General features: G+C 36.2%; 4 protein-coding genes, 2 long non-coding RNA genes and 1 other non-coding gene across 13 annotated transcripts in view; 3 read left to right on the top strand and 4 right to left on the bottom strand.

Moving 5' to 3' along the window:
* LOC136206801 (uncharacterized) overlaps positions 1 to 2,869 on the bottom strand; it is a 9,965-nt gene extending 7,096 nt beyond the window's left edge. For 2 of the 4 annotated variants that reach the window (XM_065997992.1, XM_065997985.1), the window contains exons 1-2: positions 2,735 to 2,869; positions 1 to 160 (exon numbers count right to left, since the gene is read on the bottom strand). The exon at positions 1 to 160 is cut by the window's left edge and continues 2,387 nt beyond it. The gene's annotated coding sequence lies outside the window, so the exon portion shown is untranslated. Of the gene's footprint in view, positions 161 to 419; positions 540 to 2,734 lie in introns of all 4 variants that reach the window. The other 2 variants (XM_065998001.1, XM_065998008.1) reach the window with 2 other exon arrangements.
* A 105-nt stretch (positions 2,870 to 2,974) lies between these two features.
* On the top strand, positions 2,975 to 5,068 carry LOC136206833 (uncharacterized). Its single transcript, XR_010676455.1, has 3 exons — positions 2,975 to 3,079; positions 3,192 to 3,520; positions 3,711 to 5,068. It is a non-coding gene; the product is annotated as an uncharacterized lncRNA (long non-coding RNA).
* Positions 5,069 to 36,087: 31,019 nt separating this feature from the next.
* LOC136218691 (uncharacterized) lies at positions 36,088 to 41,204 on the bottom strand. Its single transcript, XM_066005746.1, has 4 exons — positions 39,966 to 41,204; positions 39,629 to 39,776; positions 37,218 to 38,774; positions 36,088 to 36,713 (listed from the first exon to the last, which is right to left on the bottom strand). Exons 1-4 carry the CDS (start codon positions 41,202 to 41,204, stop codon positions 36,088 to 36,090), a joined length of 3,570 nt encoding a protein of 1,189 aa, XP_065861818.1.
* Positions 40,732 to 40,838, top strand: LOC136216209 (small nucleolar RNA R71). Its single transcript, XR_010683200.1, has one exon. It is a non-coding gene; the product is annotated as a small nucleolar RNA R71 (small nucleolar RNA).
* Positions 41,205 to 54,392: 13,188 nt separating the features above from the next.
* On the bottom strand, positions 54,393 to 56,548 carry LOC136211449 (uncharacterized). The gene is made up of 4 exons (XM_066002719.1): positions 56,415 to 56,548; positions 55,569 to 55,845; positions 54,516 to 55,468; positions 54,393 to 54,425 (listed from the first exon to the last, which is right to left on the bottom strand). Exons 1-3 carry the CDS (start codon positions 56,457 to 56,459, stop codon positions 55,023 to 55,025), a joined length of 768 nt encoding a protein of 255 aa, XP_065858791.1. The 5' UTR covers positions 56,460 to 56,548; the 3' UTR covers positions 54,393 to 54,425; positions 54,516 to 55,022.
* Positions 56,549 to 56,626: 78 nt separating this feature from the next.
* On the top strand, positions 56,627 to 105,046 carry LOC136206790 (protein SWEETIE). Of its 4 annotated transcripts, XR_010676442.1 has the most exons (49): positions 56,627 to 56,929; positions 57,043 to 57,250; positions 58,952 to 59,058; positions 60,212 to 60,448; positions 60,572 to 60,661; positions 60,783 to 60,870; positions 65,615 to 65,679; positions 66,013 to 66,117; positions 67,418 to 67,507; positions 67,585 to 67,665; positions 69,016 to 69,084; positions 69,866 to 69,991; positions 71,531 to 71,634; positions 75,082 to 75,214; positions 75,494 to 75,600; positions 76,003 to 76,113; positions 76,211 to 76,378; positions 76,580 to 76,666; positions 76,871 to 76,964; positions 78,273 to 78,341; positions 78,435 to 78,557; positions 78,637 to 78,705; positions 78,814 to 78,921; positions 79,142 to 79,230; positions 81,279 to 81,435; positions 85,057 to 85,206; positions 85,413 to 85,462; positions 85,779 to 85,878; positions 85,967 to 86,023; positions 86,108 to 86,175; positions 86,260 to 86,353; positions 87,156 to 87,379; positions 88,177 to 88,318; positions 88,422 to 88,490; positions 91,125 to 91,181; positions 91,785 to 91,871; positions 91,963 to 92,091; positions 92,256 to 92,459; positions 92,576 to 93,034; positions 94,973 to 95,038; positions 100,437 to 100,534; positions 100,626 to 100,722; positions 100,918 to 101,056; positions 102,574 to 102,884; positions 102,975 to 103,109; positions 103,214 to 103,378; positions 103,473 to 103,598; positions 103,894 to 104,608; positions 104,825 to 105,046. XR_010676442.1 is itself a non-coding variant. In XM_065997965.1 (48 exons), the coding sequence occupies exons 1-48, from the start codon at positions 56,765 to 56,767 to the stop codon at positions 104,422 to 104,424; spliced, it is 6,402 nt and encodes a 2,133-aa protein (XP_065854037.1). In that variant the 5' UTR covers positions 56,627 to 56,764; the 3' UTR covers positions 104,425 to 104,786. The 4 variants fall into 4 exon arrangements, 3 of the variants coding, with proteins under 3 accessions (XP_065854037.1, XP_065854036.1, XP_065854043.1); XM_065997965.1 differs by lacking the exon at positions 104,825 to 105,046 and having other exon boundaries at positions 100,632 to 100,722; positions 103,894 to 104,786; XM_065997964.1 differs by lacking the exon at positions 104,825 to 105,046 and having other exon boundaries at positions 103,894 to 104,786.
* A 13,336-nt stretch (positions 105,047 to 118,382) lies between these two features.
* On the bottom strand, positions 118,383 to 118,978 carry LOC136211438 (uncharacterized). Its single transcript, XR_010678646.1, has 2 exons — positions 118,781 to 118,978; positions 118,383 to 118,679 (listed from the first exon to the last, which is right to left on the bottom strand). It is a non-coding gene; the product is annotated as an uncharacterized lncRNA (long non-coding RNA).
* Between the last annotated feature and the right edge of the window lie 25,201 nt (positions 118,979 to 144,179).

Genomic DNA, 144,179 nt, shown 5'->3' with positions numbered 1-144,179 from the left:
ACGAGGGCCTGTCTCGCCGAGACAGGCACTGTCTAGGCGAGACAGGTGCTAAGAAAGGGCAGTTCCCTCCGGAAGTTATCTGTTTTGGTCCCTGTGCTTCCGGAATTTGCTCTAGTGGTCCCCGAACTGTCCGAAAATGCTCAAGCAGTCCTAAAAACACCTGAAAATACAGAAAATACCATAAGTAACGGAAATTACTGATTTTAACTAAAAGATAACAAAATGATACTGAGATTGAATCGAAATAAAGCAAAAACGAACTAAAACAATCCTAAAAACCCTATATAAATGGGAGCTATCAATTGCAGCTTCCGCTCTGTGAATAGAATAAGTCCTCAAATTGTTCTAAACGAATTCAACTACAACAACACTAGGTTTTTATATAATAAAAATTGGAAACTAAGCGATTAACTACTTACATTCACAAACCGATTTGAAGCGACCTGTGGCTTTTCTTCTTCCTGCAGCCTAGAGTTTCTTCTTCGCCATGAGTAGTCGCAGGATTGAATGGAACCGCCACGAGAGGAGAAGGATTAGGTCTGGAAGAGAGAGTCCAAGTCAAACTATTGGTTTTTGTCCGAGTGAAAGTCGGACTGCGCAGCCAAAAAAGATATTAGGGTTGAAAAAGATTTGGAGATTTCTTTTCTTTTGCGATGCCTTTTATATTTTATATTTCTTTTATATTTTTATTCTTACCATATTTTTGCAATAGGCCCACATGTTGGTAAAAGAAACACCAACTGGCTAAAATGGGTAGCAATTCTCCCGCTACATTTTGCAACAACGAAATATTATTAGTGACCGACTCGATCGCTAATTTAGCGATCGAATTTAATCCGATCGCTAAATTCGGTCACGAACTCATTGTTTTCTTGTAGTGTATCTAAGTTGGGGGTAATTTGATATAAGCATATTTGACAAGATTCATTGGCTAGAACATTCATGGAAAAAAGCATAAAAGACCAAATTTGTGGCCAAATCCAAGCTACAAATAGCTATTTTGACAAAACAGCCAAGTTCAAGAAAGCAACTATGTGAACGAATTGAACAGCATGTTTTAGTCCAGATTTGGGTCCAAAAGTGGATAAACGTATTTACACATAGGTCTACAAAGAGAAAGAGAAAGAATAAGTGTTTTGCAATTACCAGCAACTTTCTGAATTGTAATCATTACTCTTTTTGTATCCAATGGATAGGATTAGTTTGATCTATACGTGAACAATTATTTTCCAGGGATACCTTTTAATCTAGATTAACTTTTTGTTTTAGTATAAATAGAATCATTTTCCTAGTTTTTATGATTATTCATCATCTTCTACCTCAGAGTCTTCGCTTTTTACCAGGAGGTTCCTTTCATTGGGTGCCTATCAATCTCGAGTCATGGGCTCGACTACCCTTTCCTGGCTGATAGATGGGACTCAATAGATATGCGCCGGGTTCTTATTCTGTTTGTATCTGGGGTCCTCCTATTTGAGGAGGGTCGTTTTTCTTCCCTTACCCAGGTTGATCTTTTAAGGGTCGTTTGTTGGCCTTTTTTACCTTTTGTTTGGCTCTTTCGTGGGAAATTGTGGGCGTGCCAGATAATTATAGTATTATCAAACTATGAAATGAAATTGAGTGTGCTTTCTAACTTCTATGTAACAAACGATTGTAAGGAATAAAGAGACCGAAAATTCCTAAAAGATTCGATTATCAAAACGATACCGACCTTACAGAAATGATTGAACAACAAATAAAATAAAAAATGTACTGGGAAATGAATGAACGTTGGATCTGAAAATTAAATTTAAGGGAACAATTGAGAATTGTAAAAGATGTTGAAGTCTAAGGATAATTGGCTTGAGTTGGTGAGTTGCTCTCATCGTGATTTCTTCCTTTTATAGACGTTGGAGGTAACTTCCTCCTTTCCACTAATCCACGTTCTCCATCACATTGATTAACCGCTCCACTTTGACTTCCACGGTGGGATTGATTATGACGGTTTCTAACTTTCCTACATTCTAATTGGCTCACAAAATACACGTTAAAATATTAAATGGCCTTCTGATTTCCCTTTTAATTTACCTTAGGTTTCTCTGAGGTTCACCTTAGGAAATTGGTTTCCCCTAAGGTCCACTCTTGAAAAATCTACTTGGACGTAAGTTAGGCCAATTAATGTATTAAAAATATATAAGTGCCAAAAAGTTAAATTATGGTGCAAACAATTGCCCCCCACAAGCATAGATTTGAGGGAAGAAAATTTATGCTTGATCCCCTAACAAAATCTCATAGACTCCGTAAAATTTGAAATGCATACGAAATAAATAAAAAATAAGTAAACAATAAAAAATAAGACAAAATTAAGAAAATTAATTAAAATAAAAACTGATGTGTTGCGCTTGAATTAACACTCTTAAAAGAAAAGCCTAACGTAAAATCTTAAGAAATTCAATTTGATTAAAAAACTAAGATTTGAGTCTTTCATTTCAACTAAATCTCTTTAAACTAACACAAAAGTAAATATATAAAAATATGACACTGGAACTCAAAAGATTATTTAGTAAATAAGAGTTCAATTGCGAACAGAACAAAACTCACTAACTAATTAAATATAAATAAAATGAATCTGAAACTAAACTAGCAAATAATTATGGAGGAAACATTAACAGAAAAGGAAAAGGAAAAAGAAAAAGAAAACGAAAAAAATTAAAATAAGTCCTAGTCGCAAACCAACACTAAAGTATAAGAGTCTAACCTTTGCTTTTCCTCTGTTTAGTTAGATGCGGCGGTGGAATTTAACAGGACTACATCTCTCTTTCTGATAATAACCTGGTAGCTAGCAGTAGTTGCGCCTTCTTCTCCCTTCTTCTAATTCCCAAGCCATGGCGAAACGCGATATAAAAAATATCTAGTTCTTTTCCTTCTCTTCATTGTTCTACTGTTCCTACGTTGGTTCTAGTAGAGTTGCCTGGACGTGGCTTTCTTCAATTGGATTTCAGGAAGAGCGCAGGAATTTCACACGACCATCTGGAGGGTACCTTCTTCGATCGGCTTTTAAAAGAAAAGCAGAAAGTTCACAAGACCAGCTCTATTTCCTTGGGTTCAAAGTTTTCTACTGTTCTTTTCTTCCTTGCTGGCTTTTCTTTTAATAAAAAGTTGTCGTTGCCCACCTTCTTTCCTTCTTATTATTTATTTATTTTTTTCTTTTGCAGACTCTTCTCAATCCTATCAGTTCCTGTTGTGACGAAACGCTTAACGGTAAAAGTCGGGTCAATCATTGATCGGTTTCGTAAGGTGCTAACAAGTTCCTCGTGATTGCTCCACCAACTCTTTGCTTACCGCTTGTACCTTTGATTGAAGTCTCTGAGAATAAGTGCACAACCGATTCCTCTTTTGACGAAGGATTTGAAGGCCTTAAAGATTAAAGGCCGGATCAATTATTGATCGGTTTCCTTTAATCACGGTGTTACCAAATTTGAGGTTGAGTATAGCTGAAGTGCAATTCCGTTACTCAAAATCACCGCCAAGATGTCTTCCAAAGGTAAACTTACCACTGAACTTGTGAATAAAAGTGAATGGACTTCAAATGTGTTTGATGATTGATATTTGGTGAATGAATGACAATCTTAAAAGAGCAATTTTGTGTTGACATGATTTTTGGGACTTTAGAGTTTAAGGGGGAAATGCTGTCGAAATTTTGTAAAATTTAATTTTTACCTTTAATTTGGCAGAAACCCATTTTATCAAGAAACCAACTGCTCCACCTGTAAGAAAGTCACACCCAAATCCTCCTGGAAAAAGTGCTGGTGACTCGAAAAAGCACATCAACCTGCCGCCATCAAGATCAATTTTAATGATGATGAACTGTATGCTCTTTTGCCGACTGGTTGAGACAAACCTCCTCAAGTGCCTTTTCCATTATCTCACGAGGGAGAACTTCTTTTTATGAAACTTGATCTTCTCACCCGTCGACATGTTAAATGCAAAAGTTGGCCCCGTCTTGCTAGTGAAAAAGCCACAAAAGCATGGTCCACCTGGGTGAATCGATTGAAGCCAACGTATGAGCGAAAATGGTGCAATCTTGGAATCAATGAGTTGATTAAAATGTCCCAGATAGAGCTTCCAGCAAATAAGAATTTGTTGTATGCAGCTTTGGGTTTCTGGTCACGTAACTGCAATGCTTTTCTATTTCCAGTTGTACCGATGACTATTACCTTAAGGGATGTGCTTGCGTTGACAGGTTTGCTAGTGGTTGGTCCTGAGATACCTTTGTTGAAACACCTTTCCACATAATTTTGATTTGACAAAATTGTTTGATTTGACAAAATTGTTTAAGTATAATTAAAAACATATTCTAAACACACTAAGTTTAAATGCTTTGATTTATTCTACTAATGTGTTTGTTCAATGTTGAGTTAAAAATTGCTTATAAGACATAAGGATTAAAAGGCCCAAGCTCAATACAAGAGTCAAAGCCCAAGTCAAACTATTCAAGACAACTCAGCCCGTGAATGTCAAAACGTTGTCGTTATGGACAAAACGCAACTCAGCGGAAGAAGGATCTAGAAGACCTTCAGGGAACAACTTCGGAACGAAGCTGCTGAGTTGATTCGACAAATCGTACAAGACAGCAGCTGGCTAAGGAAAACTTCCAGACAAAGTATTTCCACTTTGGGTAAAGTTCAGATGACACAGTATGCTGTCTAGTTGACATTACCATAAATGGAGAGACACTCTGCCGAGCTGACCAAAAGCTGACCGAGGACAGAAGATACTCAAATCTGATTGGCCGAGAGCTCTGAGCAAGTCAGGATGACAACGACAGGAAGCCGTTTCCCTCCAACGGTTATTTCGAAATTCAAAATGACCGATGCCTCAAGACGTCTCTATAAATAGTGCCATCAGAAGCTTCATTACATACAGAACTTGATCAAGCCATTACGCTGACCAAATTTCTACACAAGTTCTGCAAGCAAAAGGTAAAGCAATCTTACACTAAATTTTCATATCTTTTGTGTAAAAGTCTAGAGTGATTATTCAATCATCTAAGGTGTCTTAGCAATCATTGTTTAGGACAAACACTTATCATTTCTAGAGATTAGAAAGGAGAGGCTGAGTACTCGGTTATAGTACTCAGCGAGAGATTAGGATTGAGTAGAGGTATAGAGGAAGGTACTCTTGTTATACTCAGTTGCTAAGATTGTAAAAGGTTTGAGGCTCTACCTTTAAAGAGCTTAGTAGATGATTCGAAAGCTCGGAACGTGTTCCGGGGACAGGACATAGGCTTAGAAGCCGAACCTGGATAAATCTGCTGAGTAACGCATTTCTTACCTTAAACTCCTTATATATATTGCTTGCTTAAATAACCAAAAACTGACCAAGTAAAGAGGTCAAGCTGAGTTGTGCGCATCAAACATCTGAGCTCAGGAATAGACTCTAAGTGCTATCTCCTGACTCAAGTTAAGAAACTGACCTAGTCACCAGTTGACTAAGCCAGTGTCTTGCTGTTTACTCAGCGCCACTATTAAAACCTTTTCTCATAAGAAAAGAAGTCTGCCCTAAATTAAGAAAAAGTTTAAATAGTTCCTAACCCCCCTTGGAACTATACTTGTAACGTTATAAGGGACCAGCAAGTGGTATCAGAGCCTAAAAGCTCACTGTTAAAGGTTTAACAACCTTGAGCTGATCCCCACTATGGGCGAAAACAGTACTCGGTTTCTCCCAGGAAACCAAACAACTCAGATATTGCCTGAGGGGCTGTCCATCACTCGGCCTCCCCTATTCTTCGGGTCTAACTATACCTTCTGGAAGAATAGGATGAAAAATTTCATTCAGGCTACAAATATGAGTGCCTGGCTATCTATAGTGCAAGGCCCATTTGTACCTGTCGAAGTTGTGGCTGGCCAAACAGTTGTAAAAGCTGAGGCCAAATGGACAGAGGATGATCTCAAGAAGCTTCAAAATCACGCTTCGGCTATTAATATGCTTCACTGTGCGCTCGATGCTGCAGAATATAATAAAATTTCAGGTTGTGAGTCGGCGCAAGAGATCTGGAAGAAGCTGGAGGTCACCTACGAAGGAACCAATAAAGTAAAGGAGTCCAAGGTGAACCAGCAGATGAGAATGTACGAGCTGTTCGAGATGAACAATGATGAGGGCATATCTGACATGAATGCAAGGTTTACCAACATCATAAATGAGCTCAAGAGACTTGGGAAGATCTTCACTGAGGAAGAACAAGTCAAAAAGATACTCAGGAGTCTTCCTAAAGACTGGCAAGCAAAGAAGACCGCTGTTGAGGAAGCTCAGGACTTAACCACCTACAAATATGACGAACTCATCGGCTCGTTGCTGACCCATGAGATATCAATGAAAAACTTCGAAGTGAAGGAAAAGTCTGAAGACAAGAAGCAGAAATCTCTTGTCATGAAAGCTGACTCCACTGATGGGAGCTCAACAGATGATGAAGAGATGGCTATGTTCACAAGGAAGATGAAAAGGCTGTTCAGGAAAAATGACAATTGTTCTAAGAAGCCTTACAGAAAGTTTGATAAGTATAAAGCTGAGTCCAGCGACAGCAAATACAAGAAAGACAACTCAAAGCCTATTACATGCTTTGAATGTCATCAAACTGGCCACATAAAGTCAAGCTGCCCCACACTGAGGAAAGATAAGAAGAACGGAAAAAAGGCAATGGTGGCTACATGGAGCGACAGTGATGAGTCTTCATCAACAGAAGCTGAGGCCACCGAGTCAGTGAAGATTTGCTTCATGGCTGACGAACTTGCTGAGCCGTGCGTTTCTAAGCATACTGACCCCTCCATTGCATCTGATGATGAGGAGCAATCAAATGAGGTAATACCACTTTCCCAGCTCAGAAACGAAATGGGTAATGCCCTGAGTGATCTCTATACACTTGTCAAAAAGTGTAATAAGAAAATTAGAGCACTCAGCAGGCGCTGTGACGAGGTTGAAGAGGTCAAGCTGAGTGACCTCAGATACCTTCTTCAGGACAACTCAACTTTGCATGACAACATGAAGATCATACATGAGTCTGTCTCTGAAGTCCAATCAGTTTCAAAGAAACTAAGAAAGGACGTCACAACTATCCAGAACCAATTAAAGGTTCCAAATAAAAGAAACATTCCTCTGAGAACTCAGTACCAAGGTACTCAGCAGAGATGGAATCCCCAGTGGAATGTCCAGTGTGACTTCTGTGGGAAGAAAGGTCACACCATAAAGGTGTGCTGGCATGCTCAGCACTGGGGTGCTGACCAGTCAGTGAGACAACCTAAACAGAAGGTCAGCTGTGACTTCTGTGGAAAGAATGGCCATACTGTCCATGTATGCCGCCATAAAATAAAATATGATGCTTTACCTATTGCACCTAACAAGCAAGGACCCAAAAAGAATTGGGTACCTAAAAGTAACTAGTTACAATGCAGGTAAGCCTGAGATGTGCTGAGAAGTCAAAGATGTGGTATATTGACAGTGCATGCTGAAGGCATATGACTGGTGATGAAACTCAGTTCATCACGTTTGAGCGTAAACGAGGAGGAAGTGTAAGTTTTGGAGACAACAAAAAGGGTAAGATAGTAGGGTCAGGAACCATCGGAGGTAACCCTACTATTGAGTCAGTCTCCCTAGTCAGCGGACTCAAATATAACTTACTCAGCGTAGCTCAGCTATGTGACAATGGGAGAAAAGTTATATTTGATGCTACTGGATGTAAAATATACGAGGGTAAAACAAATGAGTTAATTTTAACTGCCCCTCGCATAGATAATGTCTTTATGCTAGACTTAGAGAAAAAGCTTTCAAAAACTGTATGCTTAGTATCAAAGGAAGAAAATTCCTGGCTATGGCACAGGAGACTTGGTCATGTAAGCATGGACCTCCTGGCCAAATTAGCAAGAAAGCAATTGGTTGAGGGACTGCTTGAACTTAAATTTGAAAAAGATCAATTATGCCACGCTTGCCAAGCTGGAAAACAAACCAAACAATCTTTTCACAGCAAAAACATTGTCTCAACTAAGCGTCCGTTAGAGTTACTACACTTGGATCTCTTCGGTCCAGTCCAGTCGCTGAGTCTGGGTGGAAGAAGATTTTCCTTGGTCATTGTAGATGACTTCTCTCGGTACACTTGGGTCATCTTGCTGAGTAGCAAGGATGAGACCTTTGAGACATTTTCAAATTTGGTTAGAAAAATTGAAAATGATAAAGACCTAAAATTGGCTCACATCCGAAGTGATAATGGTGGAGAATTCAAAAACCAAAAGTTTGTTGAATTCTGTGAAGCCAGCGGCATTGACCATAATTTTTCTGCTCCTAGAACACCTCAACAAAATGGGGTTGTTGAAAGGAAGAACAGAACTCTGGTTGAAATAGCCAGGACAATGCTGGATGAGCATAGGCTTCCAAAGTATTTTTGGGGAGATGCTGTTAACACAGCGTGCTATATTCTTAATAGGGCTCTAGTTAGACCTATATTAAAGAAAACCCCCTATGAACTTTGGAAAGGACGAAAGCCCAACATTGGATACTTTCGTGCCTTTGGCTGTAAATGTTTTATTTTGAATACCAAAGATAGCTTAGGAAAGTTTGACTCAAAAGCTGATGAAGCTATCTTTTTAGGCTACTCAACAAACAGCAAAGCATACAGAGTTTTCAATAAACGAACTTAAGTTTTAGAAGAGTCAGTACATGTTGAGTTCGACGAGACTAACCCTACAGGTAGATACCAGCCACTGATCGAGGATGATCCACACTCAGTAACCGCTGACCAAGAACCAGCTGCTGAGTCATTCACTAAAAGGCTGACCAAGAGTAAGAGTGAACCTAAGATTGTTTTCACTGACCAGTCTACTTCTGCAGAGATTGTTGAAACACAGACATCACAGACATCAATCTACCTAAAGAGATAAGGATTCCAAGAGGGCACTCAGAGAGTGCAATCCTTGATTCTGCTGGAAATACCCTGATGACGAGGAATCAACTTAGGAGGTACCTCAGCAATGTAGCCTTCGTCTCAGTTCAGGAACCTAAGAACTTCGCTGATGCTGAGGAAGATGAATTCTGGATGAGCGCAATGCAAGAGGAACTTGACCAATTCAGAAGAAACGATGTATGGGAGCTAGTGCCACATCCAAGGAGTCAAAAGACCATTGGAACAAGATGGGTCTTCCGAAACAAGCTGGATGAGCAAGGAAACGTAGTCAGGAAAAAAGCAAGGCTTGTAGCTCAGGGCTACAGTCAGCAAGAAGGTATTGACTACGGTGAGACCTTTGCCCCAGTGGCAAGGCTAGAAGCTATTAGGATCTTATGTGCATATGCATCTTACATGGACTTTAAATTATTCCAAATGGATGTTAAGAGTGCATTTCTTAATGGAGTTATAAACGAGGAAGTTTATGTTAATCAACCTCCAGGGTTTGAGGATCCAAAATTCCCAAACCATGTTTATAAACTCAAAAAGGCTTTGTACGGCCTCAAGCAAGCACCACGTGCTTGGTATGAGAGGCTGACCAGTTTCCTGCTGACTAGAAATTATGTCAGATGCAAAGCTGATACAACCTTATTCATTAAGAGAAAGGGTAAAGATACCCTGCTGGCTCAAATTTATGTTGATGATATAATATTTGGTGCAACTAACGAATCAATGTGCAAGGAATTTAGCAAACAAATGCAGACTGAGTTTGAAATATCGATGATGGGAGAACTCAACTTCTTCCTCGGACTTCAAATAAAATAAGGAAAGAATGGTATCTTCATCAGTCAAGCCAAATATGCTAAGGAGATATTAAAGAAATATGACTTGGAAAATTGCAAGCCAATATCCACTCCTATGGGCACTGACACTGTCCTCTGCGCTGACGAGAATGGTAAGTCAGTAGACAGCAAATTGTATCGAGGTATGATAGGCTCTCTACTTTACTTAACAGCCAGTAGACCGGACATTCAGTTCTCAGTATGCTACTGTGCTAGATATCAATCTAACCCTAAGGAATCTCATTACATAGCTGTAAAAAGAATCCTTAGATACTTGCAAAGCTCAGTGAACGCAGGTTTATGGTATCCCAACACTCATGGCTTTACACTCGTTGGATACACTGACGCTGACTATGGTCGAGACAAGCTAGAATGAAAAAGCACCTCTGGAGGATGTCATTTCTTAGGAAGCTGTCTTGTATCCTGGTTCAGCAAGAAGCAGGCGTCAGTAGCCTTGTCTACCACTGAAGTTGAGTACATTGCTGTTGGTCATTGTGTTGCTCAAGTCCTATGGATTAAGCAACAGCTTGAAGACTATGGTGTTCAAACAAAGACAATTGAGGTCAAATGCGACAACACAAGTGCAATTGATTTATCAAAGAACCCAATTCAACACAGCAGAATGAAGCATGTCAGCATAAGGCATCACTTCATTAGAGACCATGTACTCAAAGGTGAGATAAAGCTGACCTACGTCCCAACGGATGAGCAGCTTGCTGATATCTTCACAAAGCCACTGGCTCGTGAACAGTTCAGCATACTGAGAGAAGCCATTGGTAGGTTTAATCCTCTTCAGTAAATTCCTGTTCTAAAATATAAATTTATGCTGAGTGAATTACTATGCTGAATGATTTATGCAAATGCATGCTGAGTGATTGTTATGCTGAGTACTTAACACAAAATATACATCAATACTGAGTCAATATGCACACCGAGGAGTTATCTTAAACTGAGAAATCATCCTTTCATATACTACTGACCACTCAGAATCCAAAACGCTTAGTATTCTAAACGCTGAGTGTTAGATCCGTTGCATTAAATGCAAAAGCATGCGTATAGCCACCTAGGATAACGTATGCGCCGAATGTGTCATAAAAGCCAGGATCTTTGTCGATTGACAATCCTAAGGCAAAACTGACACATGGATTCGATAAGATCCACTCTTCACCGCTATAAATAATGGGAAAATCCCCATTCTTTATTTTCTTTACACCTGCCGAATTCTAAGGCAAAGCTTTCTCTCTAAAAACTCTCAAAGCTTCCCAAACTTGTTCTGAAACTATGACTAAAGTTTCCGTCAACATCTCCGGTGCCGGTCACCCTAAGACCAGCTCCGATGAACCCTCCAGGCAAACTTCTGTGCCTGAAACTGCCAAGGTCACCACGCCGAGTAAAGGAAAAACTGGGCAAGCTACCTCCTCCAAAGGAAAACCGACCAAAACCAGAACCTATACCAAGGTTTTCGGTAATATTAGCGAATGGAAAGTGGACTTCTCTCGATGGGTCTCTGAGTCCTTCGTGACTTCCGAGCAATCCTTCTGCGAATGGATATCGTAAAATGGATGGACCGAGCTGTTCTCTATTAGGGATCACACCTATCCTGACCTAGTAAGGGAATTCTACAAGAACCTCCAAGTCGCTGATGATAACTAGGACTATCTGGCAACAGTAGTAAGGGGGAAAACGATTTTCATCAATCCCACCTATTTGGCGAATTTGCTGAAGTTGAAAAATGAAGGAGCAAAGCTGAGAAGATCTGGAGATCATGACGGTACTGGGTACGAAGTCACCTTCTGTAAACCTGAAGGCCACTCAGGAGAAGTCTCCAGTTCCTCTATGGGTCAGCACCAAAAGATGGCTCACTATCTGTTGACCTAATTCATTTATCCTAAGATCAACTGCACCACCTCAGCAACGAACTTTGAGCAATGCTTCATATGGCATATGCTGACATACAAACTAATCAACATGCCAGTATTCCTGATTGCTGGGTTCCTACGAAGCACTGTAACTCTCAGGCTGGGCTCGCTCATCACCAGGATCCTCATTGATCATCAAATAGACCTAACTGATGAAGTTAAAGCTAGAGGATATGAAATCACAGCTGCTTTGCTGAGGGCGTTAAAGTTCAATCAGCCCCTAAAAAAAGCAAAAGCCGCTGCTGCTGGTGAACAACAAGCTGAGGGAACAGCTCCCAAGCAAAGAAGAAGGACAAAGGCTCCAGCTGCCCGTAAGAGAAAAGCTGTTGAGACTCCTTCAAAAAAGGCTGAGCCTAAGGCAAAGAAGCCTAAGTCAGTTGCTGAACCAGGTCAGGAGAGACCTAAGTCAGCTGAGAAAAGAAGCAGGCAAGATGAGCCTGAAATTGAGGAAAGACCAGATGCTGATGAGCAACCTCAAAAGAAGCAGAAGTCTTCTTCACTGACTCCAATTGATGCAATCCCTACTGACGTCATTGTTCCTGGTGACTCTCACTACACACAGTGTCTAGGAACTGTAGCTGAGCATCAAGAAGATGAGGTGCATCTGGACGATCAGTTCATTGCACAAGTTGAGGAAGAGTTAGATGGTGACAGTTCAGAGGATGAAGAAGATGAGGAACAGGGAGAAGAAAACAGTGATGAAGCTGACTCTGAGGAGACAGCCAGTGAGATTGAAGCTGAGCAAGCCAATACTGAGTTGGCTGCTGGAGAAGAACAAGAACATGACCAACACAATGTTGATCAAGTACAAAAACAAGCTGGCCAGCTTAATGCTGATCAAGAAGCTGATCAAGAAGAAACTTCTCCATCTCACTCAGGAGAGTCTATTCAAGCTGACCCTCCTCCTCGCAGAAGAAGATTGGTTAAGGCAAGTCAGAAGACAGTCAGTGACATTCCTGTTCAACCACCAACCCTTCCTGACTTTGTTATTCAGAAGCCAACCAAGGACCCTTCTGCACTTAAGCTGAAATTTTTCAGAAAGCAACCATCCTCCACTCCACCGGCTTCTCTAGAAAAGCAAGCCTCTGTTTCTTCACTAAAGGAACATGCCGACTTGAATGCTTCCGCAAATTCTATAAGTCAAGTGGAATCAATTCCCGTCGATGCTGTCAATCCAAGCATTGTGTTGACTCAGAACATTCCTGCCTCAGTTAGCACCGACAGCATCCGGATTACTTCCTCTCCACTCAACATCTCTGCCGATCAAACTCTTTCCTAATCTAACCAAGTGCAGATTGAAAACACAACTCCAGTCACTGACCAGGTCATCCCACTTAATCCTCTTCCAACTGGTCATACTGATGTCACTGGACAACTTAATGAAGGCTCTCAAAGCTACATAAATGTCACTAAGTCTGGTAAACGAATCATCGACTCAGTGCAGACATTGATCAAAGACATTCAACAAACTACTCATCCTGCTGCTGGGTCCTCTACTGTTGAGACTACTCAGCTTTCCCTAGTAACTCAGCTTCTCAACGAAGTTAAGGGATTCAAGGACTTGCTGAGTCTCATCATTACCTTTCAAGCACAGCAAGCTAAGCAGGATTCCATCGCAAAGCTGGCTGAGATCCAGCTGACAACAGTTCAACATCTCAACGCTCTTCAAGAACAAGTTCAAACTTTGTCAGCTGCGAACACACGCTATGCTACTTCTGATGAAGTTAAAATGCTCTTTGCTCAGCTTCACACCGAGCAAATCAAAACCAACGAGCAAATGGTCTCCTATTCTCAGTGCTCAGTGGAGCAAATTGGTGAGGCCATTCGATTGCTGAATCTGAACAAGCAAGAGATGGATACTGACGCTATGAAGCAAAATGAAATGTTGTCTATCACCAGACAAACCTTCAACCATATACGTCACAGCAATATTCAGCGTCAATACTATGACACCTCCTTACTCAAGACATTCCATCAAGTCGTTGCTGGTCTGACCGATGCACTTACCTGGATAGGCAAATCTCAAGCCTTCACAGTCAGCATGATCAGCACTGCTGAACTTAATATACCCACCGAGGTCTCAGATAATGGAGTGGCTATTTTTGATGGTGTCAATGAAAGCGACGATAGACTTAAAGCGTTGTCCACATAACTGACCCGAGCTGTTTTAACCGACGCCTTTAGGATTCCTCCTCTCGATGCTGAAAAAACGGGGGAGAAAGAACAAGCGAAAACACAGCATGAGTCTAGTTAGTCCAAGCAAAAGAGAAAGAAATAGAAATTAGGCTAGCTCAGTTATGCTATGTGTTTGTAGTCTCTATGTGTTATGCTCTATGTGTTATGTTATGTTTTTTTTATCTTTTGCTGTAAACACTGACTACTTCTAGTAATATCAATACTTGCATCTGTTTATCCAAAAAAACTGAGTTATGAGTTATCATCTATGATGCTGAGTATTAAGTCATTATGTATCTTCAATTGAATCAGCTATGTTTAATTCTTATAAAATTTATTGATTGAACCCAATGCTGATAACATGTTTGACATTGACTTGTATGTTTATAAAACATTGTCTTATAAAACTCCTTGAACAACAAATTACTCAGCGCCCTCTGAATGATAAAACCTTCCGCTTAAACACTGAGTAAAATAGAATATGTTCCATGAGCTGACCTATATCTGAAAACTGACCTTAAACTTACTCGATTAAACCTTCAATTGTTTAGAGTAAAACTAAATCAGTAGTTCATCCCTTACGAGGGAGTTTGCTAAGTTATATTAGGTCAACTATCATGGGGGAGCTCAATACTGAGTTCTTCGGTGAATAGTTTTGCCAACATCAAAATGGGGGAGTTTGTTGAAACACCTTTCCACATAATTTTGATTTGACAAAATTGTTTAAGTATAATTAAAAACATATTCTAAACACACTAAGTTTAAATGCTTTGATTTATTCTACTAATGTGTTTGTTCAATGTTGAGTTAAAAATTGCTTATAAGACATAAGGATGAAAAGGCCCAAGCTCAATACAAGAGTCAAAGCCCAAGTCAAACTATTCAAGACAACTCGGCCCGTGAATGTCAAAACGTTGTCGTTATGGACAAAACGCAACTCAGCGGAAGAATGATCTAGAAGACCTTCAGGGAACAACTTCGGAACGAAGCTGCTGAGTTGATTCGACAAAGCGTACAAGACAGCAGCTGGCTAAGGAAAACTTCCAGACAAAGTGTTTCCACTTTGGATAAAGTTCAGACGACACAGTATGCTGTCTAGTTGACATTACCATAAATGGAGAGACACTCTGCCGAGCTGACCAAAAGCTGACCGAGGACAGAAGATACTCAAATCTGATTGGCCGAGAGCTCTGAGCAAGTCAGGATGACAACGACAGGAAGCTGTTTCCCTCCAACGGTTATTTCGAAATTCGAAATGACCGATGCCTCAAGACGTCTCTATAAATAGTGCCATCAGAAGCTTCATTACATACAGAACTTGATCAAGCCATTACGCTGACCAAATTTCTACACAAGTTCTGCAAGCAAAAAGCAAAGCAATCTTACACTAAATTTTCATATCTTTTGTGTAAAAGTCTAGAGTGATTATTCAATCATCTAAGGTGTCTTAGCAATTATTGTTTAGGACAAACACTTATCATTTCTAGAGATTAGAAAGGAGAGGCTGAGTACTCGGTTATAGTACTCAGCGAGAGATTAGGATTGAGTAGAGGTATAGAGGAAGGTACTCTTGTTATACTCAGTTGCTAAGATTGTAAAAGGTTTGAGGCTCTACCTTTAAAGAGCTCAGTAGAGGATTCGAAAGCTCGGGACGTGTTCCGGGGACAGGACGTAGGCTTAGAAGCCGAACCTGGATAAATCTGCTGAGTAACGCATTTCTTACCTTAAACTCCTCATATATATTGCTTGCTTAAATAACCAAAAACTGACCAAGTAAAGAGGTCAAGCTGAGTTGTGCGCATCAAACATCTGAGCTCAGGAATAGACTCTAAGTGTTATCTCCTGACTCAAGTTAAGAAACTGACCTAGTCACCAGTTGACTAAGCCAGTTTCTTGCTGTTTACTCAGCGCCGCTGTTAAAACCTTTTCTCCTAAGAAAAGAAGTCTGCCCTAAATTAAGAAAAAGTTTAAATAGTTCCTAACCCCCCCTTGGAACTATACTTGTAACGTTATAAGGGACCAACAACCTTCCTTAGTTCGATATGAGCTTCCAGAATATTTCAAAACTCACAGATCTGTGGATTCGGTGGTGATGATCGAATATATGGCTAATCATCCTCCAAAGAACAAGCGGGTTGATCATATTCTCTTTTTGTGGACTCTGGTTTGCCGATATATTTTTTGCACTGCATCTGGGAAGGTAACTGCGAAATACAAGGAGATTGCATATGAGCTTGCAAATGGGAAAAAATTGGCTTTAAGATCCATGTTGTTGGGTGCCACTTATCATCATATTGCCCACGCGGTCTCTACTGAACCTTTCACCCGCCTTGGTGGAAACCTCTAGATCGTTCAATTATGGGTTCTTGCTTACTTTCCTCAGCTTAAAAGTTCTCCTTTAGACACATCTATGCCCATTGGTCGGTCTTTGATGAGCTGTAGAACCAAAATGACCCCGACCAGGAAGTTCTTCAAGTTTTTCTCTTGTTTGAAAGATAAGCCTCCGTTGAGGTTCACTTATTGTTTCTCTAGACTGCCAGAATTTGGAAGAATAATGAAAGCTTCTACAATCAACTTGGATGAGACATATGCAATGTGGAGGTCATTCTTATTGACTCGTTTCCTTCATGTCGGTGCTACCTTCAAGCCAAATAACACAAGGACGGGTGCCTGTTTCGAGTTGTATTGGCCAGCATTGTGTGCACGTCAATTTGGACTTACTCAGGTCATTCCAACTTCTCCTTCGTTCCCTTTGGGCGAACATTACAAAGCATCTGAAACTCGCGTGCGTCAGCTTCTCAAGGATGGTTTTCATTTCAAATTGACAAAAATGGGCAAGATCTCTTCGATTGTTACTGCTGAGTTTGACAAGTGGTGATCTTTGCGCCTTCTTTACCTTCAACAACAAGTGGAAGCATCAGGTATATTTCTTGATCTACTTCTTTCTACTTCCTCTCATCTCTGATTGAAATAGCCCATTCACACATATTTCATGCAGGGAAGGTGGTTGATGAGGAAGAAGTCAATGGAGACGAACATAGCGATGTTGTTGAAGCCGATGTTGCTCCTGATGAATCTGAATCTGCTGACCTCGACGACTTCCCTGAAGCAGATTTTGCTTTCCTTGATCAAGTTAACTTTGAAGATTTAGATTTAGATTCAGATGAGAGACTCTTGGAAGATGATTCTCCTCCTTTAAAAAGGCAAAGAATGGGCAAGTCCCCTGATATTCCGGCTGACACCGTTGACCTAGGTGATGAAGTCACTCAGGCAGAGCATGATGGCGTACTCTTTGTGGCACAAGTTGATTGTACTTCGCCATCAGTAGGTGAGATTCTTGCTTCAGCCGTGGTCAATATCCCTCAATCTCAATCTTCTTCTGATCTAGTCATCATAGACCATGTAGGGGAACTTCCATCAAAGAATGACGCTCACATTGTTTCTAGATCTGAGGTAAATGAAACCAACTTCCAACTTCAAGATTTTTTTTAATAGATTTCTTTTTTTTTATCAGGCACTCCTAGATATAATTGTTGGAGTGAAAGCTTCTCCCCTTGAGGATCCTTCTTCTAACATCGACTTCTCCTTTCTTGAGGATGACCCTCATAGTGATGCGCCTGATAACGACCATACTTCTGCCTCTAAGAATATGATACGATCGATACTTGATCTTGATATATCCTCAATTTCTGCTCAACATTTGACGATACTCTTTTCGACTATTGATGATCTTATTCACCGCTCCTCTTCTGCTGAGTTTAAGAAATGCCTGACTAGATTCAAGACTCAAGTTCACTCGTGTCATTCTGATTACTCTGCTGTGAACCTCAATTGACCCTTTTAAGTGACAAGTTAGATTCGTGTGCCTCCAATCACCTCCTTTACCAGAAGTTGTGTGAAAGTAACTCTATTGCTGACCAAGAGGTTGAGTATTCCATTGAATTGATTGACCAAATGTATAAAAAGATGGAAGAAGTCAAGAAACTGTTGAAGACAGTTGAAGATGAACTGATGAGCTCGATAGTCCAAGGTGAAAAGTTACGCCACCTCCAGAAAGATAGGTGGGAGAACAAGAGACTCATGGCAAACTCTTTGAGATCAAACTATGACCAAGCTAAAGCATGGGCTGCCGAACGTCAAAAACTTCCATCTGCTTCTCGGGCTTGTTGGGAAGATCTAAATGTTGAAACACCTTTCCACATGATTTTGATTTGACAAAATTATTTAAGTAATGATAAAAATATTCTAACATATTAAATTTAAATGCTTTGATTTATTACACTAATGTGTTTGTTCAATGTTGAGTTTAATTGTTTACAAGACATTAAGATTAAAAATCCCAAAGGCCCTTAAAGTGGAAGTCAAGCCCAAGTCAACACATCAAGACCATTCAGCCCAAGAGTTCAAAACGAAGCCGTATCAAGCAAAACGACGACTCAGCGAAAGAAGGATCGAGAAGCCTTCGAAGCAAAAGCTTCAAGTGGAAGCTGCTGAGTTGGACGACAATGCAGTCTGGACAGCGGCAGACAACGTTCAACTTCCAGATAAAGTATTTCTACTTTGGGAAAAGTTCAGAAGGCACAGGAAGCTGTCTCGTGGACTTTTCCTTAAATGTCGAAACATTCTGTTTCAAGGACGAAAAGCTACCGTGGACAGAAGATGCAAGAATCCTATTGGCCAACGACGCTGAGCACGCCCAGAGTGACAACGACAGGAAGCCGTTTCCCTCAAACGGTTATTTCGAAATTCGAAATGACCAAGTGTCTCAATGGTCACTATATAAAGGTCATCCATTTGCTTCAATCAATGCAGATCTTCAATTAGTCGAAACGCTGACCAAATTCATACTTGAAGTTTCTGTGAGAAAAGCAAAGCAAATACCTTACACCAATTTCTATATTATTGTGTAAAAGTCTAGAGTGATTTTCAATCATCTAAAGTGTCTTAGCAATTGTTGTTTAGGGCAAACATTTTATCATTTCTAGAAGAATAGAAAGGAGAGGCTGAGTACTCGGTTATAGTACTCAGCGGTAGATATAGGAGTGAGTAGAGGTATAGAGGAAGGTACTCTTGTTATACTCAGCTTCTATCTCTAAAAGGTTTCATGCTCTACCTTTAAAGAGCTCAGTAGAGAATTCAAAAAGCTCGGAACGAGTTCCGGGGACTGGACGTAGGCGGAGAGGCCGAACCAGGATAAGTCTGCTGAGTAATATCTTTCTAACCCTTAAACTCCTTTAATATATATTGCTTGCTATAAAACTGACTAAGTAAAGAACTCACGCTGAGTTAAGTCTACTAAGAAGCTGAGTTCAGGAATAGACTCTAAGTGCTATTTCCTGACTCAAGTAAAGAAGCAGACTTAGTCACAAGTTGACTAAGCTTGTGTCTTGAATCTACTTAGTGACGCTGTGTAAACCTTTTCATAAGAAAAGAAGTCAGCCTTAACGGACAAAATTTTAAATAGTTCCTATCCCCCCCTTGGAACTAACCTGTCACGTTATAAGGGACCAACAAGTGGTATCAGAGCTTAAAAGCTCAATGTGCAAGGTTTAACTACCTTGAGCTGATCCCCACTATGGCTGAGAACAGCATTCGATTTCTCCCAAGAAATCTGACAACTCAGATTTTACCTGAGGGTCTGTCCATAACTCGGCCTCCTCTATTCTTCGGGTATAACTATACCTTTTGGAAGAATAGAATGAAAAATTTCATTCAGGCAACAAATATGAGCGCATTGCTATCTATAGTCCAAGGCCCATTTGTTCCTGTTGAAACTATTGATGGCCAAACGGTTGTCAAAGCTGAGACAAGATGGACAGAGGATGATCTCAAGAAGCTACAAAATCATGCTTCGGCTATAAACATGATTCACTGTGCTTTAGATGCTGCAGAATACAACAAGATTTCAGGTTGTGAGTCAGCACAGGAGATTTGGAAGAAGCTGGAGGTCACCTATGAAGGAACCAACAAGGTGAAGGAATCCAAGGTCAACCAGCACATGAGGTTGTACGAGCTGTTTGAAATGAATGATGATGAAGGAATCTCTGACATGAACGCAAGGTTTACAAACATAATCAACGAGCTCAAGAGACTTGGAAAGATCTTCACTGAGGAAGAGCAAGTCAAGAAGATTCTCAGAAGTCTTTCTAAAAGCTGGCAAGCAAAGAAAACTGCTGTTGAGGAAGCTCAAGACTTAACCACCTACAAGTATGATGACCTCATTGGCTCGCTGCTGACCCACGAGATATCAATGAAGAACTTCGAGGTGAAGGAAAAGTCTGAAGACAAGAAGCAAAAGTCTCTTGTCATGAAAGCTGACTCCACTGATGGGAGCTCAACAGACGAGGAAGAAATGGCTATGTTCACTAGAAAGATGAAAAGGTTGTTCAGAAAGAATGACAAATATTCTAAGAAGCCTTACAAGAAGTTTGATAAATACAAAGCTGAGTCCAGCGACAGCACGTACAAGAAGGCCAGCTCAAAGCCCATTACATGCTTTGAATGTCATCAAACTGGCCATATCAAGTCAAGTTGTCCCACGATGAGGAAAGAAAGAAAGAACAGCAAGAAGGCAATGGTGGCAACTTGGAGCGACAGTGATGAGTCTTCATCATCAGAAGCTGATGCCACTGAGTCAGCAAAGATTTGTTTCATGGCTGACAAACTTGCTGAGCCATGTGTTTCTGAGCATGCTGACCCCTCCAGTGCATCTGACGATGAGGAACACTCAACTGAGGTAATATCGCTACCCTTACTCAGAAATGAAATGGTAAATGCCCTGAGTGACCTCTACACACTTGTCAAAAAGTGTAATAAAAAGGTTAGAGCACTCAACAGGCGATGTGATGAGGTTGAGGAGGTCAAACTGAGTGACCTTCGATATATTCTCCAGGACACCTCAATTTTGCATAGTAATGTAGAAATTATGCAAAAGTTTGTCTCTGAGGTCCAATCAGATTCTAAGAAACTGAGAAAGGATGTCACATCAATTCAGAACCAACTTAAGGTTCCGAATAAAAGAAATATTCCTCTGAACACTGAGTACTGAAGTACTAGTCAGCAGAGATGGAATCCTCAGCGGAATGTCCAGTGTGACTTCTGTGGGAAGAAAGGACACACCACTAAGGTGTGCTGGCACGCTCAGCACTGGGGTGCTGACCAGTCAGTGAGACATCCTAAACGGAAGGTCAGCTGTGACTTCTATGGAAAGAATGGACACACTTGTCCAAGTATGTCGTCATAAAATGAAATATGATGATTTACCTGTTGAACCTAACAAGCAAGGACCCAAAAAGAATTGGGTACCTAAAAGCAACTAGCTATATTGCAGGTAAGCCTGAGGTGTGCTGAGAAGTCAAAGATGTGGTACATTGACAGCGCATGCTCGAGGCATATGACTGGTGATGAAACTCAGTTCATCACGTTTGTGCGTAAACGAGGAGGAAGTGTAAGTTTTGGAGACAATAAAAAGGGTAAGATAGTAGGGTCAGGAACCATTGGTGGTAATCCTACTATTGAGTCAGTCTCCCTAGTCAGCGGACTCAAATATAACTTACTCAGCGTAGCTCAGCTATGTGACAATGGGAGAAAAGTTATATTTGATGACACTGGATGTAAAATATTCGAGGGTAAAACAAATGAGTTAATTTTAACTGCCCCTCGTATTGATAATGTCTTTATGCTGAACTTAGAAAAGAAGTTTTCAAAAACTGTATGCTTAGTGTCAAAGGAAGAAAATTCCTAACTATGGCACAGGATACTTGGTCATGTAAGCATGGACCTCCTGGCCAAATTAGCAAGAAAGCAATTGGTTGAGGGACTGCCAGAACTTAAGTTTGAAAAAGATCAATTATGCCACGCTTGCCAAGCTGGAAAACAAACCAAACAATCTTTTCATAGTAAAAACATTGTCTCAACTAAGCGTCCATTAGAGTTACTACACTTAGATCTCTTCGGTCCAGTCCAGCCGCTGAGCTTGGGTGGAAGAAGATTTTCCTTGGTCATTATAGATGACTTTTCTCGGTACACTTGGATCATCTTGCTGAGTAGCAAGGATGAAACCTTTGAGACATTTTCAAATTTAGTAAGAAAACTTGAAAATGATAAAGGCCTTAAGTTAGCTCACATCCGAAGTGATAATGGTGGAGAATTCAAGAACCAACAGTTTGTTGAATTCTGTGAAACCAACGGCATTGACCATAATTTTTCTGCTCCTAGAACGCCTCGACAAAATGGGGTTGTTGAAAGGAAAAACAGAACCTTGATTGAAATAGCCAGGACAATGCTGAGTGAGCATAGGCTTCCAAATTACTTTTGGGGAGAAGCTGTTAACACAGCATGCTACATTCTTAATAGGGCTCTAATTAGACCTATATTAAAGAAAACCCCCTACGAACTTTGGAAAGGACGAAAGCCCAACATTGGATACTTTCGTGCCTTTGGTTGTAAATGTTTTATCTTGAATACCAAAGACAGTCTAGCTAAGTTCGACTCAAAAGCTGATGAAGCTATCTTTTTAGGCTACTCAACAAACAGCAAAGCATACAAAGTTTTCAATAAACGAACTCAGGTCTTAGAAGAGTCAGTACAGGTTCAGTTCAATGAAACTAACCCTGCAGGAAGAGACATGCAGCTAACTGAGGATGATCCACACTCAGCTCCCGCTGACCAAGAAACAGCCGCTGAGTCATTGCCTCAAGGGCTGACCAAAGGTAAGAGTGAAACTCAAATTACTTTCACTGACCAATCTACACCTGCAGAGATTGTTGAAACACAACCAACACAAGACATCAATCTACCAAAGGAGATTAGGATATCAAGAGGTCACTCAGAGAGTGCCATTCTTGATGCCGCTGAGAACACCCTGATGATGAGAAATCAACTCAGGAGATACCTCAGCAACATAGCATTCGTCTCAATCCAGGAACCAAAGAATTTCGCTGAAGCTGAGTATGATGAATTCTGGATGAATGCAATGCAAGAAGAACTTGATCAGTTCAGAAGAAATGAAGTATGGGACTTAGTGCCAAAACCAAGAAGCCAGAAGACCATAGGAACAAGATGGGTCTTCCGCAACAAGCTGGATGAACAAGGGAACGTGGTCAGAAACAAAGCAAGACTTGTAGCTCAGGGCTACAGTCAGCAAGAAGGTATTGACTACGGGGAGACCTTTGCCCCAGTGGCAAGGCTACAGGCTATTAGAATTTTATGTGCTTATGCAAGCTATATGAACTTTAAATTATTTCAAATGGATGTTAAGAGTGCATTCCTTAATGGAGTTATAAACGAGGAAGTTTATGTTAATCAGCCTCCAGGGTTTGAGGATCCTAAATTCCCAAATCACGTTTATAAGCTCAAAAAGGCTCTGTATGGTCTCAAACAAGCACCACGTGCTTGGTATGAGAGGCTGACCAGTTTCCTACTGACTAGAAATTATGTCAGAGGTAAAGCTGATACAACCTTATTCATTAAGAGGAAGGGTAAAGATACCTTGCTGGCTCAAATATATGTTGATGACATTATTTTTGGTGCCACTAACGAGTCAAGGTGCAAGGAATTTAGCAAGCAGATGCAAACTGAGTTTGAAATGTCAATGATGGGAGAACTCAATTTCTTCCTTGGACTTCAAATCAAACAAGGGAAAAATGGCATCTTCATCAGTCAAACTAAGTATGCTAAGGAGATATTGAAGAAGTATGAACTTGAGAATTGTAAGTCAATATCTACCCCAATGGGCACTGACACTGTCCTATGCGCTGATGAGAATGGTAAGTCAGTAGACAGCAGATTGTACCGAGGTATGATTGGTTCTCTACTTTACTTAACTGCTAGTAGGTCGGACATTCAGTTCTCGGTATATTATTGTGCTAGATATCAATCTAACCCTAAGGAATCTCATTACATAGCTGTAAAAAGAATCCTTAGATATTTGCAAGGCTCAGTGAATGCAGGATTGTGGTATCCCAATACTCATGATTTCACACTCATTGGATACACTAACGCTGACTACGGATGAGACAAGCTTGAACGAAAAAGCACCTCAGGAGGATGCCACTTCCTTGGGAGCTGTCTTGTATCCTGGTTCAGTAAGAAGCAGGCGTCAGTAGCTCTGTCAACCACTGAAGCTGAGTACGTTGCTGCTGGAAGCTGTGTTGCTCAAGTCCTATGGATTAAGCAACATCTTGAAGATTATGGCGTTCGGACCAAAACAATTGAAGTCAAATGTGACAACAAAAGTGCCATTGACTTATCAAAGAACCCAATCCAGCACAGCAGGATGAAGCATGTCAGCATAAGACATCACTTCATCAGAGATCACGTACTCAAGGGAGAGATCAAGCTGACCTATGTCCCAACGGATGAGCATCTTGCTGATATCTTCACAAAGCCACTGGCTCGTGAGCAATTCAACATACTTAGAGAAGCCATTGGTATGTTTAATCCTCTTCAATAAAATCCAAGTATAGTATACATGCTGAGTGATTTACCATGCTGAATGATTTATGCTTGTTGAGTAGATATATATATATATATATATATATATATATATATATATATATATATATATGCTGAGTGTTTATCTTAAGCTGAGCTACTAAGCATAATAACTGCTTCTTTGCATAACACTGACTACTCAGAATTTTAAACGCTTGAAATTCTTAACACTGAGTAAGGATTCATTGCAAAATTTAATGCAAGCACGCGAATTAAATAGCCACCTAGGATGACGTAGGCGCTATAATTAGAAAACACACGAGTCGTATGTGTCATAAATGCCAGAATCTTTGTCGATTGAGAATCTCGAGGTCAAATTGACAACCCAACGTGTTAGATCAACTCAATACCTCTATAAATAGTGGACGAATTCCCACTTTTATCTCTTTACGCTTAGAAAACTTTGGCATTCCAATTACTCTCTCTAAAAAATTCCCAAACTTCCCAAAACTTCTCTGAGAATATGACTAACGTCTCTCTGAATATCTCCGGTGCCGGTCTCTCCCATAACCGCTCTGATGAAAATCCCTCATCTCCTACCCAGCGTGACCACACTAAGGTCACAACGCCGAGCAAGAAAGCTTAAGCTGTCCAAGCCACCTCTTCGAAGGGAAAACAACAGCAAAAGGACAAGGGCAGGAAAGTAGTGGAACGCACCTACTCTCAGGTCTTCGAGAGTGTGAATGGGTGTAAGATTGATCACTCGCGATGGTTTTTAAGGGGATTCGTGGATGCTGAACAACCCTTTTGTGAGTGGATCAAGAATAATGGTTGGACCGAGCTGTTCTCAGTTCGTGATGCTACTTACCCTGAGCTGGTAAGAGAGTTCTATGCCAACCTAAAGGTCGCCGATGATAACCGGAACTACCTGGCCTCTAATGTTCGAGGGAAGGACATCTTCATCAACCCTGCGTATCTTGCCTCACTGTTCAAACTGAAAAACGAAGGAGCTATACTTCGTAAATCAGGTGACCAAGATAAAACCAACTACGTTCAGACCTTCTGTAAACCTGCTGGTCATGTAGGTGAAATCTCGAGTACCTCCATGGGTCAGCATCAAAAGATGGCCCATCACATACTGGCCAATTTCCTTTTCCCAAAAATCAACTGCACCAACTCAGCAACCAATTTTGAGCAGTGTTTTATATGGCACATGTTGACATACACACCGATAAACATGCCCATCTTCATAATCGGTGGGTTTCTACGAAGTACAGGAACCCTTAGGTTAGGCTCTTTTATCACCCGAATCCTCAAGGATCACAATGTGGATATGGTTGCGGAAATCCACACTTGGGGAACCGAGATTACAGCTGCTGCCCTATTTGGTTTGGCATATGATCAACCAATTGTGCCGAATAAAGGAAAAGGGGAAGCTATCCTGAACGCTGAGGGGGCGGTGACTCGAAAGGGAAGAACTCAAAGGAAGAGGAAAGCTGTGCAAAACACCTCTAAAGGAGCTGCCTCTACACCTAAGAAGCTCAAATTTGTATGCGGAGGAACTAAGCCTCAAATTCAGCAAAGTTAGGGTGGATCTAGGTCAGCTGAGAAAAGACCTAGGCAAGCTGAGCCTGAGGCAGAAGAAAGAGAGGTTGATGAGCAACCATTAAGGAAGAAGAAGAAGCTCAATTTTGAGTTAAGACCTATAGATGCACTTCCGACTGATGTCGTCGTTCCTCCTAACTCACATTATGCACAGAGTCAAGGCATTGACGCTGAGCAATAGTTAGATGACCAGGAATAACAAGACCAATTGGGTGGTCAGTTTGAAGAAGAAGAACTAAGTGAACAGTTTGAGGAAGAAGATCAGGATGATCAGTATGATGAAGAAGAAAGTGGTCAGGATGACACTAAGGAAACAACAGATGATGAGCATCTTGAACCAATCAACACTAAGTTGGTTGACGAAGAAGAAACTGAGCAAACAGCAAATGCTCCCACTGTTCAAAGGGAAGCTTCACCTACTGACTCCATTGAGTCCATTCCTGCTGACCCTACTCCTCCAAAGCTAAAGAGACTGAGAAAGAAGAAGGCATTCCGAGCACCCGTCATTGACCTCATTGGTGACTCACCGCTGAGGGATGAGATCTCCGACCTTACAGATGTACACCTTAGGTTCTTCTCTAACCCTCTTGAGTCTCAACCAGAGCTACAAGAAAATCAAGCCTCTGTTTCTCAGCCGAAGGAACATGCCGACTTAACCGCTTCCCAAAACCAAACTAATGCCGAGCAAGTGCTTGAAGATTCCGCTCCTCAACACATTGAGCAAGCCAAAGAATTACCTGCTCAGGTGAACACTGAACTTACTCAGCTTCCACAACCTAGTCAGCTTCAGCCTGACCCTGAGCAAGTAACAATTTCTGCTGATCCTCCTCTTCCACAACTCCAAGTGCAGAATCCAATCCAGTCAGTTACTACTGGAAATCCTAATTCAAGGCCAGCCGCTGATAATGTTGGTCCTTCTAATGATGAGCAAAACCAAACACCGCCTTCATTCGGTTCTACTCCTCCTCCGGCATTTGGGCTAACAAATGATGGATCCTTTAGCTATCTCAATGCCTCTGAGTCTGGTCGAAGAATCGTTGACTCAGCTCAAGCTCTTATCCAGGATATCCACCAAACAAGTACCAATACCGCTGGGTCAGTTACTATTGAGCCAACTCAGCTTTCGTCTGTCACTCAGCTTCTTACTGAGATCAAAGGTCTGAAGGATCTTCTGAGTGTCATGACATCATTACAATCTCAACAGCCTAGGCAGGACTCTATAACAAAGCTGGCCGAACTCCAGCTGACCATGGTAAACCACATGAACTCACTATAAGGGCAGATTCATCAATTGTCAGCTGCGAACTCCGCATATGCCACTTCTGCCGAAGTTCATCATCTCTTCAGCCAGCTTCATACTGAGCAAGAGAAAACAAATCACCAACTTTCTTCCTCCTTCCAATGCTCCATTGAGCAAATTAGCGAGGCTGTGCGTCTGCTGAACTTAAGCAAGCAAGAGATGGACACTGACCAGCTCAAAACAAACGAGATACTCAAGTACTCTCGAGTAACTTTCAAGCACGTGCGCCATACCAACACTCAGTGTGAGTATTTTGATTCATCTTTGCTGAAGATGTTTCATCAAGCTTTTGCAATGCTCACGGACAGCATACACTGGGTTGCAAAGGCTCAAGCATATGTTCTAAGTATGCTGAGTGCTGCTGATGTCAGGATTCCTCGCGCTATTTTGGATGATGGTGTTCCCATCTTTGATGGCATAAATACAAGCACACACAAGCTGAAGGCATTCTCTAAATGCCTAACTAAAGCTGCCATTGAAGACACTTTCATTGCTCCTCCTGCTGATGGTGGCAAAACGGGGGAGCAAGTACAAGCTCAAGGAACCCAGCATTCAGAAGAAGCTTCAGGTAGTCAGCAAAGACAAAAGGGAAAGGGTAAAGCTAAAGAGCATGAAGCACAACTCAACTACAAGAAGAAATAGCTTTAGCTTTACTAGGACTGACTAGATGTCGTTTTGTTAAATCTTGTAGTCTTTCCCTTGTGTACTTTTGGTGTGCTGACCCTGAATACAAAACTTTGATGCATCTATCTTTTTAAATTAACCAATCTTATGTGATGCTTACTTACGTTTTGTATTGAATAGTTAATCGCATCTTCACTAAATCAACTGTGCTACTTGTCTACATTGCTTTATGATTGCATGCTGTGTTGATCAAAATGTTGACCGCCTTTACATGTCTTCTTAAACACATTGAACAAAGAAATACTCAGCGCTCTCTGATATACAAATCTTCCGCATAAACTGAGTTAAATAGAATATGTTCCATGAGCTGACCTAATTCTGAAAACTGACCTTAGACTTACTTGAATTGTTTAAAGTAAATCTAAGTCAGCCGCTCAACCCTTACGGGGGAGTATACTGAGTAAGATAAGGTCAACTATCATGGGGGAGCTCAACACTGAGTTCTTGAGGTGAATATTTTTGCCAACATCAAAATGGGGGAGTTTGTTGAAACACCTTTCCACATGATTTTGATTTGACAAAATTATTTAAGTAATGATAAAAATATTCTAACACATTAAATTTAAATGCTTTGATTTATTACACTAATGTGTTTGTTCAATGTTGAGTTTAATTGTTTACAAGACATTAAGATTAAAAAGCCCAAAGGCCCTTAAAGTGGAAGTCAAGCCCAAGTCAACACATCAAGACCATTCGGCCCAAGAGTTCAAAATGAAGCCGTATCAAGCAAAACGATGATTCAGCGAAAGAAGGATCGAGAAGCCTTCGAAGCAAAAGCTTCAAGTGGAAGCTGCTGAGTTGGACGCCAATGCAGTCTGGACAGCGCCAGACAACGTTCAACTTCCAGACAAAGTATTTCTACTTTGGGAAAAGTTCAAAAGGCGCAGGAAGCTATCTCGTGGACTTTACCTTAAATGTCGAAACATTCTGTTTCAAGGATGAAAAGCTGCCGTGGATAGAAGATGCAAGAATCCTATTGGCCAACGACGCTGAGCACGCCCAAAGTGACAACGACAGGAAGCCGTTTCCCTCAAACGGTTATTTTGAAATTCGAAATGACCAGGTGCCTCAAGTGTCACTATATAAAGGCCATCCATTTGCTTTAATCGATGCAGATCTTCAATTAGTCGAAACGCTGACCAAATTCATACTTGAAGTTTCTGTGAGAAAAGCAAAGCAAATACCTTACACCAATTTCTATATTATTGTGTAAAAGTCCAGAGTGATTTTCAATCATCTAAAGTGTCTTAGCAATTGTTGTTTAGGGCAAACACTTTATCATTTCTAGAAGAATAGAAAGGAGAGGCTGAGTACTCGGTTATAGTACTCAGCGGTAGATATAGGAGTGAGTAGAGGTATAGAGGAAGGTACTCTTGTTATACTCAGCTTCTATCTCTAAAAGGTTTCGTGCTCTACCTTTAAAGAGCTCAGTAGAGAATTCAAAAAGCTCGGAACGAGTTCCGGGGACTGGACGTAGGCGGAGAGGCCGAACCAGGATAAGTCTGCTGAGTAATATCTTTCTAACCCTTAAACTCCTTTAATATATATTGCTTGCTATAAAACTGACTAAGTAAAGAACTCACGCTGAGTTAAGTCTACTAAGAAGCTGAGTTCAGGAATAGACTCTAAGTGCTATTTCCTGACTCAAGTAAAGAAGCAGACTTAGTCACAAGTTGACTAAGCTTGTGTCTTGAATCTACTTAGTGACGCTGTGTAAACCTTTTCATAAGAAAAGAAGTCAGCCTTAACGGACAAAATTTTAAATAGTTCCTATCCCCCCCTTGGAACTAACCTGTCACGTTATAAGGGACCAACACTGAAGACCATAGATTTAGAGGATGTTTGATTTGATTCCCTTCTAGATAGATTTCTTTGTTAAACATATTTGATAGACATTGAATGATGAATAAATTGCGACCTTGCGGACTGTTATTATTTTATTGCAAACAGAATAGCGGCTATAAGCCAGCTTTACAATTTTCAAATTAAAATTGCTTTGCATTACATCAAATACATATTGCCTATATCCTATGGCTGATTCTCCCTTAGTTCCCAAAAGGTGGGATAGAATTTCTTGAGGTACTTTCCATTGATGAACCTCTTATGTGGCTCCCCTTGCAAGCTGGCTAACCAATAAGAGTTTCCTTTTAGAACTTGGAAGACTTTGAATGGTCCTTCCCAATTTGGAGACAATTTCCCATATGCTCTATCTTTACTCCCAACTAGTAAGATGAGTTTCCAAACCATGTCTCCTTCTTCAAAGGTCTTTTTCTTTACTCTCTTATTGTATGCTTTGGTTACTTTCTTTTTCTGGGCGATCATTCGATCAAGTGCTTGTATTCTAGCTTCATCAGATTCTTCAAGTTCCATCATCATAGCTTCTGTGTATTCTGCTGGAGTGAGTTCATTTTGTCTGGCTACTCTAAGGGACGACACTACTACCTCCATAGGAAGCACAACATCATGTCCATATGTTAATGAGAAAGGACTAACGCCTGTGGCACTCCTTTTTGATGTTCTGTATGCCCATAAAGTTTCTGAAAGTAAGACGTGCCATTCCTTGGGATTATCTTCGATCATCTTTTCAAGGATGTTGATAAGAACTTTGTTGGAGGCCTCAGCTTGACCATTAGCTTATGGATAATGAGGAGTAGAGTGCAACAACTTGATTCCATAATCTTTCATAAAATCCTTCATGTCATCTCCGGTGAACATGGTTCCTTGGTTTGTGGTAATTGACTGAGGGATCCCGTACCTGTGAATGATGTTCTCCTTGATGAACTTCACAACATCTCTCTGGTCCACTTTCTTCATTGGTAAGGGCTCCACCCATTTTTTGAAGTAGTCTGTTGCCACGATCATAAAGTTGTGCCCTTTTGATGATGCAGGATAAATTTTCCCTATCAAATAAATTGCCCATCCTCTGAAGGGCCACGGCTTGACGACTGCGTGCATCTCATCTGCATGAACTCTTTGAATCTACCCTTTATCTTTGGCATTGGCGGCATCCTTTTGCATAAGACATACAATCCTTCACCATAGATGGCCAGAAGTACCCATGTCTCCTGATGAGTGATGCGCCTCACGACAATCGCACCGCAAGGCTCACTAAGGGATAAGAGCACCCCGTCATTATCAAGTAATAAAATCTGAACAAGTCCATGTATCGAATCCATAGGATTTATTCCTGCAAGTATCGAGCTATTTGGTCTCAGGTGTTATCTAGGCTATGGGTTTAAATTTACGCTTAATATGTATATATATATATGAATGATATAATGTTAAGTTTGTTGATTACGAACCAATGTAATTACCCGAAGGAACACAAGGTGATACGATAATAATGAAAATAGATTATTTAGACAACAGAATTAAAACCTAATCTAAGTCACTTGTGTCCGAGGCGATTGACAGGTCTGTCGAAGCCCGACAAAATAGATTTATAATTTTTTACTGATTTCCCTATTGGACTACAATTTGATTTGTAGTAATAGTAAGACCAGGTCGAATCCCAAGAAAACAATTAACCTCTTAATTCAAATGAGCAAATAAAATAAAAAGGGGGGTTTTGATTTTTGATGGATTGATTAAATCAAATTAAACAAGTAAAGTAAATTGGAATTCAATAATGAGAAAAACCTGATTCAAGAGATTGGGTTCATTGGGTGTTCGTTGATCCTTGGTTTAAATGATAAACAAATGAAAATTCAAATCTTTGATTAAAGAGTATGAGGATTACCTAATTCACTCTTTCACTTTCTCTTAATTTATTAATTTAAATGAAGCATCTAAATCAACCTAGTTATTAAGAAAAGGGAATGAAACATATCCAATTTATCAATAACCACATTAGGATTAAGAAAGTTTATCAAATCAATTCCTATTGAGAGGAACGTCGACAAACAATAGCAATTGGCTGAATTTTCTTCCCAATCAATCTCAAGCAAAAACTCAATTACTCAAGATCGATTTTTGCTACTTGATGTAATTCATTCAAGACAATTACGGATCAAGAATAAATACTTAGCAATAGAAGATCGAATACGATTCAATAATCATAAAAAGAATTGAAGAAGAAAATCAGAACTTGAATTAATACTTGAAGAAATTAATACATAAAACCTCACAACTTTCAACCTAATGAAATCCCTCTTGAATCAGAAGATGAAACTTAGCTACTCATAATGAAAACAGTTCAACAATACAATTGAAAAACTGTAAAACCTAGTTCCCTCTCTAAGGAATGTTAAGCCTCTATTTATAGGGGGAAAACCCTAAGAAGAAAGACTAAAATATCCTTAAGAGATAAGGAAAGAAACTAAATCTCTAATTAATTAATGATTAAATAGAGATAATAGGAAATATTCAAATCCTAACTAAAATAGAATACAATTAAATAAGATAATAGCCCAAAATCAAATCTGAAAATATCTTCTTATCTCTTCCAAATTCGTCCAGCCACGTGCCCACGCCTTAACTGAAGTTGGCTGCTGTTTCTCAATCACAGCTGAGACAGGATGTGCCCACGCCTTAACTGAAATTGGCCTCTGATTTGCAAATACTCCAAAATGCTCCAAAAGGCCACTAATTTCCAGATTTTTCACCAAACATCGAAACTTTCTCCCAAAACGAAATATGAAACAAAAACATCAATTAAACACCAACTGTTTCCAAATTACATAGAATAAGATAGAAAGCAACAAGACTAAAATGGTCTTGTCAAACTTCCCCACACTTAAACTATGCTTGTCCTCAAGCATATAGAACATCCAAAACTCAATTAAGAACTATCTACACGATCTCACTAGTGAGTATGCATCAAGAATTTCCATTAAGAAAAATGACTCATAGGCAAGTAATCTAAGCATTTGGTTTTAATAGAGAAAACAAACATTTAACTTCTTTCAACACTTTCCTTAGAATCAAAGCACACAATTTAACTCTTTCACAAGGGGAATTCACTCTATTAACTCAAAGTGTTTAGGGTAATCAATAAGCACTCGAATCAAAACATAAACATGCCATTACCATAAGTTTGCTCAAAGATCAAATCGCCACCACTTGGAATGAAAGTATGCAATCAATCAACGGGTCTTTGTTCAAGGTTGTAACGGGGCTTAGGTAAGGGTGTGAAAAGAAAGGAAATTTTGGGCGAAAATAAGAATAGTAAGCCAAAGTAAATAACGTGAGTCTGCAATTAACGAAAATGACAATTCAGTCCCTTTTTTTCTTTTTTTTTTCTTTTTTAAGGTAACAAGACACGACTAAAATAAGGAGATAACTTTAAGAAATAAGCTACTGATAATAAGTGTTCAAGCATAATGAGGATATTGGAATGATGTTTGAATGCTTGACACTTCATATAGGAAGAGTAACATGAAACAAGTTCTTGTAGGATGAACTTTGTTTATTTATTTATTTATTTTTCTTTTTTTTTTGACATAACATTAAAAGAAGGGGGTGGTGAAAAGTTCACCCCACCTATGCTAATAGTTGACTGAAAATATTGATAATTGCAGAGAAAGGATTCGACTTACTAATTCTTAAAAAAATGGGGTAATTTATAAGGATAAAAGTGAAAGGGAAAAGGATGAAATGAGGTGTGTCAATGAAGGAAAAAGGCTAGAGGCTCAAAAGGGCTAACTAATGGACAAGAGTAGGGTAGGCTATTTAAGAATTCAAAAGTGGCTATACCTAAATGCCCAAATCATTTTGAAAGCACACAATCATCTATGTGGTCTTGAAATGCATCAAATAGCAAATTCTAGAATGAACAAGTTATGTTTGATTAAACACACAACAAGAAATATGGAGCAATAAGTGATAAATTGCTCAAAAGGCTCAAAAGCTCACATATGTTATAGAGTTAAATCTTGCACTTTTTCATCCAATTCCAATGTTAAAAATAGCAAAAATGCCCAAATTTTTTTGAAGAAAAACTACTTTGATACTTGCCTTCATCAATCATCAAAACTTAAATTTGAAGAATGCATATCACGTTAAAAATTAATGCAAAACAGTTGTATAAAAGAGAAATGGGGTTCCAAAACTTGTTTTGACTTCTTTTTTTTTTGGAAACATTTAAGCAATTGATGCAGATGTTGGTTACAATCAATGATTTCCCTCCCCACACTTAAAATCTACATTGTCCCCAATGTATGCATAAGCAAACGGCTCAGAAAGATAAAGATAGAGATATAGAAAACGTCCCTTAACTGAGCCGATGCCGATAACAGATCAAAGAGTTGGTGGAGGAGGTGGAGCGAAACCCAAAAAAATTACAAAGCTCTTCCACAATGTGAGTTAGTTTCCTGACTTCATCATTCAGTTCTTGATTTTGAGTCAATAATTTCTGAATATCCGAACTCGAAGACGAAGAAGGCTCACCATCCTCAAAAACATTGTCACTTTCATCTACTCGCTTCCGCTTGGCGATTTTCTTGGGTTCCCCATAATCCCCAGATGGGAAGAAAGCAGAAGGTTCCTGCGCAGAAGAAACTAAACCCATCCTGTACAGACAATCAATATTAAGAGGTTCCATATCACAAGCTATATGCAAATCATTTTTCTCAAGACTGAACAACTTTAAATTGATGGCCAAGTGAGTGATAATTGAACCAAGGATTAAATTGCGAGAATTAGTTATAGCCGACTGAAATTGGTTAGCTAACCAACATCCCAAATTAACCTTAATACCTTTTGCCATACACCAAATAAAATATAATTCAGTTTTAGAACATAAGCTTGAACTATCCTTATGACCTGAAAAATTAAACGCTAACAAGCAATGAACATATCTCCACACAGGTTCAATAAAGTAAGAATCCTTGTTTGCACTTGCCCTATACAAACTCTTATCCGAAGACAATTCTTTCCAAGCATTAATAGGTTCGAAATTTCCAAAATCAACAACTGGCTGCTTATAAATTTCAGTTTTAGCAAATGCTTTGTCAATGAAACCCAAGGCTAAATTGAATTCAGTAACTGAATATTTAAATTCACGTCCCAATAATCTAAATTGAATAACCCTAGGACTATCCAAATCAAAATTAGCAGGTTTGTCAAACTGAAATGTAATGTAAAATTCTCTTGTTAACTCGATATAAGCAGGACAATTAATTGACAAGTAAATTTTCCAACAACTATCAGCAACCAAATCTTCAAAAGACTCAACCAAGCTAAAATATTCAAGAGTAGCATAATCGACATACTTGCAAGGAAGTACAGTTTTAGATTGAATCAAAGCATATCGATTTCTCCTAGCCTGAGTTGAGAAAGAAAGGTTACCTTTAAGAGCTTTTTCCGAAGGGGGAAGAATAGCCTTACTTTTTTGCATTTTTGATCTGCTAGTAGGAGGAATTTTAGAACCTTTTCCTTTGGCTTTCTGCTTGTGACTGGAAGAAAAGACTGCTCTGATCACGTCCTCAGATGGGTCCTCCGGTGTTGCTGATTTTTGTGGCGAAGGGGCGAACGGAACATTGATTTTCATTGTTCTAGCGGCGCGCTTCCTTCCCATGACTGTAAGGAGGGTAGAGAGGGGAAGAGAGGAGAAAGAAAAACCGCTAAACCCTTATTATGGTGATCGGGGATGAAACGAGAACGGCGAAAGAAAAAAAATCTCTGTTAGTCGCCGCTGCTGTTGAATCGCCGTTGCACAAGAAGTCGAAGAAAAAGAAAGCAGTAGTTTAGGTTAGAAATTGGGTATGACACTTATCTCCTCAACTTGTGTTTTATTATAATTAATTTACAAGTAAAAGAACATGGTCTTTTATTGTTTGAATAAAACAAAACCAAAACATCACTTTACGATTTTTTTATTATTTATTATTTTATTTATTATTTTATTTTTTTTCAACCTTCTTTTCATAATAATGATATAAATAAATAAATTAAAAAAAATAAAATAAAAAAAATGGTAGAGAAAGAAAACAAAAAGGGACAGAGACTAATTTTGCTTAAGTCGTGGGCACGTCAATCGTCAACGCACTTATACAATAACAGCTGTAACCAGTTTTTCATAAGCCATGGGCACGGTTAAAACAAAATTGGGTTCTGCTTCTATTTGACCAAAAGGTTATAATTTGACACGTGGTCACGGCTTAAACGAAATTAGCCCCTGAAATTCAAACCAAAAATTATCAATACTAAAAAAAAAAATTTAATGGGTTGCCTCCCAAGAGCGCAATTATTTAACGTCGCTATGCTCGACGAACTCCCTTTTTTTTAATTTTTCTCATAATGTGGGATTCCCACACTCATCTCCGACTCTCGTTCCTCTTTGAAACCTTCATGGAACACCTTCAAGCGATATCCATTTACCTTGAAAACTTTATTCGTCTCGAGACTCTTGATCTCAACTGTACCATAAGGAAAAATGTTAATCACAACAAAAGGACCAATCCAACGAGAACGTAACTTACCGGGCATGAGTTTTAATCGAGAGCTATATAATAAAACTTTTTGTCCGATTTGAAATTGTTTTCTCAAGATCATACTATCATGAAACAACTTCGTCTTCTCCTTATAAATTCTCGAATTCTCATAAGCTTCCAAATGTAGCTCCTCAAGTTCTTGCATTTGCAATTTTCGATTTACACCGGCTAGCTCCATATCCAAGTTACATCTCCGTATTGCCCAGAATGCTTTGTGCTCAAATTCCACTGGTAAATGGCAAGGTTTCCCGAACACTAACCTGTAGGGAGACATCCCTATTGGTGTTTTATACGCGGTCCGGTAAGCCCAAAGTGCATCTTCAAGTCGCAAACTCCAATCTTTTCGTCCCGGATTGACCGTTTTCTCTAAGATAGATTTGACCTCTCGATTTGATACTTCAGCTTGCCCATTTGTTTAAGGATGATAGGCAGTGGATGTTCTATGATTTACCCCGTACTTTTTCAACAAGACCTCAACTGAGCGATTGCAAAAGTGACTCCCTTGATCGCTTATGATGGCTTTCGGAACTCCAAATCTACTGAAAATGTTAGACTTGATAAAACCTATAACAGCTTTAGAATCGTCAGTTTTGGTGGCTTTAGCTTCCACCCACTTTGATACATAATCGACAGCTAAAAGTATATAAACATACCCACAAGATGACGGAAAAGGACCCATGAAATCGATGCCCCATACATCAAAGATATCACAAACAAGCATAGGTGTTTGAGGCATTTCATTACGATTAGAAATATTTCCGCTAATTTGGCATCGTTCACAACTTTTGCAAAACATGTATGCATCTCTAAACAATGTTTCCCAATACAAACCACAATCCAAAACTTTCCTAGCTGTTCTTTTGGGTCCAAAATGACCACCACATGCAAGATAATGACAGAAATTTAAAATTGATGCATGTTCATTTTCAGGTACACAACGTCTAATTACTTGATCCAAACAAAATTTCCACAAATATGGTTCATCCCACACATAATATCTTGCCTCTCTTTTAATTTTTTCTTTCCTAGAACGACTCATATCAGTTGGAAACTGTCTAATAACCAAGTAATTAACTATATCAGCATACCATGGAAGCAAACCTTGCACTTCGAATAATTGTTCATCAGGAAAGTGCTCGGAGAGAGGGAGAGGTTCTTCTTGGATGATTCTACTCAAATGATCTGCTACTGAATTTTCAGATCCCTTCCGATCCTTAATCTCCAAATCGAACTCTTGAAGTAGGAGAATCCATCTTATCAACCTTGGTTTAGACTCCTTCTTTGCCAAAAGATATTTCAATGCTGCATGATCAGAAAACACAATTACTTTAGAACCCAACACATATGATCTAAATTTATCTAAAGCAAAAACAATAGCCAAAAGCTCTTTTTCTGTTGTAGAGTAATTTCGTTGTGCATCGTTCAAAGTCCTTGAGGCATAATAGATGACATGGTTCTTCTTATCAATTCGTTGTCCCAAAAAAGCTCCGATTGCATAGTTGCTTGCATCACACATGATTTCGAATGGTTCATCCCACTTTGGTGGTTGAATGATGGGAGCAGTTGTTAGCAATGACTTCAACTTATCAAAGGCTTCCTTGCACTCTTCTCCAAACTCAAACTTCACGTCTTGCTTCATCAAGTTAGACAAAGGTTGGGCTATCTTCGAAAAGTCTTTTATAAACCTTCGATAAAAACCTGCATGTCCAAGGAAAGAACGTACTTCCCTAACATTTGTAGGGAAAGGTAAGCTAACAATTAAATCAATTTTAGCTTTGTCAACTTCAATTCCCTTAGACGAAATCACATGCCCCAAAACGATTCCTTGATTGACCATAAAATGACATTTCTCATAATTAAGCACTAAATTAGATTCAATGCATCGTTTCAGTATTTTAGCCAAATGGTTTAAACAACTATCAAAAGAATCACCATAAACAGTAAAATCATCCATGAACACTTCGATGCATTTTTCAATATATTCAGAAAATATACTCATCATACAACGTTGAAATGTTCCCGGAGCATTGCAAAGTCCAAATGGCATCCTTCGATAGGCAAATGTTCCAAATGGGCATGTAAACGTCGTCTTCTCTTGGTCTTCTTTGTCAATAACGATTTGGTAATAACCTGAAAAACCATCAAGAAAACAAAAGAATAAGTTTCCAGCCAACCTTTCCAACATTTGATCAATAAAAGGAAGAGGAAAATGGTCCTTTCTAGTAGCCGCATTTAGCCTTCGAAAATCAATACACATTCTCCACCCGTTTTGCACTCTTGTAGGCACCAACTCATTATTTTTATTTCTTACCACTGTGATTCCCGTTTTCTTTGGCACAACATGAACGGGGCTCACCCATTTGCTATCTGAGATGGCATAGATTATCCCTTCATCCAAAAGCTTGATGACCTCTTTCAACACTACCTCTTTCAATACCGGATTGAGTTTTCTTTGTGGCTCCCTCACTGGTTTTGTATCTTCTTCTAAGAAAATTCGATCCATGCAAACAGATGGGCTAATGCCTTTAATGTCGGCTAAAGTCCACCCAATTGCCTTTTTATGCTCTTGAAGAACTTTATCAAACTTTCTTCTTGCTCCGTGCTTAGACCTTTTGCAATTATCACCAGAAGTGTCTCCTCTTCTCCCAAATAGACATACTTCAAATGATCTGGTAAATCTTTCAATTCAAGCCTTGGAGCCTGCAAAATTGAAGGTAGCATTTTCTTGTAAGTATGAGGTATTTCAATATCAGATTTTTCTATACCTTTTTGCACCTCCTTCAATGAATTATCACTTCTTTGTTCATCTTCTTCTAACTCACTTAGACTATTTTTTGCTTGAAAATTTTCCTGCACAAGTGAGTCAATTACATCAACATGATAAACAGCATCTGAATTTTCTGGGTACTTCATGGCATCAAAAATATTAAATTTTACAATCTCTCCGTCAAATTCTACGGAGAGAGTACCCTCATGAACATCAATCTTTGTTCTTGCTGTTTTCATAAATGGCCTTCCAAGTAACAAAGGTGCTGAATTTCCATATGTATCATTCTCCATCTTCAAAATATAGAAATCCACCAGAAAAATCAATTCATTCACCTGTACCAAAACATCTTCCACAACTCCTTCCAGATAAGAGTTAGAACGATCAGCTAATTGAATCACTACCCTAGTTTCTTTCAAAGGTCCCAAATTAAGAGCATTATAAATAGAATAAGGCATTACATTTATTGATGCTCCTAAGTCTAGCATGGCATGTTCAATTCGTTTATTCCCAATAACACAAGGCATTGTAAACATGCCTGGGTCCTTACATTTAGTAGGTAGACTCTTTTTAATCACAGCTGAAACATTTTCCCCTACTCTTACTCTTTCATCAATTTTCAATTTTCTCTTATTTGTGCACAATTCCTTAAAAAATTTAGCATACTTTGGAATTTGCTTGATAGCATCAATGAGTGGAATGTTTACCTCTACCTTTCGAAAGGTTTCAAATACCTCTATCTCATATTCTTCCTTTTTTTATTTCACCAATCTTGAAGGAAAAGGGGCCAATTTAGATGGAATTAATGGAATAGGAGCAGATTTTACCTTAGGATCTTCCTTGGGTACAATTGGTGGCTCCTCTTATTTCTCTTCTCTTTTTGGAGGTGAAGTTGATTGAACTTCCTTCCCACTTCGCAATGTGATTAGAGAAGCATTTTCCTTTGGGTTCTCCATAGTTTGGGAAGGCAATTTTCCAGAATTTTGTGCCTCCAATTTATGAACTGAGGTAGCTAATTGAGTCATTTGACTTCCCAAATTCTGAATTTCTGCCTCCATTTTCTGTTGAAATTTAAAAGTACTTTCAGCTAGGGTTTTAACAATGTCTTCTAAAGGCATACCTGAGTTAGAAGTTGAAGGTCTGGATGGTCCTTGCACTTGAGGTGGTCGATTATATGACTGGTTTTGCAACCTTGGCTGTCCTCCTTGATTTCCATAATTAAAATTTGGATGATCCCTCCATCCCGAATTGTAAGTGTTGGAATAAGGGTCATATTTGCGTTGTGGTTGTCCTGGAAATCCTCCAATAGCATTTGCTTGTTGGAAATCTTCTTGTAATGATGGACACTCATCAGTATGATGTCCCACATTTGAACATACTCCACATACCTTTTCGGGTTGCACTTTATCTGCAGCAATTTGACGAACCAAAGCAACTAATTCAGTAAACTTATTTTCAATGTTAGAATTACTTACCTCATTAACTTGTTGGGTCGTTTTGCTTGATCTTGTTCCGAATTGTTGGGATTTTTCAGCCATAGTGGAGATTAATTGTCTTGCCTCATCGGGTGTCTTATTCACCAACGCTCCTCCACTAGCTGCATCAATCATGCTTCTATCAATTGGAGCCAATCCTTCATAAAAATATTGGATTAGGAGTTGTTCAGGTATTTGATGATGTTGGCAACTAGTGCAAAGTTGCTTGAACCTCTCCCAATATTCATATAAGGTCTCTCCAGAAGTTTGTCTAATTCCACATATCTCCTTTCTAATATTCGCTGCACGTGAAGATGGAAAGAATTTCTCAAGAAATAACCTTTGCATTTCTGTCCATGTCGTGATAGATCCTGATGGAAGATAGTACAACCAATCCTTAGCCTTATCTTTTAAAGAAAAAGGAAAGGCTCGTAGTTTAACTTGCTCTTCGGTTACTCGTTCGGGTTTCAAACCGGAACAAACGACATGAAATTCCTTCAAATGTTTATGAGGATCTTCACCTGTAAGACCATGAAAAGAAGGGAGTAAGTGAATTAATCCAGATTTAAGTTCAAAAGGCACCTCTGGATTTGGGAACTCAATGCAAAATGATTGGCGATTTAAATTGGGTGCTGCAAAGTCCCTTAATGTTCTATTTCCAGCCATCGTCTCTTCCTCACTTTGAAAAACAAAATTTTCTCTGATTTCTTCAAAATTTTCTAAAGACGATGAACAAACACTCCTTTGTTTTGTTTCTTTTCTTAACCTCCGTATTTCTTTTTCTATTTCTGAAATAAATGTTCGTTCACTTCCACGGAAGGTGCGGGTCATAAAAAAGTATCAAAAACAAAGGAAAATGAATCAAGAAACTAAATTGTTCCTCGACAACGATGCCAAATTTTGACGGGTCTGTCGAAGCCCGGCAAAATTGATTAATAATTTTTTACTGATTTCCCTATTGGACTACAATTTGATTTGTAGTAATAGTAAGACCAGGTCGAATCCCAAGAGAACAATTAACCTCTTAATTCAAATGAGCAAATAAAATAAAAAGGGGGGTTTTGATTTTTGATGGATTGATTAAATCAAATTAAACAAGTAAAATAAATTGGAATTCAATAATGAGAAAAACCTGATTCAAGAGATTGGGTTCATTGATCCTTGGTTTAAATGATAAACAAATGAAAATTCAAATCTTTGATTAAAGAGTATGAGTATTACCTAATTCACTCTTTCACTTTCTCTTAATTTATTAATTTAAATGAAGCATCTAAATCAACCTAGTTATTAAGAAAAGGGAATGAAGCATATCCAATTTCTCAATAACCGCATTAGGATTAAGAAAGTTTATCAAATCAATTCCTATTGAGAGGAACGCCGACAAACAATAGCAATTGGCTGAATTTTCTTCCCAATCAATCTCAAGCAAAAAGTCAATTACTCAAGATCGATTTTTGCTACTTGATGTAATTCATTCAAGACAATTACGGATCAAGAATAAATACTTAGCAATAGAAGATCGAATACGATTCAATAATCATAAAAAGAATTGAAGAAGAAAATCAGAACTTGAATTAATATTTGAAGAAATTAATACATGAAACCTCACAACTTTCAACCTAATGAAATCCCTCTTGAATCAGAAGATGAAACTTAGCTACTCATAATGAAAACAATTCAACAATACAATTGAAAATCTATAAAACCTAGTTCCCTCTCTAAGGAATGTTAAGCCTCTATTTATAGGGGGAAAACCCTAAGAAGAAAGACTAAAATATCCTTAAGAGATAAGGAAATAAACTAAATCTTTAATTAATCGGTTTTGATATATGCAGCCCTTAGGGCTGCATATAAGCATTAAATACAAATAGAATATTCTTTTGTATTTTCAAGATGTTTATTTATTATGCATTGAACTTTTAAATACACCAAAATTCATTTAATGCAATCATAAATTCTTTTATGTTTTCTATATTTGTATTAATTTTTTATTTTTTAAAAAGATGTCTGCATTTATTATTTCAACAGATTATTTGTAACCGTGTTATTAACAGAATAAAAGTTACAAATAGCCTGTCGAAATAACACAGTTACAAATAATCTGTCGAAATGATAATGTTTAAGTCTGACAGATAAAAGTTACACACAAAAAACTGTATATAACCCGTCAAAATACAATTAACTGTATGCAGATACAAACATTATCATTTTGACAGGTTATTTATAACTGTGTTATTTCGACAGGTTATTTGTAACTTTTATTCTGTTACTATTACAAATAACCTGTCGAAATTACAAATAATCTGTCGAAATAACACAGTTACAAATAACCTGTTGAAATAATAAATGCAGACATCTTTTTAAAAAATAAAAAATTAATGCAAATATAGAAAATATAAAAGAATTTATGATTGCATTAAATGAATTTTGGTGTATTTAAAAGTTCAATGCATAATAAATAAACATCTTAAAAATACAAAAGAATATTCTATTTGTATTTAATGCTTATATGCAGCCCTAAGGGCTGCATATATCAAAACCGTTAATTAATTAATGATTAAATAGAGATAATAGGAAATATTCAAATCCTAACTAAAATAGAATACAATTAAATAAGATAATAGTCCAAAATCAAATCTGAAAATATCTTCTTATCTCTTCCAAATTCGTCCAGCCACGTGCCCACGCCTTAACTGAAGTTGGCTGCTGTTTCTCAATCACAGCTGAGACAGGACGTGCCCACGCCTTAACTGAACTTGGCCTCTGATTTGCAAATACTCCAAAATGCTCCAAAAGGCCACTAATTTCCAGATTTTTCACCAAACATCGAAACTTTCTCCCAAAATGAAATATGAAACAAAAACATCAATTAAACACCAAATGTTTCCAAATTACATAGAGTAAGATAGAAAGCAACAAGACTAAAATGGTCTTGTCAGCGATTAACCCTACCTATCCTCTTGAGGTACCTAGTTCGTGATTCCATTGTAAGGTCGAAACTAGCTCTAAGGCTCAGCAATTTGGGCTTAATCTTCTATAGGGTCGTCAATCCTATAGGCACTGACTAGGTCAGATTCAGCTCGCAATATGTGCCAACTTAATTTTGGGATTATCGAATGAGTTAAACCAATCAGACAAAGCGTAAGACAAAGAATCAAGCAATAAAACAATTGAACAAACAAAACTATGATATATATTAAAGATAAAAAGTATTGTCACAAAGATACAATGAGCCTAGGATTCATAACATGGATCAGAGGCTAGATAGAATATCAAAGAAGAAAAATCCCTTTCAGGAAACCTGTCTACCAATGCAGGCGTCTTCCTAGGACTTAAGGATGTAACTTGAGCAATCCTCAGTGAACGGAGCTTCGAAGGTGTCTTCAATGGAGGTTGAAGGAGATGGAGGAGGTGGAGAGGATTTCTCAAGGTGGAAGCTAGGTTTTTACAAAGATAAAAGATATCTAATTTACAATTGAAAAATCCTATTTATAGATGTAGTTTGAGTCCTAAACCTAACCAAGTTTGTTTCATGTTGTAGGTGGACAAGTCGTGGGCGAAACGTGGAGCCATGGGGCCGGGAATCAGTCAAAAGACTGATTCTCGAGGCGCAGCTCGCCGAGCTGGCCTCTAACAGCCAGCTCGACGCGAGCTGCGCACCAGCTCGCCGAGCTGGCCTCTAGTGGCCAGTTTGTCGAGCTGCTCGCCGAGCAGCTCCAGGGCTGCTCGCCGAGCAGCTCCTGGGCTGCTCACCGAGCAGTTAGACGAACTGGCCTAAAGAGGCCAGTTTGGCGGGCTGGAATGCCCAATTCACCGAGCGACTGTCGGGGGTCCCCGAGACGCGATTTTTTGCCCGAAATTGATGTAGTTTTATCCTGCACACGCACATAAACTCCAAACAACGTTAGTCTAAAGGCTAAATTGACCCACTAATCGCTAGATTTGAGTGAAAACTTCATTCGGTGCGACTATTAGTGGATCATTTAGCCATTATAAATAATTGGAAATTATCATACATGCTATTTTGTCAATATTTGCCCAAAAACAATCAGAAAGCGACCTCAAACTACAAAAGTAAATAAAACATATACAAAATCTAACTAATACGCACACATGCATAAAAATGCGAGAATTGCTCGCTTATTATAGGAAAACTAAACTAAACTAACCTAAAAACCGTACCTAAAGATAAGGGTTTTTGACCCCTATCAATAAGCCACTTCATCTTGATGCCTGCCTGATGAGCTCCATATACTCCTTCGTGGACTTGTTTCATAACTTCCATGCTGTCTGGAAATCCTAAGCATTTCAGCAAAAGTCCATCTACATTTTTGCGGTACAAGTCACCTTCCATCAATAAGAAATTCAATGCTCTAATCTTGAGGGAATAAGGTACTCGTCTTCTTGGGTTTGACAAATACTCCTTGATGGGACTCCTCAAGTCACTAGCTAGATTGACATCTGTATTGAATGTGTCCACTTGAATTCCTCTCTCCATTATGGAAGGATGTCTGAGCTTTTTGATCATTATCAACTTATGGGTGAGTTCTTCTGACATTTTTCAACCAGAGGATATTTGAGCTAGCTCATTAGCCTCACAGTTCATCTCCATGGGAACATAAAGAAAAGAGAAGTCATTGAATTCATGCAGTAGTTGAACAACTGCTGTATAATATGGCTCCAAGCTGAGACTAGTGCATTTGTATTCTCCTGATAGTTGCCTCAGCATGAGTTGGGAATCCCCTTGAATCAAAACATCATCTGCTCCTAACTCCCTCAAGATCTCCAGGCCAATGACCGCATCTTCATATTCAGCCTGATTGTTCGTACATTTGAAATCCAGGTTGAAAGACATTGTTGTTTTGGTTCCCATAGGGGATATAATGACTACTCCTACTCCTGCAGATGTCTCGGTGCTAGATCCATCAAATTTCAAAATCCAGCGGGATTTTTCAACACTGAAGATTGGTAGATCTTGATCTATTTCATCCTTCATATCAAGACAAGGGTGATCTGCAAGGAAATCTGCAAGTGCTTGCCCCTTCACTGATTTTTGAGGATAGTACACCAGAGTAAACTCTGCCAAAGCCAGCGACCACTTTCCAATCCTCCCAGTTATGAGTGACTTATTCAACATGTACTTGATCAAGTCAGTCTGAGATACCACCAACACCCTTGCCCCAATCATATAATGCCGCAGTTTGGTACAAGCAAAATACAATGTAAGACAGAGTTTCTCGATTGGTGAATATTTTACCTCAGTTGCATTCAAGAATCTACTCAAATAATATATTGCATGCTCATATCCTTTGGAATTGTTTTGTGCTAACAAGCATCCAATGGAATCGTGAGCGGCAGATAGATAAAGTTTCAGAGGTACACCTGGCCTTGGCGATATAAGTACAAGAGGTTCGCATAGATACTCTGGAAGGCTTGCTGATGGTGTTCCTCCCATTTGAATTCATCTTCCTTCTTTAACCGCAGCAAATCAGAAAATGTCTTAGATTTTCCAGCCAAGTTGGAGATGAACCTCCTGAGATAATTCAATTGCCCTAAGAACCACTGAAGCTCCTTTTTTGTTTGAGGGGATTTGGACTCTATGATCACCTTGGCTTTGTTCTGATCTATCTCCACGCCTCTTTGGTGCACCAGGAACCCAAGGAAGTTTCCAACTTTCACCCCAAAAGCACACTTGAGGGGATTGAGTTTTAGTTGATGCTCCCTCATCCTTTGAAAACCACATCTCAAGTGATCTATATGCTCCATTTCTTTTTTTGGACTTTATGACGATGTCATCAATGTAAACCTCAAGATTTTTTCCAATCATATCATGGAAAATGGCATTCATGGCTCTTTGGTAGGTAGCACCTGCATTCTTCAAGCCAAAAGGCATGACCAGCCACTCAAATGTCCCAATAGCACCTGGACACCGGAAGGCGGTCTTTGAAGTATCTTCTTCAACAATGGCGATTTGATTATATCCTGCCACACAATCTAAAAAAGATAAAAGTTCATTGTTAGCTACTGCATCCACCAACATGTCTGCCATGGGCATCATATACACATCCTTCGGAGTTGCTGTATTGAGATCTCTGAAGTCCACACAAACTCGTAGCTTGCCGTTCTTCTTTACCACCGGTACAACATTAGATAACCATTTGTTTGGCTCTTTCGTGGGAAATTGCGGGCGTGCCAGAGAATTATAGTATTCTCGTACTATGGAGTGAAATTGGGTGCGCTTTCTAACTTCTAAATATCAAACGATTGTAAGGAATAAAGAGACCGAAAATTCCTAAAGGGTTCGATTATCAAAACGATACCGACCTTACAGAAAATGATTGAAACAATAAATAAAATAAAATTGAAAGGAAATGATGTGCTGAACTTTAGATCTGAAAATTGAAACTAAGGGAATAACTAAGAATTGTAAAATACTGAAGTCTAGAGATAATTTGCTAGAGTTTTGGGTAGTTGTGTTGAGTTGTTAAGTTGTTAAGTTGGGCTGTTCTCATCGTGATTCCTTCTTTTTATAGATGTTGGAGGTAACTTCCTGCTTGCTTCCACTAGTCCACGTTCTCCACCATATTGAGTAACCTCCACTTTGACTTCCACGATGGATTGATATGTACACTTTCTGATTTTTTCTGCTTTTTAATTGGCTCACAAAAACACGTTAAAATATTAACGGACCCTTGGTTCCCCTATGTTTGCTTTAAGTCCCCCTTAGTGTCCACTATAGGAAGCTGGTTTCCCACGAGGTACACTATGGTTTCCCCTAAGGTACACTATATATGGTTTCCCACGAGGTACACTATGATTTTCCCTAAGGTACCCCATGGTTTCCCCTAAGGTACACTACATAGGAAGTTGGTTTCCCCTGAGGTACACTGTATAGGAAGTTGGTACACTATTTTAGATGTTTCCTCTGAGGGAAACTGAGGTTCACTCTAGGAAATCCTAAGTGAACGATGTACTAGGAAAATATGAAAAGTTTTCTGAAATGAAAAGTTTCCTAAATAGGCATTTTAAGAAAAAGTTTCCTAAAATGTTCTTTTAAGAAAAAGTTTCCTAAAAAGAAAAGTTTATCCTATGAAAAAGAGTAAACCAGGTTATGCAATAAAAAAAACTTTATTTTTGGTGCAAACAATTGCCCCCCTCAAGCATGAATTTGAGGAATGTAAATTTCATGCTTGATTCTTCAAAAGTCATGGTGTCAGCTTTTAAAAGTGTTGCATGATAACTCTTTAGGTGACACAAAATATATAGGCCGTGGAGTCGGCCTTTGTATCACCTTCATACTGATATCTCATTTCCTCAATTGGAGGAATTCTCACCAGCCTCAACTTCACCTCCTACTTCTCCCTTGACTTAGCATCTCATCGCTACTTTTTTTTCTTATCTTGTGAAACTCAAAATGGCCAACTTGACGGAGGCCATACTCATATAGTTTTTGGACAGCTTCTCGGATGATCTCCGCAGTAACTAGGGGAATCTGTTGAGGGATGCCAATCTGTTGGTGAACATAAGGCACATTAAGAATTCTAGTGTTTCTCCCATTTCCTCTATGGTTGCCCCCCCATCTCTCCAATGATATGGTGGCCTCCTGCCTCCTCGTGATATGAAGCTGTATAGGAGGTAGGATTAGTGTTCCCAAAGCATTGAGGAGCAGATGACTTATTAGAATTTTCTTGGCCTGCAAAAGTAGCGGCCTTCTTTGAGACAACTTCCTCCCTCAAAGGTGGAATCTGATACTTCTCAGTGATGGACACACCACATCCTTCATTGGACTCCAAGGAGCCTTGAGGAACATGGTTTCCTCCACTCTTGATGACCCCTAGCTGCGATAGCTTCTAGAGTATCTTGTCCATCTTCTGATTCATATCGCTCTTTAGAGCTTCCAGATTCTTTTCAATGGAATTGAAATGTCTCTGCAAGAATTGTGAATTTTGGATCTCTGTAGAGATCCACGATTGTCCTCTGGGGTTAACAACATTTTCAACTTCAATTCGTTCCACCATATGTGGAACATTGCCTGTTGCCATAATCTCTTATTCTTCAGAGTTGGCTGCTATATGATCTTTGTTGTTCTTATCATTTTTCTTTGGAGGTATTGTGATTTGATCCCACTGGGCGTGCCAATTTTTGTTTGGCTCTTTTGTGAGTCCCACCGAGCGTGCCAATTTTTGTTTGGCTCTTTCATGAAAAATTGCGGGCGTGCCAGATAATTATAGTATTATCAAACTATGAAATGAAATTGAGTGCGCTTTCTAACTTCTATGTAACAAACGATTGTAAGGAATAAAGAGACCGAAAATTCCTAAAAGATTCGATTATCAAAACGATACCGACCTTACAGAAATGATTGAACAACAAATAAAATAAAAAATGTATTGGGAAATGAATGAACGTTGGATCTGAAAATTAAATCTAAGGGAACAATTGAGAATTGTAAAATGCTGAAGTCTAAGGATAATTGGCTAGAGTTTTGCTTGGGTTTGTTGATTTGTTGAGTTGGTGAGTTGCTCTCATCGTGATTTCTTCCTTTTATAGACGTTGGAGGTAACTTCCTGCTTTTTTCCACTAATCCACGTTCTCCATCACATTGATTAACCGCTCCACTTTGACTTCCACGGTGGGATTGATTATGACGGTTTCTAACTTTCCTGCATTCTAATTGGCTCACAAAATACACGTTAAAATATTAAATGGCCTTCTGATTTTCCTTTTAATTTACTTTAGGTTTCTCCGAGGTTCACCTTAGGAAATTGGTTTCCCCTAAGGTCCACTCTTGAAAAATCTACTTGGACGTAAGTTAGGCCAATTAATGTATTAAAAATATATAAGTGCCAAAAAGTTAAATTATGGTGCAAACACCTTCTTTGTAGGGGGAGTTTGGGATCTTTGATGTTTTATTGGGGAGTCTTCTTTACCCCCTCGACTGGGCGCTTGAATCCCTTATTCGATCTTTTAGTGATCCGTCTTGCCGACGATGGCAACTTCGAACAGTGCGGTCCTCGGTTGAGCAGTTGGTATTCTCAAGTTTATTCATATACCTGATAGTCTCTTATGTTATCGCTAACTTTTCCTTAACTTCAACCATTTGGATGGCATGCTCCTATCGCATAACGCTGATGATGTCATGGACAAATCCCATGTTTTCTGCTAGTCGTTGGGAGATTGCTCTTAAGAGCCTTTGCTGTTGGGCGTCTAAGGCCTTAGTGTCCTCCGCTAGTTCCGGAGCTAGGTCATGACCGACCTACAATTGTCGTTGTGCTTCTTCTTCAACTGCAATCTACTCGGGATGCAGTGAGTGCACTAGAGGATGGAAATTGGATAAAACTACTTAACCGAGTCATTGCTGTGTTTGTTCTATGCTCACCGTACCAATCTGATGTGGTTGAATCCTGAAAGTCCACTTGAAAACCTACAATTGGATAGAAACAAGGTCAAAGGGGTCGTTATTCAGCTAACCCGCTTTGATATCTAAGTCAGTTTGAGGTAAGACTTGAGAACGAACACAACAATAAATCAAAGCTAAGATGTAAGCTTAATGAATGAATAAAGTACCATATCTTAAGTTGACCTTACTATATATATACTGTGATCGAGCCGTAGAAAACAATTATCAGTTTAGGAGCGAGATGTGGTACATGTCATCTATTGATAGATGAACGCCCGTCCGAATATTGGGGCTTGATATACCTCAAGCCCAGTAAATTCGTGATTCACAAGATCATGTGTGATTGCTGTAATGTTGGATCCTTGATTGTGTCTTTTGAGACATCCCGAGTCAAGGTCTCCGATATAAAATCGTATCGAACAGTTTTATTAGGTAGCGCTCGTGTTCTCTTTTTTCAGATGTTGGTTCAGGTTTTGTAAGAACCACATGAGAAATTTATATTCGTTTTTGTGATTTTTCTTCCTTTCCTTGTAAAAAAAAACGAAAAACTCATCAAATTTAAATTATTTAAAATATTAATTTATATTAAGTGAGTTAAAAAAGAAAAGGAAAATTTAGGATGAAAAGGCAAAAAAGTAGAATGAAAGATCAAAATCATATAGGCCTGTTTGGGAATTAGCTGTTAGCGGTTAGCTGATTACATTAGATGTTAGCTGTTAGCTGATTACATTAGCTGATTTGACTAGCTGATTTGATTAGCTGTTTGTGTAGACCTGTTTGGTAAAAATTAGCTGATTGATAATAGCGGTTTGTGCAAAAAGACGAATAAGGACATTAATTTTGGCACAGGAGAAGAGGGAGTCTATCTATTAGGGTTAAAGAAATCCATTAATTTTAGGATAAAGTTCAAATAAAACCCCTGTGGTTTCACTAATTTTCAGATAAAGGACTGTGGTTTACTTTTTGTCAAAACAAGGATTGAGGTTTTTAACTTTAACAAAATAAGGACATTTTCAATTGATATTATTAAAATCACATTTGACGACTTCGAAAATGACATATTTTAAGAACTACTAATATTCTAAGCAACTTTAATTCTTCAACTTTTTTATTTTAAGATTGTTTAGATGATGTTTGGTAAAGAGAGAGAAAGTTAGTGTTTAGAGAGAGAAAGTTCCAAAAAAGATGATTTTTGAAAATCGAAAATGTAGTTCCATAGAAAATATGACATTGAACAACTTTAATTCTTAAAAAATTTCATTTTCAGGTCGTTAAAGATGGTTTTAATAGCATTAATCCAACTTTGAAACCTCAATCCTCGTTTTGACAAAAAGTAAACCACAGTCCTTTATCTGAAAATTAGTAAAACCACAGAGGTTTTATTTGAACTTTACCCTTAATTTTAATATTGCAAAAAGCTAATTGAAAAAGCTCCTTTTAAGAGCTTTTTCTAAAACCGCTCTTTTTATCCCGAAACGCTCTTTACCAAACAGGCTATAGTGGAGAATTTTATTTCTGATAACTAACGACACTGGAAATCATAGGGTATTGCTAAATACCGCCCTTAATTTCCGTTTCACCGCACTGTTTTGACCATTTTACCCTTGCCACTTTTTTCCCCCCTAAAACCTTAAAAACTCTCTCTAGTTTTCTCTCCCGAGCACAAATCCCGGATTTGAAAAAAATGGATCAAAACATTCCCGAAGACAATGAGTTCGAACACGAGGTAATATTACGAGAATTAAAAACGTTATTAATCATTTTTTTATTTTTTTTTATTCGAATTTTGCCTGGGCGGGTGGCGATTACCACCCGTTCCTTAGGCCGATCGGATGAACTACCCGATCGGTCTAAGGAACGGGTGGTAATCGCCACCCGCTCCACCCATGGAACGGGTGGTAATCGCCACCCGCTCCACCCATGGAACGGGTGGTACGCGCCACCCGTTCCACCTTTGGAACGGGCAGTACGCGCTGCCCGTTTCCACCTATGGTGGAACGGGTAGCCTGCCCGTTCAGGCAAAAGTGGGCAGAAATTGTCCCGAACTAATTTCGAACGGGAGAAATAGGCCCGAAGTATTTTTTTTTGTAATTTTAATGTAAATTTTTCGTATATTCAGGTACCGATAGAAGATTGGAACCCCGATAACATTGATTATAGTTCGCGTTTTATAACGGATACCGTTTTCCCCTCCAGTCAGGATGCTATTGATTGGGCAAAAAAGATAGCTATTCAGAATGGGTTTGAGCTTGTAATATCTTCGCACAAAAATGGGGGTAAACAGAAGTTGTTGCGCTGTTCACGGGGTGAACGATATAGAGGTGTTGTGAAAAATGATGAAGATCCTGCAATTAGGAAAAGTAAAACTAAAGCGTGCCGATGTAAATTTCAGATTAAAGCCTATCAACATGCAGACCTTTCGGGATGGGGGATAAAGGCTAAGGCTGGGTTAACTGGAATGCATAACCATACAATGCGTATGTATCCAGAGGGAAGTCGGCAAATGAGCGGACTCAGTATCGCATCTAAACAAATTATGCGTGGTATGTCTTCAGCTCAAGCAAAGCCTTGTGCTATTTTAGCAGCAGTTAAAGAAAAACACCCAGAGGACAACTCAGTAATTAAACACATATATAATTACAGGGACAAAATGAGGAGGGACGCGTTTGAAGGTAGAGACCTGGCTAGTCAATTCTACCATATTGCTGTGGAGAACAAATATGTCAATTACACACAGGCTGATTCAGGTGTGATAACGCATGTGTTCATGGCACATCCAGAGTCAGTTGATATGTTCAGGACTTACCACTGGTACATCGGTATTGATTCAACGTACAAAACAAACAAGTACAAAATGCCGTTTGTTGAGATTGTTGGGATGACGCCATGCAATAATAACTTCAAGATAGCGTATGCTATTGTTAAAGACGAGACCGAAGGGAGCTATCGTTGGATTTTGCAAAGGCTGAAGATTTTGCTTGGGGATGATCTTAACCCGACCGTTGTTGTTAGTGACAGGGAGCTTGGGTTATTAAAGCCGATACAAGAAGTTTTTCCACAAGCAGCGCACTTGCTATGCACTTGGCATATTAATAAGGATGTGGAAGATCGTGTGTATAGAATCATTGGAGATAAAGGCCTTGCCTCTAAATTCAAGAATGGCAAATGGAGAACAATATTAGAATCATTAACCATTGAGGAGTACGAGACCAATCTTATGATGATGAAGGAAAAGATGAGCAGGTTCAAAGGAGTTATCTCGTATGTTGAGGAGACGTGGTTGGTGCATAAGGAGAAGTTTGTTGTTGCTTGGACAAAGGAGTTCCTACATTTTGGTAACACAACTACTTGTCGAGTGGAGAGCGAACATGCTAGTCTAAAGCAATGGCTCAATACGGCAACTGGGTCCCTTGACACGGTATGGCAGAAGGTTCACAGAGTATCAGCGCTTCAAAGAACGATTACCTGCCAGGACGAGCTTGGCCAAGAAATAGAGGAAATGCTCCATGGAACATTTTTCCTGTGGAATATGAGACGAATATTGCAGAGGAGAAAGAGATATACCTTGCAATACAGTCAGGTGTACCAGCGACATCTTCACCAAACATTCAGGTGTACGAAGAAGATAGTGACTAATGTCTTTTTTTCCGGTTTATGTCGTTGTAATGTCTTTTTTCAGTTTATGTCGTTCTAATGTATTTTTACAGTTTATGCAGTTTATGTCGTTCTAATGTATTCTTAAATTTGCAATAATAACAAAACATACCACAAAAAAGTACTAAAATATCAATCCACCAAATTCTGTCAAAATAGTACTAAAATACTACAAAATACAGTCATAACTCACTTGGCCAAATGCCAAGCATCCATAATCTCCTCTAACGACTGCCTATATACAATCGCAGCATCCTCGTCCAGATGACTCATGTGATCCAGCACAGTTTCACCCCAGCCAGATAATCGACTAACCCACTGTAAAAAAGTAAGGAACAAAAAACAAGGTTAATATCATTTCACATTTCAGTAAATATCATTTCACATTACTAGACCAGTCAAGAAAACCAAAAATAACTTACAATCTCACTGTTCGAGCGAGTATAAATAGCCGGTCCGGGTGCAACAATCTCCGGAAGTAGACGAGGGTGTGAGTGACGGGTGTACCAATGCATGTACTGATCCTCACAATCTGATGGAGTATGTGCTGGAGTGAATACAGACAGTATAAGGACGGACGACTGGGGAAAAGAGTCCCAAATACCCTGCACCATCACAGCTGGCACCTCTACACGATACTTCAAACTGGTCCACGGGCGAACAGCCTTAGAAGGCTGCAATATCGGTCTAGGAATGGTCTGCACATGTCCAAGCTGTCGAAGGCATCGCCCCGGCATGTACGGCTCGATCACATCACGATACCGTATCCATCCAGAATATAGAGTCCTCGGGGTCTCAATAATGGCATCAGGGCCATACGGCATCCACATGACCTACAGATGTATAAAATTACATTAACACATACAAGTAATACACAAATTTGTTTTAATTGAATAGTATTTATAATTATAAAGCAAGTATACCTCATCTGCTGTCAACACATCAAGCCGGGCACGAAATGCTCTCAACCGCTCATCGCTCTTCTCCATCGATATAGATGGCCACAACGAAGCCCTAGGAAGATCCGGGTCAACTGTAACTGCCTCTCGATGTGGCCTGAAGCAAGGAAAATACTCGTAAATCCAGGACTGGAGCAATGTCATACAACCCGTCATCTGCCCGCAATCTCCTCTGGTAGCAATACCAAGATGACGGTATAGATATGCTAGTGCAGCTGATCCCCAAGAAAGTCCAACGGCTCCAGCCGCCGAGTCCTGCACCTCTAACAGACAAGAAGGTCGGATGCGGTCACCACTCTTGTCTACGAACAAGGTGGAACCGAGCATCAGCCACGTCCAAGCTATAGCCTGGGTCTCAGGAATCCGATCACCTCCACAGCGCTCCATGACGGAAGCGGCTCGTATACCACCAGAAGCATAATGACGGGCATCTAACTCAACCCGAGTCGCCCCAAACAAATCCATCACGCACTACTTAAGCTCATCAACAGTCGCATCAGCAGTCACCATGGCACCATCTACGGGGATGCGCAATATCTCCCACACATCATGCATCAAAATGGTCATCTCGCCAAATGGCATGTGAAATGATGACGTGTCTGGCTGCCACCGCTCAACAAATGCTGTGATCAGTGCAGCATCTATGTGACTGTGCATAATACCAGGTAAATGGAACAAGCCAGATGACTCGATACGCGACTGAATCGTCCGGGAAGAACCACTGTACCATAATCTCAGCTTCGTGCAATACCCTGATCTGGTATGACACCTAAGGACGCCCCTGTCCTGACCGGCCCATATAGCACATGCAATATGTCCCAAAAAGCTCGGGATCACAGCACCATCAAATGGACCCCCGGGGACGGGGTCCTTCACAACCCAGTCATCCTCTACACTCCTCGATCGCTTGCTGCTACCTGAAATTACAGCAAACGGTAGACATTAATTTTTTAGTATATTTTTCAATAATCACGATTAACACAAATACAAATAAACACATTTTTTAATTTCTCTTACCAGAAGAAGATGCTGCGGTAGAAGAAAATCGTCCGTCTCGACCCCTCGTCACAACGCCACGATCTATGGGGATAGTATCAGCACTAGGACGATGCATAGAAGCATCCCCGTCCATGTCTATACCAGCCGCCTCATCCCGTCCCTCAGCACGCTCCGCCTGTGCAGCATGTGCCCTCCGGGCGTCCGCCATAAACCGCTGCTGCTCCTCCCGGTCCCGCCGAGCAGATGCAGTAACAGGACGTGAAGACGTGCGTCTAGGGTCAGCTCCCTCCTTATCCTGTAATATTATTTATTTATAAGGTATATTCAATTTAACATAATTTTTTTTTTCTATACGTTCGGGTTTGCCTACGCCCGGTCCGTGCAATTTTTTTTGAAAAAAATTCAAAATTTGCCCCTTTTTGGTCTGGGCGGGTGGTTTACACCACCTGCCCTAAGGGCCAAACGGGTGCGGCGCACCAGTCGGCCTTAGGGCCGACCAGTGCGCCGCAAATGTTTGGCCCTTAGGCCAAACGGGTGGCGCATGCGCCCCACCATAAGGTGGAGCGCATGCGTTGTACGCGTTCCACCTTAAGTGGAACGCGTACGTCGAGCGATCCACCCTAAGGTGGATCGCATGCGCCGCGCGCTCCGCCTTACGGTGGAGCGCGTGCGCCGTGCGATCCACCCTAAGGTGGATCGGTCGACACTATGCATCTCCACCTACGGTGGAACGCATAGTTCATGCGTTCCACCGTAGGCGGAGATGGATTCCGGCGCCCGTCTAGGCGAATTTCTGGGATTTTAATCCCGAATTTCGGCCCGATTACTCACGATTTTGATAATTTTTTTTATGGAAATACTTACCGTAATACCCATGTATCCTTTGCCGATGCCTCCTCTTCGTGCCATCTCGTTTTTGGTCGGTTTTTTTTAGAATGGAAAAGATGTTGAGAGGATTTGGAATTTCAAAACTTATGTTTGAAATAATGAGAAGGGCAAAAAGGGACGTTCGGAATTTTAGTGCGGTATATAACAAATCATACCAGATGATGGTGAAGTGAAACTAGAACCGAATCTTGATCTGATACGCTTCCGAACATAAATCTAATCAATTAAAAGAAACAAAATACCCAGTCTAACTGCTCTCCATATTACTGGAGTAGACCAGTTTCCACTTTCTGGTTTACAACTCTCTCTTCCTCTATACTTCTACAATGGCGAGGAATTTTGTGAGGGAGAACGTGCCGCTTTCGCGATTCGGCGTGCTGGTGGCTCAGCTTGAGTCCCTTGTTGCTTCATTTTCTCAACAATCTCCCGATGCTCTACTCTGCTTCGATTTACTGTCTGATCTCATTTCCGCTATAACCGAAGAGCCTAAGGTTCACTCTTAGACCTGTTCTGGATCTAATTTCTCTCATACAACGTTTTCTAGACGTGTTTTACTTCTTGATCCGGAAAATTTGAAGTCTAATGTACAGTTTTTTGGTTTCAGGACTCTATTTTGTTGTGGCAAAGAAAATGTGAGGATGCATTATATTCATTGCTTATTCTTGGTGCGCGACGGCCAGTGCGACATTTGGCTTCGGTAGCTATGGCGACGATTATATATAAAGGGGATGCAATTTCGATATACTCGAGAGCGAGCACTCTCCAAGGGTTTCTTTCTGATGGGAAGAGGGGTGAACCCCAAAAAGTTGCTGGTTAGTGAACAAATTAAACGACAACTTCATGTTTGTCATTTATTTGCAAATGTATATGTCTTCCGTCTCTCCTCCGTAGCTCCTCTACTTTTGTACTTGAACGAGTTTGTTCTGTAGTTTCGTAACATTATCTACTAATAGTAAAATGAGGTGGCATTTGATGGATCATTAAAATTCCTGTATGATTAATGAATATCATGTTCCTCAGCTGATATTTTTTCCTTAAAATCTAATTGTTGGTTGGAGCATATTTAGAGTTTGAAGCTACAAGGTATTAATAGGCATTATTTTGATTGTTTTTTTTTTGTCTGTTAAAGCAAACCTTTCCAGACTAGAATAATATGCAGCCACTATGTAATTGTTTCTTTGTCACAACAAATGCTTAACTTCTTGCAAGGAAGAAGCTCACATTTTTGGTGTTTCTCTATTTTTGTTGATAGTGTAGGGTCAATCATTGTGGTCAATTTGCTTTGTATGATTGTATAAATTTGCTAAATGTATCATTGCCAATTGGAGATGGAAAGGAGTAAGCAATGAAATATATGGTAAACAAATGAATTTTACAAAATACATTTTCAGTTTATGGAGAGGAAACTAACAACATATTCCTTGTCGGTGATGGAGAGGCAAAATAACAAACTTCAACATAATCAAGCCCAAAAACATATTTTTTTCTTTGTTTTATGCTGGTTTTATGCAGCAGAATACAACTTCTTTCTTCGCATCCGCGCTTTGTTCATACATAATGGTTGCTTGCTTCTATATCAGAAAATATGTGCACAAGAGTCTTTACATATTTTTATCTATACTAGGCATTACCAACTATAGATTACAACAATAATTCTATGGTTGTGCAATTAACTTCTTTGTTGTTAAGGTAAACATGTTGACCAGTCCAATATTAATTCATCATTAACACATACTTTTCAAGTTATTCGACCAGTCTCGTTGTCCTCCCTTGAATACTCTTTCTATTGATTGTTGCTCTGTTATTTTATTTGTTTATTCACTTGTCTGTGTATGATTCAACAATGCCACATTTAACAAGCCTTGTAAAGTAAAGGAGAAGAAGCACTCCAAAATAGTATGATTCAAAGTGAAGTTAAAAAATGGTAATGCATGCTTTACTAGGAATATTATGATTTTATCATACATTTTAGTAATTGAATTCTCTCTTTTCCCCCCTCATGGTTAGAGAACGTCGGAGCAGGCAATCAATAGAAGTAGACGAATTGAGCATATTGTAGTACCCATTAAAAGCTCTAGCAACATATTTTCCTTCACATGGCATTTCTTTGGTTTCCAAATGTAGATGGTTGAAGAATTCTGGTAATCAAATAGTAGATGAGGCTTGTTAATATGCCAACTAATGCAAAACGTTCTTGGTACTTAGCTGCTAAGGTGTGGGGGGTGGGGGGGAGTAGTGGTTGCATTTTCTATATTATATTGGCTTTGCCATTGGTTTCTTTTAGTACCATGAATGCTTAGAGATATTAGAATTGTGAGACATGCTTATGCATGCACAAAGTGGTGGTGACATTTTATAAGTATCAATCCCTGTATTCTCTCATACTATGTGTTAGAATGTGGATGTAAAATCCATGGCCATGCAATACAACAGTAATTTGCATCCTCTAGCTTTTTTTGTTAACAATTTGGGTAACTTTTTTTTTTTTTTTACCATGACTTGAACATTTGTAGGTGCTGCACAATGCTTGGGAGAATTATATCGACATTTTGGTAGAAGAATTACTTCGGGTTTGCTTGAAACAACAATTATTGCTACCAAACTTATGAAGTATAATGAGGTAATCCAGTTCAATATAATGTCTATCTATATTATTTTTATAGACACTTGCACAACCATTCAACAGTCATATATGGGTAATCAATAATACTTTTAGTGAAAGTGGGATATGAGCATATTTAGCAAGGGTTGGAAGGGGTTTTCTGCTAATCATGTCTAAATATGACAACTTCTACCATCCTAATCTAATTGAGAAACTTGTATGTCATGCCAAAATGGATAAGGATCCATGCCTTGCCAATGGTTTGGGGTCGTAATGTCAACAGTCAACTGTCAACACGTTGACTGATTTTCTTTTTATTCTATCTGTCTTGATTTTATGAATATGGAAAAGCTTGTCTATATTTGAAAATATACCTTCATGAGTGAATGAGAATATTTTCTTCTTGAAAATTTTCACGTGTAACATTTGATAGTTTACAATATGCACATAATGTAAATGATAAAGAATTTTAACCTTATTCAGGTTTAACCAAATATGCTAGTACATCCTTATTTCAGGAGTAAATAAATCACTTTTTATTTGGGGGCTTTGTTTTTCTGGAAAGGTTATTTGTTTGAGCTGAGATCCTATGCTTTTCTAGTTTTAGGGTGATTCAATTGGAGAACAGCTCAAGGTTTTACAAGCTCATTATTACTAATATTGTGAGAGTTTGGAAAATTCAAAGTTGGATAATGGTAACCCCATATTTCTAATCTTCTTCGAACCAATTGAGATTGATCTGGCAACATGCTAACTAGTTGCATTGTACATGATCAACAATCAGCTGAACCGTAAATAATGTTTCCATAAAAAAAGAACATTGATTGTACCTCAAAGAATAGAGAATACCTCTCAAAGTCAAAAGAAATTGAATCTTCTCTATTTCATTTGCAGCTCAATTGGATAAGGAGTTTTGGCTGGACAGCCTGGCTATTTGACAAGTTGTCATTTGTTGCTCATAAAACAAATCTTGCCCTCTTGCCAAACATAAGATAGAATCAGTGGCTTTAATACCTTTCCGATTTTTGGCTTAGAAAACCTGGCATTATAGTGTAGCTTTTCTTTCCTTCTTTCTTTCTTTTTCTATTTTATTTACTTTTTTGTTCTTTTTAACTCTGTTGAGTTTATTATCATTTATTGTGTACTCATCCATGCACATGATAAATATCAGGAGTTTGTGAGAGAAGAAGCTTTACTCATGCTCCGAAAAGCTTTGGAAGGCTGTGGTGGTGGTGCAGTTTCCTCAGCATATACTGAAGCATTCCGTCTTATCACACGTATTGCTATTGGAGATAAATCCTTTGTTGTTAGAATAGCTGCTGCGCACTGTTTGAAGGCATTTGCTAGCATTGGAGGACCCGGTATAGCAGCCGGAGAGCTTGAGAGTTCAGCAGCCCAGTGTGTCAAGGTAGGCTTTGTTTTGATAATTGTTCCATGTTGACTTTTGTTTTATAGTTTATGATATTTGAGAAGTTACAATAAGCATCTATATGTTTGTGCACATGTGTGTTCTCATATCAACACTGCTTAGGCCCTTGAAGATCCCGTATCATCTGTTCGAGATGCATTTTCTGAGGCATTGGGTTCATTGCTAGCTCTTGGAATGAATCCACAGGCACAGGTATATGCCTATTAGATAATGACTTTTGTTTCCTTTATATCTCATCCTTCTCTGTTTGTGCTTTTCCTTTTTTCTTTCTCTAAACACTCTTTGCAGTCTCCCAATTTTAATTCTTTGCTAGGTTCAACCCAAGGGAAAAGTTCCTTCTACTCCAACAAAGAAGCTAGATGGTTGCTTGCAGAGGCATCTAGCATTGCCATTCACAAAAGGTATTTATTGGCGCATTAGCATACCTTTAATGAAGTCTTGCTGTCAAATGCTTGTTTGAATTGTTGTATTTAAATCATACATATATTATTTGAATGAATAAATGCCTCTTTATTTCAAGGGCTTGTTATTAGTGGTAATGGAGAGAAACATAGATTTAGTAATTGTAATTCCCATAATTAACAAATTCTTCTGTATTTTTGTGACTATTTGAAGTGAGGACATAACTAAGAAACATTGCACAAACTGTTCTATATAATAAAGTCCTTTTTATTGTATACTCCTAAAAACTCTTAAGATGCACAATTTTTTCCTTCAATCATTTATGATTTAACAATATGGGAGTTGGGCATTTCCATGAGCTCATTGGAGAAGAGGTCATTTACATAGTGTGTGCGTGCGGGTGTATTTCCTATTAAGCAATCCTTCTAGCTTATAATCTAGCTTATTAATACTATTTTTCACCTCTTATATGGGTGAGATAAGATCATTGAATTGTGCATAAATCATTTCGGGATATAACAATGCTTAATTTTTTATGGATATAAACTTACATAGATTTTAACTTTCATTTGCTCTCTTTCCATGTGGACGATGCATGCCAAGTTAGAGAAAGCTTTCACAGAATCCACCAATAGATAGACCACTTGTTATGTTTGTAGAAGTTAAGAAGACAATTCTCATTCTAAAGCTTGGTTTTTTGGAATGAGGTTTTGTGTGTTCTAATTAGTTTTTCACCTTTTAATTATCTTGTGCTGTAATTATATTTTATAAATAAAAATATGCTTATGAGGTTTTAGTTCTTAAAAGCAGAAAATGCTTTCAATATCTCTCTCTATTTCAAGTCAAGGGAGAAATAGTGTACTTAAGGTGCCCATTGCCTACATATATTGTCATGGCGTTTTGGGCTTTCATGTGGCAAGAAACACGTGCCAGTATGTTATTATATGGATATTTCTTTGTGGCTGAATTGAGTTTTAATGAACTAGATTTCTTGAGTGACCCACAACACAAACACGTGAAATTGCATTACAAATTTTAGCATATTTATGTGGTGTTGTTTTGTGATGATATTATTTAGGCCGAATACATCAGAAGACTCTTACGCCCCAAGTGTTATTTAGCAAAATTAGCCCTAAATTATTTTGCTGCATTAGGGGGTGAATAATTTTATGAGCTTAAATTAGGGAAAAATACTCCAAAAAGATAATGTCATTTTAAGGCATAAACCATACGGAGTCCCAAAAAGCTGTCCACTTCGGTAACTTTGCCCCCCGAACTGGGGACAACCCATTAGCCACTCAAACTCCCTAAAAGTGACAAAAGACGCCCCTTATTTTTCCTCAATCGGAGAAGATTTGACCCATGAGGACCACTCGCCTTTCGATTGACGTCCCATATGCAATGTGGCTTTTCCTTTTATAAAAATTTGCAACGTGTCCTTTCAGGATGGTATTTCAAAGTGCTTATGAGTTTAGAGAGGCTATTGCATAATATGCTCTAAGGAGGAGTAAAGTTTTTTGAAGAGAAAAGCCACATTGCATATGGGAAGTCAACCGAAAGGCTAGTGGTCAAATTCTTCTCCGATTGAGGAAAAATAAGGGGCGTGTTATGTCACTTTCAGAGAGTTGGAGTGGCTAATGGGCTGTCCCTTAAGTTCAGGGGCAAAGTGACCAAAATAGACAACTTTAGGGGGCTCCGCATGGTTTAGGCCTCATTTTAAAGAGGAGAAACACAAATATTCAAATTATAGCATTCTTGGTTGCATTGTCCGGAGAGAAAGAAAAAGTCTGAATCTATAGAGTACCACTCAGCTAGACACGCTAAATAAGAATTATAACTTTTATTGATAAACTTCCAAACCACTATGATCATGAATTCAAAACAAGAACAAGATCAATGGAAGAAAGAAAAAGAAAATAGCAAACAAACAAGAAGATAAAGATGAACAAAAGAGAAACTTCTCCTCTCAGAGGACACTGCTTCTTCCTAAACTTCAATTTGAGACCACAAACTAATTTTCCAAAGGCTACCTCTACTTTCTTTGACATGCTTATATAACAAATCTCAATCATTTCCTAATCATGACTAATTCCAACAGTCACAAATCTCTCACCAGTCCCTATGAGGAAATAACGGCAGCTAATTGCCCCTACCAGTTTCACCTTTATCCCTAAATCTTATTTCCTATCACAAATCACAACTATCTTCCCCTTCCTCTGTCACCTCCTCATCCTTTGCCAATAACAACACACACAATTTCCCTTCGATAACAAGTCTCGCCCCATTACTCCCTAGCCATAAGTAAATCCAATTTTCACAAATCTCTCATCAATCATTATGAGTAACTAAACTCTAGCTAATACTCCTACTATTGTCCTCGTCATCCCTAATTTATATTTCCTATTAGAGTCTCATGAATATCCTTTCCTAAATTCCGCCACAATAGCCATCCTCGATATAAAGGGCGGCCCGGTGCACTATGCGTCCCCGCTGAGCGAGGGTCCAGGGAAGGGTCCCACCACAAGGGTGTACTAGGGACAAGCCTTCCCCTGCCAATTTAGTTGGCAAGAGGCCGCTCCTAAGACTCGAACCCGTGACCTCTTGGTCACACGACAACAACGTTTACCGTTGCGCCAAGGCTCGCCCTCCTCGATATATTAAGATAAAATTTTCACCTCCATCAACATTAATAGCTTGTTCGATTTTTAACTTTTTATATTCATCACCTTTGACTCTGAGTACGAGTCTAAAAAGATCCATTTTTACTACTAAGCTTATCAGAACTTCTGCCAGTCTTGTGACAATATTAGCAAAAAGATAAGGGTCATTTTAAAGAAAAAGAAACACAATATATCCAAATTGGCTGCATGGGAAGTCCAGTCTCATAGTAACTGGTTTGAGAAAAAGTCCTCAATCCTCATTAATATCCTCACCTAAATCCTCTCTCTCTCTGTCTCTGTCTCTGCGTCACAGATTACAGTCTCGCTTACATTGCTATTAATAGCCGATTTGAGCTTCGATGTTTACATTTAGTTTATGCTTTGAGAATGTTATGTCTACAAAACTCTACTAGTTCAAGTGACAATCTATGCTTTTCAATTTTTGGCATTGGTTAGCACTATAAATGTCATGGTCGTTACACTAGTACATTTCTAAAAAAATAGTAAAATAGGGTTCACATCCTCTTTGTTTTCCACTAGAGATGCAAGTTATGGAATTTAGGCTTATGAGCAATGGATGTTGGGTGTGCATGGATCAGTTAATTGTTTAATGTACCTTAAGTTGTAAATTAAAATAATCTTACCAGTCAGCCATCATGCTAACTAAGGGCTGTTTGATAATTAAACTAATCACTTAAAATTAATATATTAAGCGTTTATTGGTCTTTTAGCTTGTTTAATAACACCTCTTAAAAATTTGAGTTAAGTAAAAAAAATCACTTATTCTGGGTAAGTCAAACTATTTAACTTAAAATTTTAAGTTGAACATTACTCCCTCCGTTTTTTTTTTATTATATGTCGTTTTAGATTTTTCAATTAGTTCATTTTATATGTCGTTTTGTATTAGCAATGTACTTTTGGAAAATTTTTCTCAAATTTACCCTTATTTATGGTAAGAGAGATGTTTGGTATTAATGCAAATAATCCTAATTAAGCCATAAAAATTAAGAAGAGAGGGAATTTGTGCATAGAAAGTAGAGATTTAGGAGAGAATATTAAGGATAAATTAGTTATTTTAATAATCTAATTGATATTGCATTGATCTTGATGAAAAACCTTAAACGGCAAATAAAAAAGATGGAGGGAATATCAACTAATATTTTAAATTCAGTACTTATTTTTAGTATTTATCAAATAGTTACATCATTTAATGTTTACAAGATTTATAATATTCAACACTTAAAATTCATTACTTATTTTAATCTTCAGTTTTATAATACAACACCTAAAATCTAACTAACCAGTTATCTAGTTGGGTGAAAATCAAATGGGTTTAATTTTTTTGTTGTTATTGCCAAATCAATCAAAGTGATAGATTGTAGTCGCAAATATAAAAATTAGTTTAATTTTAGCTAATGAATTTATAAACTATAAATAAGAAATAATAATGTAAACATGAAATAGATTATTAAACACATAATGATTGTCACAATACTAGTAAATAGTTTAATCCCCCAAGATAAAAGTAAAAAATGCAAAGTAATTATAATTCAACAGTAACATAGCCTGTTTATTATTGGAAATAGCATTCTTTCAGTAAAAAACTTCAATATAGAATCATAAACACAATTGAAAAATTCTTTTACTAATAATTTTTACACAATTTTTATGGTGGTTTGATAATGTCCAATGGTAGTCCATGGACAATCCTGTGCATAAATGTGAAAGAGTACGGTTATTGAAAGTGAGTAAATGATCCCCAAGTGCTAGAGCTCTCTAATGACTGCGAATGATTGGGAAAAAGGGATCATTATAGCTTAAGCCCAACTAGTTGGGATTAGGGCTCAGATTTTGTTGTATTAATTTTTTGTAAAGAATTAGGGTGATATAGAAAAAAACTATTTTGCTTGATCAAAAGAAATCAGAGTTAAGCAGCAAAAGTGAAGACCTCTTCAGTTGGATTATGGCCATTATTTTTTATGAGGCCTTGAGTAGGTTGTGAGCGATATAGTTCATAAGAGCATTTGAAGATTTATGTTTGTTATCACTGTTCTGCCACCTTTAACAAATGGTTAAATTGCAGCCAATGGAGTTCGATCAAAGGACATAAGAATGGGCATAACCTTATCTTGGGTATCCTTTCTACAGGTAATTTCTGATAATCACTTTCCTCCTTTTCCTTTCATCCATGTACCCTTCCTTTTGCTCCTTCCCCACTTCATCATTTTGCTTTTCCTCTTCTCTTTTCTTTTGACACTTCTATGGTTCGCTGTCCACTAGTCATGTTGTATGTAAATATTGTAATCAACAGAAAGTTATGTTCCAGGCCAGCATCAGTTGATTGCTTTGAAGTACGACTTTGAGTTAACTTGAGTCTATTAGTGTCTTTGTGAGTATATGTACATGTTCTGGTGCATGGGTATGTAATGTATATATACATATGTAACTGTTTTCTATCCTTTCCTTGAATCATCCTTTCAGGCAATTCGGCTGAAGTATCAACGCCCAGATGGTGAGCTTCAAAACTATGCTATGCAGATAATGGAAATGCTTTCTGTTGATAATTGTGTTGATGCTCATGCACTGGTATGTCTTTGATATGTTTACCTTTTCCTTTTCAAATTTCTTTATGTTTCTTATTCTTGTCAGTTAAATGAGGACAGAGAAATTACTCATTGAATGTTTGAAATTTTGTTATACGCATCTTGTTGCGACCACTTATTGACTTTAATTTTTCCATTTTAAGGGACATAGACTAGCGTGGTGTATACATGAGTAGTACTGTATTGCATATCAATTGTAAGAAAACAGATCAGGTTAGAATGCAAAATTTATTTGCATTGCATACAGAACATTGTTGGTTTGCCTAGGAAAATAATTCTTTTAATAGATAATTTTAGAGAACAAGGACTGTACTAATCCAAGCAATACGAGCAAAAAAAAAGCAATGCAAAAGAAAATACTGCAAAGATAGTTCTGGGTTCATGCTGAGCAGCATTTACACAGGTTCTTCCTAAAAGAAGCTCTTGAATGATAAACCCACAGGAAATCAATGAAACCACTTTGTCTAGCAGCATATTAGAGCAAATTTGGTGTTTCTGCTGCGTTTGCAACTTTTTTTTTTTTTTTTTTCTGGTTCAAGTCATTTAACTAGTCAAAACGAGCAGTGTCTTTTTATAAAAAATTTCAAATTATGGAACAGATCATAAATCAAGATCAAAATTCATAGCAAACAGGCGCCTAGTTTTCCTGCCGCAATGGCCTATTGCAACAAATTGAATAGTGGCTTTTCTAATCAGAACTGTACTTCTTATCTTGCTTTCCATTTATTCCATTTTTATTATCTCATTACAGCATTGAAGGAAATAAGCACCCAGCAATTCAGGTTAACTGTCTTCATGTTTGTAGAACAAATGGAAGGCCTACATGACTGAAATGTGACAGGATACAAAGTGGCACATACACACAATACCTAAAGCTAAATAAACATGATAGGACACAAATAACCGAAAATATAAGGCTCCAAATTGGCATTAGATCTCTTTTTTACAACTACCATATCATATGTACAGTGATTTTACCGTTGTTATTCTTTTGCTGCTGCGGCTGGTTCTTAAAATTGTCCGTTCAAATACTCTAACTGCAAATAATCAATTTTGGAGAACTTAACATCTTTTCTGCCTGTAGATCTGCTCCTCTTATGCCAGCAAAATTCTAGAAAAAAATAAAATTGTGGAAAGCCATGCAACTCAAGATTGCCAAAACAATCCAACTTTGAGAATATGAAATTAATACAATTTGAATGTAAATTCTTTTTGTCAGAATCATTCATTGTAGTTTTATACGTATTCAAGCTTTCACCAATTCATCTCTTGGTTTTTTGAAGGCATGCATTCTTTATATATTGCGGGTGGGTGTAACTGATCAGATGACTGAACCTACTCAAAGGGCCTTTTTAGTTTTCCTTGGAAAGCAGGTCTGTTAATATTATTTGGATTTGATCTTTCATCATGGTTTGGCTATTCTTAATGATATTCATATGGAAAACTGCAGCTCGAGTCTCCTGATGGAAGTCCTTCCATGAAAGTCGCAGCCTTACGTACTTTGTCATACGCATTGAAAACATTGGGAGAGGTGAGACATAATCATGCTAGTCCTTCCAAATGGTCTAAGTCTGATTTTTGTTTAATACTCAGAATTGTCTTTTTTTGTGTGTGTCTGAGAGGGAGAGAGAACACAACGCTGAGCATGATTTAGACAAGAAAAATCTTTCTTTAATAAGCATTAGTTTGCATAATCACCACTGTATAGATTTGATCTGTTTAAAACTTCTAGTAATTGATCTTTGTCTTATTTACTGCATGTTTTGTGGTTGAAAGATGCCAATTTGTAGAAATATATGCAAATGGGACATGTATGCTGTAAACCTAAGGATTATTGTGGCTTTTTTAAGAAGGTTAGTTCATGCTGAAGGGGCTTTGTGACCTCCACAACGCACTAGCCTATGGACCTTTACAGCATTTTTATTCAAAGTATGAATATTATTTTGATTTGTTTAGAATCCTGATCAGGGATCTATACAAGTGAAATATGGCTTAAACTCAGCCACGATCACTTGATCCTGCTAAGCTTCATTAGACTTTTTGTTTTCTTTTGTTTAGACCTGCTGATTCATTTGCTTATGCAATTCACCATGTGCAAACTCTATAAGCATAATGTGAATTTGGCATGGATACTTATAATTAAGTGTGGATTTTTCGATGTTTCGACTACTAAGTTTGCATGATGATATGGGTGTTCAATTGAAGGTCAGATTTGTACGTTTAATAAGTCTTGAATTGGTCTCAAATGTAGTGAATTGTGTTGTATCAATGTAGATGTGTGTTTCCATATTTATTGAACCTTTTAGCTGATGATGTCACGATTGGACTGGGATCTGTTGTTTAAAGCTGATAATCTTGAGAATGGATTGAAATGTCTTGTTGCTTTACTAAGGGCCATTTTGGCATTGTTGTGGCCAAAAGTTCAGCTTTCCTTATAAGCTGTGGTAGCTGCTTTCCTTCCCAAAAGCTACAAATTGTAACTTCTCCTAAAAGCAGCTTTTGCAGTTTTCCATCTTTTAAGGAAAATTGCCAAACACTGCTTTTAGCTTCCCCAGCCTTCACAGCTTTTAAGGAATGCAATCTTGCATTTACCAAATGCTGCTTTTAGATGGGAAAGCTGCTTTTAGGGTCTCAGAAAGCAATACGGAACTGGCTCTAAGTTTTTTACTGCTAATACTTATTAGTGAATGTTTGCAATTTTCAGTTCATTTAATTTAGAAAATTCTGGCTGCATCCTCTTATTCATTTGTGGAACTGGCTTATTTACTTGTTTTCCCAATACTTGAGTTAGTTTTTATGTTAGTGACAAGTCCTCGGTGACATCATTGGCTTGAATCTTGTGTTGTTATACTAATATGGTATGTGATCTGTCCATGTACAGGTTCCATCAGAATTCAAGGAAGTTATTGATGATACAGTTGTTGCTGCAGTATCTCATTCTTCACAACTTGTAAGTACATGAGCTTGTTATGCTTATCCTTGGATCTCCAAAGTGTTTGGTAATGTTAAAAGTTCCTGCAGATATTTCTCTATGAATTTTTTCTTTTATCTATGTGAAAATAATTTTACAAAATACCATGACGTTTAGTGCTTTGGCTATAAAAGGACATTTTTGTATACCTCCTGTTTTGAAATGTGATTATCCCTTGTGTGTTAAATGAACTGCTAAACCACATGTCAATTTTGTACTTCATATATATATTTTTTATAGTAAACATTTATGGATTCCTATAAATGTGGGTGATCGGTGGTAGCAATGCTTTAAGTCATCAGAAAATACTATATCTGAAAGGCAATTAAAGTCATCAGATTGGCATGTTGAATTTGGCCCTGCTTGACCTGTTAAATTGCGGAACCTATGTACTGGACTATTGGCCCTAAGACCCCTTATTTACAAAGATGTTTGATAATTGGTGAACCACTTGACCTGGAGCTGGTTCACTTAGGTGACTGGTTGATCCAAAAGCTAATTAAATTCATGTTTATATATTTGTTATTTACCATCTAGTTTATGATTATATTATATATGTATATATGTGTGTGCGTGTGTGTATATAGTGGACTTAAACCTGTGACCCTTGGCCTTCAATGTCAAAGGTTGGCTGGCTTTAAATGTTAAAATAATGATATCTATTTATTTTATTGTCCATTGGGGGTAGTACAATGTTGTGCTCTCTCATTATAACATAATCTCTGTAGCAGTTGAATATTAATCTGATCTTTGTGGCTAGGTACGTATTGAGGCTGCTTTAACATTGCGTGTGGTGGTAGAAGTTGATCCTACTTCTTTTGGCGGTTTGATTTCCTTTGGGGTAACGACACTAAGTGCTTTGAGAGAAAATGTTTCTTTTGAGAAGGTACTTGGTGGAACTTTTCCAGTTTGTAATTACAAAACTTGTTTACATCCTCCATGCTGTTGAGACTCTCAAAATGAGCTATACGTCTTGAAGCTGTAATTTAACTTTTGATGAACAATCAGCTTTTATTCCAGAAATTATAGCTTTTAACAATTCTATGAAAATCATCGGGATTGAACATTTTAACTTAGTAGGCAGGCAGCAGTGTTATGTTAAAAGCATGAGAGCCACTTGCCTAAGGCGTGGCAGTAGTGCTCACGATACCCTGGGCGAGCACCTTATCAGAGGTGCTAGACAAAGAAAAGGCATGCTTTAATATATTTTGACCTTTTTTGGAATTTTAAATGCTATTTTTAAAAAGTAACATCAGTAGCTAAAGGGTCTTTGGAATGGGAATTTATTATTTAAGGTAACATCAAAAACAATAATTTGGTTTTCCAATAAAATATTTTAGTTTTAAAAAACAAATTAACCTATTTAAGAGAAAAGGAGGCATAACACATGACCATTTAAGAAAAAAGAGACTGCAGACAATGTTGCCCTATCTGTGCTAGAGAGATAATTAGAAAATATGAGGAAGAAAGAACAACCAGCTTTTATAAGCCAAAAGAAAAAAAGATTGTTGGAAAAATAGTTCTACTGAAGCAGATAAAAGCAATTTGAGAACCTCGAGTCAGCGGTTTTTTTAGCTTTCTTCTTTTTATTTCTTTTGCTTTTCCTGGGTCTTGATTATGATGATGATCATAATATATACACTTCTTTGTTTATTTTATGAAACTTCAATGCTGTTTCTATATATGTTTTACCTTTTAAGTAGCAACTCATTTCGTACATGGGAGTACCTAGATTGGCGTCTTGTCCCTTGGGTGATTTGGGGCGGCACCGCCCTCAGAGGGCTTAGCACCTTCATTCACGCAGTTATACTGGCTGTTTTCTTGTAGTGGGCTCAACTATTTGGATAATTAGCCTTATTTGTCAAAATTGGACAAAAAGAACATGGAAATATGGGGGATCTTTATTCATCTGTTTAAAAATTATGGTTCATGAATTGCCATTTTTTTTTTTTGAAAATTCAATATTTATTGAATAAAATCACTGCATGTTGTTACCACCTAAATAATTTTTTTTGCTATATCATGCATACTCTTTAACCATATCTATCTTTACTGCATATTGGCAATTTTACTATGTTGTTTGCTTGATACTGAAAAAGTACATTCTTCATTAGTATTTTCCAAGTGCTTATAATTAAAATAACTATATTTGGAATTACTTTGTTTGTGATGTATGAACAGTCGTTTAATTTTTGTTTTTGTAAGTGGAAATAAGTTCAACCCACTGTAAATAAGAAATTATGGGTTCAAACCACAGAAGCGGGCTCCTTGCCTTAGAAGGGGAATGCTGCATTCATTTTCTCTCTATAGAACTTGCAGTGCATGAAGTTTTGAACTTTTGATTTCCCCCCCTATCAGAAGCATCACTTTTCCACTTTGCTTTTATTTGCAGATTCTTTTGACTTTTGTTTCTTATTGTTTCCAGGGAAATAGTCTTAAAATCAATCTTGATTCCTTGCATGGACAAGCTTCAGTTTTGGCAGCTTTGGTGTCTATTTCTCCCAAATTGCCTCTTGGGTATCCAGCTAGGTGATTTTCTTTTTCTTTTTTCTTTTTTGTTTTCCGTAGTCCCTTTGCTTGATTTCTTTATCCTTTGCTTTTCTCTGTGCAACTGTTTCTTCCTCACCTTTTTAAGAAATGACTTGTTTTGGCAATGTTCTGTTCTGTTTCTCTCTGAGCTTGGTGATGCTCTAGAGACCAGGGAGGCTTCTAGTGAAGCACCCTTGGGCATATATTATAAAATTTCCTTTGGTTCTTGTTTCAAGAAGGTGGTTCTTCTATCAAAGGAAAATTTAATAAATGGTCGATTTGTAGATATCTATGTGTTGATGCAATTATGGACAAATTTTCTCTTCATGGTCTTGTCAGCTAAAATATACTCCACTGAAGTAGTTAATCATGCAAGACTTTCTTAGAAAATGAAGTGTCAGTTAGAAAGAAACCGATTATTCTACTTATTGTAATAGAAACTGATGTATTGCATCTGAAACATATTTTTAACTTGTTACTTAAGAAAATGATGAGAAACCCATTCTTGAAGCTTGTCTATCAATTTAAGCTTTTATTGAGTGATGTTTTTGACACGGTACCAAAAGTCTTGTATCCAGATCTGGCAGTCCCATCTACTAATTAAATATTTTAGTATATGGTGAAATGCTGTTGAGGGCGAGCCTTGGCGCAACGGTAAACGTTGTTGTCGTGTGACCAAGAGGTCACGGGTTCGAGTCTTAGGAGCGGCCTCTTGCCAAATAAATTGGCAGGGAAGGCTTGCCCCCAGTACACCCTTGTGGTGGGACCCCTCCCCGGACCCTCGCTCAGCGGGGACGCGTAGTGCGACCGGGCCGCCCTTTTTTTTTTATGGTGAAATGCTGTGCTTGTTCACACTTAAAACTCAAAGGGTCTATGTGTGCAGGGATGTGTTAGAGACAAAAAAAAAAAAAAAAAAAACTATCGATCAGTTTAAACTTTTGGGTTCAACGTTTTTTCTTTATATATATGTATATGTTTGATACTAAAACTCTCAGTCAAAAACTGTGCTAGTTCCAGAAAAATATTATGAAAAGTCTTGTATCCAGATCTGGCAGTCCCATCTTCTAATTAAATATATTTTTTTTTGATGAAAACTTAATTATCATAAATCATATTCTTGTAGCATCCTTACATATGGATTCCCACACAGAAGACGGGCAATCCTCAATGAAAACTAATGGAGAATTAAAGTCCCGAGCACTAATTAAATAGTTTAGTATATGGTGAAATGCTGTGCTTGTTCACACTTAAAACTCAAAGGGTCTATGTGTGCAGGGATGTGTTAGAGACAAAAAAAAAAAAAAACTATCTATCACTTAAAACTTTTGGGGAAATGTAGGAGTGACGAGAACTACGAAAAATACAAAGAGGCTAAAAGGGAAGTAAAGAAGGTCATACGAGATGCTAGAGCAAAGGTGAATCGGGATCTGTATACAAGATTGGATACGAAAGAAGGGGAAAGAGACATATATAGAATTGCTCGGATGAGAGATAGGAAGACGCGAGATCTCGGAAAAGTTAAATGTGTGAAGGATGTGGACCAGAAAGTCCTAGTTGGAGATAAGGATATCAAGGAACGATGGAGGTCCTATTTTGATGACTTATTTAATGGAGATCGCCAACAAGATGTTGGAGATATAAGTATCCATCACGATATGATAAATCATGAATGCCTGCGGAGAATTCAAAAGGGTGAAGTCAAAATGACATTAAGTAAGATGAAGTTGAAGAAAGCAGTAGGACCTGATGGCATCCCTATTGAGATTTGGAGATGTTTGGGAGAAAGAGGAATCGAATGGTTGACGACGTTCTTCAACAAAATTTGGAGAAACAATAAGATGCCATCAGAATGGAGGAAAAGTACCTTAATCCCTTTGTATAAGAACAAAGGCGATGTCCAAGATTGTGCCAACTATCGGGGAATCAAATTAATGAGTCACACTATGAAACTTTGGGAGCGAGTGATTGAACAAAGGCTAAGGAGGACGGTGAAGATCTCGGAAAACCAGTTTGGCTTTATGCCGGGAAGATCAACTATGGAAGCCATCCATCTAATGAGACAATTAATGGAGCACTATCGAAATAAGAAGAAAGACTTGCATATGGTTTTCATTGACTTGGAGAAAGCATATGATAAGGTACCAAGGGAAGTACTTTGGTGGGCCTTGACAAGGAAAGGCATTTCGCGGAAATATATTGATATCATAAAGGACATGTATGAGGGAGTATGCACGAGTGTACGTACTAGTGTTGGGAAGACTGAAGAGTTTCCTATTACGATTGGAGTGCATCAAGGTTCCGCACTAAGCCCATTTCTTTTTGCCATCGTTATGGATGAACTAACAAGTTCACTTCAAGATGGTATACCATGGTGCATGCTGTTTGCAGATGATATTGTGTTGGTTGATGAGACGAAAGAAGGAGTGGAGATGAAGTTGGAACTATGGAGGCAAACTCTAGAATCTAGAGGCTTTAAGTTGAGTCGAAGTAAGACAGAATATTTGGAGTGTAAGTTTAGCGGCCGTAGGAGTAGGGAGGCAGGGACAATCACCCTAGATGGGAGAGTTGTTCAGGCCTCGGATTGCTTCCGGTATTTAGGATCTATTATCCAAACGGATGGAGAAGTAGATGGAGATGTTGCTCATAGGATTAAAGCTGGTTGGTCGAAGTGGAAGAGTGCTACGGGTTTCCTTTGTGATCCCGGCATGCCTAATAGATTGAAGGGAAAATTCTACCGGACGGCAATTAGACCAGCATTGTTATATGGTACGGAGTGTTGGGCAGTGAAACACTGCCACATCCATAAGATGTCGGTGGCGGAGATGCGTATGTTGAGATGGATGTGTGGTCACACGAGAAAGGACCGGGTGCGTAATGAAATAATTAGGACAAAAGTAGGGGTCACATCTATTGAGAATAAAATGAGAGAAAACCGACTAAGGTGGTTTGGCCATGTGAGACGTAGAGCGCTTGATGCGCCGGTTAGGAGAACCGAAGAGTGGCAAAGGGATGTAGTGGTGAGGGGTAGGGGAAGACCTAAGCAAACTTGGAGGAGGGTGATCGAGAGTGATATGAGTTTATTGGGAATTGAGGAAAATATGGTAGTGGATAGGACGGAGTGGAGGGAGCGAATCTGTGTCGCTGACACGACTTGATTTTCACGGTTTTATATGATGGTTCATGTTAGCCGACCCCGAATCATTTCGGGACTAAGGCTTTGTTGTTGTTGTTGTTGTTGTATATGTTTGATACTCAAACTCTCAGAGTCAAAAACTGTGCTAGTTCCAGAAAAATATTATGAAAAGTGCCTCATGAAATACCATTTCAGTCTTTGGTTGTTCAGCCTATATTGGATGTTGTTATGCCTGTTATTGTATCTTCTCTGTTGTACTTATATGAAGTTCTGACCGTCTTTACATGGCTGCACAACTATGTTCCTGTACTCAGATTGCCCAGAACAGTGCTTGAAGTTTCAAAGAAAATGCTGACAGAATCTAGTCGCAATCCTGTGGCTGCAACAGTTGTAAAAGAAGCTGGATGGCTTCTTCTGTCTTCTCTTTTGTCCTCAATGCCAAAGGAGGTACCTAGTTATTTTTCTTGTTTATCAGTTTTTGTGGGCGAGGGCGAGCCTTGGCGCAACGGTAAACGTTGTTGTCGTGTGACCAAGAGGTCACGGGTTCGAGTCTTAGGAGCGGCCTCTTGCTAAATAAATTGGCAGGGGAAGGCTTGCCCCAGTACACCCTTGTGGTGGGACCCCTCCCCGGACCCTCGCTCAGCGGGGATGCGTAGTGCGACCGGGCCGCCCTTTTTTTTTTGTGGGCATATATACATGTTTTGATGATATTCTTGAAACCCGCAGGAGCTGGAAGACCAGGTCTTTGATATTCTTACATTGTGGGCTCCCCTTTTTGGCGGAAATTCAGAAGAGGATGTAATGCAAGTTGGGGATTTGTCATCAAATATATGGTAAGCCTATATTTTTTTTTGTTTTTATGTCATTGTTACCATAGGTGAGCTTGGCATATATCTGGATGCTTAGACTTGTGGCCCAATTGCATCTCTCTAGTTTCTAGGAGGTGAGTGATTCAGGCACTTGGCTGTAGTCTACCAGATTGCAAGTGCAAGGCATCCTTGGAGTCTTAGCAATTAAGTGTTTTGAGGTCTCCACATGATTGAAAGACATGGTTATATTTAGAAATTCACTTTAGTAGTTGATGTTCATTTTTTTTAATAATATTGTCTTTCTGAAGGCAATTTGAATAAGAAATCTGTCCTGATTTTTTTTTTACCTGCAACTGTAGCTGTGGACATTGTTTCATCTCCTAGTTCTTTCTCAGTTATCTAAATTTTTCTTTTTGCCTTTTGTAGCTTATGGTCTGCAGCTGTTGATGCACTAACAGCATTTATAAAGTGCTTTATGTCTCCCAGATCTGTGGATGATAAAGTCTTACTTCAACCAGTGATTGTATACCTAAATTGGTACATCCCCTAGTTGAACCATATGGTATTGCATTCTCTTTAGACAATTCCACTGCTCTGTACAGTATTGAGTGTTTCTACATTTCTTTGTGTGCAGTGCTTTGTCTTATGTACTACGGCTACAAAGCAAAGAATTGCCAAACATTCAGCAATCAATTGACATTTTCATCATCAAAACGTTGACGGCTTATCAATCACTTCCTGATCCAATGGCATATAGAAGTGAGCATCCCCGAATTATCCAATTGTGCACAGTTCCATATAGGTAACTATTTCCAATTCTCATGTTGTATTACTTTGTTCCACCACATTTTCTATCACTTTACTCTGAGGCTGCAAAGTTGTGTTCACATTCAAGAACTGCAAATTTTTGTTCATGTTCAAGAATATTTACTTTGCGACTTACATGGATTCATGCACCACTGATTTGCTATTTGTTCTTTTATGCATATGGTCATATGAAAAGAGATGCTTCAAGATGTGAGGAAAGCTCATGTTTGAGATTGCTGCTTGACAAAAGAGATGCATGGCTGGGTCCTTGGATTCCTGGAAGGTAGACATTTCAGACTTGTCGAACTAATTGTACAACTTGTTTATATTACTCTCACAGGACTGAGACCTTATAGAATTGAGCTTGAATGAGTTTAGGTGTTATATAAGAAATTTGTCAACTTTTCTTTTTCATATGCCACTTTTTAAGGCAAAGTTCAAACTCTCTTTTTTCCCCCTTTCAATTTAATAGTTATGTTCCTTTCAGAGATTGGCTTGAAGATGAACTTCGTGCATTTCAAGGTGGAAAAGATGGCCTCATGCCTTGTGTATGGGAGAATGAACTTTCAAGTTTTCCTCAGGTTGTAACTGCTGCTGCATAGTTGATCATTCTCAATTACTGAGTATTCTGTTTTGTGCTTAAGTAACTGTCAAGTTTCCCCTATTGAGGAATGCATTACACACTTGGTCAATAATTCTTCTTGACCATGCATGAATTTCTTCTAGCTCTTTGATGACAAATGGATCATGCATTCTTACTTACTCTACACTTCTCGATGAACTAAACCTTGAAGTGCCACTCAGCTAGATTGGAGGATACTTATAGTGTAGGAAGCACCGACATGGGCACTCGTACGGACAAGGGTGCGGGTGCGGAAAATGACATTTTAAAAAAAAGAGATGCAGGTATGGAGGGGCACACCATATATATATATATATATATATATCATAAATAACATTCATTGGTATTATAAACCATAATTAACATCCACGACAAGTCATTAATTCATCAAAAATAAACATTTAATACTTCAAACTATTTAAACTACCAAAATAGGGGGCGGATTATATTCTTTTCAATAGATTTTGATATTTCTTTTTTTATTAGGATTTATTTTATTTTTGTATATGTCAACCCCAATTTTTTGTAAAATTATTAAAAAATACCCTTATATTCTACTTAACTAACTTAGAACCGGTGTCCTCAAAGTGTCCCAGAAGTGTTCCCATTAAAAAAGAAAAGAAAAAGAGGGGACACTTATTTTGGAGTGTCGGGTGTGTGTCCCCGAGTGTCCGACACTCGTACGTGAACCTCCTCCAAGTGTCGGTGCTTCCCATTAAAAAAGAAAAGAAAAAGAGGGGACACTTATTTTGGAGTGTCGGGTGTGTGTCCCCGAGTGTCCGACACTCGTACGTGAACCTCCTCCAAGTGTCGGTGCTTCCTAACTTATACTCTTTATTTGTGATTTTGGCCATCTTGTGTATGATTGGTGTGTGCACATATATATTAAGCATGCATGCATCTAACAAATTATATATGCATGTCGATAAATGCATCTCTGCTGCATCATTTGGTTAAATTGTGTTCAATTTTGTTTTCCACCATGATGTTGAATTACACATACCTATTTTTTCCTAGGCTTCCTTGTACTATTGTAAATTAAGGATAAGATCTAGTTTGTGAATTGCATGTGTTCCTTTCAAACGCTGCCTGAAGAACTTCAACATCTTGTTGCACCTAAATCTCTCATTTTAAACCTACAAATGTCTCTAAGGGCTCTTAAGTGTTGCATGGGTAGATGTGTTATCACCATTTCTGTTCTGCTTTTTCTTATCTTTAATGTCTTCTCTTAAGAATCCTATACTGACGATTATTCTCATTCTTGAAGCCGGAAACAATAAACAAGACATTGGTGAACCAGATGCTTCTTTGTTTTGGAATCATTTTTGCTTCTCAGGTGTGAAAGCTTGATGTGCATTTCATTATTTTAGTCACTTTATTGCATAAGTAGGATGTCTTAGATTGTTGCTTCCTTTCAATTCTTACACAGGATAGTAGTGGGATGCTGCTACTGCTTGGAACGGTAGAGCAGTGCCTGAAAGCTGGAAAAAAGCAAACATGGCATATTGCCAGTCTCACAAATATATGTGTGGGGCTACTTGCTGGTTTGAAGGTGCTTGCTAACCCTGTTTGATTTGTTGCTTAAAGCCATTTTAGGGTTGAGCTATTGGTTTGATTGCATTTTCCACTAGGCTTTGATTGCTTCACGTCCTCAACCTCTAGGAACTGAGATACTAAATACAGCACAAGCTATGTTTCAGGTATTTTTAGTGGGAAATATTATTCTCCCTATTTTAATTTATATTTTTTCTTCTATAATAGCATTTACTGATTGACATGCCTTCTATTGCCATTTATCATTTTAACAGAGTATTCTGGCAGAGGGAGACTCCTGTGCTTCATCTCAACGTAGAGCATCAGCAGAAGGTCTTGGTCTCCTAGCTCGCCTTGGGAATGATATGTTCACAGCCAGAATGGTTAGCTATACGCTATGATGTCTGTGCTACTGTTTTATGTTATTAACTTGATTGTGTAACGTAGATGACATTTCAATCATTCTCAGCCGGAATTTTAATTTTGTTTCAAACAAAATACTACATTTTAAAATTCTTCCACTTATCCTGATACTTTTTTCCGACTAAAACTATTTATTTGATATTTTATCTTCTTCTTTCTCTCTACTATGGTAATAAACAGACTAGATTGCTTCTTGGTGACCTTCCTGGGGCAACAGACTCAAACTACGCGGGAGCAATTGCTTTTGCACTTGGGTGCATTCATCATAGGTGAGATAAAAAAATTTGTTGAATCTTTCTCACTCTTGCTCTTCACACAGATTTACATAAGCATGTATATTCTTGTATTTTCCATTTTTTTTGTTGGTTATAATTGGATAATGCATATGATTGTGCACTTTTTGATTAGTTCGATTTAATGAATGAGTAATTGGATAGTTTTGGATAAAACTTTTTACTATTAACATTTTTTATTAGTATAATATTTTTTTCTCCTTCTAATAATCAAATGTAAAAGAAGAAATGCTTATTACTCAAATCATGTGGCCATTTCCCATATATTGAAAGTTTGAACATATATATACATACATGCACACATTGTTTTTCATTGTCTTATTGTTTAGTGACGTCATAGTTGGTTTTCTTGTTATACAAGTTTGGGCACTTGGTATTTATTAAAGTTGGAAATATAGATGTCATGGAACCGTTTTAGCTAAAAGCTCGAGCTAATAGTTAAAGCTCCACTTCATATTAATAGCTGACACACCCCCACACGCGAAAGCACACTTGGGATTGAAACGTGACAACACAGGCCCATATTACCATGTCCTGCAAATAACTCAACAAATGGGGCTGCCAGGAGTCGAACCCAGGACCACTTGGTCACACTAGATCTGATACCATGTCATGGAACCGTTTTAGCTAAAAGCTCGAGCTAATAGTTAAAGGTCCAGTTCATATTAATAGCTGACACACCCCCACACGCGAAAGCACACTTGGGCTTGAAGCGTGACAACACAGGCCCATATTACCATGTCCTGCAACCGTTTTAGCTAAAAGCTCGAGCTAATAGTTAAAGGTCCACTTCATATTAATAGCTGACAATAGAGAAAGTTGTATGGTGTTTATGAATCATCTATAGAAACTGTTACATAATTATTCAATGCAATAAATGTAAGCATGCCTAAGTCAACTACAACATGCTTAGGCTGCTGCTATAGGACTGTTGTGGGCCTACAATGTCTCCTTGATTGGAGGAGAACCTTGTATGTATATGTGTATTGCTCTTAAGTAATATATATTCATGTAGTCTCTTAATCTACATGTTATCCCACATATTCCTAGTGTATTACATGGTCTATAACATGGTATCAGAGCCTTGTTTTGACTTCTGTTTTGGGTTTCTGGATTGAGATTCCAGAATTTATAGGTTCGTATTTTTGGGCTGTTTCTTTCAGCAGTACTGACTGCCTTGTGAACAGACTATGTGAACCTGGGGTTCCAAGTCTCAGTTCTTCTTCCGATGTCGTTGCCTCTCTGTTTCCGACCTGTATGTCCGGATAGTTTTCCGGTGAATCTCCTTTTGTGCATTGACGCTGCTGGCAGCCTCTTGCGTGTTGCTTCAACTGCGTTCTTGATGTTCCTTTATCGTCTCTCCTGTCCAATTTGTTCTTCCAGGTTGCGTTTCCTGGATTATATTTTTATATTCTAAAGTATCTTGAGTGTACTGTCTCTAAGACTATGTTATCGGTATCTGTAGCAACTGAGCATGATTAAAATCCATGCTTCAGCTTGAGGGGGAGTGTTACATAATAATTCAATGTAATAAATGTAAGCATGCCTAAGTCAACTACAACATGCTTAGGCTTCTATAGGGCTGTTGTGGGCCTACAATGTTTCCTTGATTGAAGGAGAACCTTGTATATATATGTGTATTGCTCTTAAGTAAAAATTATGTCAATGTAGTCTCTTAATCTACATGGTATCCCATGCATTCCTAGTGTATTACATGGTGTATAACAGAAACCACAGGATGGAGGTTTTGTTAGTGAAGTAGTTAGCCTGCACTTAATGAAAAGCCAAAAAATTATCAGACATTGATCCCCTTTTGTATAATGGTTTTCTCATTACAAATGGTTGGTTTAATAGTGGCTTTTGCTTAACCCATATGAATTTGTAATGAAAATGACAGGGGTGTGTTTTCTATTATCAATTTTACAGCAACTGCAATCTGGAAAAGTTGCATTTGTGCAACCTCGTCAATGCTTAATCACACTTTTATAATCAGTTTCTTATCTAATTATCAACCCTATCTTCAGTGCAGGAGGAATGGCACTGTCAAGTTTGGTGCCTTCAACTGTGAGTGCAATATCATCACTGGCTAAAAGTGCAGTTGCTAGTTTACAGATCTGGTCTTTGCATGGACTTCTTTTGACCATTGAAGCTTCTGGTTTCTCATACGTATCTCATGTTCAGGTATTTTATATCAGGTTCAGCTTTCCTTTTATTCATGGTAAATTTCATCTTTCTTTTTCTTTTTTCATATGATGTTGGTATGTGCCAAGGAACCAATTGACCCAAAAGCTTAAGCTGATAGGTAAGACCCACGAATAAATTTTATTATTATCTGTGACACACTCGGCACGCAAATTTGTCCCTTGGCTTGAAGCGTGTAACATAGTCCCATCTTACAATGTGCTGAAATTCTATCATCAAATGGAGTTGTCTGGATTTGAATCCTCGACCATTTCGACTAAGAGGCTCTGATACCATATTAAGGAACCAATTGACTCAAAAGCTTAAGCTGATAGATAAGGCCCAAGAATAGCTTTTATAATTATATCTGGTATTTGTACTTCAATTTGATTGAGAAGAGGAAAATAGGAAACTATGCAAGGTGGGATAAACTACAAAAAAAGAAAAACAAACGCTACGTAATGGCGTCCAGCCAAGTTGGATTTCACTCTAACAAATCACTCCTCCAACTCATAAGCTCATGCATAAGCCTGAAACACCAGCGTGTCTCACAGCAACCTTAAGGACATTTTCTCATTTTTGAAGATGTGTGTATTTGACATCCAAATACTTTGCGGAACATGCAACTGTTATGGGTCCGCAAATAGAATCTCGTCACGGGTCTTTCTACTGCGAAGTCTAGCGTGATCTTTTTGTTCTTGTTACTGCCCTTCCTTTGAGTACCTATTTTTCTTAATTTAGGAATGGTGGTTTTCTGATTAAAAATTCTGCATAAGTTTATTCCATAAAAATCCCCTTTTAAAGAGGTACAATGATTCCTGACCACATAAGGTATCCTTCCCCAAATAGGACTCTAACTGATAAATGCTAAAGATATTCCTAAATGATAAAACTCCTAAATAACAAAAGACTCCTAAATAATAATAAAAACACGTAAATCTGCCTAAATAATAAATAATAAAAGACTCCTAAATAATAACTCTTAAATAATAAAAATCAAATAATAGAACATAAAATAAAATGATCGTAACAGCAATATAAAGTTCCAAACGATGTTGGCACTTGACATATGTTTTGACATAAATGCATATTTAATTAATTGAACAAATGTTTCAAAAGTTTCTGGACACCCAATTCTCCTCAATGATGCTTAAGGGCGATGCCAAATTACCCAAGCTAGTTCACAATCTGAAAACAAGTGCAGGTTTAGACACACACTGATGGAGGAAAAATCCTTATTCTAGTTGAAATACTATTGTTGACACAAATCAAATCCTAAAGATAATAGGAATTGGGGCTGTCAAATCCAAATCAAAATTGGATACCGAAATAAGAATTGGACATGGAATACAATTATGTCCAACTGTCCAAATCTAATCATTTCCATTTAAGTTTTGGTTTTATTTATCTTTTTAGTTTTCCTTTTGCTTTTGGGCTTAGGAATATTGTAGCCTACAAATACCTTAGAGTTGTATCAGTTTTTCAGACTTTCATAATTAATCAATAATATTTTTCTTTAAGATTTTCTCTCAAGTTCTCTTGGTTTTGTCCAAGTGGTGGCTAGATTTTTTTTCTAGTGTTGTTATTTTTAGATACAACTTGCACCCGCTATATCACACATGCACATGCTACTTGAGAACAATTGCGGATAAACAGTTGCTAAGTCTCATTCTCTTGAAGCAGCTGTAAGTGTTCGCATGTTTAATCCAAATGCAATAGTTAATACGTTAATTTAATCTTATTATTATAGGTTAAGAAGTTAAAAAACGCATTATATTCCAATATTCCATGTTTTAGTTTGTAGATAATACAGAATGGGAGCCATTTACATTAAATGGATATGCTAATTCGGAGGGAGGCAACTTTTTAGTAAACATTTAACTCTTTTTGCAATTACTTCCTTATACATCAATTTCAACTATAGATATAGTTTGGCTATTATTTTCTAGATTTGATTATCAGAAAGAGAGAAGACCTTTTTTTTGTGTGTATGGGAGCACAGTATCAAAACAGAAAGAAGATACTGATTATGAATGAGTTGGTATTCTCCATTCTCCATAGGAATCCATCCCAAATGGGGTGGGAATCCTTGAAAATATTCCCCTCAGGGTGGAGAATGGAGAGATTTTTTTCTCTTGTTAGTGCACATGTGGTAAGAATGAGGGGTCCTTGCTCTATGCTTGTCAAGTCCCTGTGGTTCGCTACAAATGAAAATAAGACATAATTTGTATATAGAATTTGTCCAAAATTTTGTATACTTAAACATTTTCTTACATATATACCTAATTACATGTAAAAGCTACATATGAAATATGTATTAAATATTATGAACTATTATATATATATATATATATATATATATATAATTGTTTTAAGATGTTTGGTGTGGTTAAGGAACGACTTCTCAACTATTCCCTTGTCTTTGTGGAAATTTCTCATTGAACAAAAAAAAAAAAAACCATCCTCCAAAATAGAGCAAGTCTATAAATGTGCAATTTAAAATCAAATGAATGGAAAAGAATAGCAAAACAATATATCTAACAACTTTTCAAACCAAAGCAACAATTGAATCTGACAAGAAAGGAAAAGTGATCCCTATAAGGGATGTCAAAGGGGAAAGGCTAGGACAGGGAGTGTCTCCCCGCTCCCTCACCTGCCAAAAGTGGGAACTCCCAATCCATGGTCTCTGCGAAATCATTGTGACAAATAACTGTCCTGTCTATATCTTTAAAATTTATTTACACAAAATGGCAATCACAAATACAATAAAAGAAGGGAATTCACAAAACATACAACAAATATATATGTATGTATGTATGTATATATACATATATCCTGACTTTACATTTAACATAAGGGGAGAATATGTAGAATATGATAATATGATATTAAACCCTTGTCCAACATTTGGGAAATCTTTACCTTTCTTGAGGTCATTTAGGTGATGGTTGTTCCACAAATTTCAATGCTTATAGGAATATTTAAGAGGGTACTCTGATGGCGAATACTGGAATTTTTTTCTTCCACCTAATTTTTTTTTTTTTTTTTGTCATATTCCTTTTCTTTTTGTGAATGGCCTGAAAAAGGGTAGTCATTTTCCAGAAAAGGATTTAGTTTTACATTTAAATAATTATCTCTTGTTTTTTTTTTTTTTATGCTGGATGCAAAATATTTTCCGCTAAACAAATAGAGCCTTAATTGCTTCACTAGCCATGCATGTCTAGTTTACACTAAATACTAGTATCCAAGTTTCGGAGCATATTCAACACTAGTTGATTCAGCCTGTTCTCAGTAAATGCATTATGCATGTAAAGTTGAGTTCTGAGGAGATTTTTCTTTCTAGGGTCCTTTCAGAAATAGAATTGTCAATCATTTGGTTTATTTTCAAACTTGGCTGTGCCATTTCTGGAGCTCATTGTTAAGATTTTCTTAATGACAAAAGATAAGTTTCACTAAATTATTTAGTAGAACTGTGTTTCTGTCAATGCATTCTGGAGTTTCTACTTTACTGGAAGAATATAAACTCTTGCTTTTCTTTTCTGTTGTTACATCCTTATTTGAGTTGCCATATCACTTATTCGACGATTTTCTAATGTTATGGTCTATTTCTCTCTTTTGCAGGGAACACTCAGCCTTGCTATGGATACTCTTTTGTCCGAAGAGAATGGATTGGTTGACCTTCAGCAAGGAGTCGGCCGCCTTATAAATGCTATTGTTGCTGTACTTGGTCCTGAACTTGCCCCTGGTAGCATCTTTTTTTCACGTTGCAAGGTAATTCTTATGGTTGAGAACTTCTGGACTAGTCCGTCTTTTGGACAATTTTTTCTTTTTACATTCTCATTGTCGGTGCTCCTTCAATTGATTTTTGCATGATATGACGAGTGCTCATTTTGTACTACATTTTATCCTTTCTTCTTGAATTGATGTTACTGTAGTTCATGATGCAAAACTAATTCATATGTTGAACTCTGTACCAGTCTGTCATTGCGGAAATCAGTTCTTGGCAAGAAACTGCCACAATGCTTGAGTATGTGTTCAGCTTTCCTTTTTTTTTTTGTTTTTGTTTTTTGTTTATACTTACTGGATTAATCATCAAAAGATCCTAATCTGATCAAATATATTATTATAGTATTTTCTGATGAAACGCTTCATTTGAACTTAGCATTAAAGTTATGGGTGAAATAGCGGGATCAACTTTTATTTATGATTGCTACTTGTAATTGAACTTAGGTTGGAATCAGTTACTTTCATGTTGGTTTTATGATTCTAAATATCAAAGAGTTTCAGCACTTTACACTGTCCATCTCTTCGAAATATTGTTAATTTTTTTTTCATTTGAATAGGAGTGTTCGTTTTACTCAACAACTTGTCCTTTTTGCCTCACAAGCTGTTTCGGTGCATTATCATGTGCAAACTCTTCTATCGACTCTGTCCTCAAGACAGGTTATGTCATTTATATCATTGACATTATTCTAGAAGTAAATTGATATTTCTTTCTGTTATGCTAACTTAAATTGGTCAATGGAAGCAGCCAACGTTACGGCATCTTGCTATCTCCACTCTACGACATCTCATTGAGAAGGATCCGGTAGGTAGTTAGGTCATAGTTAGTTCTGTATGTTCCAACCTCAATCCAAGTCGTATATAGTTCTGCTGATACTCTATTTAACAGGTTTCTGTCATTGAAGAGCAAATAGAAGATATCTTGTTTCGCATGTTAGATGAAGAAACTGATTCTGAGTAAGTTAAAGTCACCCTATATTTTTCCTTACCTTTTCCATTGTATTTGTCATTCATGGCTTTAAATTTCATTTATTCTTTCAGGATTGGTAATCTGGTTCGTGCCACAATTATGAGGTTGCTGCTTGAATCATGCCCTTCACGTCCAGCTCACTGGATATTGATCTGCCGCAAAATGGTAAGCTCTTTCTTTGTGAAAATTGGCATCTCTTTCGCTTGGTATAGAATTTCTTGCAAAACATTCTGGACAATTATATGATCACAATTAAGATGAAACCTTATAAATGCAGAAAAATGGAATACCCACACTCAGTCACTACCCGGGTAAAATGTACAGACTTACTGTAAGTGTTCAAGAAAAAGGCCGTCTAGACCGCCTAGGCGCTCAAAATCGAGAATCCGTTCTGATTTTCCCTGCCTAGGTCCCTTGGGCATTCCCCCTGGCCCTTTTTTTGCCACTTAGGCAGCTCCTAGACCACCTGGATACTGCCTAGGCGGGAATCAAAATGATTTTTTTTTTTTGCTTTATTATAATCACTTTTAAACATTGTTGCATGGTTTTTGGCGAATTGTGTCTATTATTTTTAGATATTTTTGTTTAATTGCGTTCTCTACTTGTTTCCATGATATAGTTTAATACTGTAAGGTCATTGTTCATAGTTTTTGGTGAATTATATTACTCATGCACATTATTTTTTACTTGTTTAATTTGTTTTAATGATGTTGTTTAAATGTTGTTGCTAGCACATTTCACGGCTATGAGAATACTTTATAAATGGCACCATAAAGACAAACCAATGTACTAAACAATTGAAATATTAAAAAGAACAAGACGCAAATTCTCTTTCTGAAATTCATTCACTCTAAGATGGTAGCTCAAAATCATTAGTCTACGGGTCCTGTGCGCGCACACACACATATTCTTTTTTTTCCCTTACAGAAGTTTCTGTCCTAATTGAATCAACTCTAACCCTGTTCAGGTTCTTGCTACATCAGCAAGGCAAGATGCTGAAGCTGAAACTGAATCAGGAAATGATCTTAAAGATAGAGACAGCGACTCAAGAGCAAACCTTGGAGAAGATGATGAAAATATGGTCTCTGGCTCCAAGGCTATGTCACTGCAAGGTTATGCATATGAAGCTTCCAATGTCAATCCTAGCAGAGATAAACACCTCAGAAACCGAACGAGAGTTTTTGCTGCTGAGTAATCCTTTTTCTTTTTCCAATACATTTTCCATTGTGCAGAGTGTGATAATATGTTTGCATTGAGCTTTCCATTGTGCCGAGCGTGATAATATGTTTGCATAGAGCTCTCTCTCTCTCTCTCTCTCTCTCTCTTGCTCCATTCTGTTTTACAGCTCCCCAAGAATGTCTTGACCGAATTTTTCGTTCAATAGTTTGAAATTGCTACAACAATTTGTTAGTAATGTGTTACTTTATGAGCTGTGTGTATAAATCTGTCCATCTGTTTCTAGTCTGGTCACACATACTACTAAATCTTTGTAGTGTTATAAAAACTATTCTTGGGCATATTATGTATTAACTCTTTTTGGGTCAATTGGTTCCTTGACATGGTATTTGAGCCTCTTTAGACCAAAAGGTCAAGGGTTTGAATCCTAGTAACTACATTTGTTAATGAATTTTCGACACATAGTAGAGTAGGCTTGTATTGTACACGTGCAGGGTGCCTCAGAGATAATAAAAACTATCCTTGGGCTTTAGCTATCTGCTTAGGCTTTTGAGTCAAATGGCTCCTTGACACACAATTAATCCCAAGGAATTTTGAAATCTATGGCTATCCGACCATAGATAGGATTTGTACAAAGCCCTTGTGGCATATGAAGCGAGTTAGTTCTGCAAGTAACCAATTTGAGTAAAGTTGATTAATTTTTGTCATGGATGTCTTTTGTTGACAAATTTTGCAACTCAAAGTAGCTACACGACTTGAGTGCATTTTTTATTTATTTATCATCTATAGTTAACTAAATAATTGTAGTATAGGTGTTTGAGTCATCTGCCAACAGCTGTGGGGAGCTGTCCAGCTCATTTCGACCTCACTTTGGCAAGAGAAAGACCAACTGGAGAGATTTCTAGAGATTGGCTCGTCCTTCATCTACAAGATCTGATTTCATTGGCTTATCAGGTTTTTGACTTACCAGTCAATATTGGCATAGTATATTAGCTTACATCTTGAAGCTCCAACTTAGTTCAGTATTGATGTTTAATCCATTTCCTTCATGACACAGATAAGCACAATTCAGTTTGAAAATATGCGGTCAATTGGTGTGGGACTTCTTAGCACCATTGTGGATAAGGTACGTTTGAGAGAGAACTTTCACGGAGAATTTTTCTTTTTCAGATTATTAGTAATTAAAATTTAGCTTTTTGATATTGTTAGCCTTGATTAGTTAGTAGACTTACATCTAGGATGACGAAAAATGGCATGGGTGAATTATGATTTAATTTCAACTCAACCCACGTACACTTAGAGTTAGTTTGTATTTCAATAGTATTGATTAGATGGAGTATATTAGCAAGTTGGATAGGTTGGATAGTTTCCTTAATTGGTTTATACTTTATAAAGGGTTGGATGGGTTATGTCGATGATAATTTTTTACTTATCTCTATTTTTCTTAATTGTATTAAATCTTGATTTTTGAGTCCTTTAATTTAATTTTTGTTGCTGGTTTGTTTTTTTTAACACAAATTTGTTAACTTTAATTTTTTATCCTTTATCTTTTAATTTTTTCTAGTTTATGTTTTACATAAAACTTTTCTTTTTTTATATATATTTTGAATAATGTTTATGCTAACTAACATATGTTTACTAGTTTATATATATATATATATATATATATATATATATATATATACAAATGCACCATTTTCCTTTTCCGTTACTAAATTTTTTTTAAATATGATTTTCGCTATTATTTTATCCTTTTTGCTTAATTGTTTTAGATTTTGATTTTTTTATACTTCATATATGTAAGAGATAATATTTAAAAGTTATTTCGGACCTTACCTTTAAGCATAAGCTTGTGGGTAAGTTGGTTTCTTGACATGACATTAGAGCCTTTTAGACCAGGAGATTGAGAGTTTAAATCTTGGCAGAACCATATATTGTTGAATTGCAACATATGGTAGAGTGAGACTTTAAGCCCAAAGAGAATTTTTGTGCAGGGGTGACAAAGATAATATATAAAAAGGGATAAGGTCCAAAAATAACCTAACATTGGCAGCCAAGAGCAATAATACCCCTAACGTTAAAAATGGTAGAATTAAGGGTCGAAGGTTAACAACTTGGTCCAAATTTAGACAACATTTAACAGATCTTAACTCTGTTAATAATTCTGTTTTCTCTATGCCATGTCATCAAATATCAGGTGAACCTTTCGAATTTGATGTTAACCAAAATTTCAGCTTAATCCCTGCATCTGCATCTGTTCATACCTTGTGTAAAACTCAAATTCCCAAACTAAAATGGCGAAAACCCTAACCCATATCTCCTAATTGAAAAAACCCAAGAACCCTAAATTTTCAGTTTCATATGTAAAAAACCCAATGTAAATTACTGGTTCCAAGTCAGTTTGAATAGGTGCAAATCTGGTAGTGACAAAACAAAATTAATTTTCTATAATATGTTGATACAACTTTTCAAAGTTCATGTAGGAGACATTAACAACAGCTTACGGTTCTCCCTTGTATCACACTCTACCAAAGGATGAAAAATAATTTATTATGTTTGCTTGATGTTGTGGTAGGAAAGAGATGGTAATAAATATATGCAAAAAGCATCCTGAGGCCCTTGATCTTTCATTTTTTGGTTCATTAAGCCTTTGATCTTTTATTTGGATGCATTAAGCCCTTGATCTTTTATTTTTTGGTTCATTATGCCTTTGATCTTTTATTTGCATGCACTAAGCCCTTGTTCATTTATTTTTGGTCATATTAAGCTCCTGATGACAAAAAAAAAAGAGTCATCTTTGAACATAAAACTCGGTTAACAGAGTGTTGTTCATTTCACCTACTTTCGAAAATTGTATTTTTCACAGTTTGAAAGTAGTTTTGATATGTGTAATGTGACTATAGGGAAACTGTAAAAACCTTATTTCAGACTATAAAAAATATAATTTAAAACACAGATGAAATGAATAATATGTTCACCACTAACTAATTTGGCAAGCAAGGGCTTAATGAGATAAAAAATAAATGATCCAGGGGCTTAATGTGTTCAAATAAAAGATCAGGGGCCTCATGAACCTTTTTGCCATAAATATATGATATAAGATCAAATAAGATAAGAATGCAAAAATGCTTATCAACATGTCTGCATCAGCAGCAGATTTAAACCATATACATTTTTTTTCCTGAATTTTGATATTAAAATTTAGAATCATCAGCGGCTTCTTGAATTTCATCTGGGCCTCAACCTGGTAGTCATGGAACAGCTTTCTTAATCTCTTTTCTTCTTATTTGTGGTTACCTTTTAGGTTCAATAGACGTATACACTATCCTCCGTGCTATATTATCTTTTCGTTTTTGTCTCAGTTTTTTTTTTCTTTTATGGGAAAAAAATCATATCCCCTTCCCTTTAAATAACATGATACAGTTGCTTGGAATCCCTAATTTCTCTCTCACGTTTCATTCCGGTTCTATTATTTATTTCCCTTCACTAGGGAATTATGTCTTTAGGACATTGCTTAGCCTTTAAGTTTTACATCACCACAAGTGAAAACTACTGTTGATAACTTGAAACTATTTTAGACTGTTCCGGCATTATGTTAGATTGCTGGGAGGTTAATCTGGCAGTTGCTATGTTTTGTTACAGTGTTTTGTTGTGAATAATGTTCATGTCTTCTCTGCAAGGCTTGAATTCATTTTGCAATCTCTTCTTGATTTTTGTGGTGTGCTCTGGCTTTTAACTTGTTTTTATTTTTGAAAAACAGTTTGAAACAACTTCTGATCCAGATCTTCCAGGCCACCTTTTGCTGGAACAGTACCAGGTATTTTGATGACTTAGTTGTGAATATTGGACAGGACATTTACTTGCTACATGGCTCCACGCCACCAACTGAGCTAATTGCTGCAATGCATGTTATTAAGCTCCTATTTCTAACATTATAGCAGCTAAAAAAAAATTCAAAATCAGATGATGCTAATTAGATCATCATAGCTTTTTGTTGATTAATAATTACACACCCAATATGAAATAAAATAAATTTCAAACTGTCCTTTTTACATAATCAAATCTGGATTATGATAAATTGTTTATGGCTATTTTTTTTTATAAGTATAATGCATATTTTTTTTTGTATATTTATGAATGCAAATTTATTTGATGTATATGGTTTATGGCGAGGGTGAGCCTTGGCGCAACGGTAAAACGTTGTTGTCGTGTGACCGAAGGTCACGGGTTCGAGTCTTAGGAGCGGCCTCTTGCCAAAAAAATTGGCAAGGGAAGGCTCGCCCCCAGTACAACCTTGTGGTGGGACCCCTCCCCGGACCCTCGCTTAGCGGGGACGCGTAATGCATGGGGCCGCCCTTTTTTTTTATATGGTTTATGGCATTGCAACACATCTTGAGCAATTTAGTTTTTTTGACACTAGGCCCAACTATTATCTGCTGTTCGTACGGCATTAGATGCGTCCTCTGGCCCTATTCTTCTGGAGGCAGGTTTGCAGTTGGCTACTAAGGTTTGGCATCAAGATATATGGTTGTTATGCTTTCATCAGTTTCCTAGAAGATGCTGTAAATAATGTCAACAAATTGACTGTTGTTTCTTAGATGATGACAAGTGGAATATTGGGTGGTGATCAAGCTGCAGTGAAACGCATATTTTCATTAATTTCTCGACCACTAGATGAGTTCAAAGATATTTATTATCCTTCATTTGCAGAATGGGTGTCTTGCAAGGTATCTGCTTCTTTGAATGTCTTGGGGGGCAGGGAAAAAGTAACCTTTAAATTGTTTGGAGTGTTCACATTGTGATTTTTTAAATACAGAAGAAGCTCTTTGCTTTGTGAATGTTGCAAAATTACTTTTACTTAAGAAGATCTAACTTCTTTGATGTGAAATAGATCAAGATAAGGCTTCTGGCTGCTCATGCTTCTCTGAAATGTTACACATTTGCATTCTTGAGGAGTCACCATAGTGGGGTTTCAGATGAGTGTCTTGCATTACTACCATTGTTCTCAAGGAGTTCAAGTCTTCTAGGGAAGTACTGGCTTGGTGTTCTGAAGGACTATAGCTATATGTGCTTGTGCTTGAACCTCAAGAAAAATGTAAGCATGATGTAGAAAAAGTACCAAAATCTATTAATTATCGTCTTGTTTACTGTAAAATCTTATTATGTTTCGCACAAAGTTTTATATCTTAGGTATTTTCTCTTGTCTTGCAGTGGAATCCATTCCTTGATGGAATTCAATCACCTCTAGTTTCATCAAAATTGCTTCCTAGTTTAGAAGAAGCTTGGCCTGTGATTTTGCAAGCTCTTGCTTTGGATTCAATCCCTTCAAATGCAGATTCAAATTTGAGGACAACTGTTGATAATGCAACATCAAAAAGCAGTTTAATATCTGGCTATAGCATGGTTGAACTGGAGTTGAAGGACTATCAATTTATTTGGGGCTTTGCTCTGCTCGTTTTGTTCCAACAGCAACATCCAACAGTTAATAGGCAAATAATCCCATTTAACGCTGGTAAAGGTACATTTTGTGAGGACTCCTCAGTTGAGGAAACAAATTCCGCAGCTTTGAAGCTGTTCGAAATTGTGCTACCGGTTTTCCAGTTTCTTTCATCAGATAGATTCTTCACTGCTGACTATCTTACTTCAGATATTTGCCAAGAGTTGCTTCAGGTGTTAATCTATCTCTGTTCCTATAGATCTTATGGATCATGTAAATGTCAGGAATAGAATTCTGACTCAGTTTCAGATTAGTAATTTAGAAAGGAATAGAAAGATTAGGAAGAGAAAAGAGAGAAGCGAATTTAGTGGGAAGTACTTAATTGCATTTCATTTGATAATCCTTTCCTGGAAAGGTATGACCTCTCTAATATAGCTAGAATAGCTGAGGTCGCAAACGGTTGCAAGAACAGCTGGTAATACAGCTGTGTAACAAACTACTGCAGTCCAAAATAGGCCAAAGTCAAAGCAATCTACACAAATAAACTAAGTAATGAAATAGCTATTAACAGAGCTAATTCCAGCAGCTACCAGACTTGAGCAATATAGGAAATTAACAGAATTAACAGCCAAGGAGCTAAATTACTTCATAGGTCCTTTTCTCCGTGACAGAATTAACTTGCTAATATACTCCAGAGCGCACCTTCGCTATTGAGGGTTCACTTCACTCTTACTAGACTACCTCTTCAAAGCATGCTGGCTAAGGAGACGTTTATACGTGGCACACCTCCATGTGTAGTTGAAAAAGTCTTTTCTATTAATTAGAAAAGAGATCAATTTCTGGACATTTATCTGATATTATAAAGAGATCAATTTTCAGTTTTGGCTACATGCATATATGAAGTTTGATCTTGCAGAATTTGGTAAGCATGCTGTAAAAAATAGAATACTACATGCGTATATTTTATTTTTCTTCAATTGCCAGCTGTGTGCTTTTATTTTGCTTCGTGCTAGGATCATAGTTGTTGGGGGGCTTGGCCCTAGGCGCCTCTGCAGCAGAGCGCGCGCATGGAATGCGCCTCGTGGAACTTGTTGCCTTGTATGAGGTGCGCCTAGGTGCAGATATAGGATTTTTTAGGGGTTTGGATTAGTATAAGTTGTTCTAGTCTCAGCCATATGATATTCTTATGATCAAGGACTGAGATTAAATTAGAAAGAAGAAAAAAGAAAAGGAAAGGAAAAAAGATGAAGATATGAAGACAAAATATTAGAATAAGAAATAAATGAATAGAAAAAGGAAACAACATAAATTCGAATAAGAACGAAAGAAATAGAAAAAGGAAAGAATATCAATTAGAATAATAAAGAAAGATACAAAAACGGAAAAAAAATCAGTGAGAATAAGAAAGAAATAAACTGAAAAGGAAAAAACAACAATTTGAATAAGAAAGAAAGAAATAGAAAAACGAAAGAAGATCAATTAAAATAAGAAATAAATAGCGAACACAAAGGACAGAAGATTAAGATCTGAATAAATACAATGCAGTATTGAATTCTTACTTCCACTGTGTTCTTTTTGTGTTTGTGAACTGTGAGGAACCTCTGCTGCAAAACAGAGTTTTTGGATTTCAAATTTTATTATGAATTATAATTATGTAAGAGTTAATAGTTAATTTGAAATTTATTTCATGCATTTTATGATTAAGATTGTTGGTATTTGACTATGTGTTGTACTTTAGAAATATTAACGGTTGTCATATACTCCCCCATTCCATTATATAAGTCATTCTAGGGTATTTCACACAAATTAAGAAACACAATTAATATAGAGTTAAATTAATGAATTTACAGTGGTTAACTAAAACAAATTATCTCTCATGTAATGGTTGGAGAATAAGCCCTGAAATGTTCAAAAACACATGGACCAAGGCAAAAATTTAATGCTTAAATTCTTGAAAAACTAGAATGACTTATATTTGGGAAAACAACTAATTTGCTAGAGTGACTTATAAAGTGGAATGGAGGGAGTATCATTTTATATATATTTTAGTGCGCCTTGTGTTGTTTGGGCGATGCTGTGTGCCTTAAATAACTATTGCTAGGATTATTTTTTTTGTTCAGTATTTTTCTTAAAAAAAACTAGTAGGCCCTTACAGCTTTATATTACTGCAGGTTTTTGCTTACTCCATTTACATGGATAATTCTTGGAATAGTCTTGCAATATCGGTTCTGTCACAGGTACGCTTTGACTAATGTTTCAAAATGATACATGTGCTTAATCTGAGATTTAAAACAATTCATTTTTCATTGCTGAAGATTCCAAATATGTGAAATGGATCGTAGCATCAAGCATTAAGTTGGACCATGCCTTTTTCCATAGTACCAGTAAAGAGTTTCATGTTCTATACATTTTCAGTTGTTATTCTCAATGGTTAAAGTCTGAATTTATACCCACTGTAATTGATACAAATAGGATCTAACTTTACCAAAGAAATGGATGATGATTACATGTGTTTACATGACTACTTTGTTGACGTTTAATTGTTATTAAAATAGCAGACTTGTCCTTGATAATATTTTTTAGGTATCAAGTAACGGAGTGTCAGTAACACTATGAGTGCAGTATCTTGCCTTGCTCCTGTAGCAAGTACTTTTGACCCCTTATTTTAGCAAAAGTTAGTTCTCTGTGCTAATGTCTTTCTGTTGACAAGGGAAATTTGTAACAAACTAACATAGGTAGTTTTACACATCTGATTAGGAAGCCATATAGGAGGCCCACGCAAATCTCTAAATCTGTTTATTCCTTACTAGGCTACATTCTCTCTTATATATATGTGTCACGATTAGGGATTTCTGACAAGTTCACTTCATGATGGTATACCATGGTGCATGCTGTTTGCAGATGATATTGTGTTGGTTGATGAGACGAAAGAAGGAGCAGAGAGGAAGTTGGAACTATGGAGACAAACTCTAGAATCTAGAGGTTTTAAGTTGAGCCGAAGTAAGACAGAATATTTGGAGTGTAAGTTTAGCGGCCATAGGAGTAGGGAGGCAGGGACAATCACCCTAGATGGGAGAGTTGTTCAGGCCTCGGATTGCTTCCGGTATTTAGGATCTATTATCCAAACGGATGGAGATGTTGCTCATAGGATTAAAGCTGGTTGGTCGAAGTGGAAGAGTGCTACGGGTTTCCTTTGTGACCCCGGCATGCCTAATAGATTGAAGGGAAAATTCTACCGGACGGCAATTAGACCAGCATTGTTATATGGTACGGAGTGTTGGGCAGTGAAACACTGCCACATCCATAAGATGTCGGTGGCGGAGATGCGTATGTTGAGATGGATGTGTGGTCATACGAGAAAGGATCGGGTGAGTAATGAAATAATTAGGACAAAAGTAGGGGTCACATCTATTGAGAATAAAATGAGAGAAAACCGACTAAGGTGGTTTGGCCATGTGAGACGTAGAGCGCTTGATGCGCCGGTTAGGAGAACCGAAGAGTGGCAAAGGGATGTAGTGGTGAGGGGTAGGGGAAGACCTAAGCAAACTTGAAGGAGGGTGATCGAGAGTGATATGAGTTTACTGGGAATTGAGGAAAATATGGTAGTGGATAGGACGGAGTGGAGGGAGCGAATTTGTGTCGCTGACACGACTTGATTTCACGGTTTTATATGATGGTTCATATTAGCCGACCCTGAATCATTTCAGGACTAAGGCTTTGTTGTTGTTGTTGTTGATTAGGGATTTCTGACAGAAGTAGTTAAGGCAGAATAGAGTTTAGGGAAGATAAGAGCAGAGAAGAAGAAAGAAACAGAGGGATAGGGGAGAGAATCGCAGAGTTTCGAGAAGAAAGGAAGAAGGAAGACAAAGTAAGATTTATTAATATTCATCTGATATCCTAAACTGTTAAGGAAGAGACTAAATAGGAAAAACTGGTGCTGATGTGGCAGCAGTTACAAATCACACAGCTGTTTACATCTGTTGTAACAAACTCCTAATAGGTAATAACAACTATTAACTATTAAGGCAATACAAGAAGACAAATAAATATCTAAATGATGTCTCATTAATCCCCCTTTATTTCCTACTCTATATTGTGATAATACTCCCCCCTTTAATGCATTATTGTCCCCAAGAATGTACAAAGGAGTGAACCTAGCTGCCAACATAGACTGATGCTCCCAAGTAGCGTCAAGCGCTGCCACACCATTCAGTTCTACACTTATTTTAATCTGCTGGTTGGAATCAACAACCTGAATAGCCTTCTGTATCTCTTCGATATCCATATATTGAAGGCTAAGTGTCAGAACTTGAAGAGATAGCTTGCCTCTACTTCTCTTTCGCGGTGAAGGAAGTCCATGTGCAAAGAACTGCTGAATTACATGATTACCAAACACATCAGTCATCAAAGCAAGAAGTTGGGGCGTAAATTCCTGATAACCCATGGTTTTTTTAGCAATTGTGGCTGTGTCGAGTTGTTGTTGAATGAATCTACTGCCATAGTGATCAACACTGAACTCAGCAACATAATCAACAATTCTTGAAGGCTCAAGGCACTTAGTTTTGTCTCCCTTTAACTCCCCCATGAGTGATGATGCAAAACTTCCATCCCAATTGGATCCTGCATCCAATTGCCGAGGCCTCATGATGTCCCCTGCTAAATTCCTCATCTGACTTGTGAAGTGCACATGAAAATCGATAGCTGCAATCATTCCTTCACCAACAATACCTCCAGTGTTGACCTCAATAGCCATATCAGCATTCATGGTATATGGCTCTCCTGCCTTTCCAATGGCAGCAAGGAACTCATTTTCATACGCAACCATTCCTTGCATTTCATTCCCAGCAAGTAAATCTGTCAAATTCCCGTAGAAGAAAATTCTTATCAATAATTCCATTTATTAACAAATTCATGACAGTGAAGGAAGTTGAAAGTTGTATAAAATCCTTGATTGCACCCACAATCAAAACAATGAAAACTTTTGGTATGAACATATCTACTGCTGAAATTGAAGCACGGCCAACAAGGGCACCGAACAAGGCAGAGGACACAAGGGCTAGTGGTGTTTCCATCAACATCTAGGGCATCCGTTCTCTCTCGAATTATGTGGCTTATGCCTGCTAACTCAATAAGGATTCCAGCATTTTCACTAATAAGACCATATTCATTAAGAGACAATCCAATTTCGATGGTGCCAAGCATCCTCAGGGTAGCTACTGCAATTCTATCCATAGCAAGCTGAAATTAACAGAATTGCCTACTGCAATGGCAAATTTGAGAATGACAGATTCATATCCCAACATAACATTTGCAGCCTTCACCTTCCGATGAATAGTCCTGTGATTACAATACTCATGAAGGTATTCCAACTCCCGTGACGCACCTAATGCCATTCTTTTCCTTGTTTTCCAAACTAAAACAAGCTCCTCAGGCTTGTTCTGGCTTAGACTATTTGCAACACTTAATTTTGGCATAAAGGAATACGCCAAAAGACGTCCTTCAACTTCATGTTTGAAAGCTGCATCCCTTCGAAACCTCCCTTTCCAAGGACATTCTTCTCGCAGAAGTTTTCTTCCGTCCGCTTCTTTTTCCCTCTTTCAAATTGATACAATAACTGACGAGGAGCAGAACTGTCCAATGGGAGTAGTGCAAAGGCTCAGAGCCTTAGCATCAATTGGAGGATCAGGAGTTGCACTCCTTGACAATGACAAACCGATAAGAGCAGCATAACTATGAGAGTAAGATGGCCCAATAGTTTGACCAGCAGCTAGGCTCACATTGGTTACCAAAACGTAATTTTTCTGGAGTTTTCTGGTTGAACACTGATAGTAGATTGGTTTCAGGCTGATGTTTCGGTTTGATTTGGGTGTTTTGGGCAGAAGGTGAAAGGGTGATTGGAGATGTGAAAGTTGGGTTAGGTTTCAGATTGTTTTGGGTGTTTAGGGTCCAAATGGTTTAGGTTGCAATTCTTTCCTATCATCTTTGGATTGCTCAAGGGCTGCTTGCAGTGCTCTAGGGTAATAAGATCTCTCAACAAATAGGAAAAACTGGTGTTGAACGAGGCAGCAGTTACAAATCACACAGCAGTGCTATTTACAGCTTTTATAACAAACTCTTAATAGGTAATAACAACTATTAAGGCAATAAAAGACAAATAACTATCTAAATAATCTCTCATTAATCTCCCTTTAATTCCTACTCTATATCGTGACAATATATATATATATATATATAGGGTAAATAATTATAAAGTCCTTATGTTTTTACTTAACATACTAGTAGGTCCATCCTATTATTATAAGGTCCTTAAGTTTTATTTTAATCAACTCTTTAATCCTTCCATATGTTTTTGTAGATGAAAGTCCAAATTGCCCCTAGTTATTTACATAAAAAAAAACTTATTTTTTAATTTCAAATCTAATCGAAATAGTTTTAATAAAGTTTATGAAGTATATATATACCGAAATTTATGTAATTGTATATACTAATCATTTCTTCTGACTCTGTTTCAAATTCGATAAATGTTGGTTGATCGTATATTTCATTATAGTTCTATGATTCAGAGTATCATTTCCTATTTGATCCCTTTGAATTCCATATTCGAAGTTGCGATCGGATCTATTCATTAAAAAGAATTGAGTCAATACATTTCTTATGTACCCATAGGTACTATATTGGATTTGAATCAGATTTAGGATCAATCCATATTGATTGACTGCCTCCATTATGTTGTTGCTAGCAAATACCACTGTTTTTTGTTTTGGATCTTCCAAATCATTCCCGCAGGAGATCCGGACCCATTTTTTGCTGATCCTTCGATAAAAAGATTCATTCTCTTCATAAAAAAGAGGTAGAACCAATAAAGATTTCTTTTTCGATTCATCCCTGGAGTTGAATACCTCATTCAAGAATTGTTTTGATCCAATCCGTAGGAATCAATAAAACGGGTAAATCCCTTTTTTTTTCATTTATAAAATTTATTAGAGATAAATAAAGAGTAATTTTTACAATTTATATAGTTTTGCTCTTATTTTTATAATTTTTGAAATATTTTTCATTCATTTTTTTAGTCAATAAAATTTAGGCTACTAAATTAAATTTCTATAATTATATAAAATTTAATAAATTAATTACTCAATATTGTAGAGATTATGCAGGAAAACAATATTGTAGAGACTGTTGGAAAAAAGGAGAAAAAAACATAAAATAGAAAAAATAGATGTTTTATTATTAAAATATAGCATAAAGGGTAATTTTGGTATTTTAAAATTTATTTAGTATAGTTTGACCATTGACTCTAACATAAGGACTAAGGAGTTGATGAAACTAAAAACTGAGGGACTATATAATTATTTCTAAAAACAGAGGGACTAACTAGTGTATTACGTAAAAACTTAGGGACTTTATAATTATTTACCCATATATATATATAGGCTGTTCATACCAGTATTATACAGGAATAATAATATTATACTATCTCATATTTTTATATACTTTCCCTAGCTTGATCAGTTTTTCTTCTTTTCTGGAAAATATATTTTGATGTCTGTAGAGTATTTGCATGTTCTTTATGAAGTGCAACATCATTTTTAAACACATGGTAGGTGCTCAGTTAAATGTGTATTTTGTGCACAGATTGTGCAGAATTGCCCCAACAACTTTCTTGAAGCAGAAAATTTTGTTTATCTTGCTGTGGAACTTCTTTTGGCTTATATCTTCAATGTTCTACAGAGGTTATAAACTTATATTAATGTTGAATATTTTATTTTTAAACAAAATTCCTGTGGGGTTTATAAGTGTTGGCTCATGGTTCCCTTCTTTTAGGTGCAGGACTGATGTATCAGATCCCTCGAACCAGGAGGGATTATTATCTCCATTATTTATTGCAGCAAAGGCAATTCTCACTCGTTTTGAGCCGAAGGTGTGTTAGCTTTATCAGGTCACATTGTTCTCATACCTTTTTGGTTTGCGGTGTTTCTAATATGCATTATTTTGAAGCTTAATGAATTTGCTGATCAAGCATGCCCATTCTCTGATTATCTTCTTTTCTGCTTTTAGAATTTAAAACTGCGAGATGTCATTTTCTTTTTCCGAATTTCTTTGTCTTCACATGCAGAACAAACTGAAGTCCATACTGTTGGCCTTTCTGTTGATCAGCTACAAGTGTATCAGAGAAGCTTTAACAGAATCCTGCTTTACAATAGTTAATGATTTTGTCAAGTTCACCTGCCCTTTGCTTGAGGAATTGGTTGATGGTTAGCATCTTGTGCCTCACACTTGCATTTTACATAGAAACTGATAAGGTTGTGTTTTCTTCTCCGAATAATTGCATGACAAGTAGTAAAATCCTATACTTGAATTGGCAATTTTAGTTTTGTGGCTTTTCACTGTTTAAATATTCTGAAAATTTAAACTCAAGCTTTCCATGGTTTCAGAATACATAAAGGTGTATGTTAGGTAATATATAAATGCATGAGTCTTGACCTGAAAGAGAATTTATGCACATTATATCAGAAGAGCACCTAGTTAGTAACCTAAACAAATGAAGACTTGAATAAGGTTATAAAACAAAAATAAACGTATCACAGAACTCTGCAAAAACTTAGAAGTAAATATTTTCACAACTAAGCCTACATGAAGGGTGTGTTCATTTGGAGGGATGAGAGGGAGGGTGGATGATAAAGTTGTCCAAATAAGTCCAACTTTTTCATCTCATCCCTCCAAATGAACAAACACCAAATTTAGAGAAGTTTTTAAGTATTCAAACTTGGTTTTCCCTGAGTGTCTAGTTGTCTGAAGTGCTATGTGGAAATCATTGGGTGGCAAAAGCAAACAATTGACATACGAGTTTGGAAATGGGGGTTAGAGAGAGAGAGGATATCAAGTGCTATGTGGAATCATTGGGTGGCAAAAGTGCAACCTTTTTATCCACCTCCCTCTCATCCCTCCAGCGAACACACCCAAATTTAGAGAAGTTTTTAAGTATTCAAACTTGGTTTTCCCTGAGTGTCTAGTTGTTTGAAGTGCTATGTGGAAATCATTGGGTGGCAAAAGCAAACAATTGACATACGAGATTGGAAATGGGGGTTAGAGAGGGAGAGGATATCAAGGGCTATGTGGAATCATTGGGTGGAAAAAGTCCAACCTTTTCATCCACCTCCCTCTCATCCCTCCAAACGAACACGCCCAAATTTAGAGAAGTTTTTAAGTATTCAAACTTGGTTTTCCCTGAATGTCTAGTTGTTTGAAGTGCTATGTGGAAATCATTGCGTATCAAAAGTAAACAATTGACCTACGAGATTGGAAATGGGGGATGGTTTCATATAACTATCCTTTACCTGGGACCTGCTTATATCGGGTTATTGAGATTTATTTGTGCCAATGAGAACTTGTTGCGGACCCTTTCTTGGGATCTAGTTATGGGCATCCATTAATCTTGTTCAAGAGAAATGAAAGATAAGACAGTTGAAGCTTACACTGATAAATACATGTAATTCTTTTGAATCAATACATACAATTTTAAAACCATGAAAACTAACAGTCATAACAAAAAGAATAAAAGAAGTTTGAAAATTTGCATGTAGTCTAACTTACGCAGCACTTTTGCAAGATGTGGCAGCTTTGAATACTTGAATATGCATTATTCTGGTTTTGAGATCAAAATATTTGCTACTGCCTACCTACACCTATGATACATAAAATCCATAGGTTAAGAGCAGAATCTTTTTAATGGAAAAATATTGTCTCACATGTTAATTGATGTTTATTGTAGATTCTTCCAAACATGAGGATGATGGTAGTTTCAATCTGAAAGCAACCTTTGGAGCTTGCTTGACTTTGATTGGTGATTTAGCTAAGGGTTGTATTGATGACATTCATTTTCTGGAGAATAAAAGATCTGACTCACGCAAGTTACTGCAATTGAAACTTTCCTTTTCTTTGGAGCAAACAATGTCATTGGCCAAGTTAGCTTATCAAATTGAACCTCCTGGAGAAAACAGAAGCAGTAGTGCTATCTGTTATAGTGTATTCAGATGCTGCACTAAATATTTCCAAACTGTATTGTGCAACTCAAATCTACAGGTACATCCGCATCTAGGCATGGTTACTTCTTGTTCACTACGCACTCTAAGATATCCTCATATCCATATCTGTGAACTTTGTTGAGAATAGGTTCAAGCCATTGGATTGCAAGTGCTCAAGTTCACATTACAGAGGAGCTCGAACATAAAAGACACTACTTTCTTCATATTCTTTTGCGGAGAGCTTGTGACAGATATAGTAACCATAATTCAGAAAATGTTGAAGGTCTTGTTTGATCCTTTTTAAAATTACAACATTTCCTTCTAACTTCAATAAAGTTAACTTGGATATGTCATTCTAATCAAGTCATCCAATTCTACTGCTTGCAGAAACCTGTAAGTAAAGAATCTGCAGCTGTTGCTGGCGAGTGCTTGAGATTCCTAGCACTTTTACAAACACTTGCAAAAGCTAGCGAATGTGCTAAGGGTTTTATGAATCTGCTTCTCAATTCCATTATCGTAGTCTTCTTGGCATCAGAGGATAATTCTTCTCAGGTTATTGGTTGTTGATAACCTTCATAATCGAATTAGATGGATACGGTTTCTTCCCTTCATTAAACATTTGTTTTGCAACACAATTAAATGGCAGGAAGTCAGCGATTTAAAAAGTACTGCAGTAAAGCTTGTTTCTCATCTTGCCCAAGTTTCTTCCTCTGCTGTTTACTTTAAGGATGTTATGTTGTCAATGCCTGCAACACATAGGCAACAACTTCAGGTATTTCCTTTACATAGTTTGCTTTATTCATTTTCTGTTTTTTTAGTATGAATAAACGTGAAGGAAAATCAAATTCTAGTTCTACTTTTGTTTGGTCACTGGTTATTGAGATGCTGTTTAACTACAATGCAAATATTAAACCTATGCTGTTCAAGCATTGTATTCTTGGAAATAGTTAAATAAAACTCTTTCTACAGAAACATCCTTTCTTAATATTGGCTCTTGTTGTAGATACGTTATTTTGACATGGTACATAAATATCTCGCAATTTTGGCCACTCAATTTTTCCTTTTAGGGGGTTATTCGTGCTTCTGTTGAACAAGATCAACCTACAGTATCGACAAAATCTACAACACCATTAGAGATAAAATTACCGGTATCAAAAGATTCTCAGTCAGTGGCTGTCTCATCATTGCCAACTACATCAGCTTTGGTCAAATCCGATAAGGATATGATGGATGATGACGAAGATGACGACTGGGATACTTTCCAGTCTTTCTCTGCCTCTGCGGGTATAGGTGGAGATGGTTCAGAAGTAAAGAGTGCTGCAGCAGAACCTGGAGTAACTGAAGAAAGCGAAGCAGGGCATCAAGAAGATGAAACAGAAGTAACTTCTAGTAGCTCAGGAGATGAAGGTAAGATGGGTAGTCAACATGATAGTCATGAAGAAGAGGAAGAATCAATGAGCGAATCCATTGAAAAGGGAGAAGTTTCAGACCGTACATCATCTGATCGTCAATCAATAGGAGATATGGATCCTGAACTATCAGCAGAGGATGTTCTATCTGTAGAAGGAGAAGGATCGGTGGAGACAAGCAAAGAGTAGATACTCTTGTTGATGAAAGTGACAAGGGGGGATGCCAACCTGGAAAAGCATAATGAAGCTGAAAATGCTATGAAGTGATGGATGCAAACATGAGTTATCAATGATGAGAGACAAGAAAGTATGGAACAATGGCTCAAAAGAAGAATAGGGATCAGCATTCTTATGTTTGCCAAAAATCTAAGAGGTACTAAACTTTAATCACACTGAGATAGAAAATCTGTGTATTTCTTTTACAAAAAATTTTGCCATCTTTAAGTGTCCTTTTCGATAATAGATGTAGGTCTGTATTGCTGAAGGTTTGGATTGTATATGGTGTTGCCTTCTCTTAATTTTCTCCCATATGTCATTTTATTTTTTGTTTATGTTTTTATTTATTTATTTATTTATTTTTAAATAGCAGGAGAGTAGTCGTAGACTACGAAACACAAATGGAAAAAAACCCAAACAGGAAAGTTAAACCCCTCCCTGATGAAGAGAGATATACCATTTTACTTTGGTGGTTAATGATTGTAGATGTTGGTTATAGATGATTGATTTTAGGACGCTTATTTTTAGGTAAATTTTGAATAATACATATTGTTGGCAGTTGCATGAGTATCAATATCAATGTTTATTTTGTTTTTCTATTGGTATTTTTATGCATTGATTGATATATTTCAAATATCATATTTTTATTTAATACGGGCATAAATAACCAAAATTGATTTCATGTAAAATGTTTATATCATGTGATCTCCTCTCGTTTGAAATGATAGACTAATAGTTCAATTATTTAATGTTAAATTTCGAAACAATTTTTGCATAACCATAAGGAGATAGCTATTAAGTTACTCTTTGTTTTTTTTTCTAAATAAAAAACTAACACGCTACTACTATAGTCCTTTATTTCTGAAAATTGAATTATTTGCTCATGACTGAAAGCTTATATATATTGAATGTCTCTCAAGCCCTATTTTGTGTGTTTGTTGTTGGACAAGGGCGTTGGGATTATCCAGGAAAATTGCAGTGTAAAACAAAAAAAGTATTCGCTATTTAAATTAAATTAAGATTGCATGTAAGATAATAAATAGATTAAATAAAACACTTCATTTGGGTGGTTACACACTATTCAGTTTCATAAATTCAGTGGTCGGTGATATCTGTTTTTTTTAAGGAGAGTAGCAATTCTCTCACTTTATTTGTGGTCTCACCATGATTTACGGCATTATCCAACCGTATCCATACTTTGCACATAGTCACAAACCTATTAGGTGTACGTCAAAGTATATCGTGTAATTTTGAGTACGTTTTTTAATGCAATTTGTTTGAGGACAAGAAAAGTTCAAGTTTGGGGGTTTATATCGTCTCATTTTATAGCTAAGAAGTCTCATCTTAACAAGAAAAGTTCAAGTTTGGGGGTTTATTTTAAGTCGTTTTATGATTATAGTAATAAGTTTATGTACACTTTTTACTCTTATGTGTTTAAGTTGTTTTCAAATATTTTCATGAGGTTTCTGTTGGAAATGGCTAAGGTCGGGAGCCCCCAGACAATGATTCAATAGACGACAAGTCTTTTTTGGACAAATTTACCGGAGCTTGGTCCTCAACTTTCGAGATGATAATTTTTATCTAAAGAAGCATTTTTTTTGTCCTAGCATTTTTACCTTAGCATCTCGAGATGCCTGTAGAAATCCTACAGATTCATTCTCCACCAACATTTTTTGAATGTCCAGATTATCAAAATTCAGTTACAACTCTCTTTAAATCATAATTTGGCAGATTAGGGAGTTGGGGTCAGTAGAAGACTTGAGTTTTATTGCCATTTGAGACTTCTTACTATAAATAGGGCGACCTTTTGGAACCATTTGAAAATACAAGGTTAGACTTTTCTTCCTCCGTTTTTGTATAGTAATTAGTTGTATATTTTGATTCTTTTTATCAAGAATCTAAAGTTACTTTTGTTATTGTTTTAATTCGTGTTTGTATTTCAAGTTTATTCCACAGTTCATGTAATAAAAGTAAGTTTTCATTCTATCTAAAGGAGGTTTTGATCATCAAATGTTAATACATTTTTCTCTAATCTTTTATCCTTCTTTCATCATTATTTAGCCCTTATCTACCATTCTAAGATGTCTTTTAATCTAATTATGGACTAAAATCATCTTAGCTAGGCTAATGGGTTAAAATCATCTTAACAAGTATGAGATTGTAAAGTAGCGTATTCATGGTTAATAAGAGATTTAGTAAAATATTCTTCATGCCTTATTGAGATTGCTAATCTAATAATTGATAATAGTTGGTTATAATACCAATGTGTAATTAACAAACGCGAAAATTATTTTAATAAACCTAGATCCTAGGACGGCTAGTGCGGTGTGTTGGTTCTACCAAGTTTTTTTTATAAAGATTAATGCTTTCTATATTTAAAATTTAAGTATGGAAAAAGAGTTAATAAGTCTTAGGCCCTCTTTTCCAAAAATAATAATTAAAAAAAGTTTTTGGTCCTATTATTTTTTACTTAATTTCAGTTCAGTAACATTCAGTTCAGTTCAATAATTTATCATTATTTATTATAATTATAATTATTTATAATTAATTTATTATTATTTATTATAATTTATATATAGTTTAAAATTTAATATTATTTATACATAATTCATCATTATTTATTATAATTATAATTATGTATATATAATTTATAATTTATTATATATATAATTTATCATTTATCATTTTTTATTATAATTATAATTATTTATATATAATATATCCTTTATCATTATATATATATATATATATATATATATCATTTATCATTATTTATTATAATTATATAAAATTTATCATTATATATATATAAATTATTAAATGACTTAACCTAAATTATTAAATAGTTGTATGAAAATTTGTATTTGTATGGAAATTTATATTTGTATTTAATTTCATAAGCTTTAGATCATATATATAAATAATATTAAATAATATTGATTCAATATTATTCACGAGCTGCTATAATTGGTATATTTAATAATATTTATTCAATATTATTATTATTATTGTTGTTGTCGTTATTATTTTTACTGCCTAATATTATCATTATTGTTGAGTTCAGTTTAGTATAATTCATTTCAGTTAATTCAATTTAATTTCAGTAGAAAAAACCGAGCCTTAGTTAGATTATTAACTTCTATATATATATATATGAGAGGGCTATTGTGAGAATCTTTTTTTAGGTGAGGACACTTCCTTATGGTGAGAACGCTCAAAACTACGTCAATTTTGAGTAGGAAAATTAAAAAAAGACACTGCTGCAGATGAGTTTGAACCATTGACTCTTTATCTACACTCCACACTACTTATCACAAAACCAATTGTTTTTCTTGTATATTATGTCGCGTGCTGCTTAATATACCAGTGCCCTTTTAGTTTCTATTGTTTAATATTTGATGCATGCACTTATTAATATCGATTAAATGTGCATAATAATAAATTATTAATAGAAAAAAAAGAAATGTGCATAATAATGAATTATTAATAGAAAAAAATCCAAGAACATGCTCTAATTTCTTATTTATTTAATTCCTCTATATTTTTGTAATTTATGGTTTAAAATCTTAAGGACGATGTTCTAAAATTGTTACATATGTTCTGAAAATTAAGTATAATGTTTTAAAAAAATAGTAAATATATGGACCATTTTTGTATTTGTTCTATAATATAATTTATAAGTCATATTCTAAAAAACATAACGTATGTTCTAAAGTTTATATTTTGTGTTCCAAAAATTAAGTATAATGTTCTAAAAAAATCAGTAGATATCTGGATCGTTTTTTCATTTGTTCTATAATATAATTTATAACTCATGTTCGAAAAAACATAACACATGTTCTAAAAAACATAACATATGTTCTAAAAAATATGTCGTATGTTCTAAACTTCATAGTTCGTGTTTTAAAAGTTAAAATATATGTTCTAACGTATGTTTAAAAAAAATATATTTTCTTATATAACATAAATTACAAAAATATAAAGGAATTAAATAAATAAGAAATTAGAGCATGTTCTTGGATTTTTTTTCTATTAATAATTCATTATTATGCACATTTTTTTCTATTAATAATTCATTATTATGCACATTTCTTTTTTATATTAATAATTCATTATTATGCATATTTAATCGATATTAATAAGTGCATGCGTCAAATATTAAACAATAAAAGCTACTAGCTCAATGGTATATTAAGCGTCGCGCGTGATATAGTGCACAAGAGAAGCAATTGTCTTAGTGGTAAATAGGGTGCAGTGTAAATGAAAGTTCCTAGGTCCGACTCCTATTATCAGCATATAGTGTTTTTTATTGATTTTTATACTCAAAACGACGTAGTTTTGAGTGTTCTCACCATAAGGAAGTGTCCTCACCTAAGAGGAGGTTCTCACTTGATCCCCTTATATATATATATATATATATATATATATATATAATCTTCTCTTTCAACTGTACTCCCGTGACCTGAGATAATAACAGTTGTCAGAAATGGAGCTGCAGTTCTGACGAACCCTCTCTAATGCTAAAATCAGTGAATATTTGAGGAAATATTAAACCAACTTAGACCAATGAAGTAAGAAGTTGAGTTAAAAAGTGATGTATCTACTGATGTTTCTTAAGCTATTTATAAGCAAAATAGTGTGTACCTGGACACGTGACGATATTTAATTTGTCATTGGACCCTATATTTCCGTTCTAAAATACATGTGAACTTAGGGAGCATGGCTTTGGAATTCATCATGATCATTGGTCCACGTGTCATCCTAGGCAGCTCCCGAAGAGATGTTCAGCAACTGAAGGTTAGCTTTGGCCGAAGAGAAGCATGTTTATGGGCCTTAATAAGACTGGGCCTAAATGTTGGCTTCGGGATACAGCTAAATCCCACTAACTTAAGACCCATTCAAACGATATTGTATCAGATGTCCCCTAGTCTGATAATGAAATCCTTTAGGGTTTCATCGATCAGAACGCTGAATAGACACGCCTGACACCAATGACATCATCCTGAAATTATTAACTAGCCGTTTTCTTTTGGGTCAACAGTTATTATTCCGACGAACCCTCTCTAATGCTAAAATCAGTGAATATTTGAGAAAATATTAAACCAACTTAGACCAATGAAGTAAGAAGTTGAGTTAAAAAGTGATGTATCTACTGATGTTTCTCAAGCTATTTATAAGCAAAATAGTGTGTACCTGGACACGTGACGATATTTAATTTGTCCTCGGACCCTATATTTCCGTTCTAAAATACATGTGAACTTAGGGAGCATGGCTTTGGAATTCATCATGATCATTGGTCCACGTGTCATCCTAGGCAGCTCCCGAAGAGATGTTCAGCAACTGAAGGTTAGCTTTGGCCGAAGAGAAGCATGTTTATGGGCCTTAATAAGACTGGGCCTAAATGTTGGCTTCGGGATACAGCTAAATCCCACTAACTTAAGACCCATTCAAACGATATTGTATCAGATGTCCCCTAGTCTCATAATGAAATCCTTTAGGGTTTCATCGATCAGAACGCTGAATAGACACGCCTGACACCAATGACATCATCCTGAAATTATTAACTAGCCGTTTTCTTTTGGGTCAACGGTTATTATTAACACGCGTCGTTTACCCCAAGAATAATAAAGTTAAAAACGCTTCCTCTTTCCTTAGCCTTACATAAATTGAAGAAAAAAGGCCAACTCCTCATATTCTCTATTTCTTACTTTTGCGATTTCTACCATTGTCGAAAACTGTAAGTTTCTGTGCTTTCTCCTTTTTGTTTAAGTTTCTTCATTTCTTGTACTCTAATGGCTCCTTTGTCATCTAAAAATGGAACAAAAAAGGTTTGCGTTAACAAACAACGAGCCACAATTGATGTTGATGATGTTGAGAAAGTGGTTAAACCTCGAAAAATCAATCGTAGAGTTCTAGAACAACCTTCCACCTTAACTATATTTCGCATAAGAGCTCTTGAAGAGCAACACGCATGGCTCCTCCGACAAATGAACATTTCACTTCTAGAGGATAGTGAAGGGCCAATCTTCCTCCCTCCTCCACCAATTTACGACTATTCACACAATATATGGATTGGGAGATGAGATTTCCACTGCCCGTATGCGTCATGGCCGTGTTGACCGAATTCAATCTTTGCCCCTGCCAGATTACCCCCAACGTCCGGTTGGAACTTCCCAGTTATGACAAAGTTTATAGTGATCTTGATATTGATCTGATTGGTCCCCTATTTCGCCATTTCTGGCAGTTCGACGAAGAATACAGATGAAGATATGATTTACTGAACTCTCAATGGCCGACGATGAACCTTATTGATGAAGAAGATTCAAAGTATTAAAGATTTCAAGCCAAAATGGTTTTGGATAGAGCCGAATGGAGCTAACCCTAACAATCCATATATTCGGGGGTTTCTCTTTGTCACCAAATGGAATGAAAACCTGAAGGGAGAGTTTTTATGAAAGCCTGCTAGAGTGTTAAGCCCCAAAGAAACAGTGTATGCCGAACGTATCGACTCCTACTATCTTAAATGTGAATATTAGGATATGATAAGAGTTATCTGTTGGTCCCGTGTAATTAGTTCCAAGGGAGGGGTTAGGAACTAATATAACTTTTTCGTTAATTATTTATGCTGACTTATATGTTTTAGATGAATTGGTCAACTCAGCTTTTGGTCAGCTTAGGCGAGCTTAGTGCCAAACAGCTTTAGTCAGATGTCGACTAAGGCTATCAAGCTTGTGAGTTAAGAATTGACGCTTTAAGGGGTCAACTTCTAACTCAGCACCTTAATTTACTCAGGGTCAGTTTAGGCAATTTATATGCTGAGTAAATATATCAAACAACACATGCAATATATTTATATATATTTTGAGAGAGAGTTTAGAGATTACTTAGTATCACTTATCCTGGTTCGGCCTCTCTGCATACGTCGAGTCCCCAAAGTCCTCCGGGCTTTTTGAATCTAATACTGAGCTCTTTAACGGTAGAGCACAAACCGATTACAAGGCAGTTGAATATGCAAGAGTACCGTCCTCTATTCGTCTACTCAACTCCTACTAAGCACTACAGCCCAGTACTTAGATTTCTCTACCACAGAATGTTTATAACTAAACACTCTGCACAACTCTCTCAATTTTTACAATTGATAAACACTTGTTCCTTTTCAAATAAAGAACACTTTAGAAGATTACAAGTAATCACTCTAGCATTTACACAGGAATAGAAGATGGGTGTAAGATCTCTTTTTGTATCTAAGTGCTTTTGTATCTTTTTTCTCTTATAATTTTCTTTTCTTTTTCAATCGGCAATGATCCAAGGAGTTTGATTGTCCTTATATAGGGGAAAATCTGTGTTGGATCATTTTGAAATGATTTAGCCGTTGATGTTAAAATGGCTCTTTTAGGGGACAGCTTCTGGTCAGCTTCAGACTGTTCCGGCCATTCCCTTCCTCTGTTTTCCTTCAGACGTCAGGCTTGTCTTCTTGCGTCAGGCTTGTCTTTTTGTGCCAGTTGTCTTTTACCAATAATCCATTGACCCATACATCTCGGAGTGTGTCTTTTGTGTAATTCCAAGGTTTCAATTATTGGTGCAGAGGAGTGGCAATCTTTGTCTTGTAGCAAACGACTCTTTCATGCTGTCTTGAGGAATCACTCAGCTTCTACTGCGTAAGTCTTTGTCTTCAGAAATTTCTAAGCTGAGTATATTTTTAGTCAGCTCAGCTTCATAAGACAATTGTTGTTGCAACTTCTTATGCTGAGCTTTATTTCACTTCTCTTTGTTGGGCGTTTATGTCTTAGTCTTTTGATGCTAAGTTTGATTCCACTCAACTTGATACTATGCTGACCTTCATTCCACTTAGCTTGTTTTGTTCATCTCATGCTGACTTCGTCCTGTTTTGCTTTTTATATTTATCTTTATTTATATTTATACTCAACATTGAACAAACGGATTAGTACAATTAAAATAAAGCACTTAAATTTAATTGTCCCTTAATCATGGATGATTTTGTCAAATCAAAATCTTGTGGAAAGGTGTTTCAACATTATCCAAACTGAAGACACTGTATTCTTCAGCAAAACTAATGGAATTGCATATCCGGGGTCTAACCAACTTAAAACTATAAAAGGTAGATTTACTTTCGTTCTTTAAATTTATACTTTTCCTTTTTCTTGATGCATGTAATTCTGATCATGTGTTCTATTCATGATGAAATGTTAGCTCGCATAAAGAAGCTGAAAAAAGATAAAGCCACAACGAAAAATCCACTTAAGGCTCGACGAGTAAGAAAGTAGTTGAAGTTGAAAGCTCCTCTCTAGATGTGTCGAATGCTTCTACGGAAAGCCACCCATTTATCATATTAGACAAACAACCATCAGCAACTTTCCAAGCTGAAGCCCAAGAAACTTCGAAAGCATTGAAAAACTTAGGGAACTTGTCTATCGATGCTTCCATTTCGGTTCCTCGTGCAGCCACTCCTCCATCAGTCCGAACTGAGGGGATTGAAACACTGCCCTTTTTCTCAATCATTCCACTAGTAGAGATGGCCATTTCTTATGAAGGTATGCCTCCTTCTCCTGGAGAGTTTGCTGATGATCCTAACATGCAAAACAGAGAATGACGAAAAAAATAGTTTATACAGTCCTTTCTTCGCATGAGGCCTCTACTCAAGCTACCAAAATGAATACGTGTGAAATCTCAAAATGTCCATACTAGGAGCAGGTTAAGCCTAAGAGAAGATTTCAAAAGAAGGGTTCTAGCACAATGTGTTGAAACACATTTTCCACATAGAATTTTTTATTATGACAAAAATATTTAATACGAAATTATATTTCCAAAAATTGCTTAAGTACAAAATTATGTATTGATTTATTTGTACTAATAAACTTGTTAAGTGTTGTGATTAAATTTAAAAGAGAAAGAAAATCTAAAAAGGCCTTAAGTAGAAGAAAGGCCTAAAGCCTTGGTTCTGGCCCAGAAGGTGGAACAATCTAAAAGCAAGAAAGGCCCAAAGCAATGGAGCCGGAAGACAAGAAACGCTGGCGTTGACTCTGCGTTTTACACAGCGCATCCCAAAGAAGAAAGAAGTACAAGCAACAATAAGCTTGTCCCCGCCAACAACTTCTACTGTTTTCCATAAATGCACAAACCATCAGTCTGTTGAAGCAGAAGTTAGAAGTTTGCACGGCTCCGCTATAAAAGCCCCACAAAAAGCTTCTTTCAACACTTGATCATCAATGCTGAAATTGAGATATATTCTTCAAGTGAAAAACAAAAGAGAAAAGCTGATACACATTTCATTGTTGTAATTCGTGTAATAGCTTATAGAAAAATAGAACTCCATTTGTCTTTTAAGTTAGAACATAATCATCTATAGTTAAAAAGATCAAAAGCTCTTCTGTTTACTTCGGTTATAAGTAACCAAGTTGAGAGATATATAACTGAGTGTGGAGTGTAACCTCTGTATCTATTGTAAAGGTTTATGCTCTACCATTGAAAGAGTTCACTAGTGGATTAAAACCTAAAAGAATGTATTCTAGGGACTGGATGTAGGCAGGAGGCTGAACCATTATAAATCACTTAGTAACTTTTCTCTAACCCTTTCATTTACTTACTTATGATAATTGCTTGATCTAAAATTAATCTCATAAGTAAAGCTTCCGACTATTATGCATTAATAGATTGCATACCCTTAAGTCTTCAACAAAAGCTCCTATGTGCGAGCTATCTTCAGTGTAGTAAGATCAGAAGCATAATGAGGCTCTGTTAACTGACTAACTAAGTAAATGGAGCTTTCCTCTGATTCCGAGCTTGCGTTTGTGCTGTGCTATTGAACTAGAAGTGAGAAAATTAAAAAGGGTAAAATTAACCCAATAGTTCCATTCACCCCCCCCCCCCCATTTGGAACTAATTATAACTCACAAGGGACCAACAAGTGGTATCAGAGCCTAAGCTCTATTCATTAAGATAAAACTATCTTGAGCCAGATCTTTAAATGGCATCTAATAGCACACGTTTCCTTATAGGGGATGAGACAACTCAAATCCTCCCAAAAGGAATGTCCATCACCATTTGTTCTTTGGATCGAGCTATATATTCTGGAAAAACAGAATGAAGAACTTCAACTGAGCACAAAATATGAGTGCCTGGTTGGCAATTATAAGAGGCCCATATGAAACAATTGGTGGGGATCAAATCCTAAAAACTGAGGATAAATGGTCAGAAGATGACTTATAGAAGCTACAAAATAATGTCTCAACTATCAATATGCTTCATTGTGCTCTAGATGCTGCAAAGTACAATAAGCTTTTAGGTTGTGAATCAGCAAAAGAGATATGGAACAAGCTGGAGGTCACCTATGAAGGAACCAACAAGGCCAATGAGTCAAAAGTAAACCAGAACATGAGACTCTATGAGCTATTCAAAATGAAAGAAGGTGAAGGCATCTCTTTAAAGGATTTCTTTCAAGGAGCGTTTATAGGATTATAATTTTGATCTGAGTGCTCTTTAGATCGTTTATTATCCTCTCTGCTTATGTCGCCTTTGGATTCCTTCGGTTGATGAACCGAACTCAACCTCTCCTTGATCAATGGATTCAACTTGTGACTATCCCATTTAACAAAATCACGAGCTCTCCATATTAAGTCAGGAAAATTCTTCGGTCTTCGGGTGGTAAGCTCTTTGGACAAATATTTTCTTCGGTAATTACTTGTCATAGCTTCCACCTCCCCATCAACATTCAGATGTTTGATCTGGATAACCACTCTCTAGGATCGTTCAACCCACTCATTCAAAGATTCACTAGGTTCTTGCACTAGATAGTTAAGATATTGCATTGTCTTACTCTCAGGAATAAAAGTGATAAAATGATCCATCAACTTTTTAGACATTTTATGAAAGATCTAATAGAGCCTCGCAAGAGTTGGTCATACTAGTAAGCAGTTGAATCTCTCTATGTCGTTGAAAATAAACGACACATGAGCATATTAGTTGATGTTGTGGTTTGTAGAGCTCTTAGAAAATTCTTCATGTGCAAGGTTGGATCTATCATACCGTTGTAATCTTTGAGTAGAGGATACTTGAAACCCTTTGGCATCGGTTGACTCATTATTTCAGCGCTTAAAGGAGTGTCTATATTTGTGGTCTCTAGCATCTTGGACTCCAACCCTTCGTCCTTCATCACGTGCCGAATTTCACTCTTGATCACGATATTCAGGAGATCTAGAAACCTCCAAATTTTTCTTATGAGCTTTGTAACGATGAATCAGGGATTCAGTAGAATAATGATGAATTTCCCTATGCCGTTTTGGGGATCTAGATCCTTCCTACTTCGGAACATGCTTGCTAGGTGAATGTGAATGATGACGCCTTCGATATGAAGGGATTTTAGGTCTTTCTTTATTTTAATACACCCCTATAGTCGAAACGGGAGGAAGGCATACATTAAGACTATCTCAGGAATAATCAAAGAGATCCAACGGAAGACCTCTAGTGAAGATATCAACAATTTGATAGCGTGAAAGAACATGTAGGACATATACTTGACCTCGAGCGAATTTCTCGCGAACAAAATGTTTATCCATCTTAATATGCGTAGTGCGTTGATGTTGAATTGGGCTTCCGAAAAGATATGTCGCACTAATGTTGTCATAATATACTAAGGTGGATTTTGTAATAGGACAATGTAGCTCCAAAAATAAGTTTGGAACCCAACAAGATTCAGAAACAACATTAGGCACTCCACGATACTCGACTTTAGCACTAGAATGAGACAAAGTAGGTTGTCCTTTGGCAGACCAAGAGATCAAATTATCCCCAAAATATACATAATAACAAGAAGTGGATCACCTGATGTCAAGACATCCATCTCAATATGCATTGGTGTAGAAAATAAGCTTGCTACGCAGAGGATAAATGTGGAGACCGAATTCAGGAGTACCTTACTTGTACCTAATGATTCTCTTCAAAGCAGTCATGTGTTGTATGCATAAATAAACACAATTGCTGAACAACATATGAAATATCTCATCTCGTGAGAGTCAAATATTGTAGAGCACTGGCAATACTATGATACTCAGTCGGATCATGATAAGGATTACTTGAGGAGATACAAAGTTTTGATTTGGTGTCCACTGATGTAGGAGATGGTTTGCATAAAGATATGTTGGACCATTCTATAATTTCTTCTGCATATTTCCTTTGGGAAAGAAATAGCCCTTATGGTCTGGTGACAGAAATACCTAGAAAATAGTTGAGAGGACCTAAGTCCTTCATAGAAAACTCAAACCCGAGCTTAGACATGATAGACTCTCGAAGGGTATCTGGAGAAGCCACTAGAATAATGTCATATACATAAAGAAGAATGTAAGCCATATTATTGCCCCGACAATAAATAAAAAAATAAGCCCAAAGTAGCCACAAAATTAGCAAAACACTAGTACCAAGCACGAGGAGCTTGCTTAAGCCCATAGAGAGAATTTTTAAGCAAAGAGACATAATCAACATGTGTAGAAACGCGAAATCCAAGGGGTTGATACATATAAACTGTTTCATTGAGATCTCCATGTAAAAACACATTCTGCATATCTAATTGATGAAGACACCAAGATTTGGATAATGCAATGTTGAATATAGTCCGAATAGTAGCTAGTTTGACAACCGGCAAGAACGTTTCACCACAATGCATAACTATTTGCTGACCTGCACCATCACCTACTAGGCGGGCTTTATGCGTTTCAAATGATTCATCATATTTCTTTTTATGCCTGAAAATCCACCCACAAACTTTGAATGATATTAGCATTAGATGAACAAGGCACCGCCACACGTCTTATATTTTCAATAAGAGCATCATATTCATCTTCCATGGCCATTTTCCAATTATGATTGTTTAATGCATATAATGAGATTTGTGGGCAAAAGAGAAATGATTTTTTTAGCTGAAGAAATGAAGATTAAGAATCTTTCGGGGATTAAAAAAAATACCATGTTGGGCTTGGTAGTCATTTGAGGAGAGTGGGAAGGATGTGGATGGGGGCTGGTCTAGGCAAGTGGGTTGGACGAGGTAGCTATTTGTGGTGAGTTTGGTCGGCTAATTATATTACTTTAGTGATATGATGCACTTCTCCTTAGAGTTATATTTCACACGCATCAAATACTATGCTTTGGCACAATTGAAATTGTCTTTAACTATATAATTGTGTATTCCTCCATTACTCCAGGAGTAATAAATCGAGTGAATACACATGTATATATTTTTTTCTTCACAATCATATCTCTTTTGTAGTGGTATGCAAAACAATTTTTATTGTTCAAGTCTATTATACTCTCGAAATACCCTAAAATGTCTAGTAAAAAGAGAAACAAGTAGCTGCCCATCAAAATAGCTTGATAAGCCTAAATTAGAAAATAAGTTATCCGACTCACAAACCGTCTAACAAAAAGGCTTTATGGATTTGAAAATAGTAATTTTTTTTTTTTTTTTTTTTTTTTACAAGTGATGATCCTTCTGCAGAAGTTGTGGTGTTAGTGTCCTAGAACCGTTCAACATAATATTTTTGTTTTTTGATTTTCTGGGCTAGCTAGTTCTTACTCTGAAAAGAAATAAATATCGACTATAACATAAACAAAATGTTTTGATAGGACATATTGCTAATATTTCATGAGAAAAAAAATATTGACTTTAAATATAGCTATTAATTTTACAAAGAAAAACATATATCAGCACAGATTACAAGGGATGTGATATTGTGCCTTTATGACAGGATTCCTTCTCCTATATGTCATGTTATAAGCCACATATATATATTTACTCAATTTTCTAATTCATTTCCTTTTCTGGAATATCTTAGTAAGTTTTGCAGATTCAATAATCATACTCATACATGATTCTGTTTAATTAAAAACATGTAAACTGGAATTATACTGAACATAATAATGAATTAATGTAACCAATTTAAGATCTTTTATCATAATATGGAAGTCTTCATAGATTTTTTATTTTTTTTCAATACAAATTCATGAATTCTTGGAAGTAATAATTGAATAATATATTTTTATAGAAGCCGAGTAACAGTAACCGCCAGGACCTTCAGCTCGTGTGAAGGTCCGAGGCCGGGGCAGCCAAGCCACATAGGCACCCGGTGTCCTCAAAATAAAAGTAACGTATGATCTCTTGCTCAAATGAGTGTTCCAATTGCATGGATGCTTCAGCTTCACAGCCAAATTTAATGAACTTCCTGCAATAATTTAGGGTTTTGAATTAATTAAGGAAATGATACAAGAAAAGAGAAGGCAAGAACTGAAAAGGTTGCATATATGAAATGAAAGATTTAATTACCTCATGAAGTCTTTATCTTGAAAACAAAAATGTTATATGCATATCTAGGCTAGATATATCTTCTCTGCTATAAATGGAGAAATGATATTCATATGAGAGCCTAGCTTTCATATCCCTCTATTTATATTGATTTGTGAATGAAACCTAATCTTTTACTGTATATATTTACACTCGTAATACTGTCTTTTTATGTATAGTTTTGTCACATCAAATCAAAATTTTGAGATTCTCTTGTTTTTCACTAGCTAAAATAATAATTCAAGTACCTAGCTAGCTAGTTAAAATATAAGAGGGAAAACGTGTTTCATTGATGTAGGATGGGTGAAATGTAGGTTTTTTTCTATTATTATTATTAAGGGCTAATTTTTTTTTTAAAAAAAATTCATGTATCTACAGTGATTTACTGATGAATGATTGTGGTTTTATTGTTGTCAAAACGAAGACCGTACTTTGTTGAAATTTGCAAAATTGATGAATATTGAATTGACATTAAGAATTTTATCATTAACGACCTCAAAATAAAAAAAATTCAAGAATTTACAATTTAGGTGTTTTTTGGTAAGAAAAAAAGAAAGTTAATGCGTAGAGAGAAAACTCAAAAATTGATGATTTTAAAAAATAAAAAATGTGATTCCATTGTAATTGTGATACTAAACAATTTTAATTCTTAAAAAATTTCATTTTGAGATCGTTAATAGTCAAATTGGCAATGTCAATTTAAAAGACATCGATTATGCAAATATCGACTAGTATGGTCCTTGTTTTGATAATAAAAAATCAAATTTTTTCATCTACAAGATGCTGGGGGCAATTGGGTTTCTGGCTTTTCTCAGAACCTAAGGATGAGATCTTCCTTTTCTGCAGAGCTCTGGTGGATCCTTTCTGGTCTTAAGTTGGTCATTGATATGGGGCTGAAAATGTTGCTTGTGGATTCTGACAATCTTGAAGCAGTTAATATGGTTGCTAATAACAAAACTTTGTGTCTGAGTAGTCAAAACCTTGTCAAAGAGATCAGAAGATTGTGTTCTTCATTTGAGACCATCTCCTTTGGTCATGTGTACAGAGAATAGGGTGGCAGATCGCCTTGCTACTGAGGGCCATGAAAGGATGCCGGGAATTACAACTTTCTCTTCTCCTCCAAACTTTCTTTGTTCCTTTCTATCTGATGATCGGGTGGGGGATAGCTTCCCTAGGCTAATCCCGGGTTAGTTGTTGGTTTTTGTTTTTCTTTCCCTTTCCTACCAAAAAAAATATAACCACATTAATATTATGTAATTAATTAATTATATATTTTTTAATTATTTGTTTATATAAAATCCTAAATCCTAAAATAAAGATTATAAACCCTAAAAGAATAAACCCTAGACCCAACATTATAAACCCTAACACTAAAATATATAATGTGGTGGCTTAGCTGAAATTTATTTATAATAATACTATAAACATGGCGTGGGATAGAGGGGTACTATTGTGGGATAAAGAGCACGATTTTATCGTGATGGATTCTTTTATTATTATTATTAAAAAAAGATAGGTGTAAAATGTTTACAGTTATAAATAATTTTATTTGAAAGTGTGCAATTTTACTCTTAAAGTTGATAAGTTGGATGAAATTTGAGAAATAATTCAGCAAACTGTTTTCTCGGTCATGAATCTTGTCATATATACTTCAAATATGCATCACTTTATCACTCATTAGCAAGAGATAACAAACATACGATTAGATATGAAAAAAAATAAAAGAAAATATATACTAATTTGACAAAAAAAAATCATATATTTCGCAGAATTTATAAATATTAATCTCCAATCCTATTATTAAATCATAAAAAATAAGAAATCTGTGTTTTATAATAATATTTGAAATTGACCAAACTTGTGAACATTAGTGAGTAAAATTACTCTTAAATAGCGATGTTAAAAATAAAATTGCATATTTTTAAATGTTAAGAATAAAATATCTCATTTTGCATCTAATCCCTGAATAAAAACTGAGTTTAGTTAAAAAAAGTACACCAACTCCAGAGACTTTTTAACTCTAGAGGACCCCTACCCCCAGTGATGCAATACTGTAAAAAAGAGAGGAAAGTAGCTGCCCACTAAAAAAAGGGTCAGATTGATTTTTTTTTTTTTTTTTAATGCTTATGGTGTTAGTTTCATAGAATTCTTCAATTTAATCTTTGTCTTTTCCTGATTTTTCTGGGCTAGTTCTTACTCTGAGAAAGAAATAAATATTGATTAACAGAAACAAAATATGTTAATTTCGACAGCAGATATTGCTAATATTTCAGTAGAAAGCAAAATATTGGTTTTAAATTTACCTATTAATTAATTTAACAAACAAAAACATATATCATCTGAAAAATCTAATTTGTCAAGATTACAATGGATCTGTGTCATACAGAAAAAAAAGAAAAGAAAAAAAAAAGTGATATTGTGCCTTTAATGACATGATTCCTTTTCCATTTGTTTTTACAGAATATTCCTTTTCCATTTCTTACCATTCAGATCATTATCTTTATAAAAAAAACATTAAATATTCATTATCAATCAAAAGAAAAGCAAGATTCTTATTTTACAGAATATTCATTATCTTTTCCAAGTGTTCATCAATTTGTAATTTTTTTTTTCATTATCTTACTTTACTTTATATAATTAAGGATTCTTAAGTTTCAAAAAAAAAAGGATTCTTATTTTTTTTTTAAAAGTGCAGATTTATTGCTCATGTAAAAATTGATAAAATTTTACTTTAGTATCTTACCTGATAGAAAATTTGAACAAATTGGACCGTTATTTGATTGTCACATCAGTCATTTTAAACAAATTTATCTATAAATTGAAATAGTTTGGTGCATTTTATCACATTTTAATCAATTTTGTTATGATTAACTTATATGTTTTTGACTTAATTATTGGCTTTTAAACATATTTTGTTTGTACGGTGTTAGTAACACAATAAATATTTTAGACATGATTGATATTTGAAAAATCCGACATTGCATTTAAATAACAATAAATCAGTATGTTCATATTTTCTACTCTCTCCATTTCCTTATATAGGTCATTCTAGCAAATTACAGTTTTTTCCCCCAAATATAAGTCATTCTAGAATTCCAAGAGATTTTAGTTTAGTTTTTTAGTCCAAATGTTAAAAAAATTTTATATTGGTATATGTGTTTTTTAATATTCCAATGTTTATTCTCCAATAGTGATATGAGAGAGAATTTTAGTGAAATACCCTAAAATAACTTATACAGAGAAATGAAAGGAATACTACATCAAGATAAAATTGATACATTAAGGATAAATCTACACTTCCAGAGAAGATATAGGTAAATATATCCTTATCCCTATCATTAATTTGATCTATCCAAACAAGAACCACACAAGTCCTGGTTGATATATATGGTCCACCTAATTGAATGGTATTAGTTGCTATCATTTACAGATTTCATCCAAAATGTAATAATCCTTCACATTCATATGAGCTTGTTTTGTCTCTCATCGTACCATTTGATTTGACTCTGCTTTCACCCATCACTCTCGGTTTAAATCAATTCATTTACAGCCACTCATTTACACTGTGATTTATATGTAATAATTAAGGGCATAAAAAGTCATTAAAAATCTTAAAATATCAAAATTATCAATTAGATTTTTGAATTAAGAAAAAATTATTAATTGAGTTTTTATTTTTTAACGAGTTAATACATATATTTGCCTCTGTGTTTTCTCGGAAAAACAGATTTGCCCTTAAATCAAATAAACCCACAAAACTATCCCTGAATTTTTCACAAACCTACAATTATAATCTAATCTAACAGAGCTCTTAAACGGCGTTCACATCTAACCTGCTTGTCTCCAGAAAAACTTCAGAAAAGAACAACAAATCACAAACAGAAAAAAATATGCACATTCAATTTCGATTAAAAGCAAGTTAGAAGAACAGATTTGTGAAAATTCATTTTCATAAAAGCTCAATCAACCTAATAAAACGGCGTCTAAACCTTCCTAATTAATCCAAAAGCAATAGAAATAGAAAACAATAAGAAACCAAATGAATTTTGATTGTCGTCATCCAATTTTTTTGGAGACAAAAAGGTTTGATGTCATTGCCGTTTAGCAGCTCTGTTAGATTAGGGTGTAATTGCAGGTTTATGGAAAATTCAAGGATAATTTTGTGGGTTTATTTGATTTAAGGGAAAATCTGTTTTTCCGCGAAAACACAGGGGCAAATATGTGTATTAACCATTTTTTAAACAAAAATCAAATTGAGACCTCATCAAAAATTATTCGGTTGAACAGTTTCAAATAATCACAGTTTCTGATTTTAGGATAGGATGATAATTCAATTGATAATTTTTTATTGATGATTTTAATAGTTTAGGATCTTAATTGTTTTTGAAGCTTTAATCTGAGAACCAAATTGGTGTAATGCCAGGATTAACCAATTGAATTTTATAAATTAGTATTCCAACAATTATATTTTCTTTTCTTTCTTTATTATTTTTTATTTATAGTACATAAAAATCTAAATACAATCTGCTAAATATTATTGAATTTTTTAAAAGAAGTTATAATTAAGTTAAAACTAATATAGTCATAAAATAATTAAGTTCTCTTTTCTTTAGAATTTTCATAAAGCATATTGTGTACCATGAAATTCAAATTTTGAAATTGATTTTACTTTTCATTTGAAGTACGAAAAACTCAAAGTATTAATGATTTTTTTAAAACAAATTGAGTGTTATATACATAGGACTCTATAAAACTCAAATAGCCAGGCTATATGAAAACTAGTAAATCTTATAAGTAGGAAGCAAACTTAAGCCCAGTTGGTTTTGATTAAAATTAAGTTAACTTGCTATTAAATTGAAAGGAAAAACCTTTCCTTCTGGAGGTAAGAAAATCATGATTGGGATAGACGGATCAAAAGCTATGAAACTTGGATGTGGGTCTTTTGTCGAAATAGAATGTCCTCACTTTTTTTTTTATCGTTAATGTAAAGTACCATTCCTCTCTTTTTTTTTGTTTTACGCCCTCTAGATCTTCCTCAGCCAGGCTTGGTAGAATAGAAGAACAAGTACAAGTATTAGTAGCATAGCAAAAATGTGTTCTTCGTCATTAAATTAATATGTTTGCTTGTGGTAATTGTGGCCTCTTAGGAGAATCAATGACTGCATCTTTGATGCACTTGCTAGTACATCTGAAAATTCTTAACTGGCTAGTTGTAAATAGCCCCAGACTAGGGAACAAAGGATTATACCGGACTTACCTACACTGAGATATTGACGGTGATTCTCAAATATCACAGAACAGAACAGAATGTGATATGATGAGATAGAATGCAATAGAAACTGAACTGAATGTTATTGAACTGAATTGAATTGAACTAAATTGAATACTACTTAACTGAACTTAACAACAATGATAATATTAGACTTTAAAAATAGCAATACAACAACAACAACAACAAAGCCTTAGTCCTGAAATGATTCGGGGTCGGCTAACATGAACCATCATATAAAACCGTGAAAATCAAGTCGTGTCAGCGACACAGATTCGCTCCCTCCACTCCGTCCTATCCACTACCATATTTTCCTCAATTCTCAATAAACTCATATCACTCTCGATCACCCTCCTCCAAGTTTGCTTAGGTCTTCCCCTACCCCTCACCACTACATCCCTTTGCCACTCTTCGGTTCTCCTAACCGGCGCATCAAGCGCTCTACGTCTCACATGGCCAAGGAGAAGTGACCTGAAGGTTGATTGTTTGTCATGTTTGAACGGAAAAGATCTGAAGGTCACTTGCTCTCCATACTCACCACAGCAAATAATGGAGATATATGATTTTTAGTGTTGCCTTCCGATCGTGGGCGTCACCAGTGTTGGAATCGGTTCCTAGGAAAACTCTGACGTACAAGTTAGATAGAGAAAGGATTAACTAGAGATAAAGAGATATTTCACCTCATTCAATGGGACTTGCTTGTCATTATTAGAGCTTTTAAGATGGGTCAGATCTGGTTGGACCGATGGTTTGGATGTGTGCTTGGGTTATTGAGCAAATTACATTGAAAAACAGTTTTAAGATATTTATTATAATTTTGTCAAATATTGCAGTTATTTTTTTTGGGTTTTAAAAAAAAAATAAAAAGCAGTTTCACCCTTTGATATTGGATACTAAAGCCACGTTTTTCTCTTTTAAAATATGTTAAAATCACTTTTAATTTTCAAATACTTGACATTTTAAGAAAATTTTTATAAATCTTGATTATTGTAAATAATTAACCTAATCATGACTAATATGTAATTTACCCTTGGTTATTTGGCTTTATGGACTTGGCCCATATGGCTTATCATCATGGGAAAATTACATAAAAATTCACCTTTTAACAACTATTTACAACTATATCAAATCATAATTAAATTAAAAATAATTGGAACGTTTTTTTATTAATGTTAAAAAATGTAGCGATAACGCTTTTTGGTAGCGGTATGCTATTTTCAATTACTGTTATTGCCAAATTCTAAATAAAATGACTAACCGTGGCTGCCACCTAGATGATATATGGATGTCACTTAGCTGACCAAAACGATATGTGTCAGCTAGGTGGCAGCCACATGTCTTTTGGATCAGTTAAGTGATAGTTATGTATGGTTTCGGTCAATAGTGAAAGTTGATTAATTATGATGTGGAAGTCATATCATTTTTCTGATATCTTTTGGCCTTTTAGAATTGTTGAAGCGAATTTATTAAAGTAAATTCAAAATTGAATGGTTTTATTGAGAAAAAAAAATTCAAATTTGAATCAACATTATGAAACAGCTATGAAACTTCGTTCACTAACAGGGAAATTTATAAAATTGGATCAAATAGGAAGTCTATTTATATATTTAGACCAATTATTCAAACCATTACCTATCTAGGCTATTTATTTGTGACTTTTCCAAAATATCACAAACCTTTCATCTTCCTCCTTCCTTTCTATCATTTTCATCGTTTCATTTTCCCCTTCCTGTCAATCATTTCATCTTCCCCTTTCCTTTATATTGTGCGAATCACCTCCATTTTTTCATCATCATGTATTTTTTTCCTCTCTTTGTCTCTTTGTTTTTGTGAAGACATGGTTATTCATCTTCTTGTTTCTTCTTCGTCTCTTTGTTTCTTTCTTCTTGTGCAAATCGAAGACATCACTATTCGACGTTCTTCTGCGTTTATCATATGTTTATTGTCGATTTCAATGGCAAAAGACGAAAATAAGGTAAGTATCTACTATATTTCTCATGTTTCATCTTCATCTCTTTCCAGAAAATGACTTCGCATAACGAGTTTACTTCACATTATGCGAAGCCTGTGAAGTAAAATCCTCCTCTGAAATAGTATTTTCTCCATAAAATAGCTTCGCAGCAGGGACGGAGCTAGCCCAGGGCTCAGGGGGGATTTCAACAATTGGAGGTAGCTGAGTTGGTTTGGTTTAGGATTTTTATTTTAATGTGAATGGTCATGGGTTCAATTCCCATCAAACTCATTTTGTTAAATTATATACAAAGCTTTATATTTATTTGAACTTTATTTTTCCAAATGGGCTCTTTGTTAACATAACACTCTTGAACTTATTTTTATTATATCTTATTTTTAGAATTTATTTTATCTCTTTTTCATAAAAAAAAATCAAATTCTTATTTTTAAAACTCAAATAACTTAATTTCTGAATTAAACGTTCTGAAAATTATAAATAATTTATAGCTAAAAATAAAAAAGTGTAAAAATATTAGCTAACATATCAAAATCACAAAGTTTTAGCGTGGTGGCGGCTAATTTTTTTTAGTTATAATCTCTTTTTCATAAAAAAAAAAGATTCAAATCCTTACTTTTGACACCCAAATAACTTAAATTCTGAATTGAATTTTATAAAAATTATAAATAATTTATAGCTAAAAATAAAATAAAAAAGTGTAATTTTTTTTATAATTTTTAGCCAACATACTAAAATCACAAAGTTTTAGCGTGTTGGAGACTAAAAAACAATTTATTATTTTTTTCATAAAAAAAATCAAATTCTTATTTTTAAAACTCAAATAACTTAATTTTAGAATTAAATGTTCTGAAAATTATAAATAATTTATAGCTAAAAAAAGTGTAAAAATATTAGTCAACATATCAAAATCACAAAGTTTTAACGTGGTGGCGGCTAATTTTTTTAGTTATTATCTCTTTTTCATAAAAAAAAATTCAAATTCTTACTTTTGAAACTCAAATAACTTAATTTCTAAATTGAATTTTTATAAAAATTATAAATAATTTATAGGTAAAAATAAAATAAAAAAGTGTAAAAAATTTATAATTTTTAGCCAACATTCCAAAGTCACAAAGTTTTAGCATGCTGGAAACTAAATTTTTTTTGTCCAACCCTAATGGGCAGGATTTCACAATGAATCTAGTGTTTCAAATACCAGATTCCTTGAAATAATGATACTGATCGGTGCAATTAACTATGATAGACATTTACAGCTTGTTTGGATAGAGGTATTTTAAAGTAAGTGAGGGTAAGTGAGGGTAGCTAATCTTGTTTGTTTGAGGTGTAATTGAATGTAATAGTAAGTGAGGGTAAGTGATGTGAAATTTGACTGATTTTCTTGACACCCCAAATTAGAGGGTAGGGAAGTGACAGATTTTTCTTTTCCAAAATTACCCTATATATTTTATTTTAAAATAAGACATTGTTTGGATATAAAAGTAATTTTGTATATAACTTACTTTACCTTACCATGAAACCAAACACAATTACATTATTAAACTATCACTTACCTTACCTTCTATCCAAACACAACAAATTATTTCATTCACTTCACTTATCTTATCCTACCTTATTTTACTTTAAAATATCCTCATCCAACTGGTAGAGTATTACACGATTTTTTTTTAACTCTACATTAAAATTATCATTAAAATAAGTATTTCTTTTAGGAATTATCCAAAACTTGAATGCATGAAAATGAAATTGATTGGTTTGTCATTATGGAAGCAATTGAGTAGCCGGGTCCAGTAAAACACACCCACGTGATCATACATCTATTTATACCCTAATCATGTGAATGTGGTGGTGTATCACATGATATACAACACCACTTTTATAATAACGCCTTCCGATATGGGTTTTATATTTGTAAATTTAATTTAACAACATTTTGTGTCGGTTTTTATTGTTATTTATTGATACTCTTTTTTTACTATTATTTATGATGTTTTAAAAAAATTAACTATATTTTAAAAAATAATTTCTATCTTTTAAGTTAATAATAACTACTGTAGTTCTTACCAAAAAAAAAAATAATAATAACTACTGTAGTATTATATCCTTGCATTGTACGTAGAGATGGATTTACAGTACAGACAATAAATGCATTTGTCTCCACCAAGATTTAGAAAGTAATAAAATACCGGATTAAACCTCTATTTGGGATTAAATTTGAGAATAATTTTAAAATTGGGTGGGGTTAGAAAATAATTCTCAGGAAGAGGCTGTTTTTCTAACCATAGTTAGTTTAGGTACACAAGTGAAATATTAGAAAAATATTATTTTATAAAAATAAATATAAAAAGAAATTAATTTATCCTTTTATAAAAATAAAATTATTATTATAATAATGTTATTGAATTTGTATTTTATAAATTTGATTTAAAATAAAATTTAATTTTGCTTGAAAACGTTATGATTAAATTTGCACAATTTCATACGTTAGGGCTAAATCTGTACTTCAGTTAAAACGTTACGGTTAAATATTTAGTGTATTACTAACAAAAAAATATATTTAGTATATTAATAATAGAGTAAAATATTTTAGACATTTTCAAAGAAATTGTGATTAATTTATACGTAACAGTTGTAGTTTTTTTTAAACTGTCTAAAATATTTTACTATATTATTAATATAGTTACGAAAAAAATGTAATTGATTCAATTTATCGACAAACTGGTTTAGAAAGTCTGACGTGGCTAAATAACAGTCAAACAATTTTTTTTTCAAATTTTCGGTAGCATATGGTTAAAATTGATCTTCCTTGGAAACGTTAGTGTTAAATTTACATAATTTCATACATTAGGGCTAAATCTGCACTTCGCTTGAAACGTTACCGTTAAATATTTAGTGCATTACTAAGAAAAAAAAATTAGTGCATTAATAACACAATAAAATATTTTAGACAATTTTAAAAAAGTATGATTAATTTATATATAGCAGGTTTATTTTTTTGAAACTGTCTAAAATATTTTACTGTGTTATTAATACAGTTGCAAAAAAAAAAATATGAAACTGTTTCAGCTTATCGACAAACTGGTTTAGAAGGTTCGATGTAGCTAAATAACAATTAAACAAATCTTTTTAAATTTTCGATAGTGTATGGTCAAATTTGATCTTGCTTGAAAATTATACAAATTTAATAACATCAGTATAATTTATATATAAATCTATTTTTATTTTTATAAATTAATAAATTAATTTGTTTTATTAATTTTATTTTTATTTTTATAAAAAATATATAATTTTTTTTTTATATATTTGTTTGGGACAGTGGCGTGCAACCACTGCTCCACTAGTAGGCAGGAATCCCAAATGGATTCCTGTCCACTAGCCCATTAGGCACCGTAATGGGACCACTCTACCAAGATGTCACCATTACGGTTAAAAGTACGCCGTAATGGTACCTAAACTAACCATACAGCTCCTTCCTAAGAATTAATTTCTAACCCCATCCAACTTTGAAATTATTTCCAAATTTAATCCCAAACAGAGGTTTAATCCTAAAATACCAGGTATATGATTTCGATTTTTCGAAATTTTCTCCCTTTCAAACACAAATCGACATTGATGAATAGGAGGAGCGTTGTTGTTTTCGCGTAAAAGAGAAGAGGTAGGAGAAGGTAACTGAAATGTTTTTTTTTTGTCTTTCAATCAGACAAACGACGTCGTTCGACTTAAGTAGAACAACACCGACAAACAAAAAGACCTTTCAGACCTCAATTTTTTGCTTTTAGTCTCTTACTTTATCTTGAATTGTAATTTGTATTGTGTTTATTGTTGGTTTGGTTGCAATTTTGCAAATTGCAGGGATGTGTTGCAGTAGTTTTGCGATTTATGTTGAACTGATTTCCTAATTTGGCAAGGATTTGATTTGAACTAATTAGTAAAAATATATTAATTGAGCGATTTAACAAGTAAATGATTTGATTTGAACCAATTAGCAATTTAACAAGATGTTGATTTGAACCAATTAGTAAAAATATACCAATTGAGAAATTTTACAAGCATATGATTTGATTTGAACTAATTAGTAATTTAGCAAGTGTTTGATTTGAACTGATTAGTAAAAATGTACCAATTGAGTAATTTAACAAACAAAAACCGATTAGCAATTTAGTAAAGATTTGATTTAAACCAATTAGCAAAAGTTTGAAGTAATAGAGCGATTTAAAGTTAACTATTCGTAAACTTTTTGATAATTTGATATGCTTAAATTATTTAATAATTATGAAATTAACAATTGTACACGGTTAAAGTTAGTGGCGAATACATGATTACTCGATTGGGGGAACCGATTTTACACGTGCATTTAAGATTTTTTTTTGCTGAATCGAACTTGCTCAATTTTTTTTTTGTATATATACGTGTTATAATTTGAATGGTCAAGAACCAATTTTTAAGTATTAATGTACAATTTCTCAAAAATTAAGCTAGATTTCGTTTAATAGTCCTAACATGTAAAAAAAATGGATTTAGGAAGGGCTGAACAACTAAAAATAATTAAAAAAAATTATTTCAGAGGGCCTAACAGGCCCAGGCCCCTATCTACGCCCCTGGTTAAAGTTATTTAGTAATTATACATTAACTATTTGTAAATTAAATTTAGTAATGGTAACACTAGTTTGAATTTTCGAGAAAATTACAAAATTGGGTCAAATGGGAGACCCATTTACATATTTAACTCATTTACTCAACCTACTGCATATCTAGACTATGTTTGTGTGACTTTCCCAAAATACCCTTAACCTTTCATCTTCCCCATTCCCCTTTCTGGTTACGCGAACGGTTACTCTTCCTTAGATGATTCCAAGACCTTTTATCTTTATCTCTTCCTTTATATTTCGTGAAATCTGCACCATTTCTTTACATCATCATGTCTTTCTATTTTTCCTCTCTTCATCTCTTGATTCTTTATATTCCTATTGCTAGAAAACGATGTCATAGTTCTTCATCTTCCTGTTTCTGCTCGTCTCTTGGTTTTTTTCTTCTTATGCGGATTGAAGCAATCGATATTCTACGTTATTTTTATCATTTTCCCAGTTTATCACATGGTTATTGGTGATTTTAATGGTGAAAGGCGAGAAAAATATAAGTATCTACTATTTTCTCTGCATTTTTTTTCTAGAAAATGACTTCGCGTAACGATGATTTCGCGAAGTCTACAAGGAGAAAGAGCCTGAAATATGACGATTTGACTTCGCAAAAACGGATTACGCGAAGAGAAAAGTTCATGATTTTTCCCTCGCAATGCGTAATCCATTTTTGTGAAGTCAAATCATCATGTTTCTCCTCGCAGACTTCACGAAATCATCGTTTCGTGAAGTAAAATCATCCTCTTCCTTGCACATTTATATTCCCATACTTCGTGAATCCTCTTTTCACGAAGCCAAATCGTCCTTTTTCTACGTAACACGATTAAATTTCTGAAGGTGGTTGAATACATAACATCCATTTCAGGAAGGCGGTGTACTGGGATGCAGATGAGATGACTTTCCTTCTGATAGAGGGAGAAATTCTCATCAAGATTGGTCACATTTACTTTGAAATGATTTGTTAGGAGTTTATTGTGACAATCTTGTTGTGGAACCTGTGAAACATCCATCCCAAAAGGTCTGGACTTCCAATACATGGAGAAATTTCCATCCAGATTGGTCACATTGACCTTAAAATGATTTGTTAGGAGTTTATTGTGACAATTTTGTTGTAAATTTTGATAATATTATGATTTTAATGTTGTTATTATGGGAATCTTATTGTAAATTTTGATAATGTTATGATTTTAATGTTAGAATCCCTTGTTCTTGTGCCTTTTTTTGTTATATACCACTTCACAAATTTTGTGCAAAACACGTCCAGACTTCACAGATTTCGCAATATGCGATTTAAAATCATCTACTAACCCAAATTTTATTTTCGCAGACTTCGCATATTGCGAAATTTGCGAAGTCAGACGAGAGGGAGAAAGACGAAAGGCTAACAATTTTCTAAGTGTTATATATATTAAGGATATTTTTGGAAAGTCACACAAACATAGTCTAAATATGTAGTAGGTTGAGTAAATGGGTTAAATATGTAAATAGGTCTCCCATTTGATCCAATTTTGTAATTTTCTCTAAATTTTCTTAATTAAATTCATAAACATATATATATTTAACTTATTATATGTTTAAGCCTAAGTAAACTAGTAAACTTAACTAATTTATTCTCTATGGATGAGTATGTCGTCAAAGTAAACCACCATGAATTTTCCGATCATGGGACAAAGTACTTAGTTCATTAATCTCATAAAGGTGCTAGGTGCATTGGTCATTTCGAACAGCATCATCAACCACTCAAACAACCCATCCCGCATCTTAAACGTCGTCTTCCATCCGTCCCCATCTCTAATTCAGATTTGATAGCAACCACTCCTTAAATCAATCTTTGAGAAGACCTTAAAGCCACTAAGTTGGTCTAGCATGTCGTCAAGTCATGGTATGGGAAATTTGTACCGAATTGTGATCTTATTGATGACTCTACTATCCACACACATGCGCCATGAGCCATCCTTCTTAGGTGTTAGCAAAATCGGGACAACGCAAGGACTCGTGCTCTCTCTCACATACCCCATCTTTACTAAACCTTCCACTTTTTTCCTTATAATCTCACTCTCTTTCAGGCTCATGCGGTAGTGAGGAAGACTAGGCAAGCTAGCCCCCGGTACCAAGTTTATATAGTGCTGAATTCCACTTAGAGGTGGAAACCCGTAAGGTAACTCTTCCGGAAAGAGATCACTATATTCATAAAGCATATACCCCACTTCTTCTAGTACTTCCCTCTCTTCTCCTTCCTCATCACGAGACTTCCCGCTAGCCTTTACCATAACCACATAGACCATTTGACTTTCCTCACATCCATTTATAAACTCCTTGTGAGTAGGACAAATGATCAAAGTAGCCTTTCTCTTGGACTTAGGCTCTCCTACCATATGTGTAAGTAATTATCGGATACCATCCTTCATAAAGCGATATGTATTCCTCCTTCCCGCATGGGTTGCATCACAATCGAATTGCTATGGACGCCCCAAAAGTAGATGGTATGCATCCATATCAACCACATCATAATATATCTCTATACTCCCCTATCTCAAGAGGCACCTTACATCTTCGAGTCACCTTCATCTCTCCAACATTCTTGATCCACCCCACGCTATAGGGGCTTGGGTGCACCTCCATAGTCAACCCGAACTTCTTAGCCGCTACATCACTAATAGTGTTTTTTTTACTCCCACTATCGATGATCACATTGCACCTTACTCCTTGCACATGGAAAAATGTGCGAAAGAGTTGGTGCCGTTGGTCCTCCTCCATTCTATGGAGACTAATAACCTCCTCACAACATAGATAGATCGGTCATCCTCATAACCTCAATCCTCCGCATCCACTATCGGTTCACAAAACACATCATCTTCCTCTTTGTAATCATCCTTATACCTCTTAACTACATTAACGCGTCTTCTCTTGGGACATTCATTAGATCGGTGACCCGTCTCATTGCATCTAAAACATTTGAATAGAGTTGGCTTAACATATGAGTTATTGCCCCTGGGAGGTGGTGCCGCCCTAAAGGGCCTTACATCCCCACTAGGTGTTTTACCCGTAATCAGAATTTTGGTGCCACTCGAGATAGCAACGTTCTTCCCTTTACCTGCTCCTTTAGAAGCTTCTATTCCACCATAAGCACCATCACTTCCCGATCTTCTATACATATCATATGTCCTTAGGCTTAGTTGAGACTCGACTTTCAAAGAAAGGTTTTTAGCATCTTGAACCTGAATTACCATTTGTGTTCCGATTCTATCTTGTATGTTGTATCGTAGCCCTTCAAGATACTTTGAAGTCTTTTGGCTTTGGTTTCTAACAAATTAGCCCTTACCGAAAGCCGCAAGAACTCTGAAGTATATTCATGTACATTCCTTGCACCTTGTGAGCAATTTTGATACAAGCTATAGATGTATTGCTCATAATCGGGTGGCAAGAACCGTTCCCTCAACATCGAATTCATCCACAACCAAGACCTTATCAACTCCCTTCATCCTCTTCTTCTCTCTTCCTTCACATGATCCCACCAAACCTTGGTTCCCCCTTTTAACCGATATGCCACCAACTGAACCTTTCTATCCTCCGGTATTCCCGCATAGTGGAAAAACCTCTCTACTTCCAATAGCCAATCAAGGAACCCTTCTATGCCAAGCTCACTTCTAAATGAAGGCAAGTCAATTTTTAGTTTGAAGGCATCATCTCTATCAAAATTTCCCCTATATCCACCTACATTAACACCATTCACAATATTCCTATCTCTAGCATTTATATGGCCATGGCCAACAACATCAACATCATTCGCAATATTCCTATTTCTAGTATTCATATGCACATGGCCAACATCACCAACATCATTATGGATATCCATATTTCTAGCAATCCTATTGAGCTCAAAATCATCAAACATATCTCCATCACTATCACTATCGACATTTCGGATAATAACGTGATTAAGATGCCTTACTTCATGAACCTGAAGGCCCATTTGTTGTTGCACAAGATTTCTTGTGGGGGCTGGTGTTAGATGTCATTCGGGTTGAGGTCGAATAGCCTCTTCTTGCCTCCGGTGAAGACCTCCAGATTGGACTCCATGGCTTCTTGTTGGGGACGTTGTTGAACCATTACCAAGAAAAAGTCTCCTGGAGGAAAACGACTTGGCTCGTATACCAACTAATACGGATTGAAATCGAGATGAGGATTTTAATCTTAAATCCATAAAGATCTTCCTTTTCAAGCCTATGCTTGAAGGAATTAATCCCAAATAAGATGGACAAAGCTCTCAATGGAGGCTAAAGATTTTAATTTCATTAAAGTTTCCTTTCATTACAATAAAGAGGTTTATATACATCCATTTAGGTTAGGTAAAGATACTAAAATACCCCCACTAGAGTTACAAATTAAGTAGAAGAGAATAGGGGTAGAATGAGGTAAGTAGTGTAAATGGCAATATGAGAAAATAGGTCTAATGGCAAAAAAAGTGAATAGTGTAGTTGCAAAGTAGTAAATAAGGGGGTTAAGGTGCAAAAATACCCTTAACGTTTTAGGCCATGAGTAATTTTACCCCTAACGTCTAAAATGGTGCAATTTTACCCCTAACGTTGGAAACCAAGAGCAATTTTACCCATAACGTTGATAAATTGGGTCAATTTCAGACACTAATATAAAACACAGATATTTTTGTTCTTTATTCTGCACCAATTGCATAACAATTCGCTCTAAAAAAAGATTTCATATTTTTTATAATTTAATAATAGAATTTAGATTAATATTTATAAATTCAGTGAATTTTTTGATTTTTTTTATCCAATTCGTACAAAAAGACAATATATTTATTTTATTTTTTTCACATCCAACGTATGTTTGTGATTTGTTACTGATAAAATGACACACATATAAAGTGTAGATGAAAAGATTCATGACCAAGAAGACAATTTGATGAATTGTTTCTCAAATTGACCCAATTTATTAACGCTAGGGGTAAAATTGCTCTTGGTTTCCAACGTTAGGGGTAAAATTGCACCATTTTAGACGTTAAGGGTAAAATTGCTCTTGGCCCAAAACGTTAGGGGTATTTTTGCACCTTAACCTTAAATAAGGAGATGTAAGCCCTCGTCCCCTCTAATTCCAGCTTGGTGAAGCATGCAACACAAATGACCCACACGTCGAGTCTTTGTGGCCTTTTTCGTGTCCCTGCTCACGCCGAGTGGAAAGTGACACGACGTGTCACTTCAATTCTTTCAGATTCTCTCCCCGGGTCCGTATTGGAGATATTCGCATCACTAAGTGTAATTCTCTGTTCAAGAGTTGCTGTAATTCAATTTTTCATTATTTTTGACATATCGTTGTTCAATTAATCTAATTTTTGTAGAAGTAATTATAAATCTTTAGCTTTTTCGTTTTTTTAGTTTTTCACAATTGTTTGTAAAAGTCAATTCCTTATTTTTTTTAAAGCTTTTATAAAATTAACTTTCTAGCATGCTCAAATCGGAATAAAAAATGCAAGAAACAATTATATTATTTTTTATCGGTATAAGATAGAAAAATACGCCTAACATTTCCCTAATGACGTCAATGGTGCAGATAAGGGCCTAATATTATCAATTTGGGCCCATGCCAGACATTATTAACATAATATTCTTCTCAGTCACGAATCTTGTTATCTACATAATATATGTGTTTTTAGTTATCATTCGTCAGTTTGTACGTAAAAAAAATTTAGAAAATAAAAATAAAACAAGTATCTCGTATTCTGCACGTGTTTTTAAACATATTCTTATATTTTAAAATCACAAAAAAAAAATGTAAAAACTTTTCTTTATGAAACAAGTGATATACCATTAGTGTTCAATAAAAACAAAATATTTATATTTTTGATGATGTTAAAAATTCGCTAAGATTGTAAAAGGTTAGATCCTCATTTATGAGATCAAAACAAATTCGCTCTTGGCAGACCAATATTATAATGGGAAAATTATAAAACTGGGTCAAATGGAAGACTCATTTATATATTTAACCCATTTACTCATCCTACTACATATCTAGACTGATTTTATGTGACTTTCGCATAATACCCCTAACTTTCCCACTTCCCACCACTCGCGAACGGTCGCTCCCCCTATCTCATTGGTTATGCGAAAAGTTGTTCCTGCATTAATGATTTGAAGACTTTTGATCTTCCTTTCTTCCTTTAAATTGCACGAAATCTGCACCATTTCGTCAAAATCACAATGAATTTCTCTTTCTCCTCACTTCATCTCTTGATTCTGCAACTTCTCAACCCTAGAAAACGAAGCCATGCTTTTTCATCTTCCTGTTCGTTGCTTGGTTTCTTTCTTCTTGTTACCATCAAAGAAATGGTTTTTCTACGTTATTTCCTTCGTTCTTCCCATGTTATCATATTGTTATTGTCGCTTTTGGGGATGAAGGAGGCGAAAAATGTAAGTATCTGTTTTTTTTCTGCGTTTTTTCATGAATACACTTCGTGAATCGATGGTTTCACGAAGCTTTGCGAAGAGAACGAGTCTGGAAAGTGACGATCTACTTCGTGAATCGATGATTTCGCGAAGATCTGCGAAGAGAAAGAGTCTGAAATGTATGGATCTACCTCGCGAATCGATTATTTCACGAAGTCTGCGAATAGATCCTCACGTTTCAGACATCGTAGACTTCGCGAAAACATCGATAAGTGAAGTAAAATCACCTCTTTCCCTGCACATTTACATTCGCATGCTTCGCTAATCTTCATTTCGCGAAGCCAAAATCGTCTTTTTCCCTCCTAACACGATTAATTTTTTCTGAAGGTGGTTGAATACGTAACATCTCTTTCTGGAAGGCGACGTACTGGGCTGCAAGGGAGGTGATTTTCCTTCCTGTATAGAGATTAACTTCCTTCAAGATTGACACATTCACTCCTAAAGTGGTTGGTTAGAAGAGGTTGTGTCAATCTTGGGGTGCACCATGGGACACGTCCATCCCATGGTGTCAATCTTCAAAGTGAACCTAACTAATCCGGTACCAATTTTAAATCGGATGAGTAATCTTGGTGTGCACGTGGGTCACGTCCATCCCAAAAGGTCTGAAAGTCCAAACCTTTTGGAATGAGAAATGGAAGTCCAGACCTTTTGGGATGGATGTGTCTCATGGTGCACACCAAGATTACTCATCCGATTTAAAATTGGTACCGGATTAGTTAGGTTCACTTTGAAATGATTAGTTAGGAGAGTTCATTGTGACAATCTTGTTGTAAATTTTGATAATGTTATGATTTTAATGTTAGAATCCGTTGTTGTTTGCCATTTTTTATTATATACCACTTCGTGAATTAGCTTCAAAACATATCCAGCATTCACATATGCGAACTAAATTCATTAAGTACATCCAAACATTAGCTTCGCAGTCTTCGCATATGGTCGAATCTGCGAAGTCAGACGGGAGGGAGACAGACGCGCGTAAATATTGAGGGTATTATGAGAAAGTCACACAAAATCAGTCTAGATATGTAGTAGGTTGAGTAAATGAGTTAAATATGTAAATGGACCTCCTATTTGACTAATTTTTGTAATTTTTCCTATTATAATTGAGTATTTGAATTGTTTTGAAAATTTAAATATAAAAAATCTATCTAATTTAAAAAAAAAAACAATAAATATAGAAAAAAAATTGAGTTGTCCCTATAAAAAAAAATAAAAAAATAAAAAAGGGAAAGATATAAAGGACAACACATATATCTGTTCCTCTTGTTTCTTATCCTGAAGTGGCACTGACATCCTTCTCCTACGGTCAGCTTCAGCAGTGCCAGTAGTAACTCTGACGAAAAACAAAACAGCGACAAGGTCAGATCTACCATCCAAACCCCCCGTTCGTCATCTCACATCTACCATCCAAACCAAACCTGCTAACATAACACTTGGGTACGCGTGAGGCTCTACTCTACCCGCTCGTCATCTCATCTATTACAGTGAATATATTATTAGTATGTTAGATTTACGGTGCCATCTTAATCTGCCTTAGCTACACCCTTTTAATGTTTTATGGACATTACAATGTTGAATGATCGCTGAACAATATTATAGATTCTATCAGGATCTTGCATCTCCAAGGATCATAATTAAATACTTAATAAAGCAGAACTTCAGGATGGTTTAGATTCCTATTCAGAAAAGATTATGTTTCTGTTTCTGCTCAAGCTAATCTTCTTCTTGTTGTAGATGATTAATTTTGTTGTCACTTCATACAATTAATAAGGATCTCCCTTTTCATAATCTTTGTCAAAAAACTTATAAAGATTATCAATACAATACACACTAGATCAGAAACTGTCTAAGGAGGAAGTATTTTTCGCCTGTACCCACCCCTACTACTACTAGGAGCGGTTTTTCCAAACAGTGCAAATCCGCACATCGTCAAAGGAGACCGGAGCTACGGATTAACCACGAAAATCATCATCCACATGGTAGGATAAAAATTAGTAACGGACAAGTTGGGCCCGATTTTAACCGCCCTATTTCCTGATTCTTGATCTAAGCTGTAGGACTAGTTAAAAACGTCCCTATTCGTGATTTTTTAATACTTTATTTTTTAAATTCCAATTGGGATTCAAATTTAAATCCATGAATCATTTCAAAAACAGCATACAATATATCAAAATATTTAAATTTTGATACAATGCATAATTCTAAAGAACATATCACAACAATTATATTTTCAAAAATTAATGTAAAATGTCATTTTAATATTATATTTTGATGGTGTAACTATTTTATGTCTACACAAAATAATCCATCTACTCCAAAATAACTATTTTTATGTTTAAGCATAAAACTTCTCCACTGTACACCATTTCGCAGATTCTTGGCCAACTGAACCAAAAACAAAGATACCACAAATTAGAATTGTTCATGTTCTTTCATCCACTCAAACAAAAGGCATATAAATCAAACTACTGATCAGAATAAATATAATCTCATTAAAGAAACTCAAATGACAAAATTCTAATTCCCATATGCTGCACTAATTCAATTCTTGATTGCCTGTAAAATAGAGAACTGGATAAAAAGACAAGTTAGTGCTATTTTGCAGCTTCAATATATATTATTATATAATTCAACAGAAAGCATTGAAAGAACAACTCACAATTGCTTTCTACAGACAGACATTTGCAATTCTTACTCAACAAACAATCTAATTACTATAATTAAATATTTGCAAATAGACCCTTTTATTTGTATCCAATTCATAACGGGATCTAATTTAATTTTCTTTTCACATAATACTCCTAATTTATATTTCTCTTCATTAAATAGTGTTGGGCTTTAGGCCCAATTTGATTTTTTTTTTTTGAAAAAAACCCTAATTTTAGTGTTGAAAGAGAGTTGGAAAAATAAGAAATCTCACATTGCTTACAATGGTGATATTCATAACTGAGCTGCTATATACCGCATCCAAATTCCGGTCCACCGCCCATTTGTGACATATTTGCCCTCCTCACTTTTTGAAACAAGAAAGTGGAATTTTCTCAAATCCTCTCTACTTTCTTTGCATTTTCTCTCCAAAATCATAAATCCGAACAACAATAATTAAAATTATGAAAATAATTGATATGTGACAATCCGAACCTCGAAAATGGATGATTACGAGTCGGAAACATTAAGATTTATATTTTTTTTATCAAAGAACTCATGAAAATAATACATATTTTTCATGACGATTTTGCATTTTTCGTCACAAAAAATAGGAGAATTTTTAATTTTTCGTCACAAAAAATTGAATGATTCAGTATTTTTCGTCACTAAAATTTTTACGATTTTTTATATTTCAAAATTTGGCCTAAACGGATGCGTCATACCACCCGACCCATGGCGGGAACGGATGCGGCGTACCACCCGACCCATGGCGAGAATGGATGCCGCATCCATTCCCACCATGGCGTGAACGGATGCCGCATACCGTCCGACCCATGACGGGAACGGATGCGGCATACCGCCCGACCCATGGCGGGAACGAATGTCGCATCCGTTCCGATCATGGGTCGGACGGTATGCCGCATCCGTTTAGGCTAAATTTTAAATTTTCTCTCAAAATTTTTTTTTCTCAATTTTGACAAAATTTTTATGGCAAGGGTAAAATTGTCCAATGAGGGCGGTGATAGGAAATTTGGGTGCGGTATATAGCAATACCCTATTCATAAAGGAGGTCCTCACACATTTAGGTATGCTCCAAGGAGTATCCAACTTTTGTGAAAGGATGAAGACCTACTTGATACTTGACTAACACGCGTGTTGCCGCCAGCCGTCCGATCTAGACCGGGTTGGTGTGGTGTGAACTCTATAATTTTTTATTGAAAAAATAATAATATTTTTTTATTATTATTTTAATAAATTCAGAATATTATACTCTAACATCTCTTTTTGATCTGGTTTTTCTGAATATTATACTCCAATCATTGCAGTTCCCACTACCCTGATTTCTCTCCCTTTTTCTTCTCCACTAAATCAGAGCACAACAACTCTTTTTTTCTATATAAATACCTGTTGTGACTGTCATTTTAACAAACTGAATATCGTACTTCCTCTATATTTTTTTGAAACTGAGCAGTAAAAGAGTGTAGACAGAAACAAATTCGTACTGTGCAATACGAACTCGTATTTACGAGTGGAATGTTTTATCTTGGAGGCGATTGGACTTTTGATCTGCTTGCACTTTTTCTAGCAGTTCCACGAACGTGTTAAAGAGAGCGACTTAGTCCGCGACTCTGCTCATTACTATGTTAAGTGATTTTCAGTGTTTCTCGATTCCGGTTCCAACAAATAGTTAACTTAATTCCCTCATTCTCATTGTTGCAGTTAGGGACTTAAATGGAATGAGCTGCTTATGAACTGTTTGGCGTTCAGTTCGATAAAAGCTCGAACATGTTCGGCTGGATTTATAAACCAACCGAGTTTGAGCACAATGAAACTCCATTTGAAAGCTTGCGAATAGTGTCACACCCGACCCAAAACGGTATCGGGTATGAAAAGGAAACAAGATAACAAACTACGAATTCGGCTCTTCAATCTTTAACTCGTTCAATTCTTAATTTAATTTTCTAATACATAAAAATTTATTTGGACTGCCTAAAGTTTTATTTAATTATTTGGCTTGAACTCGATAATTCTATCAAGCTTACTATGTATCCCGAATATCTTTTAATCTTTAAGCCGGGAATCAAAGCCACATAGTTCTACCTAAAATAGGTAGTTCTCTTAACTTAGGTAGTTCTTTTTAATTAGGTAGTTCACATCTTGCTTGACTCATCAATCATTTAATTACATATTTCACTTGATTACTATACAAATTTTATTTTTCACAATAAAATTATTGAACATAACCCAATATTTAGTATCTCGAATTTATTTGATAATTAATATAATATAATTCTCTTAAAATGTAAATATATTTTATAAAAGATATAAATAAATATTTTATCAAAACCAATAACTTTTAAGTTCCCAAATCACTTTATCAAATATCAACTCGTATCACATATGAAATCTTAAATATCGATATTTTTTAATTAACATTTTATCAAAATAAACCGTAATCAAATAAATTGCTTATCAAATCTGACTCATAACAAATAAACTCTTTATTAAACGAGTTCGTAACCAAATAAACGGGTTATCAAACCAATTTGTAACCAAATAAACGTTTTACCAAACCAAATTCATAATCAAACAAACGGTTTAACAAACCAAAATCGTAATCAACAAACTTAACATTATATCCATCCTAGAGTTTCCCCCCTTACGTATCAATCCCTACAATAGAATCGAGATATCTCATAATTTTGCCTAACCCGCATGGTCTTACTCAATACTTCTTTGCCATACTCGATAGGTCTTTTAACTGCGTACATAGGCCATGTCCCTCACTGAACATGGACTTCAAATATAAAACCACCGATCCGGATTACTCTAGATGGATATATATAAAATCATAAAATTACAACATGCTCAAATCTCTTTTCATAATCAAATTTCATAATTATTTTATAACCATAAACCATAAATCATTTGGCTTCCGCAAAAGAAGCACAATTATTCAAATATTCTCTAAAAATTGCTCAAAATACAAAATCATTTAAAATCAAATACTCCTTTAATATAACTAAAATTGTCAAAAATTCATATAAAATCACCGATTCATAATTTAATCCAACTCCAAGAATCAAATTTCCCAAAATGTGGTATCGATAAAGTTAAATATTCTTATCGGCTATTTTAAGCACGAGATTAGTAACTCTAAATCAGAGTAGTTAACTATTTATTAAACTAGTTAGATTATCATAAATCTACTTGTACAATTTTATATTCCTCATTTTTGTATTGATTTTATATACAACTAATTTTATATTCAAACTCTCTTGTAGATTCTAATTAACAATTATCAATAATAATCATTTCTATATTTTTCTAAGGCAATTATCAATAATTACCATTTCTATTTTATAACTTATTTTAACTCGATAATTTAAAGTCACTTAAATATTATATAAATAATATAAACCTAAATTTTAAGTCAAACACTTTTATCAGACTATTATTATTTGTTACCAAGATATTAACGTCCAACCTAAACCGATATAGTTAGTTTCGATCGAATATATCGTTTAGACTCGTAACACTACTAGGACTCTTCTTAATACTAATTTATTTTCAATTATCAATATATATAAGATTGAGACTAACAATAGTGTCTAACTAGAACTTTATTAAGAAAATAATATTAAATATTACCTTTTGTGGACTATTAAGAAAGACAGTCTAATGCATCAAGCGGTAGAACTCTTGTCTGTCCACATGGAACCATTTGCTCTAATTCAAGGTCGTTAAATTTTTGTTTAATTGAAGATTCAATCCGGATAAAATTGGACCTATTTTATCTTGATTTTGTATCTTGAAATTGTTAAATAATGAAAGTTTCCTATATTCAAAAACAAAATAAACTTTCTCCCTTTTGGTTTCATTCCTTTAAAATCATAGAAAATAAAACAATAATTTGAAAAAAATATTAAAACAGAAAAACTAATGTTAATGCAAAGTGTTTTCTCAAAAAGTAAAACAACCATTTTAAATCATTATATTAAAAAAAATGAATTGGTACAAATAAAGTTGAAATATAAGCTTTGAATATTGTTGTGTAAAAAGAAGATAAAAGAGTTCATTTTTTTTAAAAGAGAAAAACTATTTCTCCTGGATTACTCCAAAAAATTTCCTTCCTCATCCCTATTCACTTATATAGTTGACATGAATGAATAAGAAAATATTAGACATGTGGATGTATAAGTAATATAAATTGACAAGTGTCCTTTACTATTTTAAAATAAGGACATGTAATAGGACACTTGTCCTACATGCTTCTTATTATCATAACTTATTATTGCTATTATTATTTTTTTTATTTTTATTTTTATAAAAAAAAACGAAAATTAATATTGTTATTGGAAAAATATTGGTTTTGATCCTCTTAATTTATAATTTC

This window comes from Euphorbia lathyris, chromosome 1 (genome assembly GCF_963576675.1).
Source record: "Euphorbia lathyris chromosome 1, ddEupLath1.1, whole genome shotgun sequence".
Taxonomy (NCBI): Eukaryota; Viridiplantae; Streptophyta; class Magnoliopsida; order Malpighiales; family Euphorbiaceae; genus Euphorbia; species Euphorbia lathyris.
The sequence above is the reverse complement of the archived record's forward strand: the minus strand, read 5'-3'. Positions and strand labels throughout refer to the sequence as shown.

Bases quoted from the DNA above. Each gene is read 5' to 3' on its own strand.
- LOC136211449 (XM_066002719.1), bottom strand. From the start codon at position 56,459: ATGGCACGAAGAGGAGGCATCGGCAAAGGATACATGGGTATTACG. The intron at 55,846-56,414 runs GTAAGTATTTCC...ATAATATTACAG, and splicing joins AAGGATACATGGGTATTACG to GATAAGGAGGGAGCTGACCC. The intron at 55,469-55,568 runs GTAAGAGAAATT...CTGTAATTTCAG, and splicing joins TACCGCAGCATCTTCTTCTG to GTAGCAGCAAGCGATCGAGG.
- LOC136218691 (XM_066005746.1), bottom strand. From the start codon at position 41,204: ATGGCTGGAAATAGAACATTAAGGGACTTTGCAGCACCCAATTTAAAT. The intron at 39,777-39,965 runs GTTCAATCAACT...ACCTTTCGAAAG, and splicing joins CATTGCGAAGTGGGAAGGAA to GTAGAGGTAAACATTCCACT. The intron at 36,714-37,217 runs AACATGCATCAA...CCTATCATCCTT, and splicing joins ACGTTGTGTACCTGAAAATG to AAACAAATGGGCAAGCTGAA.
- LOC136206790 (XM_065997964.1), top strand. From the start codon at position 56,765: ATGGCGAGGAATTTTGTGAGGGAGAACGTGCCGCTTTCGCGATTCGGC. The intron at 93,035-94,972 runs GTGTTAATCTAT...ATATTACTGCAG, and splicing joins TTTGCCAAGAGTTGCTTCAG to GTTTTTGCTTACTCCATTTA. The intron at 103,599-103,893 runs GTATTTCCTTTA...TTTTCCTTTTAG, and splicing joins CACATAGGCAACAACTTCAG to GGGGTTATTCGTGCTTCTGT.